Genomic DNA, 137,534 nt, shown 5'->3' on the forward strand with positions numbered 1-137,534 from the left:
CTGTCACATTAACCAGTTCAAATCAGATAATCTGGAGATATGTGGCAGTGTAGAAGAGGCCTTTGTGAAAACAATGTAATGTGTCATAGTTTGAGCACCAGATTTTGACACCGGTTAGAATTCCTGCTGCTCAGTCATGAAATCATTACATGCACATGCACAATGGAGAACCTTCTTACAGCAACACCAGAGGCACTCCAAGTGTGTTGTCGAAGGCTTTCATGGCCAGGATCACAGGATTGTTGTACGTCTTTCGGGCTGTATGGCCATGTTCCAGAAGTATTCTCTCCTGACGTTTCGCCCACATCTATGGCAGGCATCCTCAGAGGCTGTGAGGCACTCCAAGTGGCTAGCTACTGGTCAAAGGACATTTAGTATAATCCCAAGTTGTTGTTTTTTAAAGCTTTGTTTGTGTTTTCAGATACATTACAACTTGCACCCTTGGTTCGCTTCTGACACGATAAATAAATAAGGCTATGCATATAAGGTGCATGTGAAACATAAATAAATTTTGTGTTTAAGCTTGGGCCTCATGTCCAAGATATCTCATTATGTATGTAAATGCAAATACATACAAAATCTGGGGGGGTCCAATCCAAAACACTTCTGCAGACTTTCAGATAACCAATATCTTTTGCATCATTTGGTTGCATTGCTTGTTGACTTTGTATTTTTTTTTAAAAAAAAAGAGTGGCACAAAACCTGACAAATTCAACTCAAAGGCTGATATCCTGTTAAGTAGCATTCAGAGCAGTGAATTAATCCTACACCTGCATATGCCCATGTTTGGTTGCCGCAGAGACCTCCAGAGTAAAACAACATCTGTTCCAGTCCTTTCATACGGTTGCTAAATCCTTCCCCACCAGCACCACCCACAGCTATTTGTGTGTTGAAGAAAGCAGGGGGTTACTGAAGTATTCAGTTATGTACAAGTACATAAATACAATGATTATTGCAGTGCCTAAAGCCCTTTCTACACTGCCATATAAAATACAGGTTATCTGCTTTGATTATAGGCAGTGTAAACTCTTATAATCCAATGTGAATTATCTGCTTTGATCATCTGGATTATATAACAGTGTAGATCCAGCCTGAGATCTTTGGAACACCCCTGGAAGCAGATGGCATAGAATTGGCCATCTATATCCATGGATTCTATAACCAAAGATTCAACCAAACGGCAAGCCTTGATTTTGCCTTTATATATACAGGACACTATAGAATCACAGAATTATAGAGTTGGAAGAGACCTCATGGGCCATTCAGTCCAACCCCCTGCCAAAAAGCAGGAAACCACATTCAAAGCACCCCTGACAGATGGCCAGCTTGTGGTTAAAAGCCTCCAAAGAAGGAACTTCCACCACACTCCGGGGCAAAGAGTTCCACTCCTGAACAGCTCTCACAGTGAGTAAGTTCTTCCTCATGTTCAGGTGGAATCTCCTTTCCTGTAGTTTGAAGTCATTGTTCTGTGTCCTAGTCTCCAGGGCAGCAGAAAACAAGCTTGCTCCCTCCTCCCTACAACTTCCCCTCATATATTTATACATGTCTCCTCTCAGCTTTCTCTTCTGCAGGCTAAACATGCCCAGCTCTTTAAGCCGCTCCTCATAGGGCTTGTTCTCCAGACCCTTGATCATTTTAGTCACCCTCCTCTGGACACATTCCAGCTTGGCAAAATCTCCCTTCAATTGTGGTGCTCAAAATTGGTGACAGTGTGATTCCAGGCGTGGTCTGACCAAGGCAGAATAGAGGGACAGCATGACTTCCCTGGATCTAGACACTATACTTCTATTTATACTCCCATTTTACTACTGCACTGTATGTAATAGGATTTAAGGACCCACAGATTTTGGTATCAATGGGTTATCCATGGGGGGCAGAGCAGTACTGGAACCAAGCTAGCAGTTACCAAAGGCCCACAGTAATCACTTTGGCTAATACGAAAATAGCTGTGTCCCCCCCCCCCCCCCCCCCGCTCTTTTCCAGGCATGAATGGGAATGGATGGGGTGTTTCAGCAACTCTAGACTAGATTTGAGGGTCGATAAATTGATAGTGCGGCATAGTGCCACATGCAGAATTACTACACAATGCAGAAAGACAAGATTACAGATGAAATGTAACTAAATTTGTCACTTAACTTTAAAAATGAATGTAAAAACATCACTCAGTACACCCATAAAATAGCTTTGCTCCCATTCATACATTACTATGTAAATAACATATAATCTTATCGTACTCTTGTTACAAAAACAGTAAAGATGGATAACTTCATTATTTGTAATTCTTTATGTTGATAATCAGGAGCCTCCAGTGGCTCAGTGTGTTAAAGTGCTGAGATGCTGAACTTGCAGACCGAAAGGACCCAGGTTCAAACCCGGGGAGCAGAGTGAGTGCCCACTGTTAGCTCCAGCTTCTGCCAACCTAGCAGTTCGAAAACATGCAACTGTGAGTAGATCAATAGGTACCGCTCCTGCGGGAATGTAACGGCGTTCCATGCAGTCATGCCGGCCACATTACCTTGGAGGTGTCTACGGACAACGCCAGCTCTTTGGCTTAGAAATGGAGATGAGCACCAACCCCCAGAGTCGGACATGACTGGACTAACATCAGGGGAAACCTTTACCTTTACCTATGTTGATAATCTGGATTATAGGAGCCCCTGGTGGCGTAGGGGATTAAAGCCTTGTGACTTGAAAGTTGGGTTGCTGACCTGAAGGCTACCATATTCGAATCCCACCCGAGGAGAGTGAGGATTAGCTCCTTCTATCAGCTCCAGCTCCATGTGGGAACATGAGAGAACCCTCCCACAAGGATGGTAAAAACATCAAAACATCCAGGCGTCCCCTGGGCAACGTCCTTGCAGACGGCCAATTCTCTCACACCAGAAGCGACTCAAGTTGCTCCTGACACAGAAAAAAAAATTCTGGATTATACGGCAGTGTAGGAGGGCCCTATATGATGGGGAAGGAATGAGGCTTTAAGGTTCCCTGCCTCCCTCCTAATGCAGGTGGGGGTGTATTTGCAATTTGTATGGGAAGGGAAGCAAAGGAAAAAAAAAACCCATTTGCTAACCTGACTGGAAGTTGCTTTTCAAAAAGCAGTTTTCCCAAGCTCTGCTCCTGCAGAAGTTCAGTTTCCTCTACTGTGATAGTGAACTGGAGTTCGAGCTCTCCAGCACTTGGGAAATGGACAGCTCACAGACTATTTATTTTCTTTCTTGATCTAAATTTCATTGGGAGACACCAGTTACATCCCCCCACCTTCTGATAAGGAGCAGATGCTTCACCTTATCAATGCAACCTGATGATAAATATTTCAGAGCCCCCTCTGGGCAGATGTTCCCTTCCATTAGTCTCCCATTAACTGTCAGTGGGTCCAGGAGACTGCTCACTTGGACCGACCATGATTCAATCACTGCTCATCCCAAGGGCAATCCTTTTAGGAGCCAGGCGGAGCAGCTACTGTTTTAAGGAGTGGAAAGTGAAGGCAGGCATGACAGGCGACTGATGCTCGTGGTGCCTACAGATGCTCAGCCAAATGCATTTCAAAGTCCAAGAGATGGACATGGAGAGTGACTGGGAGAGCCATGGCAAGAAGACCACAAACAGAGAAGCCCTTTTCTCATTTGGACATGCTGGTTGTTCAGGTTCAAGAACATGGATGGAGTGAAAACATGATGGGCCAGTGAGAAATTTAGGCCCCTTCTACACTGCTCTATAACCCAGGATTTGAATTTAGGTCCCTTCCACACAGCTGCATAAAACCCCACATTATCGGCTTTGAACAGAGTTATATTGCAGTGTGGACTCAGAAAACCCAATTCAAAGCAGATATAGTGGATGATATTGTGGAGCCCCGGTAGCGAAGTGCGTTAAAGCGCTGAGCTGCTGAACTTGCAGACCGAAAGGTCCCAGGTTCATATCCCGGGAGCGGCTTGAGCGTCCACTGTTAGCCCCAGCTCCTGCCAACCTAGCAGTTCGAAAACATGCAAATGTGAGTAGATCAATAGGTACTGCTCCAGCGGTGCTCCATGCAGTCATGCCAGCCACATGACCCTGGAGGTGTCTACAGACAACGGCTTAGAAATGGAGATGAGCACCAACCCCCAGAGTCGGTCACGACTGGACTTAATGTCAGGGGAAACCTTTACCTTTTATTATTATACCACAGTAATTATTTCATATTTCAGTAGAGTCTCACTTATCCTGCCAACCTAGCAGTTCGAAAACATGCCAATGTGAGTAGATCAATAGGTACCGCTCCAGCGGTGCTCCATGCAGTCATGCCGGCCACATGACCTTGGAGGTGTCTATGGACAACGCCGGCTCTTCGGCTTAGAAATGGAGATGAGCACCAACCCCCAGAGTCAGTCACGACTGGACTTAACGTCAGGTGAAACCTTTACCTTTATTGTGGATGATCTGTCTTGATATTTTGTGTTATATGGCTGAGTGGAAGAATCCTCAGATTATCTTCTTATCCCAGATTATCTTGCAGTTGAGACTCATATAATCCAGTTCAAAACAAATAATCTGGGATCAGATCCTGGGATACAGGGCAAGGTAGATCCAGCATTAGAAACACAGAAAGATGTATTTGCATTTGTAGATGAGAAAGTAGTGTGTTGTTCTCTGGGTATTTCTGTCTGGTCTTTCTGGGTTTGTTTTTTTGTGGGCGTTGTTTTATTATATTTTATTTTGATCTGTCAGGCATCAGGGCCACTCTGCACAGTACATTTTTCCTATGTGGGTGGAAAGGACTAGAGGGAAAAACAAAACTCACCTTTGCATCTCATCATTATGTGGGAAGCTTGCGTGTATCTGTTCTGTTGTGTATACATGAAGTAGACACGTACAGCTAGTCTAAGATTAGTGTTTTTTTTACATGTCTTTTTGAAATGCCACTACAATCAATAATAGATTTATGTTTATATCCTCCCCCCAAACGCATTTATTTGCATCCCATGTTCCTCTGGTGTTCAAGATGACATATGTGGCTGTCCCTCTCTCCACTTTGAGAGACACCCACTGGGCCCCAACAACAAAAGAACACACATGAATAAGATTACCAAATTGAAAACTAGAGAGGGTGCCTGTACCTTTAATGGTTGTGTAAAACAGTACTTTTTAAACTTTTGCACTCATTACCCTTTTCGGCCTAAGACATTTTAATATGTCTCCAGGTAGTTGGTAAAAGGTTTTCCCCTGACGTTAAGTCCAGTCATGTCTGACTCTGGGGGTTGGTGCTCATCTCCATTTCTAAGCCGAAGAGCCGGCGTTGTCCGTAAACACCTCCAAGGTCACGTGGCCGGCATGACTGCATGGAGTACCGTTACCTTCCCGCTGCAGTGGTACCTATTGATCTACTCACATTTACATGTTTTTGAACTGCTAGGTTGGCAGGAGCTGGGGCTAACAGTGGGCGCTCATTCCGCTCCCCGGATTTGAACCTGGCATCTTTCGGTCCACAAGTTCAGCAGCTCAGTGCTTTAACACACTTCACCACCGGGGATCCCATGTCCCAAGATATATAGATATCAAAAATACGTCCAGAAATCAAACATTTACTGATAACAGCTTAGGATTTCCAAGTTGCAAAACAGTTTTCCTTTTTAATGAAGTAAAGCTGAAACATCTCCTGCAGAGCCCACTGTAAGCACTGCACAAATGATTCATGTAAATGTCTAAAACAGCCACTAAGGACCTCATCACACTTACCAATTTAAGAATCCTGGGATGCTTAGCAGCCAGTTGAGGGACTGATGGGCCCGCAGCCCCTCACATGACGTCCCTCAACTTCCGGCGGAGGCCCTGTCCCCAACCGGAAACCTAGGACGCTTCCTCCTCAACACTTGAACGGGATTTGAACCTGGGACCTTTATTTATTTATTTATTTATTTATAGTATTTATATTCCGCTCTTCTCACCCCGAAGGGGACTCAGGGCGGATCACATTATACACACATAGGGCAAACATTCAATGCCCATAAACACATTGAACCGAGACAGAGACAAACAGACGCAGAGGCAAGTTAACCTTCTCCTGAGGGGATGTTTGATTCTGGCCACAGGGGGGAGCAGCTGCTTCATCATCCACTCTGACGGCACTTCCTCATTCCAATGTTGTAAATTAGTTAAACTTGCCTCCCCACTTTTATAAGTGGTACCTTATTTCCTACTTGATAGATGCAACTATCTTTCGGGTTGCTAGGTCAGCAACGAGCAGGGGCTATTTTTTATTTTTAATTGAAGGGTGCTCACCCCGCCACGGGCTGGCCTCGAACTCATGACCTCATGGTCTGAGTGATTTATTGCAGCAGGCTACTCACCAGCCTGCGCCACAGCCTGGACCTTTTGGTCTGCAAGTTCAGCACCTCAGCACTTTAACACACTGTGCCACCAGGGGCTCTCACCATCTCCTTCTAAACAACCCTTAAAGGTCCAGGAGCGCTTTCCAGATTTTAGTCTGGCACACTTATGTGTGAATAGGCTTTGCATGGGATTTTTCAAAACTCATTCATGCTTGAATCCATGAATGAAAAGAATTGTAACATGAAGCAACTCAATTTTTATGAATTGCATGTTTATGTGTGAGCAAGAGAGAGGGGGGAAGAAAGGGGGGATTGTAAAGGAGGGGAGTATCAAAGTGTCAACTCCTGCCCTAGCTTTTGCTCCTTTTTCCAGGTTTCTTAGCCCAGGGTAGAGAGAGATTAGCCTTGCCGCTGTTGCCGTTCGGCTATTCTGCCTAGGGCTGAGGGGAAGTTCAGACCAATGGCACCTTTCACCTTGATTTGTTGGTGTGTGTGTGTGAGGTGATACAGAGTGCTGCAGAGCACTGTAAAATGAGGCATTGGCTGTCCGTGGGCAGGAGGAGCACTGAGCACACACCCCAACCTTTGATCTGTGTATAATCAATGGGAGCTGCTCCTTTCACAGCCTTCGGCTTCAGCATGAATAATTTACACTCTGAATCAGTGACAATGGAATTAGTGGCAAGGTTCTTGTTTCTGCCAAGAAAGCAGGGATGATGGGAAGGGATAGCTCACCCAGATAAAAGAACAGGCCTGGCTGGTTGGAGAGCCATGACTGCTCCATAGATTAAAGAATACAAAAATATTGGTACTGTCAGATCCCAAAAGGACCACCAGACTCGGCCTCACATGAGCAACTCTCAGGCTGGATCTACACTGCCATGTAATCCAGTATCTGATCCCAGATTATCTTTTTTGAACTGAATTATTTGGTTTACACTGCCATATAATCCAATTCAAAGCAGATAATCTGGGATCAGATACTGGATTATATGGCAGCTGAAAATCTGGTAATTTCAAAGTGTGTTTGACTGACTCGGTATAAATTGACGGTGTCCTTTTATCTTGACCTACACCCAGCCACTGCACTTTATTCTGGTCCATCCTTTAGAGCAGGGGTCCCCAAACTTTTTAAACAGGGGGCCAGTTCACAATCCTTTGGACTGTTGGAGGGCCGGACTATAGTTGGCCACTGAGCAATAATTATTATTATTAATAATAACAATAATAATTAATAATAATAACAGCAATAACAATAAAAAAGGGTCGGAAGAGACCCTTTAGGCCATTGAGTCCAATCCCCTTCTGCCTTTGTGCACCGAAAACACAAGCAAAGCACCCCTGACTGATGGCCATCCAGCCTCAATGTTAATAAATAATAATAAATAATAATAATAATAATAATAGCAATAATAATAATAAAAGGTTGGAAGAGACCCTTTAGGCCATTGAGTCAAATCCCCTTCTGCCTTTGTGCACCAAAAACACAAGCAAAGCCCCCCCCCGACAGCCTCAATGTTGTTAATAATAATAATAATAATAATAATAATAATAATAATAATAATAAAGAGGGTTGGAAGAGATCCCTTGGGCCATTAAGTCCAACCCCCGTCTGCCTCTGTGCACCAAAAGCACAAGCAAAGCACCCCTGACAGATGGCCACCCAGCCTTAATGTTAATAATAACAACAACAACAACAACAATAATAATAGGGGTTGTAAGAGAAAAAGACCCCTTGGGTCATTTAGTCCAACCCCCATATGCCCTTGTGCCATGTGGGCCAGATAAATGGCTTCGATGGGCCGCATCCGGCCCCCGGGTCTTAGTTTGGGGACCCCTGTTTTAGAGGTTGTAAGATCTTGAAATCTAATAATATAAACTACAAGACAGTATTTCTTATATATGCTATTGTCATAGAACATTCAATATACAAACAAGAAATTCAAAATATACTAAATGCTTCAAAAACATGTCTCTAAACCAAAATATAATCAATGTGTTACAAACACACATACATAATCGAAAGCAGAACTCTTATATTCAGTGTTTGTGAGTTCAATGACAACCAGAGTTCATGTTCCACATAGAGGACTATATAAATTACTAATTGTAAGTCCAAATCTATCTGTCCAAGTTAATGAATCCTTTTTTTTAAATCCAATGTTTTAAACAAATCCAAAGTTTGTCATCATCCACGACCGGTTTCGACTGTATAGTCTTCCTCAGGTGGTGGTATATAGAGGTATGGAAAACCTAGAATAGTCAATTTTCCAATATAACATGTTCCTCAAGTAAGTCAAGACAATGTATCAATATCAACGTCGGAATGGACCTACAGGGAATACATATGAGTGGCTAGAAACACTTGTACATGATACAAATTACAAAGTATAGTAAAAGCATTAAAGACAGGAGCATATATACTCACATAAACTCTCTTACATGAGTGCTCTGCTACTGGTTTGATTCCTTAGACAAGCACAGGAGAAGCAGGTGGAACTCACTGTATATAGAGATTATTTTAAAGGGGCCCAGTATGGATGTAGGTGTGGCTATGTCCCAGCCATCTGAAACAAATTTCTCATAAAAAGAACCTATTTGAACTTCACCAAAGGTATACCCAGGCTCACAGAAAACATTGAAATGCGTGAATCAATGATGCCATGAGCAGGGTTTGAACCCAGACCAAGAACAATCGTCAATGGCAGCCTCGCTATTGGTCAGTTGGTTATGAGTATGTTTTACTGTATTTTATAAGCTCTATGAGTCTATATGTTTTATATGTTTTAAATGCATCTATGTTGTTGTTTTTATTGTGTATTCTGGGCTTGGTCCCCATGTGAGCTGCCTCGAGTCCAATTTCCTCTCGAGCAACAATGGCTCCAATGTGAGTGAAGCTGTGAATCCATTTTGCATTTTAGTCCAGACTTTAAAGGAGCCATACAACAGGTTCAGCAGTTTGGAAATGCCTCTTAAATTTCACAGTAAAATGCGGAGTGCATTCATTGCTCCACCGGCATTGGTTTCACCATAGTCTATTGAATAAGGACCTTATTTGAGTAGGGCCCAAATCCTGTTTCATCTGTTTCTTTCATGGTTTTGTACCGTTCCATCCATTCGGATGGCACGGAATAGTACAACCCACTGAGAACGAAAGAAGCAGTGAAAGGAAAGAAACTGAGAATGGTAGCCGTTTGGTCAGCTGGCAGGGCCTACATTTAAGCGCTGGACTCTCAATGCTCGTAGGCCCGGCTTGCAGGGCCTATGAGCATCGAGTGCTCAGCGCTCATCTGTAGGCCCTGCGAGCCAGACCTGCAAGCTATTGAGCACCCGATGCTCGTAGGCCCAGCCTGCCAGGCCTACAGTCAAGCACTCGATGGGTCGTAGGCTCGGCTTGCAGGGCCCACAGCCAAGCTCCGGGCCTGCTTGGCTTTAGGCCTGGGCTGACAGACCCTGGCGCTTTGCCACCCATGGCCTGAAAAATCTTTTTTTTCAGACCTTGAATGGAAAAGCCTATTTGTATAGGCGCCCGTTTCCATAAGCAGTGGACGAAAACGGGGCCATACGAATGGTACAAATAGAAACAGGCAGTGATTCCATACAAATGCACAAGGCTAGACCTTATATCATTTCTAGTATGCAGTGCATGGATAGAGATATTCAAAGTATGGGTAAACAAATTAGTGAATCTATCGGTACAGAATTGGCTAAACAGAATATGGGCCATAGCTTTATCTGAAAAATTAACATATGATCAGAGAGAGGAGAAATAAAAGAGGATTTATTCAAGGCTATATGGAAATCATTTATTATTTAAACTACCATTAGCTCAAGTGAGGAGGATGTGGTGAAATGCTAACAGGGGACAGGAAAAAGGCAGAGCTGCTCAACACCTTCTTTGCCTCAGTCTTCTTCCAGAAGGAGATTAGTGTTCAATCCAAGCAATATGAAGTAGATGAGGTAATAGAGGATATGCAACCTAAACTTGATAAAGAAGTAGTTTAGGAATACCTGACGTGGTTACTTTAAATGAATTCAAGTTTCCAGGGTGAGATTAACTACAGCAGAGATTATTGAAGAACTAGCAGAAATCATTTCAGAACCACTGACAATAATCTTTGAGAATTTTTGGAGAATTGGAGAAGTCCCAGCAGACTGGAAGAGGGCAAATGTTGTCCCTATCTTCAAGAAAGGGGGGGGGGGGGGGAGAGAGAGAGAGAACTCAAATGTCAGCCTGACATCTATACCGGCAAATATTCTGGAGCAGATCATTAAGGAGGCAGTCTGCAATCACTTAGAAAGGAATGTTGTGATTACCAAAAGTCAACATAAGTCCCGCCCGACTAATCTTATCTCTCTTTTTTGATATGGTTACATGCTTGGTAGATGCAAGGAATACTGTGGATGTAGCATATCTTGATTTCAGTAAGGCCTTTGACAAAGTCCCCCATGACCTTCTTACAAATTAACTAGTCAAATGTGGGCAAGATAATACTACTGTTAGGGGGATTTGTAATTGGTTAAGCGAACAGACCCAAAGAGTGCTCACTAATGGTTCCTCTTCATCCTGGAAAGAAGTGATGCCACAGGGTTTGGTCCTGAGCCCAGTACTGTTCAACATCTTTATTCATGACATGGATGAAGGTTTAGAGGGCATGTTTATCAAGTTTGAAGATGACAACAAGTTGGGAGGGATAGCTAATACTCTAGAAGACAAAATTCAAATGATTGTAAAAGATTAGAGAGCTGGGCCAAAACTAACAAAATGAATTTCAACAAGGAGAAATGTAGGATATTTCACTTAGACAGAAAAAAAATGAAATGCAAAGATATAGGATGGGCGATGCCTGGCTCAACAACAGTCTGTGTGAAAAAGATCTTGGAGCCTTTTTGGACAACAAATTGAACATGAGCCAACAGTGTGATGCGGCAGCTTAAAAAAACCAATGGGATTTTGAGCTGCATCAAAAGGAGATCAAGGGAATTCATGGTCCCCCTTTATTCTGCTTTGGGTAAACCTCATCTGAAATATTGTGTCCAATTCCGGGCAACACAATTGAAGAGGTATGTTGACAAGCTGGAAGGTGTTGAGAGGAGGGTGACTAAAATAATCAAAGGTCTGGAGACCATGAATCCCTATGTGGAGAATTGGGTCTGTTTAGCCTGCAGAAGAGAAGTTTGAGAAGAGACATCAGAGCTATGTATAAATATGTGAAAGGATGTCATAGGGAAGAGGGAGCAGGCTTGTTATCCTGGAGACTAGAAGTTAATGGATCAATGGGTTAAAATTACAGGAAAAGAGATTCCACCTTAACAATAGGAAGAACTTCCTGACCCTAACAGTGGAACTCTCTGCCTCAAAGTATGGTAAAGGCTTCATCTTTGGAGGCTTTTAAAAAAAGGCTGGATGGCCATCTATTGGGGGTGCTTTGATTGCACTTTGTCTGCATGGCAGGGGGTTGGACTAGATAGCCCATGTACTCTCTTCCAATGCTACGAGACTATGATTCTATAATTCTGCAGCCACTGAATTCACTCCAAGGAAGGTCAGTTTATTGCATATCTGGGGATGCACTTTAACTGAGTAAGTTTTGTTAGCTCCGACTCGGTCTGGACTAAGGTTTATGTACAAGGTTTTGTGGATGAATGGCTCAAGTATTTTGTATCATTTTAAATCTGTATTTAACTGCTTATGTTTTATTCTTTTGTATTGTTGTGTATTGGCATCGAATTCTGCCAGTTTTGTAAGCCGCCCTGAGTCCCTTCGGGTGAGAAGGGCGGGATAGAAATAATGGAAATAAATACATAAATAAATAAATAAATAAACTGCCATGGCTCAATGCTATGGATGCCTGGGAGTTGTAGTTTGGTGAGCTCCCAGTACTCACGAACAGAGAAGGCAAAAATGTTGTAAAACTACAGTTCCTAGGTTTCCATAGCATTTAGCTATGGTAGTTGAAGCAGTGTCAAAATTCTGCCGTGTAGATGCACCCTAAATATTTTTTTTACATTATCTCATTGTCCATCACTTGCAAGACCTTGATGAGGAGAGGGACTGTGGGAAGGAAGCAAAGTGAGAAAGAGAGAACTGGCTTAAGCTGTTAAAAGTTTGTATCGAATATCGAATAGGATTGAATATTACGATATCCAGTAAAGGTTCAACATGAACATTGCCAGGAGAGAATTCTCAGATGAGCTGCTGCAAGGAGTGGATTTGTTTTGGCTCCAGAAGCTGGATGAGATTGCCAGAGACGCTTTCCTTCTTCATGGGAAGATTGGCCTTGCTGGCCCCTTTCTTTCTTTCTCTCCTTCCTGATGCTGCATTAAAGGCCTGAATCACCGGCCTCCTGGTGGGTAGCTTCCCTCTTCATCTTAATTGTCACATTAGTTCCATCAAAATGACGTGTGGCAACAGAGAGATGCTTGGACTCCTTCAGGAACACATCCTTCCCTCACAATATTTCCACCCCATACTGTGCACAGCTGAGACAAAAGGGGATAGAAGAGACCTGTGGTCTTCCAGTTGCTTTGACCTTCGATGTTTGGCCCTAAAGACACCAACCAAAGTGGCCAATGGGCAGTGAATTGTGATGCAAAACATTCTAGAAGACCAAATTTCCCCTTCCCATGTGTGCATATATGTCACCTATTGATCATAAATTTCATAGGGATTTCTTGGGCAAGAGATACTCAAGGGTGGTTTTGCCAGTTCCTTGCTCTGAAACAGGGGTCCTCAAACTTTTTAAGTGGAGGGCCAATTCAGAGTACCTCAGACTGTTAGGGGGCCGGACTATGATGATATAGTCCAAAATTAAGATTGTTGTTGTTGTGTGCCTTCAAGTCGTTGCAGACTTAGGTCAACCCTAAGTCTAAAGTTTAGGACAGAGGCCAGGTCAATGGCCTTGGGGGGCCGCATCCGGCCCATGGGCCTTAGTTTGGGGACCCCTGATCTAGACGGTCTCATAAGATCATAGGTAAGGAAAGGGGCCCCCAAAGGCCATCTAAACAACCTCATAAAATCATAGGTAAGGAAAGGGACCTTCAAAGGCCATCTAGATGGTCTCATAAGACCATAGGTAAGGAAAGTGACCTCCAAAAGCCATCTAGATGGTCTCCTAAGGACGTAGCTAAGCAAAGAGACCTTCAAAGACCATCTAGATGGTCTCATAAGACCATAGGTAAGGAAAGGGCCCCCAAAGGCCATCTAGACAATCTCATAAAACCATAGGTAAGGAAAGGGACTCTCAAAGGCCATCTAGACGGTCTTATAGGACCATAGGTAAGGAAAGTGACCTCCAAAAGCCATAAGGCCGTAGCTAAGCAAAGAAACCTTCAAAGACCACCTAGACGATCTCATAAGGCCATAGGCAAGCAAAGAGACCTCCAAAGACCAGGTAGACTTATGTCAACCCTAAGTCTAAAGTTTAGGACTGGGGCCAGGTCAATGACCTTGGAGGGCCGCATCTGGCCCCCGGGCCTTAGTTTGGGGAACCCTGCTCTGAAACATAGCCTGCAGCATCTTGCATTTGTTAGTGATCTCCCATCCAACTACTAACCAGAATTGACCCCTCCTTATCTTTCAAGAGGTGGTGAGATCTGGTTTCTTTAAAACATTTCGATATACTGTAGTATAATTGATGTAGACAAAAAAAGGATAGGTGACCCAGTAAAGTTTGGGAACAGGTGCAAAGGAGCGATAATGTCATGTACAGTTGGCCTCCATATCCATGGATTCTGTATCCACGGATTCAATCATCCATGGCTTGAAAATATCCCAATTTTCCCTCTCCAAAACTGAAATGTTAATTTTGCCATTTTATATGAGGGATAAAATTTTACCACACCATTATATATAATGGGATTACTGAGGCCCCTTCCACACAGCTGAATAAAATCCCACATTATCTGCTTTGAACTGGGATATATGGCAATGTGGACTTGGATATTCCAGTTCAAAGCAGATATTGTGGGTTATTCTGCCTTGATATTCTGGGTTATATGGCTGTGCGGAAGGGCCCTGAATCCATTGATTTTGGCATCCAGGTGGTCCTGGAACTGCATAACCCCCAGCAAATACAGAGGGTCACAAAAGGAACTTAAAATAGTATTTTTTTTAAGTTTATTATTTCATATAGTGCATTATAGTATAACATAATGACGAAAACTGAATGTCAAATTAGAGTTCTAAAGCTTACAGTATGGGTTACTACTGGCCTGCTTCACAAGGTGGTTGTACGTTTAGATTGTAAGAGGAAAGTCATTGTAAGGAAAAGATATATTAATCCTTTTATTGGTTTTAACTATGTACTTTTAATAGTTGTATGCGTGATTCTATTATAATGTTTACATGCTTTAGGTTTTAATTTACACATGGTTATGATTTTCAGCCTTAGCCGCTTTGAGTCTGCTTTGGAAGAGGAAAAACAGTATACAAATACAGTAGAGCCTCACTTATCCAACACTCACTTATCCAACGTTCTGGATTATCCAACGCAGTTTTGTAGTCAATGTTTTCAATACATCATGATATTTTGGTGCTAAATTCGTAAATACAGTAATTGCTACATAGCATTACTGCATATTGAACTACTTTTTCTGTCAAATTTGTTGTATAACATGATGTTTTGATGCTTAATTTGTACAATCATAACCTAATTTGATGTTTAATAGGCTTCTCCTTAAATCTCTCCTTATTATCCAACATATTCGCTTATCCAACATTCTGCTGGCCCGTTTATGTTGGATAAGTGAGATTCTACTGTGTATATATATATATATATATATATATATATATATATATAGTAACAGAACCCAGGATTGCCCGGTGGTGCAGCGGGTTAAACCACTGAGATGCTGAACTTGCTGACTGTAAGGTCGGCAGTTCAAATTCGGGGAGCAGGGTGAGCTCCCACAGCTAACCCCAGCTTCTGCCAACCTAGCAGTTCGAAAACATGCAAATGTGAGTAGATCAATAGGTGCCGCTTCTGCAGGAAGGTAACGGCACTCCATGCAGTCATGCCAGCCACATTACCAAGGAGGTATCTACAGACAATGCTGGCTCTTCAGCCTAGAAATGGAGATGAGCACCAACCCCCAGAGTTGGACACGACTAGACTTAATGTCAGGGGGAAACCTCTACCTAACAGAGCCCAAACCAAAAGAATTCTTGGTGTCTTGTTCTTGGGGTTATTTGGGATGCTGATTCAAAAAACTGCATTGGATAGAATACATCAGCTCTAGTTAAATATGGTCATCCTGATTGTCTATGAACGAGCAGAAGGCGACTGGCACATGGCATATGTACTGTATCTCAAAATGAAAAGTGGTGCCATTTCTGGAATCAGCAGGTCAAATATACCCAGAAAGAGGGCTAACATTTGCTCTATCAAAATGTGTGATGCCCAATCATAATAACATAATGGGTAAAAAAGGAAAAAGAGGACAAGAGAGAGGGGAAGAGGCATCTTGATTGCTGCTGTTTGAAAACAGGCAGCTTCTGGGATTTCATGTTAACCTGATGATGAACTGACAAAACTCTGGCAAGGACAATACTTTATGTTTTCCCTGAGATTAAAAAATCCCCCAGCCTGGAGGCGAATGGTGAAACTGGAGACATTGCCCAATGCCACCTTTTGGTGCCATATGGTGTCCCAGATTCCGGCTTCTCTTCCTGTCCCTTTGCCTTGGTGGCCCACTCCCTCTCTGTGCCAGACCTGCCTGATTCCAGCGCCACTGAGACAGTGTCCTTCTTTCCTATCCATAGCATCCTTTTCCCTTTTCCCCTCTGTCTTGTTTAGGCCAAGCCTTGTGTTCTCCTACAAAGCAAAAGAGAACAGCGCAAACATCTAAATCCAGGCATTTATCTTCTTTTCCCTTTGCCTTCCTCCACACCCGTAGCCAGAAAAAAAAATTCGAGAGGGGCTGAAACTATTTTCGCTGAGATGACGATTCAGGCCAGTGCCTCCTGATCTGGTGTGAGACCTCAACAAGGTCCTGAAATTTGCATCATTATGCAAAGGTTCTTCACAGGTCATGCATTGCTCCCTCTTTAAGCCAGTTCTTGTCAGCCACAAAGGACAATCATTTCCACAATTGGGAGAAATTTATTTCTTTTTCTTCTGCTTTCTTCTTATTTCCTTTCTCATGATGATGGGTTCCATCAAGATGTTTTCCACTGTGGATTAGCAAGAAGTTTTCAGCCAAGCACAACTTGTTCTGATTGTAGTCTGTTTTTTGGTGTCTATTGAAAGACTTCTATTGCATTTTTCCATTGTACAAATGGTTTAGCCATTTAGCTATGATTACCACTTTTGCCCCCAACATCTCTTCCGAACACCACACCGTACTTTCAGAGCGCACCTTGTACATGAAATGAGTTGGCTAACCAAGGAAATCTGTTGAGCCACTTGGGTTGAAAACTTAGATGCCTCTTCTTATTCACATGAAATACATATCCTGGCAATGGAGTCCATGGACTTTGCACTAATTGAGCTTTCACTTGGTCATCAGAAGCAGTCTTGTTCATATAAAGTCCAAGGTCTAACAACGACATAGTTTCTTCTCTTTGCCTCTGTTCCATGGTTTCTTTGGTAGGGCTTGGATTAGATCAGTGGTTCTCAACCTACGGGTCCTCAGGTGTTTTGGCCTACAACTCCCAGAAATCCCAGCCAGTTTACCAGCTGTTAGGATTTCTGGAAGGCCAAAACATTTGGGGACCCACAGGTTGAGAACCACTGGATTAGATGAACCAATCAGTGGTAGACACCACAGTTTCCAGTTTCTGGTTTTCACCTGCAATCCAGGTAAAATCTCCTTTGCCTGCCAGTTGTGGATAGAGCAAGTTGGTCGTTTCCACTATGTCAGTTATTGCTGCCCTGAGTCCCTTTGGGTGAGAAGGGTGGGATAGAAATGGGGGAAATAAATAAAATAAATATTGCAATGTAAATTGGTAGAAAGGTAGGTAATGATAGTGTGAATAATCAAAATTTGGTTGAGATAGTGCTTGTAGTTGTGGAAGAACTCTAATTTTTGCTTCTCATAGACGTGGCAGGGGGGTTTGGTTAACCAGTTAAAATTCAGGAGTAAACAAGGTTTTGTTTTTGTTTTTACCTGAAATTTTTTGGGGGTGGTTTGAACTCTAAACCATCCCCTTGGCTATGAGCTTGGTCCTAGCTCCCAGCTTCTCATTCCTGTCTCTCTTTACCGTGGTGGCCGTTCCCTCTCTGTGCCAGACCTGCCTGGCTCCAGCGCCACTTGCATCCATTGCCCTCTTTCCCTCCCTCTTGTTTTTTTTTTTATTTTCATGTCAGGAGTGACTTGAGAAACTGCAGGTCGCTTCTGGTGGGAGAGAATTGACCGTCTGCTAGGACATTGCCCAGGGGACACCCGGATGTTTTGATGTTTTTACCATCCTTGTGGGAGGCTTCTCTCATGTCACCTCATGGAGCTGGAGCTGATAGAGGGAGCTCATCCACGCTCTCCCCAGGTGGGATTCGAACCTGGCAGCCTTCAGGTCAGCAACCCAACCTTCAAGTCACAAGGCTTTAACCCACTACGCCATTGGGGGCTCCCTCCCTCTTGTTTAGGCCTGGCCTTCTACCAAGTGAAAGAGAAAAGTGCACACATCTCAATCCAGGTGTTTTATCTTTTCCCTTTGACTTCCTCTTCCTAGAATCCTAGAGTTGGAAGAGACCTCATGGGCCATCCAACTCCCAGGCATCCATAGCATTGAGCCATGGCGGTTAAAGTGGTGCATCCCCAGCAATGCAACAAACTGACTGTCCTTGGAGTGAATTCAGTGGCTGCAGAATTATAGAATCATAGACTCGAGCGTTGGAAGGGAGCACATGGGCTATCTAGTCCAACCACCAGCCAAGAAGCAGGAAAATCACATCCAAAGCACCCCTGACAGATTGCCATCCAACTTCTGTTTAAAAGCCTCCAAAGAAGGAGCTTCCACCATACTTTGAGGAAGAGAATTCCACTGTTGAACAGTTCTCATAGTTAGGAAGTTCTTCCTAATGTTCAGGTGAAATCTCCTTTCTTGTAGTTTGGTGCCATTTTTCCATGTTGCCTCATCACTCTAGAGCATGAATCTGGTTTCTGCCTCCTGCAGAATTCTGGGGTTTGTAGTTTGGTGAAGGCCAGGACCTGTCTGGCTGAGCTGTTTAAATCCACCTCCCTAAAGTGGATTTAAAGTGGATCCAAGCTCTGGTGTGATGAGGTCCAGAGCAGCAGAAAACAGACCTGCTCCCTCCTCTCTATGACTTTCCCTCACATATTTATACATGGCCATTATGTCTTGTTCTCCTCATCTTCCTCCTCTCTTCTTCTTCTTTCTCTCCTCCTCCTCCTCTCTTCTTCTTCTTTCTCTCTCCTCCCTAAAGTGGATTTAAAGTGGATCCAAGCTCTGGTGTGATGAGGTCCAGGGCAGCAGAAAACGGGCCTGCTCCCTCCTCTCTATGACTTCCCCTCACATATTTATACATGGCCATCATGTCTTCTCCTCCTCCTCTTCTTCCTCCTCTCTTCTTCTTCTTTCTCTCCTCCTCCTCCTCTCTCTTCTTCTTCTTCTTCTTCTTCTTCTTTCTCTCTCCTCCCTAAAGTGGATTTAAAGTGGATCCAAGCTCTGGTGTGATGAGGTCCAGGGCAGCAGAAAACGGGCCTGCTCCCTCCTCTCTATGACTTCCCCTCACATATTTATACATGGTCATCATGTCTTCTCCTCCTCCTCTTCTTCCTCCTCCTCCTCCTCCTACTCCTCTTCTACCTCCTCTCTTCTTCTTCTTTCTCTCCTCCTCTTCCTTCTCCTCTCTTCTTCTTCTTTCTCTCCTCCCCCTCCTCCTCTTCTTCTTCCTCCTCCTCTCTTCTTCTTCTTTCTCTACTCCCCTCCTCCTCTTCTTCTTCTTCTTCCTCCTTTCTTCTTCTTTCTCTCTTCCTCTTCCTCCTCTTCTTCCTCCTCTCTTCTTCTTCTTTCTCTCCTCCTCCCCCTTCCTCCTCCTCCTCTTCCTCCTCTCTTCTTCTTCTTTCTCTCCTGCTCTTCCTCCTCTTCTTCCTCCTCTCTTCTTCTTTCTCTCCTCCGCTTCCTCCTCCTCCTCTCTTCTTCTTTCTCTCTTCCTCCTCCTCCTCCTCCTCCTCCTCCTCCTCCTCTTCTTCTTCTTCCTCCACTCTTCTTCTTCTTGCTCTCCTCCTCCTCCTCCTCCTCCTCCCAGTTGCTCACTGCCAAGGCTGCCTATGCCCACTCCCAGCCCAGAGGTGCCACCCACCTGTCCAGATCGGCCCCCTTCCTTGCTGGCCCCCTTCTTGCTCCATTGGGACCCCCTGTGTGGCTCCTTGTGGGCCGGGAGAGGAGGACAAGCGAGACCCTTGCCCTGCATGGCATCTTTCCGGGCTTCCCACGTCACTCTCTCACCCACAAACCCACTCCCAGCCTTTCCCTTGGGTGGGTTCTCCTCTCTCCCTGCCTAGGCAGAGCATCGTGTTTCCTCCTGGGCAGCGTAGTATTGAGAGGCGACCTGGGGGAGGCAGGCGGGCTGTGCCTGTGTATATCATCCGAGGCAGGACTGGGTTGGGTTGATTTATTTTTCCTCCCTTCCCTGGGGTAGAATGGGCTGCGTTTTCTCTGCTTCTCCCTTCTCTCTCTCAGAAACATGGAGGTTTCTGGACCGTGGGTGGGTGTGGGGAAGAGGAAGCATCGGCAGCGATGGGGGAAAGGGGAGGGAAGAGAGAAGGAAGGGAGAGAGGGAGGGAGGGAGAACAAGGAGGAGGAGGAGGAGGGTGTGATCTTCATACACATCAGGATGGGATTCCAGAAGGAAGTCAGGGCTTTCCTCAGCTGGACCGTGGAGAGAAGGGGGCAAGGAAAGAAAAGCCAAGCCAATGCTGCCTCTCTTCCCCAACACCCCCCACCCCGGTGAGTGGAGGGCTGTCTATATCTTGTCTTTCTGTCTATTTGTCTCTTTCTGGGTGGCATGTCAGGGAGGGATGTTGTGGGATTGCATCGCCTCCCCAATGGCTTGGTCTGGAAGAGTTTCACGTCTCCTTGGGGTTCCTGGGTTTGGGCTTTTAAGGTGTGGCCGGCAAAGGGCTCTATGGACTGACCCCCCCTTTTTCTGAGCATGCGCGCCCCCAGCTCTTTCCCTATCAATCTCCCTTTTGACGCCCATGGCTTGGCTTTACGGGTTCTGCCCGACTTTCTTTCCCCGACCCCCATCTTTACTTGCTCTTTCCGCCACCACTTTGCCCAAGAGACCCACGAGAGAGGGGCCTTCCACACAGTCATATAACCCAGAAGATCAAGGCAGAAAAACCCACATTATCTCATTTGAAATGAGTCCACACTGGCATATATTCCAGCTCAAAGCAGAAAATGTGGGATTTTATTCAGTTGTGTGGAAAGGGCCAGAGAGAAAGAAAACACTCAGGTTATTCCACTCCCCTGCTCCTTCCTCCCTTTTCCTTGCATTAGGATGCAAAGAGCTTCCCCATCAAATATTCCTCACCTATCCATTGAAGACATACATTACTCAGGAGCCTCCGGTGGCCTAGGGGATAACTTGAAGGTTGGGTTGCTGAACTGAAGGCTGCCAGGTTTGAATCTCACCCGGGGAGAGCGCGGATGAGCTCTCTCTATCAGCTCCAGCTCCATGCAGGGACATGAGAGAAGCCTCCCACAAGGATGGTAAAACATCAAAAACATCCGGGTTGCTGACTTGAAGGCTGCCAGGTTCGAATCTCACCCAGGGAGAGCGCGGATAAGCTACCTCTATCAGCTCCAGCTCCATGCGGGGACGAGAGAAGCCTCCCACAAGGATGGTAAAACATCAAAAACATCCGGGCGTCCCCTGGGCAACATCCTTGCAGACGACCAATTCTCTCACTCCAGAAGCAACTCAGATTGCTCCTGACACACAAAAAAAACCCCTCAGGATTTCACATTGCTTATCTTTTGCTATTGGTCCTTTAGTGGCTTCTTCTCTTTTATTTGATTCTTCTTTTTCAGGGGGCCCTTCCACACAGCCGCATAACCCAGAATATCGGCAGAAAATCCCACATTATCTGCTTTGAACTGGAATATATGACAGCGTGGACTCAGATAACTCAGTTCAAAGCAGATATTGTGGGATTTTCTGTATTTATATTCTGTGGAAGGGCCCAGGCTCTGCCTTATCAGAGGCCTCTGATGGGCCAAAGGGCGGGATACAAACCTGACGAAAAATAGTATGTGTGTGTGTAGATAGGAAACAGTTTGGCTTTGCTCTCTTGCGTGTTTTTCTATAGATTCTAGAAACACACATAGAAGAGAATCAGAGCCTTTCTACACAGTCATATACAGTAGAGTCTCACTAATCCAAGCCTCGCTTATCCAAGCCTCTGGATAATCCAAGCCATTTTTGTAGTCAATGTTTTCAATATATCATGATATTTTGGTGCTAAATTCGTAAATACAGTAATTACAACATAACATTACTGCGTATTGAACTACTTTTTCTGTCAAATTTGTTGTATAACATGAAGTTTTGGCGCTTAATTTGTAAAATCATAACCTAATTTGATGTTTAATAGGCTTTTTCTTAATCCCTCCTTATTATCCAAGATATTCACTTATCCAAGCTTCTGCCAGCCCGTTTAGCTTGGATAAGTGAGACTCTACTGTAACTCTGAATATCAAGGCGGAGGGGCCCCTGGTGGCACAGTGTGTTAAAGCGCTGAGCTGCTGAACTTGTGGACCAAAAGGTCCCAGGTTCAAATCCTGGGAGTGGAATGAGTGCCCACTGTTAGCCCCGGCTCCTGCCAACCTAGCAGTTCGAAAACATGCAAAATATGAGTAGATCAATAGGTGCAGCTCTGGTGGGAAGGTAACGGCGCTCCATGCAGTCATGCTGGCCACATGACCTTGGAGGTGTCTATGGACAACGCCGGCTCTTCAACTTAGAAATGGAGATGAGCAGCAACCCCCAGAGTCAGTCATAACTGGACTTAATGTCAGGGGAAACCTTTACCTTTACCTTGGCTTTGCTATCTTGTGTGTTTTTCTAAAGATTCTATAAACACACATTGAAGAGAATCAGAGCCTTTCTACACAGTCATATAACTCTAAATATCAAGGCGGAACATCCCACATTATCTGCTTTGAGCTAGGTGATCTGAGTTCACACTGCCATATATTCCAGTTCAAAGCAGAAAAAGTGGGATTTTATTCAGCTGTTTGGAAGGGGGCAGAGAAAAAGAAAACACTCCAGTTATTCCACTCCTCAGCTCCTTCCTCTCTCTCTTCCTTGCATTAGGATGCAAACAGCTTCCCCATCAAATATTTCTCACCTATCCATTGAAGACATACATTACCCAGGATTTCACATTGCTTATCTTTTGCCATTGGTCCTTCAGTGGCTTCTTCTCTTTTATTTGATTCTTCTGTTTCAGGCTGTGCCTTATCAGAGGCCTCTGATCGGCCAAAGGGCGGGATACAAACCTGAAGAAAAATAGTATGTGTGTGTGTAGATAGAAATGATTTGGCTTTGCTCTCTTGTATGTTTTTCTAAAGATTCTGTAAACACATGGGAGAGAATCAGGGCCCTTCCACACACTCATATAACCCAGAATATCAAGGCGGAACATCCCACATTACCTGTTTTGAACTGGGTTATCTGAGTCCACACTGCCATATATTCCAGCTCAAAGCACATAATGTGGGATTTTAGTCAGCTGTGTGGAAGGGGCCTCAGTTGCCTGACTCAGCCACTGAAATTTAGGGGGATGGATGAGGTTCGTCTACAATTATTTCATATTTTTGGGGGGTGCAAATATAATAATAATAATAATAATAATAATAATAATAATAATAATACACGCATCATCCAAAAATACATCACACAGTCCTAGACACTTGGGAAGTGTTCGACTTGTGATTTTGTGATACGAAATCCAGCATATCTATCTTGTTTGCTGTGTCATAATATTATTATTATTATTATTATTATTATTATTATTATTATTATATTTTTATAACCCATTTCCATCTCCCCGAGGGGACTCGGAGTGGCTTACATAGGGACCAAGCCCAATGATCAACAGATAGAAAATTAAAACCACAACACTATAATTAAAACAATTAAACAATACAATAACATCATAAAATACATCGAAATGGCTTGGGTGAGATATTTAGGCTTGAGTCATGCTTGCATTCAAAGTTGCCTCGAAAGTCAGTTCAAGGAGGAGGAAATCTTGCAAAACTGAGAAAACAAGGGGATGTGATATGATTCAAGTAGAAATGTGTGTAGCAACAACAACAATATTTATTATGGTCCATAGACTTATCAGTGAAACAGATAATTGTTTATAAACTCTCCCATCTCAGGAGAAGTTCATTCTACCAAATACCAGATACATCTGCATGGCTCCATCTGCATTTATGCATCTGCATGTGTATAGGATCTATAGCTTTGCTCTGTTTTCCATCATTCCAACTCTTCTCTTTTTATTTCCCATAATCGGATCCAAAAAATCACATTGCTTCTGATCAGCCATCAGTGTGTTTTATGTGTGTGGATCTGAAGTTAACTACAGCCTCTTCCTTCTGCTTGGAAAGGAGGAGGGAATGGGGTACGGATCTAGGACTGAGTGCACCCAGTTCCCAAATGGTCCCAGTATCTTCAGTTTCTCCTACATTGTGTCCCACTCCCATCTGGTGACAGATGTCAGCACAAAAGACTTGATGTTAGAGCCATGATCTGAAGTCTCTGTGTGGATGGACTCTGTTGCCAACGCCTTTAGCTTTGCAACCAGGCGCGGTTATCATCACTACTATGGAGAGAAGCTCTTTGGAGCTGGCCTTGGTGCTGGAAAAAAGCGGCGGCAGGTAGGCGACCAGCCAAAGGGGAAACTGCTAAGCCTGAAATTAGACCCAGGTTTTCTTTCCCCCCTTTTATCCAATTGCCAATGCCATGCAGCAGAATAGAGCAACCTGTTTCAGGTGGCATGATTTGTATCCCTGGAGACAGAGGGATGAAGAGGGCCCAGGTTTGTGAGTGGGTTGTGCAGCAACAATTGTAAAAAAAAGTGTTGGTTGAAATGTTGCTGTTAATGGAGATTTTTTATTGTGTTAGAAGTGACGTGAGAACATACTGCAAGTTGCTTCTGGTGTGAGAGAATTATCTGTCTACTGAGATGTTGCCCAGGGGATGCCCAGATGTGTTACCATCCTGCTGGGAGGCTTCTCTCATGTCCCCGCAAGCTAGAGCTGACAGACAAGAGCTCATCACATCTTGCAGATTTGAACTGGCAGCCTTCAGGTCAGTAACCCAACCTTCAGGTCAGCAGTCCAGCCAGCACAAGGGGCCAGGCTGTGGCGCAGGCTGGTGAACAGCCTGCTGCAATAAATCACTCTGACCATGAGGTCATGAGTTCGAGGCCAGCCCATGGTGGGGTGAACACCCGTCAATTAAAAAAAATAGCCCCTGCTCGTTGCTGGCCTAGCAACCCGAAAGATAGTTGCATCTATCAAGTAGGAAATAAGGTAACACTTATAAAGTGGGGAGGCAAATTTAACTAATTTACAACATTGGAATGAGGAAGTGCCGTCACAGTGGATGATGAAGCAGCTGCTCCCCCCTGTTGCCAGAATCGAACATCCCCCCAGGAGAAGGTTAAATTGCCTCTGCGTCTGTCTCTGTCTTGGTTCTATGTGTATATGGGCATTGAATGTTTGCCCTATATGTCTATAATGTGATCCGCCCTGAGTCTCCTTCAGGGTGAGAAGGGCAGAATATAAATACTGCAAATAAATAAATAAATAAATTAATAAATTAATAAATTTAACCCATTGTGCCACCACAGCTTCTTAATGGGTACACGGGTGCCATTTGGCTTCCTTTCCTGATGGGCCAGCACAGATTACATAGACTCAACAAATCCAAGAAAAATCCAGCCAGAAAGCAAAATATTTGGGAGGGAAATCAGCTTTCGAAAAGTCTGGAAACAGAGGTTTGAAAAGTCGGCGGGTTGCTGTGTGGTTGGTGCATATGTATGTATATGTCCTCGTGAGGTAGGAGAGAGAACAGCAAGGGAAAGTGTATTTCTGGAGAAAGTATAGAATTTAATTCTGATTCTAACATTATATCACCTGTCAAGTGCAAAAAAACCCACCTTCCTTGCTTGATTGTTCAGTGACCATTTCACAACATGCCATTATACATAGCACTATGATCCATCCCACGTTCACTAGCATGGCTGTATCCTATGGAACCCTAGGATTTGTGGTTTGGTCAGGGACACCAGAGGAGCCTCTTGGGTGAGTATTCCCTAGACTGCAAGTCCTAGAATTGCATAGAGTGGAACCAGCAGGGTATACTGAAATCATAGTGCTATGATGCTGAAAACAGTAAAGGCCCCAAAGTGGCAAGATACCAGTGGGGGTACTGCATGCTTGTGAAAGTTTCTGCCCCAGAGGCTTATTTTGTATTAATGTCTACTGTACAACAAATTGTGTTGTGTGAATGAAAATGGTCTACCTATTTCATGGCTGGTTACCATAAAAGCATGATCTTTTTATATCATTATTCAAAACATATGATAGGTGAAGGTAACAGTGCTTCATCATGTGGCTGCACTAATCAGAAATAAGGTTCCTTCTACACTGCCAAATAAAATCCAAATTATCTGCTTTAAACTGGATTATCTCACAGTGTAGACTCATATAATACAGTTCAAAGCAGATAATGTGGATTATCTGCTTTGATAATCTGGATTTTATGGCAGTGTAGAAGAGGCTTAAGTGACGCAGAGGAACTGGAAAACTTACCATCCAATTGAACAACAGCTGGGATCCTGTGGATGTTTTCCACACATAGGTTCTTTCATGCATGTGGCTATCATGTTTTTTGGCCATGGGATAATACTTGTATTAAATTCATAGTTGTGCAAGTGTAATTGTTGTATATGCAGTTGTGCATTCTTAAGTGGTGGTTCATCAGCACATTCCATGTACTACTTCCTTTCCTTGGAGTGTGGACACAGCAGGCACATCTGCAGGTAAACACCAGTTGGATCTGGTTCATCGGATGGATACTGTAGCACACCCACTACTTTACTGTGTGGTATAAATTTATCCTACCAAAGCCCAGTGTTGGAAATCTCTTAATGTCATGCACTGCAAGTCGCTTCTGGTATGAGAAGTTTTGTGTGGTAACTTGCTATTTTGCAATCTTGTTCATTTTGCTAGTGACGGTCTTAGGCCAATGTGTCTTAAAATGGGAGACAGGGCTCTCTAAGAACACATAATGGTGACCAGGATGGGATGGAACCCTCTATTGATTTCTATTGAATATCTGGTTTGGACTTTTTTTTCGTGTCAGGAGCAACCGGAGTTGCTTCTGGAGTGAGAGAATTGGCCGTCTGCAAGGACGTTGCCCAGAGGATGCCCAGATGTTTTGACGTTTATGGGAGGCTTCTCTCATGTCCCCGCATGGAGCTGGAGCTGATAGGGGGAGCTCATCCACGCTCTCCCCGGGTGGGAATCGAACCTGGCAGCCTTCAGGTCAGCAACCCAACCTTCAAATCACAAGGCTTTTATCCCCTAGGCCACCAGAAGCTGGTGGGGTTGGACTTAAGACCAGGGATCAGTTGGCCACTTTAAATACACCTTGTCACAGCAAACACTGAGAATGGGAGAGATGAAGGAAGGCCACCATAGTATTACACTCCTCCAGCGATACCTGGCTTTTCTCTTTTTGCTGAATTTGGATGCCTTCAGACCCAAACAGCATTGCTTAAAAAAATCTTTGATTGTAAAGCTAGAGGGCGAGCCTGATCATTAGGTAGACTGACTAAGGGCCCTTCCACACAGCCCTATATCCCAGAATATCAAGGCAGAAAACCTCACAATATCTTAGTGTGGATTTAGATAACCTAGTTCAAAGCAGATATTGTGGGATTTTCTGCCTTGATATTCTGGGATATAGGGCTGGGTGGAAGGGCCCTTGGGTGGCAAAATCTTGGAAGGGAGGGAGGAACACTGGCAGCTTCACGGGCCTTTCTCCCTTTAAGCCTCAGGCGCAGTGGAAGACAGAGTCACATCACTAGTAGAACTTGATCACTGATTAAGTTTACCTCTGCACACAGAAATCAAGGTGATGCCATCTTGTCATTTGCCTCAGGCAGCAAAAGGTATTGGGTCAGACTCGCACAACAATTTGCTGGAATCAGGGTTTACTGTGTAGTGTTGTTGTGGCTATAGCAGCTCATCCCCATGGGCATATTGTTGCCTGTCAGTTGAAATCCCAGTGCCAACACTTGTTAGACCAAGTCAGATTTGGGCCCAAGGTGATCAAAATGTATCCACTCCATCCCTAGCCCCTTGTTTCAGAGTCATTCTAAGCCAGTGGTTCCCAACCTGTGGGTCCCCAGATGTTTTGGCTTAACAGCTGGTAAACTGGCTGGGATTTCTGGGGACCCATAGGTGGAGAACCACTGTTCTAAGCTATCATCACTGGTCACTTCTGGTATGCATAATAGCCATGGCAGGACATGGGATGTGCTGCATCTGGTTATGCTATGAAAAGTCTTATCGATGCCACAAGTTGTTAGCTTGTGCTGGTACTCTTACAGCTAGAAATATGAAAAACAGATAGAGGAATTTGTCTTTTATTTTTCACTTGGCATGTAAACTTGCAAGTCTTGTGCATGTTCTTTGCACCAGTAGAGCCGGGCTGCGAGTTGTAAGCCCATTGGCCTAAGCAAATTAACTAATGTTCTCCTGTGAGCCTGAGTTGAGCTGTTGAGCCATGAGTTATTTGCTTTTCTTCAGACATTACTAAGAGTATTGGCAAAGTAATGTATATTATGAGAAGACAGGCAAAAGAGAAAAAGCATTTAATTCTAACACTGTAGTAATAGTAGTAGTAATGTTAATAATACAGTAGAGTCTCACTTATCCAACATAAACGGGCCGGCAGAACGTTGGATAAGCGAATATGTTGGATAATGAGGGATTAAGGAAAAGCCTATTACACATCAAATTAGGTTATGATTTTACAAATTAAGCACCAAAACATCATGTTTAACAACAAATTTGACCGAAAAAGTAGTTCAATACGCAGTAATGCTATGTAGTAATTACTGTATTTATGAATTTAGCACCAAAATATTACGATGTGTTGAAAACATTGACTACAAAAATGCATTGGATAATCCAGAATGTTGGATAAGTGAGACTCTACTGTAATATGGTGGTACCACTACGTGTACAGTATGACTCCTCGTTCCTGTGAGACCTGTATCCATGGCTTCATTTATCCACATCTGACAAAGTGTGTCCTTCCTAGGCATGTTTAGGTCCTCCAGCTCTACTCTGTAGGAGTTTGAGTTAGAAGTTGTTCATCTCAATAAGGATTATCCATGGTTTTGAATATCTACAGAAAATACAGGCCTACTCCCCAAGGATTCAGTGCCTATATTGTATTACTATGTTGAATTTACCCACTTGTTAAGGCTAGATAAACAGGGGTTGTTTTTTTAAAAAAAAGGTTTGCTCTAGGATCCCGCTCTCAAGTTGCCCTCTTAGGGTATTTATTTATTGATTTATTTATCATGTCAGAAGCAAACTGAGAATACAGATATAATGTATTTTAAAAACCACAAACAAAGTTAAAAACTTGGCATTATACTAAGTTTCCTTTGACCAGTAACTGGCCACTTGGAGTATCTTTGGTATTGCTGTAACTATGGTAATTGATGTTTACTGTTGTTGTTATTGATGAAGACGATCATAGTCTTGGGCCTAATTTGTGTTTATGAGTCATTTTGTTTCCATTTGAAATGGAATTTCTATCAGAATTGCCAGAATTCTTTATAGAAGCAATGAGCCCTAGTAATATGTTACATTTTGAAGGGTCAACTAGAGAAATGGCTGCTAGATTCCCATCATCCCTATTCAGCATAGCCAAAGATGAGAAGTTTGGGTGTTTTGACAACTGCATGACAAAAATAGTTCATCTTATCCTAGAATCATAGGACAAGAAGCTTCTTCACCTTATCTTACTCCTCATGGCCGAAATGATATTATTGATTAAGAATATACTCTTGACTATTTTAGTATTTTACTATATTACGTATATAATTGTGTTTTTATCTTGATGTATTTTACCTGCTGATGATGTGTGTTATGTATGTATTTTATTTTGTTCTACTGTAATTACCTGGGCTTCGCCCCATGTTAGCTGCCCCGAGTCCCTTCGGGGAGATGGAGGCAGGGTACAAAAATAAAGTTATTATTATAATACTATTATTGACAGATGGAACAAGGACTGGTGTCACCTGGTGTAGTAACTGATTGTGCCACTCTGCACTTCGTTATTGCAGATAGCCAGCTTATTCATAGGTTCTACTGCATTTTAGGAAAAATTTTATAATTCTTACAATTTTTACTGGGATTTTATGTATATTGTTATTTTTATATCATATGTTTATACTTGTGTACTGTGTATTGCGGTTTATATAGTGCTTCTGTGAGCTGCCCAAGGCCTCTTGGTTAGATGGTGGCAGGGTACAAATAAAGATTTATTATTATTATTATTATTATTATTATTATTATTATTATTATTATTATTGTTATTCATGGTGTCACTCCCATTAACCTCTTCTTGGACCAGACCAGACCACAATATTGTAGCTAAAATACCAGAAAACTTGATAAAATCAATGACTATAAAAAAATCCAGTAGCAATGAAAACAACAGCATGTGTTTTTAGTGAGTACAGACAAAATGACATGATTCAAAACATAATTGTAATTGGGTAAAAATGACAGTTCTGATCAGAGTGCAAGTGCATTAGAAAATAAAAAAGTAAATTAGCATAAAATTTTATACTTGTAGTTATACTGATATAGCCCCTTACCTTTACAGGTTAAGATGTCTTGCTCGAAATAGTCCTGATGGTGGGATTTTGCTGAAAAAGGTCCAGCGGAATGGATAACTGACTAGCTCCCTTCAATAACGGGTATTCTTGGGTATATAATACAGATGGCGTTGTTATTGCTTGAGAATACGCGTAGTTGAGGGGATGCTGATTCATCTCAGCGGTTAATGCAACGTGGGCCCTCTTTATGTGTCTGTTTCTCTGTTCTGTCTTTCTGTCCTTCCAGAACACACAGTGCATCTCTTCTTAACCTGTTTTTGACAAGAGTAATAAAATGAAGAACCATACTTGTATACTTCCGGGATAACTCTCATTGCTTCTTCAGCCTTAAGTGGACCTTTTGTTTGGCATGCTTAAGTCATATTTTTTGGACATCCTGTCCTTTGCAGGATTCTGAGAATAATAATAATAATAATAATAATAATAATAATAATAATAATAATAATAATAATATCTGCCTCGAAGATCAGGTGGCAGAGGACTCTTACAAGTAAAACAAACAGTCAAAGAAGAACATGCCCTGGCAGAATATGTAAAGCAAAGTGAAGAACTTGCTTTGATTGAAGTCAAAAATCAGAAACTCCTCAAAGCACAGCAGACAAAGAATCAGTACAAGAAAACCCCACTCCAAATAGAGCTGACAGCTGGCACAACAAAACATTGCATGGAAAGTTCCTTGACAAAATTGAAGGAAAAGCTGATAAGGAGAAGACCTGGCTCTGGCTCACGAATGGGACCCTGAAGAAGGAGACAGAAGGCCTGATCCTTGCAGCCCAGGAGCAAGCCATCAGGACAAATGCAATTAAGGCCAAGATCGAAAAATCAGCTGAAGACCCAAAATGCAGACTGTGCAAGGAAACCGACAAAACCATTGATCATATCCTCAGCTGCTGTAAGAAAATCGCACAGACAGAGTACAAACAGAGGCACAACTATGTGGCCCAAATGATTCATTGGAACTTATGCCTCAAGTACCACCTCCCAGCAGTAAAGAACTGGTGGGATCACAAACCTGCAAAACTATTGGAAAATGAGCATGCAAAGATACTTTGGGACTTCCGAATCCAGACTGACAAAGTTCTGGAACACAACACACCAGACATCACAGTTGTGGAAAAGAAAAAAGGTTTGGATCATTTATGTTGCCATCCCAGGTGACAGTCGCATTGACGAAAAACAACAGGAAAAACTCAGCTGCTATCAGGACCTCAAGATTGAACTCCAAAGACTCTGTCAGAAACCAGTACAGGTGGTCCCGGTGGTGATCGGCACATTGGATGCCGTGCCAAAAGATCTCAGCCGGCATTTGGAAACAATAGACATTGACAAAATTACAATCTGCCAACTGCAAAAGGCCACCCTACTGGGATCTGCACGCATCATCCGAAAATACATCCAGTCCTAGACACTTGGGAAGTGTTCGACTTGTGATTTTGTGATACAAAATCCAGCATATCTATCTTGTTTGCTGTGTCATACAATAAAATAACAACAACAACAACAAGACTCAGGGTGGATCACAGTACACATATACGGCCAATATTCAATGCCGTTTGGACAGACGGGACAGAACAAAGCAGGATTCAATGCCATTATCAGACATACCACATATACAGACAGACAGTAGAGGCTATTTAACATTCTCCAGCTTCCAGCTTCATGAGGGTATGCTCGATTCTGGCCACAGGGGGAGCTGCCGTTTCATCATCCACTGTGACACCGAGTCCTTTTTGATAGTAGTACTTCCTCATGTTCTTCACACACCGCCGGCAGTTTTATGGTGTCATAAATTCAGTTAAATTAGCCTCCCCATATTAAGTGGTACCTAGATTTCTCTACTTACAGACACAGCTGTTTTCGAGCTGCTTAGGTGGGCAGCAAGCTAGGCTATTAAAAGTTGGGAGCTTAACTCCGACCCGAGCTTCGAACTAACAACCGCTCGGTCAATGGTGATTAATTGCTGCTGGCTACTAACCATCTGCGCCACTTATTATCTTGGAGGACAGTAAGTTGCACATTAGTCTGATGGGAGAGAAACAGCACTTGTTCATCCTGCCATCCTAAAGGGTAGATATCAATCTTTCTCTGAAAGAGCTAATCAATTTGGTCATCCAGAGATTCCTCTCATACATCTTGAAGATTAGGACCTTTTACCAACTAAGAAGCTGTACTCTGGTCCCACCCATTCTTGGGGACAGCAAAGAACTTTAGGCAAACTTGAGCAAATAAACTCTTTGGTAACATTGTTTTTCTCCAGGATTCATCAGGTAGATCTTGGCGAATGGATATAGTGGCAGGGTCTCTTCACTGATTCTTGATGCTGCTTGTGAAGAGAAAGAAAGTGATTGCTTCCCAGTATTGAACTTATACTCTCCTTGCTCCCTGGAAGAGGAAATTTTCAAGGAGAACTATAAAAGGGAGGCTTGCAAGCCATTTACCCAGGAGCTGCACTTTAGCCTCTTGGAAAGACGCATGATTAGGAAAGGAGGAGAAAAAAAGGCTAAAATGTTGGGTGGAAAAACTAGTAATCAAGTGTACAGTATTTTTTTAAAAAGCAAAAATAGTGACAGGGCCTCTGTAAACAAGGATGATATTTTGAATTTTAATATTTGGATTTACTGATATTTACGTCATGCATGTGGCTCCATTTATTGAATGTTAATGTTTGTATTTATTGATATTTACATAATTGTGCATGTGGGTTCATTTATTGCTGGCATCTCTCCCTATCAATGATTTGTAGGTGTCGTGCTGGGTCTGAAGGAAATGAATGTAACGAAAAAGGACACAATTTCTGCAAGATTAAACACCACCGTTGAAACCCTGAGGTTTGGATAAGTCAGGAGCATATTCACTTTTATCTGGTGTCAGATGTAAAATAGCCAGGCCCAGTTTGTACTTGGATAGATAACCAGCAGGGAGTTGAAAACTCACAGAGAGACTTTTCCAGACAGTCAGCATTGACAATATTATCCTAGATGGAATCAGAGTCTGATTCAGTATAAAGTAGATTCTTACATGGCAGAAGTGAGATGAACTGGATGGCCTCTTGGGTTTCTATTATTATTATTATTATTATTATTATTATTATTATTATTATTATTATTATTATTATGGCTGGGTGGCCATCTGTTGGGGATGCTTTGATTGTTCTTTTCCAGCATGTCAGAAGGGGATTGGACTGGTTGGCTACTGAGGTCTTCCACTGAAATACTGTTAAGTTTAGGTTGGCTAAAATTGTTTTTCATTTTAAATATTGTACTATTCTTTTTTTCTTCTCCCCCCCCCCCCAAACTACAAACCAGTAGTGTGCATAGAAATTTGTTCATTTTTTTTCAGTTAGTTCACATAAACACTCTCCATCCATCTGCCACTGGCCCGTCCTGTCTGTCAATTTTCAAATAGGTTGCTAGTTTGAATCCGGGGAGCAGGGTGAGTTCCCGTTGTTAGCCCCAGCTTCTGCCAAACTAGCAGTTCAAAAACATGCAATTGTGATTAGATCAATAATAATAATAATAATAATAATAATAATAATAATAATAATAATATTTATTTATATCCTGCCTCCATCTCCCCCGAAGGGGACTCGGGGCGGCTTACAGAAAAATCAAAATACAAACAAACAATGATAAAATATGACACATCAAAGGACAACAACAGAAACCAATAATAAATATACACAATAAGCGAAAAAACACAACACGGAATTAAAACATCAAATTAAAAACAATGAGGTTGCAATAGTGGATAAGCAATAGGTACCACTCTGGTGGGAAGGTAATGGCACTCCATCCAGTCATGCTGGCCACATGACCTTGGAGGTGTCTATGGACAACGCCAGCTCTTCGGCATAGAAATGGAGATGAGCACCAACCCCCAAAGTTGGACACGACTAGACTTAATGTCAGGGGAAAACCTTTACCTTTACTATATAACATAATATATAAACTTGGCTTCAAAAAGAGCTCTGTGGCTGAAAAAGTTTGAAAACCCCTGAAATGCTGGATATTTTAATTGCAATGCAAATTGTTTTAATTGTTGTTATTGCTTGTGAAGAAAGGAAAAAAAGAAGGAAGAAAGGCTTTTTAATCAAGTCAACCTAATATTTACCTTCTAAGGAGTAGGCCTGCACTGGGAACTAAGCACATTGATGAATATAGTTTGGAAAATCAATCTCCAGCAGGTTGGAGCTCCATACTAAATTAATTCCTTCCCCTACAACTTTTGCCTCCAATTCATCCTAGAAACTGATTCTGCAATATCTTCATATCTCCATCAAGAGCTGGATGCATTTGTACTTTTTGGAATGGCCAGCCCTGCAGCAACCAGCTACAGTGACAGATGCCTGGGCAGTAGTGACAGCCCTAGAGCCATTTTTCAGAGCCCTTGGTTATTTATTTTCACTTAGAGGGCAGAATGGTGTGTTTCTCACAACCCACCCTTGTCCTTTACACTAGCTGGCTGCTCTTTGGGGTGGTAGAGGACACTGTCCTGCATCCAGTGCTGAAATAAGATTCAGTAATGATAATAATGACCATTAATTTATATTCTGCCCTTCTCCCCTTGGGAACTCAGAGCGGATTACAGTATAAACTGATACAAGGAAATGTTCAGCGCCTTGTTACAATACAATGAGACACACAAACACAAGCAAAGGCTTCTCCTTTCATTTCTAGCTTTGGAGGCAGTGCTCATCTCTGCTCTGGAGGAGGTAATCCTCTCCATTTCCAAGCCGAAGGGCCTGCATTGTCACCTCCTGGTCGTATGACTGGCATGACTGCTTAGAGCATCTTATGCCTTTCCTGCTGAAGCAGTACCTATTTATCTACTCACATTTGCATGTTTTCGAACTACTAGGTTGGCAGGAGCTAGGGCTAACAGCGGGAGCTCACCCCATCCCGCAGATTCAAACTGTCAACCTTCAGGTCAGCAGTTCAGCAGCACAAGGGTTTAACCCATTGTACCACCGCAGCCCCCTCCAGCTGGCTCTTGTATGAGAAATGCAAAGAGGGACCATCTTTGTCCCAGGCAGCAGAAGGTCTCGGAGCAACATTGTGAGAGAGAATATTTATTTATTTACTTATTTATTATTCACAACATTTATATCCCATCCTTCTCTCCCAGAAGGGGACTCAGAGTTGCTTACAAGTTATATGTATGTACAATATATTATTAGCAGGGCACGATATTAGTATCATATATTACTATATTGTACTATACAGTGTTCCCTCACTACTTTGCGGTTCACTTTTCATGGATTCGCTGTTTCGCAGTTTTTCAATCTATATATATAAAAGAGTGATGGCATCACGGCAATTCACAAAACAACAAAAGTACAGGCCCCCCCAACCTCAAAATTTGACAACACAACCCATCATCCACGCCTCAAGGTTGATACAACAAAAAGAAAAGAAAAATAAAGTCCTAATTAGAGGGAGAGCAATAATTTTTTTTATCCAATTGCTGACAGTTTAGAGGGCTAATCTCTGCCCACTTGGTTGCCTAGCAACCAAGGGACAGCCAAGTTTCAGTTAGGGGACAGGCAGATATAGGCCTTACTTAGGTTTCTTCCACAGATTATCTAATTTGCACTGGATTATATGGCAGTGTAGACTCAAGGCCCTTCCACACAGCTATATAACCCATTTATAATCTTATATTATCTGCTTTGCACTGGATTATCTTGACTCCGCACTACCATATAATCCACTTCAGTGTGCATTTTATACAGCTGTGAAGAAGGGGCCTCATATAATCCAGTTCTGAGCAGATAATATAAGATTAGAAATATACAGTAGAGTCTCACTTATCCAACGTAAACAGGCCGGCAGGATAAGTGAATATGTTGGATAATAAGAAGGGATTCAGGAAAAGCCAATTAAACATCAAATTAGGTAATCGTTATACAAATTAAGCACCAAAACATCATATTATACAACAAATTTGACAGAAAAAGTAGTTCCATGCGCAGTAATGCTATGTAGTATTTACAGTAGAGTCTCACTTATCCAACACTCGCTTATCCAACGTTCTGGATTATCCAACACATTTTTGTAGTCAATGCTTTCAATATATGATATTTTGGTGCTAAATTCATAAATACAGTAATTACTATATAGCATTACTGTGTACTGAACTACTTTTTCTGCCAAATTTGTTGTCTAACATGATGTTTTGGTGCTTAATTTGTAAAATCATAACTTAATTTGATGTTTAATAGGCTTATCCTTAATCCCTCCTTATTATCCAACATATTTGCTTATCCAACGTTCGGCCGGCCCGTTTATGTTGGATAAGTGAGACTCTACTGTACTGTATTTACAAATTTACCACTAAAATATCACAATGAATTTAAAACACTGACTACAAAAACATTGATTATGAAAAGGCAGACTGCGTTGGATAATCCACAACATTGTATAAGCGAATGTTGGATAAGTGAGATTCTTCTTTAATATGAAATAATTACTGGGATAGAATAATGCAAAACAATATAATCTCTAAAACCAGGACAGTAAATAAACAGGGGAATTCCACACAGGAAACAATCAGGGCCAGCTAACACCTCCCAACAAAGTATTCCCATCATCAAAGTCTGGCAAATCCTGTTTTCTCAGGGCCACAGACAGTAGAAGCACATAAAATATTGCAAACAACACCACTCTGAAAACAAGGGAATTCCAGACAGGAAACAATCAGGGCCAGCTAACACCTCCCAACAAAGTATTCCCATCATCAAAGTCTGGAAAATCCTCTGTTTTCTCAGGGCCACAGACAGAAGAAGCACATAAAATATCGCAAACAACACCACTCTGAAAACAAGGGAATTCCAGACAGGAAACAATCAGGGCCAGCTAACACCTCCCAACAAAAAATTCACTCAGGGAGGAAACAGCCAGGCTTTAAAGCTGCAAGGCCATTACATCCTAATCATTTTTCCTAATTGCAGCATTCATACTTGCCTCCAACAAACAAAAAAACCCAATCAGAAATATTGTATATTCATAACCTTTAGGAAATAATATCCCCTGATGGCGCAGCGTGTTAAAGCGCTGAGCTGCTGAACTTCTGGACCGAAAGGCCACAGGTTTGAATTGGGGGAGCGGAGAGAGCCCCCACTGTTAGCCCCAGCTTCTGCCAACCCAGAAGTTTGAAAACATGCAAATGTGAGTGCATCAATAGGTACTGTTCCGGCGGGAAGGTAACGCCGCTCCATGTAGTCATCCCACATGACCTTGGAGGAGTCTACGGACAACGCCGGCTCTTCGGCTTAGAAATGGAGATGAGCACCAACCTCCAGAGTAAGACACGACTGGACTTAATGTCTGGGGAAAACCTTTACCCTTGACCTTAACTACCACCAATTTCTCAATACTTTATTTCCCATACCACCATACTTCGCCACAGCAACGCGTGGCCGGGCACAGCTAGTAAACGCTAAAAGACTATTATAAATCATAAAAATTTACAATTTACAGCTTAAGGAAGGAAGGAATGAGAAGCTGAAGGGAGAGAAAAGGAGCCCAAACGGCAACAGGAGGAGAAGGAGGCAATTTATCAAAACACGATTGGTTGATAAAGACTTAAAATAGTGTATAACTACCAAAATAATGTATAAATATTAAAATAAATATAGCGTCCCTACTTTGTGGATTTTCACTTATTGCGGGTGGTCCTGGAATCTAACTCCAGCAATAAGTGAGGGAACACTGTACCACTATACTGCAATATTATTAGTAATATTTTATGTAATATAATATATATATTTATTATATTATTATATTGTATTATTATTAGTATTGTATTACAATCTTATGATCAATATTATATGTGAATACAGTATATTTTATTATTAGCATAGCACAATATTAGCATTGTATATTACTATATTGTACTAGACCACTATACTGCAATATTATTAGTAATATTACATTAATATGTAATATATAATTATTATATTGTACTTTATTAGTATTATATTGTATCACATAATGTTATTATCAATCTAATATATATATATATATATATATATATATATATATATATATATATTCAATATATTACATTGGATAAAATACCTAGATGTGGTCATGGTAGTATCGTAGTAGGTGCTAGTTGTAGACTCACTCAAAAATGTTTCCAAGCTCTGCAGGGAATTTTCATTTCAATGAATTGTGCTGCGACTACCCCTTCTCAATAGATTTATTGAAACCATAAAAACAAATAGCTCCCCCATTCTGAGATATGAAATTTTTTTTGGCTAGAAGCTAAGTTCTGAAATCATTTGGAGAAGGAAGCAGAGTTACTCTTTCAGTGGAAGTGGGTTTATTTCAACACATAATTCAATTTGTAAGTAGCTCTCTTCAAGTATGGGCAGTGAGATGAAGGAATCATGGCCTTGTCCTTTTCCTAGCTGCCATCTGGGACTCATTTACTACAATTATACAGTTAGTATAATAATTATGATGGCGGCTAAAGACATTTATGACTTCCTATGGCTTAGGGATCCAATCTTATTAACTCCAAATGAGAAGTAGTTATTTAAAATTTATCTAACAGAAAGTTGGATAGTTGACCGATGATTTATATCCCTATCAGGAAAGGGGAGCTAGAATGTGGTCCCATGTATGTTTCTTCAAGAGGAGTTCTTTCCAAGAAAAGGACTGGCAGCAAAGGAAGTGCCATTATAGCAAGTCAGGTCACTGGCCAAGCTAATCTAATGTTACTCACACTAGCAGATAGTAAAGGTAAAGGTTTTCCCCTGACATTAAGTCTAGTCGGGTCTGATTCTGGGGGTTGGTGCTCAACCCCATTTCTAAGCCGAAGAGCCAGCATTGTCTGTAGACACCTCCAAGGTCATGTGGCCATCATGACTACATGGAGCACCATTACCTTCCCACCAAGTGGTACCAATTGATCTACTCATATTTGCATGCTTTCGAACTATTAGGTTGCCAGAAGCTGGGGCTAACAACGGGAGCTCACCCTGTCCCGTGGATTCGAACCGCTGACCTTTCAGTCAGCAAGTTCAGCAGCTTAGCTGTTTAACCTACTGCACCACAGTGGTTCCATACAACAGATAGTAGTTCTCTAGAATTTCAATTTTTTACCTTATGTTCTGTTGGTACGCAATTGCCTTTCCTTTTTCAATAGGGTTGCCAACTTTAAAATAAGACGGAGCTCATATACTTGTAATAGCAGTAATAAAGATTGTGTTTCAGTTGCTGAAGCTTGCATGACAACCCATCTGACCATTAAAAGTCCAGGAGTCCTTTTTTTTTTTACTTGCAATATTTATTTTTAGACAAAGTTGTATGAATCTCTTTTCCTATCTAACTCTAACCTGTATAACACAATTAAGTAATTGAACTAGGGATTCTCATGGTAGAATTCAGGGTTTGTTTGTTTTTTCAAGTTAAATTAGAGCAGTGGTTCTCAACCTGTGGGTCCCCAGGTTTTTTGGCCTACAACTCCCAGAAATCCCAGCCAGTTTACCAGCTGTTAGGATTTCTGGGAGCTGAAAGCCAAAAACATCTGAGGACCTCAGGTTGAGAACCACTGTGTAGCATTTATTCTACACTGTATGGGGCTGCAGTGGCGCAATGGGTTAAACTCTTGTGTTGGCTGAACTGCTGAGCTGAAGGCTGGTGGTTCAAATCTGCAAGACAGAACCTGACCAGTCTGTTGTTTCCTTTTTATCTTGTAACTTTTGTGTTAGGCTGTCCATTTGGATTATATCAAAAAGCTTTAAGATCCAATCTTCTATAGTGGGAACATTTTTTTGTTTCCAAACTCTTGCCAGAACGAGTCTTGCTGCAGTCCCTATTAAGAAGAGTAATTTGTCTTGATTTTTGTTCAACTTTGTGTTAGATATTCCCAGCAGGTATGTTTCTGGCAGTAAGGGGAGATTTTTCCCGCTAATTTTTTGTGTCGCATTGTGTATGTTGTTCTAGTACTTTTTAATTCTTTTGCATTTCCACCTAGAAGACTTTATTCGAAAAGAAGGATACACATTAATAATAGACATATCCTACGTTTGAAATACCCCTTTGACATTAAGATGGCAAGACTGGGAAAGACTACCGAAAAAGAAAATTACGACGGTAGATCCCAAGATGACAATGGGAAGTCATTTTTTATTTTTTTTTATTTCCTTATTTTTATTTATTTTTTTCTGTTTTTTTATTATTATTATTTTGTTGAACTATCTCTCTTACTTATTCAATCCTTGGTTTTCATCTTGTACTTTAACCTCTCTAATCTTTCACCAATGTTTTCCTCGCTTTCACTGTATACATTACTTATATATTACAATAAAAATCACTATTAAAAAAAAAACAAATCTGCAAGACAGGGTGAGCTCCCGTCTGTCAGTCCTAGCTTCCCATGCGGGGACGTGAGAGAAGCCTCCCAGCAAGATGGTAACACATCCAGGCATCCCCTGGGCAGCGCCTTTGTAGACGGCCGATTCTCTCACACCAGAAGCACTTGCAGTATGTTCTTTATTCACTTCTGACACACAAAAAATATTCAGTATAATGATTGAGTAGACAAAAGGAATAAGTGAACACAAACATATTACATCTTTTCTGCCATGGGGGTTCTCAAGTGATAGATATACAGGCTGAGTATCTCTTATCCAACTTGGGGCCTCAGTGGCGCAACGGGTTTAACCACCAAGCTGCAGAACTTGCTGACTGGAAGGTCGGTGGTTTGAATCTGCGGGACAGGGTGAGTTCCCGTTGTTACCCCAGCTTCTGCCAACCTAGCAGTTTGAAAACTGCGAGTAGATCAAGGTGGGAAGGTAACGGTGCTCCATGCAGTCATGCCGGCCACATGACCTAGGAGGTGTCTATGGACAATGCCCCCCCCCCCCCAGAGTTGGACTCAACTAGACTTAATGTCAAGGGGAAACCTTTACCTTTTATCTCTTATCCAAAATGCTTGGGATCATAAATATGTTTAATTTTTTATATTTTTCAGATTTTGGTATACTTACGTTTGCATACAGTAGAGTCTCACTTATCCAAGCTAAATGGGCCGGCAGAAGCTTGGATAATAAGGAGAGATTAAGGAAAAGCCTATTAAACATCAAATTAAGTTATGATTTTACAAATTAAGCACCAAAACATCATGTTATACAACAAATTTGACAGAAAAAGTTGTTCAATACACAGTAATGTTATGTTGTAATTACTGTATTTATGCATTTAGCACCAAAATATCACGATATATTGAAAACATTGACTACAAAAATGTCTTATCTAAACAAGAGGGAATCATAAACATCCCAGGAGACTAAATTCTGCTATGGCAATGAGACATTTGTACAATGTATAATACAAAATAACATGCATTCTCAAAGACTAATTGACACTACGGTTTGACATGTACACAATGAGGCTCGGGAAAGGGTTTTGGGACATATATGTATACATATACTTGCATGCAATGTTTTGTACATGTGTATGTTGGATTCTGCATGAACATGCACAGCTACTGCTAAAAATGGCACATGGGCACATATTAACACAGCCCTTATGATAAAATATTACACACACACATATCATTTTACTACTTTTCATAGCGAATCCTCTTCTGCTCTTTCACTAAATCACATTTCTCTGTAGTGTGTGAAATTTCTGCAACACAGCACACAGAAGAGGTCTCCAGAATACCAGAAAATTGACAAAAGTCTTATTTTAGGCTCATACTTAACACATTACATGTGTTCCAGCAGTCCATCCAAGAAAGAATTCTCTAAGGACCTATCCACACTATGGGATTATTATTTGCACTATCTGCACTATCACTATTATTTATTTATTTGTTTATTTACACTAGAGTCTCATTATCCAAGCTAAACGGGCCGGCAGAAGCTTGGATAAGCAAATATCTTGGATAATAAGGAGGGATTAAGGAAAAGCCTATTAAACATCAAATTAGGTTATGATTTTACAAATTAAGCACCAAAACATCATGTTATACAACAAATTTGACAGAAAAAGTTGTTCAATATGCAGTAATGTTATGTTGTAATTACTGTATTTACGAATTTAACACCAAATTATCATGATATATTGAAAACATTGAGTACAAAAATGCCTTGGATAATCCAGAACCTTGGATAAGCGAGTCTTGGAAAAGTGAGACTCTACTGTACTTCATTTCTGTCCCGCCTTTCTCTACCCCAGAGGGGACTCAAGGTGGCTTACTTACATAAAAAATACAACTCAACAAAATATGAACAATCTAAACACGACAATTAAAACACATATTAAACAGATTAAAACCAAATAAAATGCAGAGTCATCACTATCACTATGTAACACAATCTTTGTTCCTGGGTGATAATTGTCATTTCCTAACTGGTTCCATCATAAAGACATGGGGAAAGTGTATTAAACTGCAAAAACTGTTTTTGCAGGATATCCTGCCACACATTTTGCTATAGTTTTTCAATGAATATCTTATCGAGTCTCAACCAATTCAATATTGTTTGTGGCAGCCACAAAAATGAAGCTTCTGGACTATAACAACTACTTTCAAAGTAAGTAGCACACAATTAAACAGGAAATAGCACTTTCAACCCAGGAACAGAACATTTTTCAAATTTTATTACGTAGTGTTATTCCACTTTAAGATGCCGTGGTTCCATCCCATGGACGTTTGGGACTGGTTGTCTATTGGGGCACTAGACCTCTCTAAGAATTTGAATGTTTGCAAGTCCCAGATTTCATGTGTTGAAATCATGGCAGTTATGAGAATGTTTCAGAGGTTACTCTGTTTATCAGACCCTCCCACCTCAAATCCATTCACTTACTGACCCCATACACAAACAGACAATAATACTCTTATCTGCTAGCAAGACCCTTGGTCATATAGATGACAACATTGCTGTAGAATTCCATTTGTTTCCTTATTTTCCCCAACCAAGTCCTGCCCATACAACAACAGTATGTAAAGAAATATACTGTGCATTAAAAGGTCAGATTTGGTCAGGCCTCACTTGGGATACTGTGTACAGTTCTGGGCACCACAATTCAAGAGGGATATTGACAAGCTGGAAGGTGTCTAGAGAAGGGTGACTAAAATGATCAAAGGTCTGGAGACTATGAATCCCTATGAGGAGTGTCTTAAAGAGCTAGGCATATTTAGCCTGCAGAAGAGAAGATTGAGAGGAGACATGATAGCCGTGTATAAATATGTGAAAGAATGTAATAAGGAAGAGGGAACAGGCTTGTTTTCTGCTGCCCTGGAGACTAAGATACATAGCAATGGGTTTAAATTACAGGAAAGGAGATTCCACCTGAACATTAGGAAGAACTTCCTGATGGTAAGTGCTGTTCAAGGCTCTCTGCCTTGTAATGTGGTGGAGGCCCCTTCTTTAGAGGCTTTTAAACAGATGTTGGGTGGCCATCTGCCAGGGGTGCTTTTATTGTGCTTTTCCTGCATAGAAGAATGGGGTTGGACTGGATGGACTTTCAGGTCTCTTTCAACTCTATTATTCTATGATTCTATGATTACCTTATGCACTTCTTCATGACCTATTTTATTTGGATTTGGAAATCTTATTTCCAACACGAATCTAGCTATGATCAACCAAATAATGAAGCAAGCCAAAAGAAAGTGGAGCAAAGAGGAGGAAGGAATGGCATTTGGGATGTGGGCAGCATGCCTCCCAAGGACCAGCATAGTAGAACATCCATCAGATGCGAACTCAGATTGAAAAACATTACCCTTTTTCTCACAGAACACATCAGAGCGACCACAGATTGGTGGTGTTCAAGTAAAACATACTTCCTGTCAACTGCTCCATTTTAGCAAGGACAGATCCAGATAGTCCTTTGCTGTCCCACTTTTTCAGCTGCTTTAAAAAAAATCCTGGTTGCTCCCTCTTCTCAGCTTCCTCCATTCTGAGCTAATTTCAATTGCTGCAAAATGAGTTCCAAGTGCAAATGAGTTTTCACATTGTAGAATTAATCCTGTTTGACACGACTTGAGCTGCCATGGCTAAATGCTAAGGAACCACGAAAGCTGTGGTTTTACTAAATCTACAGTTACTCTGCCAAAGAGGCCTGTTGCCTCGCTAAACTACAAATCCCAGGAGGTTTTTTTTTTTTAATGTTTTACTCTCCTAAACCCAATACATATATTCCAGGATTTCTGCACTTAAAATAGTTCTGTGTGTTGTCACACATTAATCATGTTTGTCCACTTGTTCCCTGGGCACACTCTTCTGAGTACCCTGTCATGTGGCTCAACCAAATGTTTCCTAGTTTTCATTTCTTAAATGTTGAAGGCATGGCAGAAAACACTACACAATAACATGCATACACTTTCTTGCATAGTCTAATAGAACTATAGTAACTTATTCATAAACATGGGCCACTCAAACCACTATGCAGCTTTGAGGTCTAATCTCTTTCTCACTCTAGTTTCATATTTGAAAATCTCCCCTGTCTGTTGTCTCAACTGGCCTCTTACAGGTCAATGGGACTAATTCCCAGAAAAGTGCATATAGCAGTATAGTCAAAAAGTCTTTGTCAACCGTTCACACTGAAAAATCCAGATGAAAGAGAAGCCAATGGGCCTTTATTGCACGAAGGAAGCAAACTGTCATCAAAATGTTCCTGTTGCATGATGGCATACAACATCTCATTTCCTATCTGCTCCTCCCCGTTATTAACCCATCCCTTGCTATTGATGGGCAAACCCTACAATTTCCAGAGTCCACCAGTCAGAGTGACTTTTGATTATGTTGGCTGTGGATTCAACAAACTATACTCCAAAAAAAAAAAAAATTCCAAGCTCCAATTAAGACCAGTCTCTGACTCTAAAAGCACCAGATCTATCTGATTTTGGAAGTTAAGCAGAGTCAGCCCTGGTTGGTTGCATGTTGCAAGTCACTTCTGGTTGTGAGAGAATCAGCCATCTACAAAGATGTTGCCCAGGGGACGCCCGGATGTGTCACGATCCTGTGGGGAGGAAAGTAGCAGCCAGCAATGAAAACCCCTGTTCGGGTATCATCCAGCATACCAACACTTTAAATCAAGAAATAGTTTCCTAAGCTATACTGAGATACTCACAGGAATACCTTAGCAAGCAAGAGTCCAAAAGTGGCAGGCTAAAACCCAGAACCTCAATCAGTGGCTGACGCCGGATGAGAGACTCCCTCCTGGGCACACAGAAGACTGGGCGACTTGGAAAGCGCTGAACAGACTGCGCTCTGGCACCATGAGATGCAGAGACAACCTTAAGAAACAGGGCCACAAAGTGGAATCCACGGCATGCGGGTGTGGAGAAGAGCAAACCACCTATTACAATGCACTTTGAGCCCTGCCACATGCAAAATGGAGGATCTTCTTATACCAACATCAGAGGCACTCCAAGTGTCCAGCTACTGGTCAAAGGACATTTAGTATAATGCCAAGTTGTTGGTTTTTTTTAATCTATGTGTTTTTAAATACAATACAACTTGTACCCTTGGTTTGCTTCTGACTTGATAAATAATAAATAGCCCTGGTTAGTAATTAGATGGGGGACTGCCATTGAATATCGGGTGCAGTGGACTACATTTCTGAGGCAGGAACCTGCAAAGAACCTCTAGGGATTCCTTACTGGAAAAAATACCCTATGAAATTCATGGGGTCACCATAAGCTGACAAACAGTTTGAAGGCACACTTGACTGCTATTGGGTTTAATGGGATTGGAACCAGAGTGTCTCCTGGCCATTTATATGATTTGGCAATTGACCGCGGAGTTATAATTTTCACCTTACAGAACTAGAGACTCAGGATATCCGAACAGCTGCTTTGTTGATATAGGTATGTGATCCAGTCCTCCAGGCCTTCTGCCACGTAAGTGACCTTTGGCTCATGTTCTTGAATCCATTAAGGATGTGGCTCAAAGCTCATCACCCCAAACAGGTGGCTATCCAGATATTGCTGATCTACAGGTCTTAGCAATGCTGGCTAAAGATGCTTAGAAGGCTGATAGCCAGAGGTCCAAGTGATTCCCATCCCTAATCTCAGGTTTTCTGCTTTAAACTGCATTATATGAGTCCACGCTGCCAGTTAATCTGAGATAAACAGAAAACCTGTAATACAGGGCCTGTCTGGAAGGGCTCTCAGAAGGTAGAAACCAAAAAAGAAAAGTTTAAATAGAAAGATAAAAAATAAGAAAGAATTTATTGACATTAAGAGTGGTGCAGCAATGGTACCAATTGCCTAGAAATTTAGTTTAGTTGGAGATCCTGAGGTTGGACTAGATGGCACCAGTGGACCTCTATAATTCTGTGCTAGAAGTTCTCAGTGGGCATGAAATCAAGAATATTAAATAAGATCAAATAAAAGGAAGCAGGGAACTCTAGTGCCATAAGTTGTCAGCTTTTTAAAAATATCTCTTTGCTTACTGTGCTTTTAATAGCTGTTGGGTCTGCAGATATTAAATCAGTGGTTGTGTTTACCTATAGGGCTTGAAAAGTGTCACCAGCTCATTTCTGCTTATCAAGATATTGCTAAAAATACAGTAGCATGCCAGGTGGATATGTTTCCCTAAGATATTTGTAATCAGAACTGAGAAAATTGTAAAATCATAGACAAGAGAATAACAATTAAAAAAATATAGTTAACCAATGTTATTAGGTCATGCATTCAGATGTACAGAAGCTCAAGTATCTTCAGGTAAACCCAAATGACAAATCCCAGAATTCCACAGCATTGAACCATGACAGTTAAAGCAATATCAAACCGCATTAATTTGACAGTGTAAATGCAACTTGAGTTATTCTTATTAAAACTATTTTCTCGCAGTTCACTCATTTACTCTGACTGTCAAGGACAGGACGCCACAAGATCAAAGATAACAGAGTTTATTGGATTTACAGAACTCAAAATGCCCGTAAAAGACAAGGGCAAGGCAACTTTAGCCTTTAAAAACAAAAAGGGGCAAGAAAAACGTTCAAAAGATAAACCGGATTAAACCGGAGTTTAGTCAGTCAGTAGCCTTTATTTCGGTCAACAAACCATTGGCTAGGATCAAGTTATAGTACAGATGTAGTACAGATCAAGTACAGATGGAATACAGCATTTGAGTAATTTATGACAATTGCATTTGACTTATGGTTAATAACAGGTATGTACAAACTCTATTGGCTATTTGACTAACTTTATAATCTAAAACAAAAACTGTTTGCAGATTAGTAAACTGTCCCCTAGATATTCTTTGTTATACTCTCAACACTTACAGATTTTTCATGAAGCACTTGCGGCTTTTTGCCGCTGAAAAGAGAAATTTAGCCACCTGCTCCGTTATCCTTTTGTCAAAGTCAGACAGTAAATAACTGCGGTACCAATTTAGGGTTCTTCCTGGCCATTTAGTGAGTAGAGGTGATATTAACCTTAATCTATCATCTTTGTAAATTGTACAAATAAAAAGTACATGTATAACAGTTTCGACATTTCCCTCCCCGCAAGGGCATGCTCTGTGTTCGTATTTAATGCCTTTGTATCTGCCCTCTAGTATGGCTGATTTGAGTGCATTGAATCTGGCCCAGCTAAAAGCAAGGCGAAACTTTGGTATATTTAAGTTTTCTAGATATTTAGCACCTCCCATAGAATTAAATGTTAGGCCTAGAGTCAATGGGGAGCATGTAGAGCGCGCCTGAGTCATTGAGGTTTGTTTGTCTATGTCACTAATTCGCTCTGCTAAGATCTTCACAGTCTTTTTATACTCGAAACCCCTCAGTATATTCTCTGAAAGCCCCAATTGCCTAAACTTCTCATTTAATGCTTTGATTTGGTGGGATTTGAAGAGGTCTTTTTGAATCAAATATATATATCCTGCTTCAGTGATCTCCTTCGGTAGCATAGATACACCACAATGGTCCCCGGTGACCGGTAGGGAGATTAAAAGTTTGATTTCATCACTGAAAAACGGTAAAGCCCCAGGCCCAGATCAAATAGCCCCCGAACATCTAAAAAACAACATATCATGGTGGACAGCCTTTCTGGCCCCCCTCTTCACACACATTAACCGCACAGCCCTAATTCCTGCCCCGTGGTCAAAATCTATTATAATCCCAATTTATAAAAAAGGGGACAAAAACGACCCAGCAAACTACCGTCCCATCAGCCTGCTCTCGGTGGTGGGAAAACTTTATTCTCGCCACTTATATAACAGGCTCCTAGACTGGTTGGACTCCGAAAAAAGATAAACCGGATTAAACCGGAGTTTAATCCGGGTAAAATCAAAACAGCTTGCTTCAGCCTGGGGATAAACAAACAGAAGCTGGGAAACAAAGAGTTCAAAAGAATGCAACTAATTGGCAGCAGATGCCTCTCTGCTGCCAGCACTATGTTTTGAGTAACTAGGAGTCACTCCTTCACACAGCAAGGCAAATTTCCAATACAAACTCAGCAGCCAAGGATTGAAGCAGTAGCGTAGTCCCAGTTCGTTCCGTAGGTCGAGAGGCAGAATCAGACGTTTGTAGTTTTCCAAGTTCAATAGGAGAAAGCGAGCCCGTAGTCAGTTTTCAGTCCGTAAATCCAGAGTAGCAGATGGCGTCCGTCAAGAAGACGACGGAAGGTCAAAGCTATTGAGATTAAGCAGAGGTTTGCACAAACAAAAGCCCACACAATTCCTCCCGCCGTCTGAACCCAAATTCCAAAACAACTTACGTATCAGCACACGAAAACACACCAGTCTTCAGGAAAGCGTCCCACACAGATCCCAAGCGTTCGTCCAGATTACCTTGCCCAACGCAATTTGCAATTGCTCCCAAGCCTCATTTTATGCCAGTTACAAATCCTCATCACTATCAGCTGCCCTCCTTAACCCGGGCGTTTCCTCATCACTTTCCTCATCAGAGCTGGAACACCTCTGACTACGCCCCACAGCATCCCCAGCTGTGGATCCCGTCCCATCCCTCCAGCTCGTCCACGGGTCTAATCCTGAAGGTCCCCATTCATCTTCCATCCCATTATTGCCAGTGGCACCCAACTCCTCCCTCACCCGAGTCCAATCCATCTCATCCTCCTCCGAGCTAACCAGCTCTTCCTCCATTCTCTCCGTGAACCCCTCAAAAGACTCTTCGTCAGATGGTTCTGCAAAGATATCTCGCAGCCTCTTTCTTTCTCGCTCCTCGAGAGTATCTGACTCTCGAGGAGTCTTACGTCCACGTCTGCCAGAAGCAGAGCCATGAGGCTCAATCATAACACTGACAGTGAACAAATGGAATTTACCAAAGTAGAGAGCAGATAATAATACTGGCAGTCTCCGAGTTACAAACATCTGACTTATAAATGAGTCATAGTTACAAACGGGGATGAGACATCAAGTGGTAGAAATCTACCCCTTGGAAGAGAAATCCACTCCTGAAAAAGTTATAATGGGAAAAGGTGTCTCCATTGAAGCTTATCACCAATCCTTGTTTCCACAAGCTCAATTTTTCAAAATTCAGTTCTCATAGGGACAGAAAGGGAGATGCACAGACAGCAAAACAAACACCACGGCATTGTTAACCCTTCTCTATATTATCCAAAGCTAATATATATATAAATGTACCAGTTCCGACTTACAAACAAATTCAATTTAAGAACAAACCTACAGAACCTATTTTTTTTATAACCTGGGGATTCACCGTAGAAGGTAAGGGCTGAGTTAGCATTGTAGGGACCATAAGCCAGAAAATAGTAAACTATTGCCTATATAGCTTTGCATATATCATATAGCCTTAATATAGATAATATAAGCACTTTGTATGAACCAAAGTAGTATGCGCAACACAGGGCCTGTGCCCCCTCCCTTCCTGTGGGCTGGTGCCTTCCTTCAGGAAGTTCCAGAGAGAGAAGAAAGCTCAGAGTAAACAAGTTAGGTCATTGATATCACTTGTGCCAAGTAGGTATGGAAGGTGAGGAAGACCCTCAGCCATTGGTCAATTCTAGATAAGGCCGAGATATAAAATTCTTTGTTGGCTGCAACATGCTTTGCCATTTGCATTGTACAGCCCTCTGGAGTATGTACAGCTGTCCGCCTTCTCATAGCTATGTGAAAATAAACTTTGCTTTTTGCATCTCTCACGAGACTGAATTTCTCTGCCTGATTTGCCTCCTGAGCCAGGACCCTTTGAAGGTAATTGTCTTACAGCATAACAGCTATCCTAAGTGAAGTATGAAATTATGATTCAGCCCAGAGCCAATCACTATGGCAAGGATAAGAATACTCAGGTATTGTTGAAGCAGCATTTCTGTTTAAAAAGTAATGCCCAGGAACATTTTGACTGAAGAACACTTATAACCACAGGAGAAAGAGCTGGGTTGTCGGTGGAGTTACTGGTGGAGAATCATTCTTCGACCCCCATCAGCACTGACCTTTTAATGCAGTTTGAAGCTAGTGGCCAGACAACAAACACCATAAAAGCATGCGGAAGATAGGGCCTTCCTTGTAGGAGTGCTGTCTGGCTGTCCAGAAAATCCAGTCAAGGACCAAGAGAGTCTCAGGTTCTGTTATGCCCTGCAATGGAGAGAAGAAGAAAAAACAACCCTCTCTCACTCGTAGCCTTGTATTCATTCTCTCCATGAACTCCTTCAATGCACAACAGATGGCAAGAGTTTGTGCACAGCTCCCTGTCTCCGCACAGGCAAGCGAAGGGACAGATGGTGGCACCGGCCCGCTGAAAGCACCAGCGTTTAGTAGCTGCTAAATATTTTAATTAACCCCCTTGGTGCCTGCCTCTTATGTCTCCAAATGACTTTTGAAACCCAAACTCAGGGAAGCCAGACAAACAACGTATTGGCACAGCAGTTCATGTATTCATCCCCAGAAAGAACAGTGAGAAATCCCTCAAAATGTCAGACAGGGGAGGAAGAAGTGGCGGAAATCCCTCTGCCAAGCAGAATTATAACATTGAGGGATGTTTAGCTTGGGAAGAAGACAATGCAGGTGTAAAGGGATAAAACTATAGAAGGAAGAAAATGAATAGATGCTGCTTTATTAATAACTAGCTTGGGGGCCCGGCGGTGCCCGGGTTATTTGAGAATGGAATTGTTTGCCTTTGTTCCAAGTTTAGTCTCAATCCAGTGTCAGTTGTCTTCAATTGGTATGGGTGAACTACAACTCCCATATGTAAGTCCATGGTCCATCCCCCTCCAAATAGCACCAGGATGTAAAGTAGGTCATGGGGACGCAATGTGTCAAGTTTGATCTTGATCAGTCATTGGTGTGGGTTGCAGTGGTCTGAGGAAGTGAGTGAAGGTACTGTAAATCCCATCTTCCCAGGTCAGTTGTTTCCTCAAACGGCAGGAGGACTTAAAGCTGGCCACATTGCACTTGTGTGTCAAGTTTGGTACAGTTTCATCATTCATGGGCATCACAGTGGTCTGTGGGAGGTGAATTGGATGAAGGTACTGGAAATCCCATCATCCTTGGTGCATTCTTCTGCAAACCACACCAGGACATAAATTGTGTCACATTGCACCTGTGTGTCAAGTATGGTACTGTTTCATCTTTCATGGGTATCACAGTGGTCCATGGGAGGTGAATTGGGTGAGGGTACTGCAAATCCCATCATCCATGGCCCACCCTGTGCCAAACTGGATCAGGGCGTAAAGGGGGCCACATTGCACCTGTGTGTCAAGTATGGTACAGTTTCATCATTCATGGGAATCACAGTGGCCTGTGGGAGGTGAATTGGATGAAGGTACTGCAAATCCCATCGTCCTTGGCCCATCCTCCCCCAAACTGCTGCAACATATAAAGTGTGTCATTTGGGATATATATACCAGATTTGGTTCAGTTCTGTCATATGTAGCAGTTGCTGTGGTCTCAAGAAGCGAGTGAAGGTACTGCATGTCCCATCTGTGTGCCAAATTTGGTCCAGTTCCGTCACTGGTGGGCATCGCAGTGGTCTGTGGGAATCGTAGCAATTGAAAGTACTACATATCCCATCACCCATGGTCCATCATCCTGCAAACGGCACCAGGACATAAAGCGCATCATGGGGTAGACTCTCTGGAATTGTGGGAGTTGGAGTCCAAAACACCTGCCCAAGTTGGCCCATGCCTGGTTTAAAGACCCCAAAGGCCATCTAGTCGAACCCCTTTCTGCCATGGAGGAAGACACCATCCAAGCCTTCCCGACAGATGGCCATCTAGTCATAAATACGATTGGGAGATAGAGAGAGTCCTAGATTTGAAAGGGGTCTCTGAAGGTCATCCAGTCCAGCCCCTTCTGCTGTAAAGGAAGACACCATCCAAGCCCTCCTGACAGATGGCCATCCAGTCATACATACGATTGGGAGATAGATAGAGTCCTAGATTTGAAAGGGGTCTTTGAAGGTCATGCAGTCCAGCCCCTTCTGCCACAAAGGAAGAGACCATTCAAGCCCTCCCGACAGAAGGTCATTCCAACCATACATACCATTGAGACATTTATTTATTTATGTATTTATTTAATTCTGATATTTCTCCCCCGCCTTTCTGCAATGGACCCAAAGTGGCTTGCAAGGTCATTAAGCCACGTGCTAACATCCACCATATAAATAAAACATAATAGCAGGGTTCAGTGGGGCAGGTGAACTACAACTCCCATATGCAAGTCCATCATCCATGGTCCATCCCACTCCAAACAGGGCCCGGATGTATAGTAGGCCATGGGGACTGTATGTGTCAGGCCTGTTAGAGTGAGTAGGCCAAAGCCTGCTCTGTGGTAGTTTTTTGCCTCAGTAAAAACTGGGGGGGGGGGGGGGGGGGGGAGTAAACGATCCTTAAAAGGAAAGAATAAAAAGATAGTCATTATTTTCTCTTTAGTCTGCTGTGAATAGTATTTACGTACTGCCGCCTTACCTTGTTGAAGGAGAGTGCTGTATCCAAAAGACACAGGCAAAAGCTGCTCTGTTTGGAACCATGTGGAACAGGGAAGATGGCTGCCTCTTTTGCGGCCTAGCACAATGGAGCCAGGCTGCAAGGCCTGAAACGTGTTAGCAAAATGATCAAAGGAGGCTTGGATTGGGGCTTTGGGGGCTAGAAGTGTTCATAGGCATATCGTTAAAAAGATAATAACAATGTTCTCTGCTGTCTTTTGAGGCAAGTAGGGCCTTACAAAGAAGTTGAAAGCTGAGGCAAGATGGCGTCTTCCTTTTCGGCCTAGCAGCGAGGGGCCAGCCTGGAAGGCCTTAAACATGTCAGCAGAGGGGCCAAAGGGGGCCATCCATTGTCAGTGGGTTCATGGGGTGATGTGTGTCAGGTTTGGTCCAGGTCCGGCCTTTCTGGTGGTGGCAGTGGTGTTTTGGATTACCAAAGTGTAAGCCGAGGCTACCAAAGTGTAGGCCGAGGCTGTTAACTCTCCCAGAGCTAGCATCGTTCTGAGGAGAGAAGTAGGCTGAACGAAGCCAGTTGGTAGTAGTTTTTCCCTCAGCGATCCCAGTGGCCTGTGAAAGTGGCGGCCAATCAGAGCTGGCCCATATTCCGGCTGGCCAATTAGAAAGCTGATCCATATTCTGCGAGGCCAATCAAAACGCGAGCACATATTCCGCCAGGCCAATCAAAACGCTGATACATACTCCGATTTCACTTTTATTATATACTAGCTTGGGGTCCCGGCGGTGCCTGGGTTATTAGTAGACGGCATTGAGTTGTTTGGGGATGTGAGGAAATATCACTTAAGTTTGGTCCAGATCCGTCATCAGCTGGGTTCACTGCTGTCTGTATAAGGGTGAACTACAACTCCCAGAGCCAAAGATCAATCACCCCAAAACCATACCTGTATGCACAGTTCGGCATGATAGGGCTGTGTGCCAAGTTTGGTCCAGATCCGAAGTCGGCTGGGTTTATATAGTTAATATAAGGGTGAACTACAACTCCCAGAGCCAAAGGAGAATCATCCCGAAACCCTGCCTGTATGCTCAGTTGGACATGATGAGGCAGTGTGCCAAGTTTGGTCCAGATCCAAAGTTGGCTGGGTTCAGTGCTGTCTATATAAGGGTGAACTATAACTCCCAGAGCCAAAGGACCTAGCAACCCGAAAGATAGTTGCATCTATCAAGTAGGAAATAAGGTACCACTTATAAAATGGGGAGGCAAATCTAACTCATTTATGACGTTGGAATGAGGAAGTGCCGTCACAGTGGATGATCTCTCGGTTCTATGTGTTTATGTATATAATGTGATCCGCCCTGAGTCCCCTTCGGGGTGAGAAGGGCGGAATATAAATACTGTAAATAAATAAATAAATAAATAAATAATGTTGCCTAAGTACCTGATGTTGCCTGGGTTCATTTGGTAAGGATATATATTAGAAATATGCATTTTTAGATTTTGGATTTTAAGAATAAAGCTATTAGAAAATGCATAATCATATAAACAGAACCATTTATATACAGTAGAGTCTCACTTATCCAACATAAACGGGCCAGCAGAATGTTGGATAAGCGAATATGTTGGATAATAAGGAGGCATTAAGGAAAAGCCTATTAATCATCAAATTAGGTTATGATTTTACAAATGAAGCACCAAAACATCATGTTAGACAACAAATTTGGCAGAAAAAGTAGTTTAATACGCAGTAATGCTATGTAGTAATTACTGTATTTATGAATTTAGCACCAAAATATCATGATATATTGAAAACATTGACTACAAAAATGTGTTGGATAATCCAGAACGTTGGATAAGCGAGTGTTGGATAAGTGAGACTCTACTGTATATATAAACAGATCACATTATATACATATAGGGCAAACATTCAATGCCCATATACACACAGAACCGAGATAGAGCCAGATGCAGAGGCAATTTAACCTTCTCCTGAGGGGATGTTCGATTCTGGCCACAGGGGAGAACAGCTGCTTCATCATCCACTGTGACGGCACTTCCTCATTCCAACATTGTAAATTAGTTAAATTTGCCTCCCCACTTTATAAGTGGTACCTTATTTCCTACTTGATGTGGTGCTACTTCCATCAGCCCAAGATCAACCTATTTACGTACTGCCTCCTGACCTTGTTGAAGGAGAGTGCTGTATCCAAAAGACACAGGCAAAAGATGCCCTGTTTGCGGCCTAGCACAATGGAGCCAGGCTGCAAGGCCTGAAACGTGTTAGCAAAATGATCAAAGGAGCCTTGGATTGGGGCTTTGGGGGCTAGAAGTGTTCATAAGCATATCGTTAAAAAGATAATAACAATGTTCTCTGCTGTCTTTTGAGGAAAGTAGGGCCTTACAAAGAAGTTGAAAGCTGAGGTAAGATGGCGTTCTCCTTTTGGGCCATCAGCATGGGGCCAGCCTGGAAGGCCTTAAACATGTCAGCAGAGGGGCCAAAGGGGGCCATCCGTTGTCAGTGGGTTCATGGGGTTACGTGTGTCAAGTTTGGTCCAGGTCCGGCCTTTCTGGTGGTGGCAGTGGTGTTTTGGATTACAGAAGTGTAGGCTGAAAGCTGTTACCTGTCCCAAAACTAGCATCATTCTGAGGAGAGAAGTAGGCCGAACAAAGCCAGTTGGTAGTAGTTTTTCCCTCAGCGATCCCAGTGGCCTATGAAAGTGGCGGCCAATCACAAAGCTGGCATATTTCGCCCAGCCAATCAGAAAGCTGATCCATATTCCGCCAGGCCAATCAAAACGCGAGCACATACACCGCCCGACCAATCAAAACGCTGATACAAACATACAAACATTCACTTTTATTATATATATAGATATAGATATAGATAAGATATAGATAGATATAGATAGATATAGATATAGATATAGATGTTCCTATTAAATAAGCAGGTAAAAAAATGTGCTTAAGCAAGCAGAAGTTTAGCACGTCCTGACCCCCCCCCCTTCCATGTAAAAGTAAACCCCAAAATTATTTCTGGCTCAGCATAGTAAATGAATTTTACATCTACACTGTAAATGCAGTTTCACATCACTTTGACTACCACGGCTCAATGGCATTTGTAGTTTGCGGAGGCACCAGCACTCTTTGACAAAAAAGATTGAAGATGTTGTAAAACTGAAGCCGAAATTCAGCTACCTACTAAAGAGTGGGCTGAGATTCCACCCCTTTGCCTTGCAGACCAGATCAACAAACAAGTTGGGTGGCTCTCCAGTTGTTTTGGACTCTAGCTTCCAGAATCCCTGGCCATTGGACAAGTGGGAAAGAGCTTCTGATAGGTGGCAGCTTAAATATCTGGAGGACAAGAAGTGGGACACCTCTGATCGAGTGCTAATTGTCTGTAGGGTAGTTGTCTAATACGTATGCCTACAGCGGTGATTGATAGCAGATACTCAGGCACTCCTTTGGCTCTTCATCTCTGTGTTTGTGGGGCCCTGAAAATTGAGGATTTGCCTCATATTTGTTCTCCTCTTTGTATTTTGAGCCAAGAACTAAAATCCTGGGGTCTATTCTGTACCTTCTACAATCCAACATGGTTTCGGAAAATATGGCCAATACTAACCCTATGGTTACTCCCAAGGTGTCTCTTCTTGCACCGGCAGCATTGAAAATCCGGACAAGATTAATTGCTGATATTGCAGTCAACTGTTCTGGGGATGGGTTGCTGTGAGTCTTTCGGGTTGTATGGCCATGTTCCAGAAGTCTCTCTCCTGACATTTCGCCCACATCTGTGGCAGGCATCCTCATAGGTTGTGAGGTACCTTTGAGGATGCCTGCCACAGATGTGAGTGAAACATCAGGAGAGAAAGTTTCTGGAACATGGCCATACACCCGAAAGACTCACGGGAACCCAGTGATTCTGGCCATGCAAGCCTTTGACAATACATTGTTCTGGGGATGCTTTTATCTAATCATAGTGTAGTTATCTATATCCAATGTATTTCTTGCTTACATTTTAATAATACTGAATTTTACTTAGTTTTTAACTATGCAGGAGCTAGTTCATATAGTAATAACAATAATAGAAGCATAGAAGGGCCCTATACTACACAGACTACACACAGAAGCCATTGAAATCCAGAAGAATGTGGACTCAGGGTGGATTACAGAACACACATACAGCAAGCATGTAATGTCATTATAAAATTAACAAGGACAGACAATACACAAACAGAGATAAAGGCATTTGCCAACTTACTTCTGGCATCTTGGAGGCTGTGCTCAATTCCAACCATGGGGGGAGGGGTGCTGTTGCTCCATCTTCCATGCTGAGGAGCTTTTGTTGTCCTTAGACGTCCTCACGATCGATGTCCTTAAGGGTACCTTTTATTACCTCCCCACTAAAAGCGGTACCTATTTATCTACTAGATTTTTTTTATCTGCTAGGTGGGCAGGTGACCCAGGGCTGACGGTGAGTGCTCACCCCAACCTTTTGATCGGCACAATTTTCTGCAGCACAGCAGTTTAGTCCTGTGCATCTTGCCATAGATTTAGGTAGCATTTTAATGGTTTAGAGGTAGTATTTTAATGGTGTATTTCGTACTGTATTTAATAATCTGGTTTTCATGTATTTATGTTTTTGCTGTGTGTGAAAGACCTATGGTTTAAACATTAAATAAACTACCTAGCTAATGTGTATTGGAAGAGGAGGAGTTTTCCAAAGTCTGGAGCCTTTCCTGCCAGAGTGCTGATGGCTCACCAAACTGCTATGCTATTCCATAGCATTAAATCAAGGAAGTTAAAGCAGGGCCAAATTGCATTAAGTGGACAGTGTGTAGACCAGGAATCCTCAACCTGCGGTCCTCTGTCTGTTTGGGCCTCCAACTCCCAGAAGTCCTAATTGGCTTGTTCAATAGTCAGGATATCTCATTATATTTGTCTTTGCAAATGCAGGTATTCCAAAATCTGAAATCCAAAATAGTCCATTAGTCCCACGCATTTTGGATAGCCCATACTAAGGCCCCTTCTACACAGCTGTATAAAATCCAGATTATATTCTTTGAACTGGATTATCTGGCAGTGTAGACTCAGGGCCCATCCACACAGCCATGTAACCCAGAACATCAAGGTGGAAAAATCTCACAATATATGCTGTTATCTGAGTACACATTGCCATATATTCCAGTTCAAAGCAGAAAATATGGGATTTTATTAAACTGGAAGGGGCCTCAGAGAATCCAGCCCAAAATAGATAATGTGGATTATCTGACTTGATATTCTGAATTATATGGCAGTGTAGAAGGCCTCTAAGGCCCCTTCTACACCGCCATATAAAATCAAGATTATCTTCTTTGGACTGGATTATATGGCAGTATAGTCTCATATAATAATAATCATCATCATCTTTATTTATAACCACCCTATTTCCCCGAAGGGACTCAGGGTGGTTTCCACACAAAAAAAGTGGCAAACATGCAATGCCATAATGAAAACAAACAAATCAAATCAAACCAATAAACAACATCAATGTAAATTTATAATAACTAACCAAAAAGTAAGTAGATTTGAGGCAAAATAAAATAATTAGTTAAAAAGCATAATAAAATCTCAACAAACACATTTACTTCATAATAAATTCTCACCACTAAAATGCATTAAATTATAAAATGGTTTACAACCACCAACAGAGCCAAGGTGGGTCTGCAGCATCCAACGAGGTTGTATATTAGGATGTTCCAGTCATATAATCCAGTTCAAAGCAGATAATCTGGATTATATAGCAGTGTAGGACCCTTCCACACAGCCATATAACACAGAATATCAAGGCAGATAATCCACAATATCTGCTTTGAACTGGGTTACCTGAGTCTGTAATAAATAATAATAAAACTTAAGTAATATCTCCCCTATCTCCCCGAGGGGACTCAGGGCGGTTTACAACAGATATTAGAAGCTGAACAAAGACAAAAAATAACCAACCCCCCAAATCCCAAAAACAAATTCATATCTACATCAAAAAATAGTAACACATTATACTGAAGTATTACTGGGAATATTATATGATATATAATACACAATTATATTATTATATTTATTGTATTATTATATCACAATATATAATACCACTACCAGTGCATTATACTATTAGTATTATGTAATATATTGTACCATACCATAAGTTGTAGTTTATACATTGTATTACGTTATTAATACAGTAGAGTGTTACTTATCCAACGTTCTGGATTGTGCAACGCATTTTTGTAGTCAATGTTTTCAATGCATTGTGATATTTTGGTGCTAAATTCGTAAATACAGTAATCACTACATAGCATTAATGTGTAATGAACTACTTTTTCTGTCAAATTTGTTGTATAACATGATGTTTTGGTGCTTAATTTGTAAAATCATAACCTATTTTGATGTTTAATAGGCTTTTTCTTAATCTCTCCTTATTATCCAACATATTCGCTTATCCAACATCCCGTTTATGTTGGATAAGTGAGACTCTACTATATTACATACAATATACCGGCACTATAACATTAGAATATTATTATTTCTATATATTATTACTAGCTGTGCCCGGCCACGCGTTGCTGTGGCGAAGTATGGTGGTATGGGAAATAAAGTATTGAGGAATTGGTGGTAGTTAAGGTCAAGGGTAAAGGTTTTCCCCAGACATTAAGTCCAGTCGTGTCTTACTCTGGAGGTTGGTGCTCATCTCCATTTCTAAGCCGAAGAGCCGGCGTTGTCCGTAGACTTCTCCAAGGTCATGTGGGATGACTACATGGAGCGGCGTTACCTTCCCGCCGGAGCAGTACCTATTGATGCACTCACATTTGCATGTTTTCGAACTTCTGGGTTGGCAGAAGCTGGAGCTAACAGTGGGGGCTCTCTCCGCTCCCCCAATTCAAACCTGTGGCCTTTCAGTCCAGAAGTTCAGCAGCTCAGCGCTTTAACACGCTGCGCCATCAGGGGATATTATTTCCTAAAGGTTGTGAATAAACAATATTTCTGATTGGTTTTTTTTGTTTGTTGGAGGCAAGTATGAATGCTGCAATTAGGAAAAATGATTAGGATGTAATGGCCTTGCAGCTTTAAAGCCTGGCTGTTTCCTCCCTGAGTGAATTTTTTGTTGGGAGGTGTTAGCTGGCCCTGATTGTTTCCTGTCTGGAATTCCCTTGTTTTCAGAGTGGTGTTGTTTGCGATATTTTATGTGTTTCTACTGTCTGTGGCCCTGAGAAAACAGGATTTTCCAGACTTTGATGATGGGAATACTTTGTTGGGAGGTGTTAGCTGGCCCTGATTGTTTCCTGTGTGGAATTCCCCTGTTTATTTACTGTCCTGGTTTTAGAGATTATATTGTTCTGCATTATTCTATCCCAGTAATTATTTCATATTAAAAAAGAATCTCACTTATCCAACATTCGCTTATACAATGTTCTGGATTATCCAACGCAGTCTGCCTTTTCATAATCAATGCTTTTGTAGTCAGTGTTTTAAATTCATTGTGATATTTTAGTAGTAAATTTGTAAATACAGTAGAGTCTCACTTATCCAACACTCGCTTATCCAACGTTCTGGATTATCCAACACATTTTTGTAGTCAATGTTTTCAATATATCATGATATTTTGGTGCTAAATTCATAAATACAGTAATTACTACATAGCATTACTGCGTATTAAACTACTTTTTCTGCCAAATTTGTTGTCTAACATGATGTTTTGGTGCTTCATTTGTAAAATCATAACCTAATTTGATGATTAATAGGCTTTTCCTTAATGCCTCCTTATTATCCAACATATTCGCTTATCCAACATTCTGCTGGCCCGTTTATGTTGGATAAGTGAGACTCTACTGTACAGTACAGTAGAGTCTCACTTATCCAACATAAACGGGCCGGCAGAACGTTGGATAAGCGAATATGTTGGATAATGAGGAATTAAGGATAACTCTATTAAACATCAAATTATGATTTTACAAATTAAGCACCAAAACATCATGTTAGACAACAAATTTGTCAGAAAAAGTAGTTCAGTACACAGTAATGCTATATAGTAATTACTGTATTTATGAATTTAGCACCAAAATATCACGATATATTGAAAGCATTGACTACAAAAATGTGTTGGATAATCCAGAACGTTGGATAAGCGAGTGTTGGATAAGTGAGACTCTACTGTAAATACTACATAGCATTACTGCGCATGGAACTACTTTTTCTGTCAAATTTGTTGTATAATATGATGTTTTGGTGCTTAATTTGTATAACGATTACCTAATTTGATGTTTAATTGGCTTTTCCTGAATCCCTTCTTATTATCCAACATATTCACTTATCCTGCCGGCCTGTTTACGTTGGATAAGTGAGACTCCACTGTATATTTCTAATCTTATATTATCTGCTCAGAACTGGATTATCTGAGGCTCCTTCTTCACAGCTGTATAAAATGCACACTGAAGTGGATTATATGGTAGTGTGGAGTCAAGATAATCCAGTGCAAAGCAGATAATATAAGATTATAAATGGGTTATATAGCTGTGTGGAAGGGCCTTGGGTCTACACTGTCATATAATCCAGTGCAAATTAGATAATCTGTGGAAGAAGCCTAAGTGAGGCCTAAATCTGACTGTCCCCTAACTGAAACCTGGCTGTCCCTTGGTTGCTAGGCAACCAAGTGGGCAGAGATTAGCCCTCTAAACTGGCAGCAATTGGATAAAAAAAATTATTGCTCTCCCTCTAATTAGGACTTTATTTTTCTTTTCTTTTTGTTGTATCAACCTTGAGGCGTGGATGATGGGTTGTGTTGTCAAATTTTGAGGTTGGGGGGCCTGTACTTTTGTTGTTTTGTGAATTGCCGTGATGCCATCACTCTTTTATATACAGTAGAGTCTCACTAATTCAAGCCTCGCTTATCCAAGCCTCTGGATAATCCAAGCCATTTTTATAGTCAATGTTTTCAATATATCATGATATTTTGGTGCCAAATTCGTAAATACAGTAATTACAACATAACATTACTGCGTATTGAACTACTTTTTCTGTCAAATTTGTTGTATAACATGATGTTTTGGTGCTTAATTTGTAAAATCATACCCTAATTTGATGTGTAATAGGCTTTTCCTTAATCCCTCCTTATTATCCAAGATATTCGCTTATCCAAGCTTCTGCCGGCCCGTTTAGCTTGGATAAGTGAGACTCTACTGTATATAGATATTGTACATATTGAGGGACTCCCGAGTGATGCTGCAGTCTCCGCTGTCAGATATAATCCAGTTCAATGTGGATTTTATACAGATGTGTGGAAGGGGCCTTAGATAACTCCAAAGACTTTGTCCGGATTATGTTTAGAAAGTTTTTATCTTGGGGCATTGATGTTATGTTAGACTACTGTATTTTTAAATTCAATGAAATATTGATATCCTGACCTGTAGCCATGGATCTGGAACATTAAACAAATTGACAAGTTCAAACAAGACCATTTCAAATCAGGTTGAGGATGCTTGAAGAAGACTCTCTCAAGACCACTCGAGACGCGCTTTGGCCTTCCTCCCTCCGTCCCTTGAGAACGTTTCGAACGCGGACGGGAACGCCCACTCTGACTCCCCATTGGCTCACTCCAGGGTTTCCTCTCCGCGACGGCCTCTGATTGGTTGTGGCGCAGCAATCCCGACTCTTTCTGAGTGTCCATGGCGGGCGCGCTGTTGTCGGCGCTGCTGGGCGTCGTTCCCGGGGCTGCTTCCCAGCAGAGGCGGCCCTTGGTGGTGCTGGGCCCCGAGGCTTCTGGCCGCTCGGCGCTGCTCTTCCGGGCGGCGCTGCTTGCCTCCGGCGTGGCCGCGGCTCCGGCCTCCGTGATGTTCCTGGCGCCGCGGCCCTTGCAGCGCCTGCCTTGCGCTGGAGGCCTCGACGCCGTCGCGATGCAGGTGCGAAACGACGGGGAAGGGGACAAGCCCGTGATCTCCCCCAAACATTACTCTTACAGGTGTTCGGGACTTCAACTGCCAGAATTCCCGGCTGTTAGCCCAGCCGGGTGGGAATTATGGGAATTAAAGTCCTCTCAATAATAATAATTTGTGATACGAAATCCAGCATATCTATCTTATTTGCTATGTCATAATAAAATAATAATAATAACACAACACACCAGACATCACAGTTGTGGAAAAGAAAAAGGTTTGGATCATTGATGTTGCCATCCCAGGTGACAGTCGCATTGACGAAAAACAACAGGAAAAACTCAGCCGCTATCAGGACCTCAAGATTGAACTTCAAAGACTCTGGCAGAAACCAGTGCAGGTGGTCCCGGTGGTGATGGGCACACTGGGTGCCGTGCCAAAATATCTCAGCCGGCATTTGGAAACAATAGACATTGACAAAATTACGATCTGCCAACTGCAAAAGGCCACCCTACTGGGATCTGCGCGCATCATCTGAAAATACATCACACAGTCCTAGACACTTGGGAAGTGTTCGACATGTGATTTTGTGATACGAAATCCAGCATATCTATCTTGTTTGCTGTGTCATAATAAAAAAATAGAACTTTATTTATATCCCACCACAACATGTTTATCCAACAGAACCAAGCAACAGCCAGTTTTCTATGGCCCCTTCCATACTGCCTTATAATCCAAATTATCAAAGCAGTTAATCCACATTATCTGCTTTGAACTGAATTGTATGAGTCTACACTGCCACAGAATCCAGTTCAAAGCAGATTATACAGATTTTATATGGTAGTGTAGATGGGGCCTATGTCTGATATGATTTATGGATGGCCCTGGTTAGCTTAACATCTGATCCCCTCCCGTGCAGCTTCTTCATGCCCCCCATCCCAAGTCATGAACAATCTTCCTTTTCTGTCCATAGAGAATCCAGTTCCTGTACCCACCATCATCTCAGCTGCTGTTTCAGGTTTTGGCCAACCTGCAGCAGACCAGCTGCCCCATCCTAGTAGTGGTGGATGGCTTGGAGGAGTATTTGAAGAGTTGCCCTGGACCGAGTGTGGCTGCTCAGTTGGTGGCCTTGCTGCTGGACACGGTGAATCATTTCAGCCAGAAGCTCAGCCGTGTGTCTTCAGCCTGCCAGCTCCTCGTTTCCATGAAATCTCCAGGAGAAGCTGGGGAAGATGGAGGGCATTTTTCAACAGTTGAACGCTACTTCCAGGCCCAGATGTGGCTGCACCCAGAGGCAGAGGAGAGCGTAGGCCCAGCAAGCCATGGTGCCACCAAGGTGGTTAGGGCACATCTCTCCCAGCCCGGGTCTCAAGATCGAGAATGGCTGTTGAGATTTGAGCCTGAAGGCCAAATGAAGATCTCTCCACTTCCCTGCAAAAGTGAAGACAGCCGTGGCGCAGCCGCACAGAATGACACACCTGCAGAGGCTGAAGCCCAGGTATTTCTGCCTGGCTCTCAATCTTAGATCTCTGGTGATCCTTTGTTGTCTTCTTTTAAAGCAGTGGTTCTCAACCTATGGGTCCCCAGTTGTTTTGGCCTACAACTCCCAGAAATCCCAGCCAGTTTACCAGTTCTTAAAATTTCTGGGATTTGAAGGCCAACATATCTGAGGACCCACAGGTTGAGAACCACTGTTCTAGAGGAGTCCCATGGTCTACAGCAAACTTCTTCAATTTGCAGCCCTCTAGGTGTTGGGCCTCAATGAACTGCAATTCCTAGAATTCCTTAAAGTGCCATTACAGTTAAAGTAGCTTCAGATATAGGCTTTTTATAAATTACATATGATATGTGTTATATTTTATTGTTTAAGCTCAGCCAACTACCTTGGTTTTTCACATGATGCCTACCCAAACAAAGTCGTTAAACAATCATTGCCAAACATGCTTGTGCTGCTTCTCATGAAAGATCAGTATTTTCTTAGAGCATATAAAAAGATGGAAAAAAATGTACAGTAGATGGAATAAGACAGAAAGAGTCTTGAATGTTATTATTCAGGCATCAGTCTGAACACATAGGTTGCCCTGCCATGAAATATATCCTTCATCCGTCGGTCTCCCCTGATGTTTGACTACAACTCTCAGTATTTTTCATTGATGGCCATTTTAGAGGTTGTAAAATGTGTTGTTTATCCAGAGAGAAGCTTAGTATTTTTCTAATAAAACAAAAAAGTTAGGCCCAAACACAAGAAACACAATGGGTAGTAGTGATGTATCTCTCATTCCAAGTGAGAGAGATTCTTGCAGATAGGCCTCTTTAACCTGTGGCCCTCCAGGTGCTTTGGTATGTATATCTCATTCTGTATATCTCATTTGGTAATTATTCAAGTCCATGTATTATTATTATTATTGTAAGTTTGTAGGAATAGGATGTAAATTGGTGAGGTTCAAGTGAGGGAAGAAATTGGAATTATTATATATTTGTGCAGCGAAAAATCTTTCAATAAAATGCTCAAAACATAACCCACTTACATGTTCATTGATTTAATATGGAGTACAGTCCATTGGGATATTCTCCCACATCTATTGAAACAGTCGAATTCAGGGCATTTGCTAAACCTACTGAGATATATGGCCCATTTTATGGTATGAATATATTTTGCTACATGATGAGAGCTTTGTGTTCTGATTTCGCCAGGTTTTCTACTTGTATAATTGACCAGTTGGATGAGAAGTAAATACAAGATATTTTAATTGTCATATACTTCTGGGGCCGCGTTGGCACAGTGGTTTAAACAGCTAGCTGCAGAACTTGCTGACCGGAGGGTCGGCGGTTCGAATCCATGGGACGGGGTGAGCTCCTGTTGTTAGCCCCAGCTTATTCCAACCTAGCAGTTCAAAAACATGCAAATGTGAGTAGATCAATAGGTATCCCTCCAGCGGGAAGGTAACGGCGCCCCATGCAGTCATGCCGGCCACATGACCTTAGAGGCATCTATGGAAAACGCCGGCTCATGGAGATGAGCACCAAACCCCAGAGTCAGATTTGACTAGACTTAATGTCAAGGGTAAACCTTTACCTTTACTGTTCTTCTTTTGTTGCCCTGATTTGGTTTGTGTATTTGTCTTCACTGCAGACTGCTCAGGCCAGCTGCTTGGGAATTAAACTGAAAACAAGTTTGTGAATGCCTGATGTTAATCTCTGATTGCTAACCTTTGTAGACTTCAGCTCCTAAAATTTCTCAGCAAATATCCCTTATTTTGGAAGCTCTCTCTGATTGCTAACCTTTGTAGACTTCAGCTCCTAAAATTCCTCAGCAAATATCCCTTATTTTGGGAGCTGTAGTCCCGAAAAAGCTCTGGTGTATAATTCCCCAATCTCGTTATCTTGTTTTGTAATACATTATAATGATAATGATAATGATAATGATAATGATAATAATAATAATAATAATAATAATAATAATAATAATAATAATAATAGTTTCTTACCCACCTCTCCTCATGGCTCAAGGAGAAGCAAGTAAAAAAAATGCGGAAAGGACTAGTGGCCAAGCACTTCAGATTTCTGCTGGAGTGCCTTTGGTGTTCCATACTGTTATCATACCTCCCACACTGACTTGGATCCACTTGCATGTGAATCCAATTTTTGCAGGTTCCAGCTTCTCTCTATTATCTGCGCTTCTATATCCATTTAGAAACCCCTTCAAGAAGTTTGTAGTCTTGGAAGTATAATGTGCTGACAGTATTGGAGAGGGACTACTGCAAACAGGGGAGGGAATAGCTGACTATCCTATTTGCAATTAAGCAACATTCATGTGCAAGAGGATTTAGGAATCAAGCGACTGCTTTCAACACCCAGACCCATTTCTGGCGGGATTTTGAGCTTTTATCTTAAGGCAGTTCTCTTTGAGGAGTGATGTTTTAGCTTATAACTCCTATCAGCCCTAGCCTTCCTCACCAGTGGTGAGAGATTATAGACAGTTGCAGTTGGGGAAAAAAAAGACCTGAAGGGCCACAGTTACCCACCCAGTCCATATAATGCAGAGCTTGAGCGCAGTAGCAGAAGTGTGTTATCAAATGCTTTCATAGCCGGAATCACAGGGTTGTTGTGTGTTTTCCGGACTGTATGGCCATGTTCCAGAAGTATTCTCTCCTAATGTTTTGCCCACACCTATGGCAGGCATCCTCAGAGGTTGTGAGGTACATTGGAAAAACTAAGCAAGGAAGGTTTATATATCTGTGAAGGGCCAGGGTGAGAGAAAAAACTCTTGTCTATTGGAGGCCAGTGTGAATGTTGTAATTAATCACCTTGATTAGCATTAATCAAGTAGAAGTACTTGGAAGTGTCAGCAGGAACAAGCAAAATTCACAAAGCAGGAACAAGCAAAATTCTGATGAAGCCCCAAGTGTTGTCTGATGCAAAGATGTGTTTCCCCCTCTGCCTGGAAAGGAAAGCTTCCAAACATTACATTATGTTTTGAACTTTGTGTCCTGGATGTCATCCAGCCTCAGAAGGCGCCTGGCTAGTCTGCTGCTTTCCGCAATTTTGTGTGTGCGATTAACAGCTGTAGAAGGTGGTGGCTGTCATGCCGATAAGGGCTTATCACCAGCGCAAAAGCTCGGGTTGGGTCTTCTGTACTGCTGGGCTGTGAATGTGGGCATAATGTTTTTGAGTACTGGCAGGAACTTGGCTTCTTTATTTGGGCACCCCTGCCTAAACACCTTTGCTCCCTCAGGCCAAAACCCAATAATAATATCGTGGTGCATGTAGCTTCAGTAATTTCATTGCATTGAGCTCTCTTCTGTTGCTGCGAAATGTAGTCTGATGGTACCCAGATGCTGTCTTGCTAAAGTTGGACAGCTGTCACCCTCTTAAATCTGTTAGGAAGGAGCCTTCGGTGGCCTAGGGGATAAAAGTCTTGTGACTTGAAAGTTGGGTTGCTGACCATCAGGAAGAACTTCCTGACTGTGAGAGCTGTTCGGCAGTGGAACTCTCTGCCCCGGACTGTGGTGGAGGCTCCTTCCTTGGAGGCTTTTAAGCAGAGGCTGAATGGCCATCTGTCGGGGTTGCTTTGAACGTGATTTCCTGCTACTTGGCAGGGGGTTGTACTGGATGGCCCATGAGGTCTCTTCCAACTCTACTATTCTATGATTCTATGACCTGAAGGCTGCCAGGTTCAAATCCCACCCAGGGAGAGCGCGGATGAACTCCCTCTATCAGCTCCAGCTCCATGCGGGGACATGAGAAAAGCCTCCCACAAGGATGGTAAACATCAAAACATCCGGGCGTCCCCTGGGCAATGTCCTTGCAGACGGCCAATTCTCTCACTCCAGAAGCAACTCCGGTTGCTCCTGACACGAAAAAAAAAATCTGTTAGGAGGGGAATGACTCTTCTTTTTGCCTGGCTTTGAAACACATCGACCATATGGTGGATACTTTGGTCAGAAGGCCTACATCTGAGCAGACATTGGACTTTTGGTGCTTTTATAGCACAGCTAAGATTTCAAGAAAGTGGGAAAAAATATACCCACATTAGAACAACACTATAAACTTCTAGTTCCAAACTGAGGAGAGCCAAACATTCCTGTTGGTGTTTGGAATTTTTTTTTTTTTTGTGGATCCTTAATTTGTATTTGCCTAATGTTCTAACTGGAGGTCAGCTGTTGCCAACAGTGCTGTGTGGAATTTGAAGAGACACGAATGGAAGGTGAGAGGGAGAAATGTGACAATTGGAAGGCACGTTCATACCAATCCTTGTCGGGACCACCTTCCATGTGAAAACTGATGTACTTGCTGCGAACAAACATGGTGGTCTCTCCAGTCGCTTATGGATCCACCGCCAAGACCCTACACTTGGATGGCAATCATACTCGGCCATGAGTGATAGCCTATGATGATGATGAATGCTGAAACCTGGAGGGGTCTAGATTCAGTGTTAGTCTTCACACATACCCTTGCCACGATCCTGTATGATCCAACACACTACTGTGATATAACTATCACACACTGACATCCTTGCTCCCAGGACATGTTGTAGAGCAGTGGTTCTCAACTAGTGAGTCCTGAGGTGTTTTGGCCTACAACTCCCAGAAATCCCAGCCAGTTTACCAGCTGTTAGGATTTCTGGGAGTTGAAGGCCAAAACATCTGGGGACCCACAGGTTGAGAACCACTGTTGTAGAGTCACTAAATCCCCTCTGACTATTCTGTGCCTGGTGAGAGTGAAAATGAAAATGATTCCATCCTCTGCTGAGGTCCACTAAGGTCTACCAGAACTTACTTTGGATGTTTATCATATCCAATTACACTAAGTAACACGTTTATTGTTCCTGGGTAATAAATGTCAATTCCTATTTGGTTCTATCATAAAAACATGGAAAACGTTTATTAAACTGCAAAAGCTTCGTTTTTCATCTGCAGCACAGTTTGCTACAGTTTTTCAATGAATATCTCATCGAGTCTCAAACAATTCAACACAGTTTGTGACAGCTACAGTTTTGGGAGTATAATAACTAATAAATACAGCACAATTAAACAGGAATAACACTGAAAGCAGGAACAGATTTTTTTCCAAATTTTGTTACATAGTGTTATGTGGATCTAGGAAGGGACTTTACTGATGCAGAGGGAGGAAAGGATAACAAGCCCTCACATTGACAAAAAAGATGTATTCAGGCATAAAGCTGACTTACATTTGCAAATACTGCTAACAGGACGCCAGTAAGCATGTCCTTATCCAAAGGGGTAAAGAAAACATTGCATCTATATGAGCTAAGCAGCACAAAACAACTGGAAGAAGTCTTCTGTGAGAAAAATCCAGCTGGTCTATTCCATTGGAAGAATGCTACACTATTGTGTATATGCTTGACAATTGGGAGTGTTACTTCAATTTCAAGTCCGATCGTGCTGTATTTTGTTGGCTCCATACAGTCAGTCCAAGAAGGCAACAAGCAGCTAATGAGGTGGAGCTTGTCATCTCCCCAAGACTTTGACATCCAACTTCTATTTGTGTAGCAGATGTACTTTCTCACAGGAGATCGATGTGTTGATGGAGAATATTTTCTTCATGTTATATATGATATCATTAATTTGTAATTTGTATGTAGCAAAATGTGAAACATTTTTTGTTTCTGGTTTTAAAGTGTTATTCCTGTTTAATTGTACTCCAGAAACTTTGTTTTTGTGTCTGCCACAAACTATATTGAATCGGTTGGGACCATATGACCTATTCATTGAAAAACTACAGCAAAATGTGCTGCAGGATGTCCCACAAAAAACAAAGATTTTGCAGTTTAATAAACCTTTTTCATGTTTTTATGAGAGAACCAATTAGGAAATGCCATCTATAACCCAGGAACAAACATTGTTTTATATAATGTTATTGGTATGTGTGCATTGCTATTCTAGATCCCAGGAATGAGATCACAGTAAATGTGGATCTGTCCTGCTAGTTTGTCTCAAGACCTTCTGAGATGGCTATTCAAATATTATCTAGTGACAGTGGCAAGTTACTAAGCTACATCCAGCTAACAAGGGGTTGATTTAGCACTTAGGATGACAGTGGGCTATGTAGGATCTTTTGAAATACCTTTTGTCAATCAGACTTCCTGTGGGTATAGAGCTGATATGTATCAGGAACCTTCAGAGGTCCCAGGTATGAAAGTTTTACTGCTTTTGTTCTCAGAGGCTGTTTGTCTTTTCTAGTTTCAGCCTTTCCTTTTAGAAAGTTGACCATAATCATGAAGAAGGCTGGCTTCCAAAAGGTTAAGCTCTGGTTTCCCTTGTCATGGGAAAACCTCAAAACAGATCTACTTTTCTGTAAGTGGCAAGGAACAGTATAACTTTGAGGGTATCAGAGATTTTAAAATGTTTTCCAGCTGGTTATCATTTCAAAAGTTTGTTTGAAATGTAGTCTGCTTCTAAGCCATGCCTGGAGAAGGATGCTCTAAGGAGAAAATACCCAGAAACTTTATGCAATCTATTGTTCTTAGAATAAAACCTTTGTCAACAAAATTTGTATTTATTTTTTTAAAAACGTAATAAAATGTTTATAAAAATATTTACAATTCCTGTCTGAATCCTGACTCATAATTTTAAAAACAACAATTGTATATAGACCTACTTGTGAAAAATTAAATTGTAATCCTATTGCTCAAACAAGTGCAGTTTCATTCCATTTGTTTCGTGTTGGGTCTGAAAGACAGTTCAAAAGCAGAAGGAAAAGTTCAAAGTTTCGTCCAGTGTTATCAGAAGACTGTGAACATCACAAGTCACTCCAAGATGGACAAATAACAGTAATCTTCACAGCTTTTACTAATAGTCCAGTGTATGGCAGTGAACAGCAGGCAAAGTACTAATACAATTCTCTTAATGTCTGGAGGTTTTTTTTTTCCAGAGCTACTGTGCTGATTCAAACAGACAGCCCTTTACTATGCGAATCAGTATTTTTTCTCATTCTGTCCTCATTCTACAGATGAGATTATTATCATCATCATAGTCTTTATTTATATCCCGCCTTTCTCCCCATGGGGACACAAGGCGGCTAACATCTATCCACACTAAACAGTTTAAAAAGAGCAATACAAAAGTTAAAAACAAAAGCCATTCTGCTTTCTCTTGGAAAGGAGTTCCACAGCCTGGAAGCAGCCACCAAAAAGGCCCTCTCCCATGTTACCTCCAAGCGTGCTTGAATGGGTGGTGGGATTGAGAGAAGGCCCTCCCCAGTAGATTGTAGATGTCTCCCAGGTTCATAGTAGAAAGAGATGCAGATAACTCTTTCAGATAACCTGGACTGGAACCATATAGGGTTTTGTAGGTCAAAATCAGCACTTTGAATTGTGCTCGGAAACGTATTGGCAGCCCGTAGAGCTGTCACAACAGGGGAGTTGTATGCTTGCCTAAACCACATCTTCAATGGTAACAAAACAGAACTTCTGAGACTCTAGGAATGCTTCCATGTTCTCAACTTCCTGAACCCCACTCTGTTTTTCCAAGAGTTGGAGATGTTTCCTCAGATCTTCCATCTCAAGCCCAAACACTTAAGCAACATTTGTGGATTGGTTTTAGAATACAGCATGAAAATATATTTTAATTAAGTGTACAGTTCAAAAATGAAGATAAAGGAAAGCCAAGATCTTTCTGCTCACTCGTATAGTCTCAAGGGGGTTCCCTCCAATGGTAGAGGGTTGGTTGGTTAACTAGCTGGTTGGTGTGAAAGTTTCCAAGCAGGCTCTAGGCTTTAAACCTGGAGAAAATGGCATTCAGAGACTACAACTCTCAGAATCCATCGGTCAGCAGAGAAATTTCTAAGATTGGCTCAATCCTTCTGTCTTGGAAAATCTCTTGGACCATACCCACAGACACCTATGGGATACAGTCATCTTTACAGAACACGCTTGACTGTCTGCACAAATTAAAGATGTTGCAGTGCGTTTCATGTTAACATACTGTTAGATGGTCCACAGTTTCATTATGGACCAAACATATCATTAGTAGTACCCTCCAAAACGAGCCCTTCTGTGCATTTACTGCTCATTCACCCTCACTTCGCCATCTAGTTTGCAAACCTCTCTTCTTCTCAACAGAGCTATCGGGGGCTTCTAAGGCAGCCCCTAGCTGTTCCCACTAGCTTTGCCAGAGATTTGTTACACTAGTGAACGGAGGGAAAAGGGTGCCAGACTTATGGGCCAGTTCTCTCACTGCCTCTTTCCTCCTTGACCGAGTAGCTTGGTTCTGTGCTCACCATCATCACTGCTAGGAACACACAATGTAGGCAGGCTGGAATAATTGTGGGCCTCCATCACAGAGGTTGGTGTATAAGCTTGTTTGGCCTGCACTGGACTCTGCAAGGCTGTAGTCAGCTGAAATCCCAGAGTCGGAAACCATCTGGTAGCTGCTCTTGAGTTGGACATCTGTCTGGGGATGGCCCTGAGGACACAGGCTTTCTGAGCTGGGATCGAATACAGTGTACTCAAAGCTGGAGGATGTTTGGCTGGGCTCCCAAGACCTCGTTCTCTCACCGAGAGCTGGATCTGGGCTCTCACTGCCATCTCTGTCCGGCAAGAGCAGGGTGCCATCCACACCAAGGCAGCAGGGTAGCAGGTCTTCATCCAGGACTAGGTAATCATCCTGGGAGACTTCTGGCATTTGGGGGCGCTCTACCTTGTTGCGCTTTTTGGGGGGAAGTGGAGGAGGGAGATGAGGGCCATCCACTTTCCGGCCATCACGGTCAGACAGGACTTCCACCAGGAATGGCTGCTCCTCCAAATATGGAGAATTTTGGCTCCACCAAAGATAGGCACTCTGCTGCCCCATCCATAGCTGCAAAGAAAGAGGTATTGCTGTGTCAAGGACCAGGAGATGCTACCCAAAGTCCCCCTTTCCCCAGTCCCCCCCCCCCCAAATAGTTCTCTGTTTCTGTCTCCTTTACTCCCACAGTCTTCCTGTCCCCATTTGAGAGAACTCTACATTTGAAACATCTGATCTTGGTACAGTCTATTAACAGCAGTAATTAACAAAAACGTTTGAGTTGAACCAAACTGGCTCATATGGGGTGTTAAGAGATCCCTGAAACCTAAGCATTATGGTACAATACTTCTTATTCTTTGGTCCTCCTGTCATTTTTGGATTCCAGCTCTCAGAAGTCCCCCTCACCGTAGCCAATGGTAAAAGATCAATTGAAATCCAAGGCATCTGGAGCAGTGGTCGTCAACCTGTGGGTCCCCAGGTGTTTTGGTCTACAACTCTCAGAAATCCTAGCCAGTTTACCAGCTGTTGGGATTTCTAGGAGTTGAAGGCCAAAACATCTGGGGACCCACAGGTTGAGAACCACTAAGGAGGGTCAAAGACAGAGAATTTATTTATTTATTTATTTACAGTATTTATATTCCGCCCTTCTCACCCCGAAGGGGACTCGGGGCGGATCACATTACACATATAAGGCACAGAACAAAGACAAGACAAACATAGGCCCCGAGCTGGCCTCGAACTCATGACCTCTTGGTCAGAGTAATTTGTTACAGCTGGCTGCAGCTGGCTGGCTGCTCACCAGCCTGCGCCACAGCCCGGGCCTGATCCCCTAGAATCACTGCTCTAAGACATCATATGATGCACATTCTCCTTCAGGGTCACACACATGTATAACCTAAAGGGTAGCACCTCAAATCGTAATAAAAATTCTAAATGTAATTCCTTTGGGATAGCATGCCGTCACAGTAAGGCAAAGCAAATGTAAACATTACAACAGTGGTAGAGAATTGTTGTCCTATTATACTCCCAAGGCTAGAAATATATAATTTACCTCAGTGGTTCTTAAGCTTTGGTCCTCCAGATACTATGGATCTCAGCTACTAGAATTTTCGAACATTAGCCAAACTGACTGGGGCTTCTGGGAGCTGGAGTCCAAAACACCTGAAGAACCAACAGTTGGGAACCACCACTCATATGGAATATGCAACATTGATGGGAAACTCCTAGAAATCAGTTTGCAACTTTAAAACTACTTGATTGTCTTCCTGGTGTGGGAATAATGTAGTCTTTTAGAAATTGCTGGACTGCAATTTTGACCAGACCCAGTCAGCCAAGCTATTGGCAAAAATGCTAGGAACAGTAATGCAACAATATGCATGGTTAAAGGTTGGACTGAGCGGTTCTGTGGTCTTTTCCAACTATGGTTCTGAATACAGTAGAGTCTCACTTATCCAACATTCACTTATCCAACGTTCTGGATTATCCAACGCATTTTTGTAGTCAATGTTTTCAATACATCGTGATATTTTGGTGCTAAATTCGTAAATACAGTAATTAGTACATAGCATTACTACGTATTTAACTACTTTTTCTGTCAAATTTGTTGTCTAACATGTTGTTTAGGTGCTTCATTTGTAAAATCATAATCTAACTTGATGTTTAATAGGCTTTTCCTTAATCCCTCCTTATTATCCAACATATTCATTGATCCAACATTCTGCCGGCCCGTTTATGTTGGATAAGTGAGATTCTACTGTATTTGAAAGGTCAAATCAAAGGAAGCCTACTATCTATATATTCCAAAAGAATTTCCATAAAGCATATGTCCGCTTTACTTTTAACATAATTGATATATCTCATTACAGGGTGTTTGACTGACAAGTTCCCCAACTTGTGTATGAAGAATTGGGAAGTGTGTGATCCTACTGCTACATCAAACCACTAGTCACCCCAAGCTCTGCTATAATGTAAAATGAGAAACCTGGGAAGCAAACACATACCTGGAAGTTGCCTTTGTAAATAGTGAAAAGGTCTTTGAATTCATGCTCTGGGGAAGGGATTACAGGCCACATCTTTTGCTTCAAAAACCTGGTGGGAGAGAATGGGACAGAACAATAATTAGTAAGAAAATATGAGCAAACAAGGCATTAATATTAGAGTGTGAGCACATGACATCACTGTAGGGCAATGGTTTTCAACCTGTGGGTCCCAGGTGTTTTGGCCTACAACTCCCAGGAATCCCAGCCAGTTTACCAGCTGTTAGGATTTCAGGGAGTTGAAGGCCAAAACATCTGGGGACCCACAGGTTGAGAACTACTGCTCTAGGGACTTGTAAAAATTAAAGCAATCTATAGGATTTCCATATGGGCCAAATTGATGAGGCTTGAAATGCCATTATGGGTCCTCAAGATCTAACTACCAAGGTCTACATGTGTAGAATGTAGAGGGGAACAGCTAACCAATAGAAGCTAATGGAGAAGAAGAAACAGGTTTTACCAGTCTAAATGATACCTGTGTTTGGACATAAGAGTGATGAAAATCAAGAACAGAACGATCAACACCAGAATTAGCGACAACGTCAGGATGAAGGGATCCAGATCTGCAAGGCAGAAGAGAAGGTTAGGTCCACCGGAAATACTACATATTATACCTTAGACATCTGCAGTGAAAGAATTCTGCATAATACTATACTAAAGTCAAAACACATGACTATTTGGTTTAATTGTGAAGTTTGAGAAATACATAAGAATATTATGTGGAAAGTCTCCTCCCTCTGTTCCTACATTGCCACATAATCTAGTTCAAGAAAGATAATCTGGATTTTAAATGGCAGTGTAGAAGGCCCTCAGTTTCTTGAAGTTTATTTTTCACTAAAATTTCAAGATTTATACATGAGTATATAGGGTAAGTCCTGTACAGTATAAGATTATTGTCCACAGTTTTAAATTAACTTTCTGGATCAATGATGGGAAGAAGGTCATTGATTAAGAAAGGGAAGCATAAAGGATTACAAAAGGGAGAATAAATAATAACCAGGAATAGAGAATTAGAAAAGGAGATTAACAGAAATTGTATCCAAAATCTGAAGGATAAGGGATGGGAAATCATACATATTATTGCAGAAGAAGTAATAAACACTACTAAAGAAACTTGTATAGAAACCAAAAGAACAATGCACACGAAAATTGCTAGTATGTACTAGAGGTGTGCAAAAACATCGTTACTCCTCGTAAGTCATATCAAATTCATTAAATTCATGCATACGAGGCAATATTAGAAACATGCAGGAAAGGGGGGAATTTAGAAATTGAAACACTCACCAATAATTTTAGTTAAGATTCTGTAACATTCGGATGTCTCCCAAGGTCAATTTAATATTCAGTATAAGCATTAAACAACCTTGTCAAAGCCAAGAGAACATAAAGTGCTTTAAAAACCAAACCTTTTTATTTGGCTCGGTTGCCATAAAGAACACAGCAAGCTTTAAAATGTAGTTTGGGAAGGCAAGGTCCCCTGTAGCAGAGTATGCAAAAGGCCCTGCCCTAAACTACATTTCCTAGAATGCAGTGCCCAGCATAAGAAACCCCAATGATGCCAGCCATTTAGAGTGAGTCTAATAATAAATAAAATTATTGAACCTGCAAAGAGGACTTAAGCAAGTGTGTAATAGTATAAATCTGTGCTAAGTTAAAGTTATGTGGTTGTGTGTCATAAAGACAGACATTAAAGGGAATTGCTGTTGTCGCATTTTGGGGGGGGGATAAATTGTTTTTATTTAAACTTTTTAACATCCCCCAAAATCAGTAAATGTGTGAATCTTTCTGAAACTTCTGGGGGTTGGTGCCCTGGTTATCTTGTGCATTCTATATAAAAATCAAGGAGATAGCTCTTGTAGTTTTTTTAATGTTTATAAATATTATGAAAATTCCCCCAAAATCAGAGGATAAGTTAAACTTTCTGAAATTTGGTGGGTAACACTGGTAAATGTATTCTACCACTGTAGCACGTTTCACCTCAATAGCTTTTAAAATGAGTAAGATAGGAGTCCCTGAAGTTTCCAAACTATAGTCATTTAATTATGTGCATGCACATGCGCAATTACTGTAACAAAATATCAATGAAATTTAATTACTCTCGTCATAGTAACGGGTTTTTCACTAAGTATACTTTAAAAACACTTTAGAAATGAAGCCCCAGTGCCCCCCAGTTTTGTAAATACTTTTGAACCATTTAATGGATTGCACATGCCTAGAAAGTACATCTTGCAAATAGTATCTTAACCATAAGATTCACTCAAAATGGTGTTTATAAATGTAGAAGATTCTTTGCTAAAAGAGCTTCTGACAGATCTTAAAATCAAAGCCAAACCAATTAACTATCAGAAATCAATGATGAATTTCCAAGGTGGAAACGCTGTATTCGTATGTTGGGTCTTGTTGGGATTTTATGCCAATATTTATCTGTTTTTTGAAGGCATTGAATGTATGCCTTTGTTTGTTGGAATCTGCCCCAAGTCCCTTCAGGGAGATAGGGCAGAATAGAAATAAAGTATTATTATTTTATGATGCAGCAAACAAGATAGATATGCTGGATTTTGTATTACAAAATCACAAGTCGCACACTTCCCAAGTGTCTAAGACTGTGTGATGTATTTTCGGATGATGCGTGCAGATCCCAGTAGGGTGGCCTTTTGCAGTTGGCAGATCGTGATTTTGTCAATGTTTATTGTTTCCAAATGCCGGCTGAGATCTTTTGGCATGGCGCCCAATGTGCCGATCACCACCGGGACCACCTGCACTGGTTATTATTATTATTATTATTATTATTATTATTATTATTATTATTATTATTATTATTATTATTATTATTATTATTACAGAGGACTCCAATGCAATCCAGGGAAGACTCAGTTTTTTCATGACTATAATCCAGTTCTCAACATATTTCCCAAATTACTGATGAGAAAAGGGAGAAGGGGAGAAGAAGGAAGTCCTAAATTTTCTGCCAGTAAAATGATGAATCTATCCCACTGTATACTCGATGTTTCAGTGATTAAAGCAAACAGAAAAAGAACCTAAAAGTTGAAAACAACACCTGCATCTGATTCGTAGTTGTTTTGCCATATTGCAGTTTGTTGCAATTCAATTCCACCTTTTCAGATTTTGTCTATGTGAGCAAGAATAATCTCACATAAAAATTATTCTGAGTAAAAAAAACAGCCAAGAATCACAAGAGGCAATACTAAAGGATGAGAGGGAATGGTTCTGCATTTACAAGTGATAAACTTTATTATGTTGCCAAGCCTTTAAAGGGCTAACAAAATGGATACACAACGACAATTCACAAAAGAAGACTGGAATTAACATTCAGCAATCGTTGTGTCTATTTTACAAGCTTTATTACTGGAAAGTGGAATATGGGAAACATCCGATACAACAGGAAATCTCTTAAGAATATAAATATCAACATATGCTGTTGTCAACAAAGTCAGTGGTAGAATCCCTGTTTTAGTCTTGAATTTAATCCCTTTAAACTTCTTGAACATTTTGATCTGTAGAAGAGAAACAAAGTCTTTGTAGAGAAAAGACAGTTTGTGTGCAATAACTAGTAAATTGCATATATGTGCACTGCAGTTTGAAAAAAAAATCTGATTTGAGAATCTGTAAACAGAAAATGACACAGAGATACAAGAAAAAAAACCACTTTCAGTGTAGGGAACTGGCTTTGGGAGGATAGAATTACTAAACTTGTGCATAATTTCATTTTTAATTTGTATTTAAGATCAAAATTGATAAATTCATCCATCTGAATCGATATTCTTTTTCTTTGGCCTGATCACCATAAGGAAGGCACTGGAGACGGGACTAAAGTTAATGGGTGGGAGACTGAGAACACAGCCATCTTAAATGTAGTTTGGGAAGGTGAGGTCCCCTGTGGCAGAGAATGCAAAAGGCCCTACCCTAAACTACATTTCCCAGAATGCAATGCTTAGCATCTGAAGGACCCAACGAGGGCTGCAGCAGCCAGCTGTTTAGGGTCAGTCTAATAATAAATGAAATTATTGAATCTGTAAAGAGGACTAAAGTGAGTGAGTAATACTATAAATCTGTGCTAAGTTGAAATTATGTGGTTGGGTGTCATAAAAGACAAATAGACATTCAAGATAGCTCTTGTAGTTTTTTTATGTTGTTTATAAAGACTTTGAAAATTATCAAAAAATCTGTGGACAAGTGAAATGTTCTGAAATTTGGTGGCCTAACAGTGATAAATGTATTCTACCACTGTAGCAAGTTTCACTCCAATAGCTTTAAAAATAAGGGAGAAAAAAGCCCCTGAAGGTTCCTCAATTATAGTAAATACTATACTGAAATAGTAACAAAATTTCGTAACTCTTGTTATAGTAACAAAATTTTCACAAACTATGAGAAACACTTTAGGAATGAAGCACCAGCACCCCCAGTTTTGTAATGACTTTTGAACTATTTTTTATGAATCACACATCTTTAAGAATTACCTCTTAAAATTAACATATTAACATATCTATCTATCTATCTATCTATCTATCTATCTTAAAAAAATAGGTACTCAGTATTGATTAGGATTTAATTCCAGGAATTCCTGTTGATATCAAAGTCTCATAATATACAATGTAATAGCAAAATGACATCCCTTATATAAAAATTGTAAAATCAATGTTTGCTTTTTGTAAAAAAAAAAAAAATGGGGGGGGGATATTTTCAAGCCACAGATGGTTGAATGTTCAGATGCAGAATTCATGGATACAGATGGTTGACTATACTGATGGAATATAAAAAACTGAAAAATTGATAAATTAAGTTGAAGTTTTGGTCGTACAAGAAACTTAAATTCTATTAAATTAAGAAAAAAAACTGGAGGGCCTCCACCTTCTGATTAGGTAATTTATATCTTTCTACACCACACGCCCATTCACATTCTACAATTATAGTGCTATAAGAACCAGTTTCACTGCCATGGCAGGATCTTATAGAATCCTGGGATTTGGATTTTGGTCAGATGCACCCCATCTACACTGTAGAATTAATGAACTTTGGCATTATTTTAATTCCATGGTTCAACGCTATGGAATCCTGAGATTTGTAATTTGGAAAGGCTAAAGTGATGTTAACCTGCGTTAATTCTACAGTGTAGATGCACTCCATTCTCTCATAAATTTGACTTTTTTAATATTAATTTTTATTTACATACATTAATAACATACAGTGAAACAGAACACAAAACAGTGAACAGTTTACAAACAACAACCCCACCACCAAGGCCTGAACAAGTATCATTTCATTTACCATAAAATTTATAATTCAACAATTAAACCAATGTCATATCCAAAATTCCTGACGAACAAGGTTGTATTGTTTTCCTTTTTCACTTTCTAGAACATATTTAATAAAAACTGACCAGAAATGAGAGATGTCAATTTGTTCATTTCCACCAATCTGAACAGTTTCAAAGTTCATTCCTCAGTCGATGGAAGCATTGCTTTTCTAAAGAGCAATCACTTTACCTTCTAGATTACTTTCTGATATTTTTCACCTAGTTTTGCCACATATTTCAAAAATGTTGGGGTCTGTGGGATGTTTTAAAACAGAGCACAAATCCAAGTGGCAGTTTAGGGGTAACTGCGAAGTGCGTTAAAGCACTGAGCTGGAGACCGAAAGGTCCCAGGTTCAAACCCCGAGCGGCGTGAGCGGCCGCTGTTAGCTCCAGCTCCTGCCAACCTAGCAGTTCGAAAACATGCCAATGTGAGTAGATCAATAGGTACCGCTCCAGCAGGAAGGTAACGGCGCTCCATGCAGTCATGCCGGCCACATGACCTTGGAGGTGTCTACGGACAATGCCGGCTCTTTGGCTTAGAAATGGAGATGAGCACCAACCTCCAGAGTCAAACATGACTGGACTTAACGTCAGGGGAAACCTTTACCTTTACTTTTACTTTCAATTGGAAAAATAACATTATGTAAGAACATTTGAAAAATTTTCTATTCCTGGTTTGAAAATGTTATTTTGTGTTTAATTGTGCAGTACTTACTTTGAAAGTAGTTGTTATGCTCCAGAAATTTTGTTTGTGTGGCTGCCACAAATTCTGTTGAATTGGTTGAGTCTGGATGAGATATTCATTGAAAACTATAGCAAACTGCTGCAGGATGTACCGCAAAAACAACGTTTTTGCAGTTTAATAAACCTTTTCCATGTTTTCATGGTAGATCCAATTAGGAAATGACATTTATAACCCAGGAACAAAAAATTGTGTTACATAGTGTAATCGAATTTTGTAGGATGTAGTCTTAGGGCCATGAGATGCTTAGGGTGGCATATGAAACAAGAAGAAAAAAACCTCAATTTTCTTGATGTTTAATAATGAACTTACCATGTTGGCATGGTAAGCTACCAAGAATTCTGCAGAGCAGATGAGGAAACTACCATGAATGAATGGATGAAAAATTCTTACCGCTGGGTATAACTACTGACACAGATTGTGACCAGACACTCCAGTAGCCATTGTAGGATCCTCGAGCCTTGGCCCTCACAGCCAGAGTGTAGCGAATGCCACTTTTCAAGTTGACAAGGTGATAGGTCTGTCCAATGGTTGTCTCAACCTGCAGCACAAAAACAGGGCTTAGAGGGAGGAAAAGAGGAAGGCAGCATCCAGAGTTCAGGAGGAAATAACCAGGGACTTACCCGCTGGGTCTCGTAGCCCTCAGGGGAGATGGAAACCTCATAGTGCAGATTGCTGTCCATATTTGTAACGGGAGGTGGCAACCAGCTCACATTCAACAATTGCGACGACTCCAACAGCTGCACTGTCAGGTTGGAGGGCGGATCTAACAAAACTGTCACAAGGAATGGAAGAGGAGAAGAGTGAGAACTGAAAATACGTATTTCTCTTTACACATAAGGCAGTGGTGGGGGACAGGCCTGTAGCGAGGGGGGGGGGGGGGTTAGGGGTTCAACCCCCCCCCCCCACCCCCTGAAATTTTTCAGGTTATAAAAAAAACCTGGTTTACTCATGAATTTTAACTGGTTAACCAAATCCCCATGCTAAGTCTATGAGACACAAAACATTAAGAGTCCCTCCAGGCACTATCTCAAGCAGATATTGACAGGTTTGTAGCGGGGAGGGGTGTGTGATAGGGGTTAACCCCCCCCCCCCCCGAAATTTTCAAAACCCCTCCCGAATTTTTTTTTCTGGCTACGGCCCTGGTGGGGGATGATGCCACAGGGGGAGCTGCCACTTCACCATTCACTTGTGACATCGAGTCCTTGATGGAGTACTTCCTCATTCTTCCACACGCTGTTGGAAGGTTTTTTATGGTGTTGTATATTAGTTAAATTAGCCTCCCAACATAAAGCGGTTAATTTAACAACACCATAAAAAAGCCTCCCCACATAAAGCGGTGGGAGCCCCGGTGGCAAAGTTTGTTAAAGCACTGAGCTGCTGAACTTGCAGACTGAAAAGTCACAGGTTCAAATCCCGGCAGCGGCATGAGCGACTGCTGTTAGCTCCAGCTCCTGCCAACCTAGCAGTTCGAAAACATGCCAATGTGAGTAGATCAATAGGTACCGCTCCAGCGGGAAGGTAACGGCACTCCATGCAGTCATGCCAGCCACATGACCTTCTAGGTGTCTACAGACAACGCTGGCTCTTCGGCTTAGTAATGGAGATGAGCACCAACCCCCAGAGTAAGACATGACTGGACTTAACGTCAGGGGAAAACCTTTACCTTTACCTTATATTAGTTAAATTAGCCTCCCCACATAAAGCGGTACCTAAATTTCCTACTCGATAAATGCAACTGTCTTTCGGGCTGCATAGGACAACAGCAAGCTAGACATTTAAAATGGTCGGGAGCTCACTTCGACCTGGTTTGCTTCGAAGGCATGGCCTCTCGGTCAGTAGTAATTTATTGCAGCTGGCTACTAACCAGCTGTGCCACATAATCAAAATCTTAATGTTAAACCTATTTGGGAAGGAAAAAAAACTGATACCCTTTTTCAATTTGGACTTGTGGTTAATGATAGAATAGAGCCAAAGGTTGGCATTCTGTGGCCACGTTGACACCAGGGCAGGAGGAGGAGGCAGCAGGTGGGCATACAAGAGATCTATTGGGTGTTCTTTGGTCAATGACAAGGTCGATCAACTTGAACAAGAAATGTCCTCGAATGTCCTCTTGAGATAAGGCTATTCAAGAGGCTGCAGTTCACATTAACCATCTTAGCTGGCCTGCACTATCTCTCTTGCTTTGTTGCCAGAGTCATCTTGACCCTTAGGCAGAGTGAGGACACAGTGTTTTTCCAGGTGAGGTCTGACCAAAGCTGTTGTCTCATGTTCAGCTTGTTGTCCACGAAGACTCAAAGATCTTTTTCACATCTATTAATGTTGAGCCAGACATCACCCATCATATATCTGTGCATTTCATTTTTTTCTGCCTAAGTGTGGTCATTAATTGCAATGGGGTAAAATATTATTCTCTGCCAGCTCATCCATCTTATGCTTAGAACTTACTCAGCCTTTCCACATAGAGGTTTCTTCTGCTATATATGGTATGGTTCATCCCATCAAAGACTTTGACTTCCATAGGGGCGAAGGCCGAAACATCTCCCCGCGGAAAGAAGCAAGTATAACGTGTTGTGTTCCAAGGTGTATATTCCACAGTCAAATTGCACAGTGTTAGGTATTGGTCTTCTCTGTGTGGAAGGAAATAATAGACAATTATGAAAATTTGGAACAAAACTAATCTGAAAGTTTTCTTTTTTTGTTCCCAGTAGAGACCCCAGAAATAGAAAGGCAGATATTGCTTTAAGTGATTCCTGAAGACATGGTTTACATGGTTTCTGCTATGCTTTATGAATTTTTTTACTCCTGAGACTAAGTTTCCTGTCGGGGCTAGTAGTCAAGATAAAAAAGGTAAAAATTTCAGATGCCTTTGAACAAATATTTCAAATCCCCATGTGAATCCATCTTCAGCATTCCTGCAACTGCTGGCAAGGAGCCCTTCTCTTTGTCTTCTACTCCTCTTCCTTCTCTAATTTGGGATTGGCAGGGTGCAAGCCTTTGGAGTCTAGGCTCTGTTAGATTGCAGCTCCCAATAATCCTAATCAGAAGAGTCAATGATGAGGAATTCTGGGAGTTGAAGCACTTTATCAGTCACCTCGTGTTTACAATATTTATATGGTACCTCTACCCAGTCTACTTTTACAACCTCTCTATTTTAATCCATGTTTTTATTAGTTCTTGTCATTTGATTTTATTGGCTAATGTTTAAATTTTTATAATTGTGCATGTCTTTTGTCTATTATTGTGTTTTATATTGCTATTGTTTTTATTCGGGCTTGGCGCCATGTAAGCCGCCCTGAGTCCCCTTTGGGGAGATAGAGGCGGGGTATAAAAATAAAGTTGTTATTATTATTATTATTATTATTATTATTATTATTATTATTATTATTACATCTGGAGGGCTACAGTTTTCCTGATTCTGCCAGAAATTCTTCTGCCTCTTATGCTTCTCAACAGCTTAGCTATTGGCAGATCCTGCAATGTCACATCCCTTGTGGCATGTCATTGAGCCTTCCCCAACCTATGGCTCTTTGAATATGTTAGGATTATTACTCCTACCATCCTTCGCCAAAAGGATAATTTGCTGTGCTGTTTAGGTAGACCTAATGAGCAATAGGTGTTGGATGGTTACTCTTTTTGGATCAAATGCTGGGATGACAGGCTGAACCTTCAGAAAGTTCCTATTACTTTAATCATGGATGTGTAAAATGGACATTTTAAGCAGTTGTATTTATTACCTACTTATTTTCTCTGAAATCCTTTCATCCACATAAGGCATTAAAGGTACAGGAGTCTTATTCACATGGCAAGCCTTGGATCTGATATTAAGGACAGGTACAGGGACACCACAGAATAGGGTTGTTGTATGTCTTTCGGGCTATGTGGCCATGTTCCAGAAGTATTCTCTCCTGACGTTTCGCCCACATCTATGGCAGGCATCCTCAGAGGTATACCTCACAACCTCTGAGGATGCCTGCCATAGATGTGGGCGAAACGTCAGGAGAGAATACTTCTGGAACATGGCCACACAGCCCGAAAGACATACAACAACCCTGTGATCCCGGCCATGAAAGCCTTTGACAACACACCACAGAATATATTTTTGAAGACCAAAATATATTTGTAGAAGAGACTTGGCCACTCCAGGAGAATCTAAGCTGGTAGCATTGAGCATCTTCTTCTCAGACAAAATATCTAATAACCAAAACGTTAACCCCTTGAGATTGACTCTTTTTGTATAGCTGGCAAGTCACTCACCCATACTTGTAGCCAAAGCTGTATGTGCTCTGATAGTTTTGTTCTTCAGTCAGTCTGGATGTCTCCCAGAAGCAGGCCAGCTCTTCCATTTTCTCTGTGAAACACTTGGGATATGAAAGGTTCTCTTTCTGTAGAAATGCAACTGGAAGAAAAACAAAACCACAGGGTGAATGTTACCCAAAGAAATGGCGATAGATTACAAATGGGAAAAAAGGAAAATACTCGGGAATATCACTCTCAAATAAGAATACGACACTATTTCAAGACAATTACGAAAATACATGGAAAGAAATAAAATCAGATATACAAAGATGGAGTACATTGAAGTTATCACTATTGGGAAGAATAGGGGCCGGGCTGTGGTGCAGCTGGTTAAATAGCCAGCTGCAATAAATCACTATGACCAAGAGGTCATGAGTTTCGAGGCCAGCCGGTGTTGGAGTAAGCACCCGACCATTAAAATAAAAAATAACCCCTGCTCGTTGTTGACCTAAGCAACCGAAAGATAGTTGCATCAAGTAGGAATTTAGGTACCACTTTGCGGGGAGACTAATATAACTAATTTATGACACCATAAAAACCGTCCAGCAGCCATTGGAATGAGGAAGTATCCATCAAGATGTCACAGTAGATGATGAAGCAGCTGCTCCCCCTGTGGCCAGAATCGAGCATCCCCTCAGGAAGCTGGAAGCTGGAGAATGTTAAATTGCCTCTGTGTCTTTGTCTATGTCTCTATGTTCATATGGCATTGAATGTTTGCCATGTATGTGTGCATTGTGATGCACCCTGAGTCCCCTTCCAGGTGAGAAAGGTGGAATATAAATACTGTAAATAAATAAATAAATGAATAAATAACTGCAGTTAAACTGAATATATTACCAAAAATGCTATTTCTTTTTCAGAACATTCCAATTATAATAAATGACACACCTTTTAAACAATGGAAAAATACTTAACCAAATATACCAAATACATACAGCAAGGCAAGAAGCCTAGAATTAAAACCAAGATTTTGCAGGATGAAAAGCAAAGGGGAGGATTGGGATTGCCAGAGCTGAAATTGTACTTCAAAGCATGCATACTAGTTTGAATGAAAGATTGGCTAACCTTAAGAAATGAGAGACTGTAAAATTAGGAGGTCATGATTTACATTTTGGATGGCATGCCTATATATGGTATCAAAAAGCAAAAGTACGCACAGACTTTAATCACCATTTTATAAGATGAGCCATACTAAGCACAAAACTAAACCCTGTCCAAAAACCCTGTTATCAATTTCAATGGAAGAAGCTTTTTACAAGCTAGATAAGAAGAAAGGAGAACACTGGATTACATATAGAGATTTAATAATGCATGAAGATGATAAATACAGATTTAAAACTCAAGAACTGAAGGATGCAGGACTTCACCTACAGTGGTACAGATATAGGCAGCTGAAAGAAAGATTTGCACTAGACAGTAAAAATATGGGATTTGAAAGAGACCAATCAGAATTTGAAAAGGAACTGTGTACTAATGAAGAACATCTTATTGGAAAAATATATAAAGTATTACTGAAGATGGAAATGGAAACAGAACTGATAAAGGAGTGTATGATTAATTGGGCACAAACATAGAACTACGGTAGATAAATGGGGAAAAATGTGAACTTGGCTTAAATAAAATTAAATGCTACGATGTTAGCGAAAATTTTTATAAATGATGAAGAAGTGATACCTGATCCCAGCAAAGCTAACTAAAACGTATAAGGGAAGAAACAACAAGTGCTAGAAATGTAAAGAACAGGAAGGAACTTTCTTCCACATGTGGTGGTCCTGTAAAAAAGCAAGCGAATTCTAGGGGCAAGGTACAAAAAGCACTGCAAGAAAATTTTCATTTGAAGACACAATTGGAGCCTGATTTGTTTTTATTGGGAATGACAAATAACCAAACAAAATCACTAAATTATTAAGTATTGCACAACACGATAATAGCAGCAAGAACAGTATACACACAGTTCTGGAAGAAGGCAGACCAACCAACAAAAGATGAACGGATAGTGGAAGTCTTTAAAAGAGCAGAAATGGACAAATTAGCAATGATGAACAAAGCAAAACACAAATAAACTTTATCAAGAATTGGGAACTATTTCTAAATTATGTTTTAAAAAAGAATGAAGGAAAAGTTTTTATAGAAGACTTCATAATTTAACCTGTTAGAATCTGTGCAGGGAATCTATAAATAATATCCATCCAGAAGGAAGAATAAAAAAACAATGAAACAAGAAGAACGGAATTATATATGAATGTCTCTAACCCAAGGGAAAGGAAGTCATTAAACTGGGAGGGGTGGGAGGAGAGGGAAGCATAATCAAACACGGATATTGTTAGGTAGTATAGTATTGGTTCATGTATATATACATGTATATAGATTTCTTTCACTGTTTCTTTATGAATATGTAAATTGAAAATAAAAGCATATTGATCATAAAGAAAGGTCGATGGAGCTAGGTATGTTAAGTTAAGGTATGTTAATAGCCATGTTAACTCCCATCACTGGAATTTAACCATTGAGGGCTATAACCTCTTTCACAGAAATAGAACAAAGGGGAGAGGAGGGGGGGTAGCTTTATATGTCAAAAACAGTTACGTTGCAGAAGAAATGCAAGACTGTAATCCGGGAAACCAGCTTGAAAGCATCTGGATAAGAATCAAGGGAACCGGGACTCAAAAAGATCTTGTCGTGGGTGTCTACTACAGACCTCCGAGTCAGGATGAAGGACTTGATGAAGCCTTCTGTCAACAGCTGACCAAACAGGCACAAAGAAGAGATATAGTAGTCATGGGCGATTTCAATTATCCCGATATCTGCTGGAAAACAAACTCAGCCAAGAGTACAAAGTCCAACAAATTCCTTACTTGCCTTGCAGATAATTTTATGGTCCAGAAGGTAGAAGAGGCAACAAGGGGATCAGCAACTCTTGATCTAATCTTAACAAATGTGGAAGACCTGATCAATACAGTTGAAGTGGTTGGATCCTTAGGGGCAAGTGACCATGTGCTCCTGCAGTTTGCAATACAAAGGAATGCTGAAACTAAGACAAGTCAAACACGCTTTCTGGACTTTAAGATAGCTGACTTCCAAAAAATGAAGGAATTACTGAGCGGCATTCCATGGACGCCAATATTAAAAAACAAGGGAGTTAAGGATGGATGGGAGTTTTTCAAAAGTGAAATACTCAAGGCGCAAATGCAAACAGTGCCAACAAAGAAGAAAAATAAGACAAGTGCAAAGAAGCCAGAATGGATGTCCAAAGAACTTCTAACTGAGCTAAAAGTCAAAAGTGACATGCACAAGAAGTGGAAAAGGGGAGAAATCACCAAAGAAGAATTCAAACATATAACCAACACCTGTAGGGAAAAGGTTCGCAAGGCTAAAGCGCAAAATGAGCTCAGGCTTGCCAGGGACATAAAAAACAACAAAAAAGGCTTTTTTGCTTACGTTGGTAGAAAAAGGAAGAAAAAGGAGGCGATAGGGCCATTGCAAGGAGAAGATGGGGTGATGGCGACAGGGGACAGGGAAAAGGCAGAACTACTTAATGCCTTCTTTGCCTCGGTCTTCTCACAAAAAGAAAGCCATCTTCAACCTCAGCAACATGGAATGGACGAAGGATTGGGGGAAATCCAACCCCAAATAGGGAAACAAGTTGTCCAGGAACACCTGGCCACTCTAAACGAATTGAAGTCCCCAGGGCCAGACCAGCTACACCCAAGAGTACTGAAGGAACTAGCGGAAGTTATTTCAGAACCACTGGCAATTATCTTCGAGAGTTCTTGGAGAACAGGAGAAGTCCCAGCAGATTGGAGGAGGGCGAATGTGGTCCCTATCTTCAAGAAGGGAAAAAAGAACGACCCAAACAATTACCGTCCGGTCAGCCTCACATCAATACCAGGCAAAATTCTGGAAAAGATCATTAAGGAAGTGGTCTGCGAACACTTAGAAACAAATGCGGTCATTGCTAATAGTCAACACGGATTTACCAAAAACAAGTCATGCCAGACTAATCTGATCTCTTTTTTCGATAGAGTTACGAGTTGGGTCGATACAGGGAATGCCGTGGATGTAGCGTACCTGGATTTCAGTAAGGCCTTCGACAAAGTCCCCCACGACCTTCTGGCAAACAAACTAGTAAAATGTGGGCTAGACAAAACTACGGTTAGGTGGATCTGTAATTGGCTAAGCGAACGAACCCAAAGGGTGCTCACCAATGCGTCGTCTTCATCATGGAAAGAAGTGACAAGTGGAGTGCCGCAGGGCTCCGTCCTGGGCCCGGTTCTGTTCAACATCTTTATTAACGACTTAGACGAAGGGTTAGAAGGCACGATCATCAAGTTTGCAGACGACACAAAACTGGGAGGGATAGCTAACACTCCAGAAGACAGGAGCAGAATTCAAAACGATCTTGACAGACTAGAGAGATGGGCCGAAACTAACAAAATGAAGTTCAACAGGGACAAATGCAAGATACTTCACTTCGGCAGAAAAAATGGAAATCAAAGATACAGAATGGGGGACGCCTGGCTTGACAGCAGTGTGTGCGAAAAAGACCTTGGAGTCCTTGTGGACAACAAGTTAAACATGAGCCAACAATGTGATGCGGCTGCTAAAAAAGCCAATGGGATTCTGGCCTGCATCAATAGGGGAATAGCGTCTAGATCCAGGGAAGTTATGCTCCCCCTCTATTCTGCCTTGGTCAGACCACACCTGGAATACTGCGTCCAATTCTGGGCACCACAGTTGAAGGGAGATGTTGACAAGCTGGAAAGCGTCCAGAGGAGGGCAACTAAAATGATTAAGGGTCTGGAGAACAAGCCCTATGAGGAGCGGCTTAAAGAGCTGGGCATGTTTAGCCTGCAGAAGAGAAGGCTGAGAGGAGACATGATAGCCATGTACAAATACGTGAAGGGAAGTCATAGGGAGGAGGGAGCGAGCTTGTTTTCTGCTGCCCTGCAGACTTGGACGCAGAACAATGGCTTCAAACTACAGGAAAGGAGATTCCACTTGAACATCAGGAAGAACTTCCTCACTGTGAGAGCTGTTCGACAGTGGAACTCTCTCCCTGGGGCCGTGGTGGAGGCTCCTTCTTTGGAGGCTTTTAAGCAGAGGCTGGATGGCCATCTGTCGGGGGTGCTTTGAATGCGATTTCCTGCTTCTTGGCAGGGGGTTGGACTGGATGGCCCATGTGGTCTCTTCCAACTCTACTATTCTATGATTCTATGATCTTTAACTGAAGATGCCATGTCGAAGAAAGAGACTGCTTCAGAAACTAGAACATGAACCAACCGATTTAAATTGCAAAAAAGAGAGATTTCACCCAACATTTGGGAAACGTATTGACTGCAAGAGTTATTTGAGGACAGAATACACTGTCTCAGGTCCCTTCTACACTGCCATATAAAATCCAGATTATCTGCTTTGAAATGGATGATATGGCAGTATAAAGGTAAAGGTAAAGGTTTCCCCTGATGTTAAGTCCAGTCATGTCTGATTCTGGGGGTTGGTGCTCATCTCCATTTCTAAGCCGAAGAGCTGGCGTTGTCCGTAGAGTCCTCCAAGGTCATGTGGCCGGCATGACTGCATGGAGCGCCGTTACCTTCCCGCCGGAGTGGTACCTATTGATCTACTCACATTGGCATGTTTTCAAACTGCTAGATTGGCAGAAGCTGGAGCAACAGTGGGCGCTCACTCTGCTACCGGGATTTGAACCTGGGACCTTCCGGTCTGCAAGTTCAGCAGCTCAGTGCTTTAACACACTTTGCCACCGGGGCTCCGTCATATGGCAGACTCATAGAATCCAGTTCAAAGAAGATAATGTCGATTATCTGCTTTAATGATCTGGATTATACGGCAGTGTAGAAGGGGCCTGAGCAATATGACCGGTTTCCTTGAACTTCCCTCTAATCTTCCTGCATCCTTCTATGTGTCCATAAATATATGTGCTTCCTTAGGGCCTTTCTACATTGTCATATAATCCAGATTATCAAAGCAAATAATCCAGATAATCTGCTTTGAACTGAATTTTCTGAGTCTACACTGCTATATAATCCAGTTCAAAGCAGATAACCCTGATTTTATATGGCAGTAGAATTGGCCTGGGACAACATGGCCTAATTCAGCCCCCCCCCCCCTACCCTAAACTACCCATTCATTTTACTTTGACTCTACAGTAGAGTCTCGCTTATCCAACGTAAACGGGCCAGCAAAACATTGGATAAGCGAATAAGTTGGATAATAAGGAGAGATTAAGGAAAAGCCTATTAAACATCAAATTAGGATATGATTTTACAAATTAAGCACCAAAACATCATGTTATACAACAAATTTGACAGAAAAAGTAGTTCAATACACAGTAATGCTACATAGCAATTACTGTATTTACAAATTTAGCACCAAAATATCACGATGTATTGAAAACATTGACTACAAAAATGTGTTGGATAAACCAGAACGTTGGATAAGCGAGTGTTGGATAAGTGAGACTCTACTGTACTTTAAATATCAAGGCTGCATCCTATGGAATTCTGGGATTTGTAGTTTAGCCAGAGGCACCAGAGGAAGAACTTTCTGGTTAAGGATTCTAAATGCCTTTCCTGAACTACCAATCTCAGGATCCCATGGGTTGTTGTCACTGCAGATAAAGTAGAATCGTAACATGAATTGTGACAGGACCTCGTCTTCAGGTCATACATGCACATCTGGAATACACAGCAACATATTGCTGGGGGCCCTAGTTTGTTGTTATTTGGCAAATATTGCAAACGGTCATGCTTATATACAGGGTCACATGATTTGGAGCCATGTCTCTTAGGACGTATTTTCACTGCATTATACACACACACATATGCGCCGTACAAACCTGTGCTTGACATGTGTTTCCCGAGATAAGGATGGGCTGGCGCTCACACCCTCAAGCCCTGTTTTCCGTTCCCGCCACTGAGCAGAATCTGCTCTGGGAAAGGAGTACAGGAAGAAGGAAGGGTGCCCATTGTAGTAGAGGGAGAAACTGTTTATTCACCCCCTTGTACACACTCATATATACCAGACACCCATTTTGATATGGCAACTAATACATGCCAGCCACAAATCATCATCCTCCCCTTCCTGCTCTGTGGCCAATAAATCATCTGAATGTAGCCATGCAGAGATAGGAAAGGGAGAAGGCTGGGGAGGGTTGCTGATGTTTTCCTTTATTTCCACATCACTTTGCCTCTGTTGATGTGTTTCTTCATATTAAATTATATTACCGTATATACTCGAGTATAAGCCGACCCGAATATAAGCCGAGGCACCTAATTTTACCACAAAAAACTGGGATAACTTATTGACTCGAGTATAAGCCGAGGGTGGGAAATGCAGCAGCTACGGGTAAATTTCAAAATAAAAATAGATACCAATAAAATTTCATTGATTGAGGCATCTAGGTTAAATGTTTTTGAATATTTACCGTATTTCAAAGAAAAACAATAAACTAGCTCTATAAGTGGAAAAGTAGGGGCAACAAAAACAATATGGTATCAACAATAACCTAATAATAATAACAATAATAAACTTCATTTGGATCGCACCCTATCTCCCCATGGGGACTCAGGGCAGCTTCCAACATAGTAACAGGCAAATATTCAATGCTTATATAAACAATGCAGAGCTAGATATAGATCTATAATTATAGATACAGTAGAGTCTCACTTATCCAACACTCGCTTATCCAACGTTCTGGATTATCCAACGTATTTTTGTAGTCAATGTTTTAAAAACATCATAATATTTTGGTGCTAAATTCGTAAATACAGTAATTACTACATAGCATTACTGCGTATTGAACTACTTTTTCTCTCAAATTTGTTGTATAACATGATGTTTTGATGCTTAATTTGTAAAATCATAACCTAATTTGATGTTTAATAGGCTTTTCCTTTATCCCTCCTTATTATCCAACATATTCACTAATCCAATGTTCTCCCGGCCTGTTTATGTTGGATAAGTGAGACTCTACTGTACTAATTTCACATATGCATTTCTCCCTGAAACGTTTGCAAATCCACCCCTCTCTCTATGTATGTGTGTGTGCATTTTCCCTACAATATTTGCAAACCATATATATATATATATATATATATATATATATATATATATATACGCACACACACACGCACACACACACATTAGAGTCTCACTTATCCAACATAAACGGGCCGGCAGAACGTTGGATAAGTGAATATGTTGGATGATAAGGAGAGATTAAGGAGAAGCCTATTAAACATCAAATTAGGTTATGATTTTACAAATTAAGCACCAAAACATCATGTTATGCAACAAATTTGACAGAAAAAGTAGTTCAATACGCAGTAATGCTATGTAGTAATTACTGTATTTACGAATTTAGCACCAAAATATCACAATGTATTGAAAACATTGACTACAAAAATGCGTTGGATAATCCAGAACGTTGGATAAACGAGTGTTGGATAAGTGAGACTCTACTGTATATTCATATCTATCTAGACATGTCTATATATATTTGTGTGTTCATTTCCCTCCTGTAATATTTCCAAGCCCTATATATAGGTAGGTAATAATATATTCATATCTATCCAGACATCTCTCTTTATATAGATATTTGCAGAGACTTGCCAACACATGAGGGTAAATTCATATATAAAAATAATGTATATGTATGGCTACAGATGCACAGGTACATGGATCTATATGTAGAAAAGATTTGCAAAGACCTGCAAACATATGAGGGGAAAATTCATATATAAAATTAATGTATATAGATAGATATACATATAAAGGTACTTAGAGTTTGCAAAAGCTTGCAAAGGGTTAATGCCTATATATCTGTAGGAGAGTTTAACAAATATTTCAGGGGAAAATGCTTTCATAAGATTAATGAATATATATTTTTCTTCTTCCTGACTTGCAAGGGTGTCTCTCTTTGCAAAACATTCCCTTGATTAAGAGTGAGGGAGGCTTTGCAAAAGAAAACACTGATAAGGGAGGAGAAGAGAGAAATACATCACTATTGCAAGTAATAGCCTGCAGACTCCTTGCCAACCTTGACCCGATTATAAGCCGGGGGAGGCTTTTTCAGCTCATAAATAAGGGCTGAAAAACTTGGCTTATCTTCAAGTATATAGGGTATTTCTTTTTAAAACATATATTTATTATCAAAATATACAATTAACCATTTTTCCAAAAATGTGAATATTAAGAACCCAGATCTAAGTCAGGAAAGTACATGGTATTTTTTTTTAAAAAAAAGAGACATAAATAAACTTTTGAGATCTTAACACAGCTTATATATATCTTCATTAAACATATTAGCATTTTGCATACTCTAATCTGAAATAACACTAAAGGTAACAATAACCTGCCATCCATCTAGTTTTCAACTTTCCCCTCTTAAAACATGTTATGCTTATGGTTCTATTACAATTTTCTATCCATTTAGGTACATTCTACTTTATTATATAATATTAATATTAATATTATAATATTAAAATAATATCAATAATAATATTAATACAATATAGTAAAGGTAAAGATTTTCTCCTGACATTAAGTCTAGTCATGTCCAACTCTGGGGGTTGGTGTTCATCTCCATTTCTAAGCCGAAGAGCCGGCATTGTTTATAGACACCTCCAAGGTCATGTGGCTGGCATGACTGCATGGAGCGCTATTACCTTCCCTCCAGAGTGGTACCTATTGATCTACTCACATTTACATGTTTTCGAACTGCTAAGATGGCAGAAGCTGGAGCTGACAGTGGGAGCTCACTCCACTCCCTGGATTCAAACTGCTAACCTATCATTCTGCAAATTCAGCAGCTCAGTGGTTTAACCTGCTGTGCCATCAGGGACTCCAATATTGTAATATTTAAACATTAAAATTCTATCATTCCTCATCAAAGAATTGCAATACCTAGTTCTCAGAGATTGGTTTAGCTATCTATGAACATTCAGTTTTCTTTACTCACATAGGTTTCTATCTGTAAAATGGAAGCAAAGTCCTATTTGAGTTTCCTGGCCTTTCTACTGAATCCTAAAAGTGTGTCAACTGAGGGAAAGGCAGACGTTACAGAATTTTGCAGCCTGTGAGATTGTCCAAGAAGTAACTTTTCTAAGCTCCGAATGGATTATACTGTCTAATTAATTCTAATCATTTGCTGAATTGTAAGTTACCACTTGTCAATCCAATCAACTAATTGGGAGTTATAACTGAATTTCAAGCTGGGGTGGAAATTGTGTGGCCTTCCAGAGGTTATTGGACTGTATCTCTCAGCATTCCTCACAATTTCCTGAAATGGCAAGCCCTGGTGGGAGCTGCAGTCCAACAATCTCTGTAGAGAACCTCAAGATTCCTACCCCTGATTTTGGTTTGTAGGTGGCTTCCAAAAGGAGGAAATACACCTGCAAGCTGCAACTGTGTGCCTACCATGCGCTTCCTCTTGTTTAAAGAACTCTTCCCATGAGTTGTGTCTGTCTCTGTCTTTCCTCCTGTTGGATTGGGGCATGGGATAAACTTTTTGAAATGGAAAAACTCGGACCGTTTCATACTACACAATGATAGCACTATGAACCCACTTTAACTGACATCGGCCTAACCTATAGGATCCTGGTGTTTATGGTTTAGGAAGGCACTTCAGGTCTTTGGAAAATAATTCTAAATAGTACTTTACTAAAGTACAGAATCCATGATTCCGTAGAATGAAATCATGACTTTTAAGATGGAATATGTTCTACTGGGGCCCCTGGTGGTGGCGCAGTGTGTTAAAGCGCTGAACTGCTGAACTTGCAGACCGAAAGGTCCCAGGTTCAAATCCCGGGAGCGGAATGAGCGCCCGCTGTTAGCCCCAGCTCCTGCCAACCTAGAAGTTCGAAAACATGCCAATGTGAGTAGATCAATAGGTACCGCTCCGGCGGGAAGGTAACGGCGCTCCATGCAGTCATGCCGGCCACATGACCTTGGACGTGTCTATGGACAATGCCGGCTCTTCGGCTAAGAAATGGAGTTGATCACCAACCCCCAGAGTCAGTCACGACTGGACTTAATGTCAGGGGAAAACCTTTACCTTTACCTATGTTCTATCAGAGTGCTATATGTGTAGTGTGGACAAGCCCCTGGTTCATACATAGAGAAGTATCTAGACTGACCACACCTTTTAACAATTCAGATCAGACTGTGTGAAAGTACCTGTATTTAAAGTGGCACAAAAGCATGCTATCTCTGTAGTCTTATGAAGAAGGTTTTGTATTGGAAGCACTAATTATTATTATTATTATTATTATTATTTTATTGATTGATTGATTTACAACAATTTTACCCCGGCTTTCTCGCCCGTAGGGACTCAAGGTGGCCGTAGGAACTCAAAGCTGCCTAGTAATAATAATAACAATAATAATAATGTCAATAATTTTGTCAATGTTTATCGGAAACAATAGACATTGACAAAATCACGATCTGCCAACTGCAAAGGGCCACCCTACTGGGATCTGCGCGCATCATCCGAAAATACATTACACAGTCCTAGACGCTTGGGAAGTGTTCAACTTGTGATTTTGTGATACAAAATCCAGCATATCTATCTTGTTTGCTGTGTCATAATAAAATAATAATAATAAATGTGTTGTCAAATGCTCTCATGGCCGGAATCACCGAGTTGCTGTGAGTTTTCCAGGCTGTAGGGCCATGTTCCAGAAGCAGTCTCTCCTGATATTTTGCCCACATCTATGGCAGGCATCCTCAGAGGTTGTGAGGTCTATTGGAAACTGGGCAAGTGGGGTTTCCATATCTGTGGAATGTCCAGGGTGGGAGAAAGAACTCTTATCTGTGTGAAACAAGTGTGAATGTTGCAATTGGCCAGCTTGATTAGCATTAAATAGCCTTGAAGTTTCAAAGCCTGGCTGCTTCCTGCCTGGAAGAATCTTATGTTGGGAGATGTTCCACAGATCTATAAACTCAGGAGAGAATGCTTCTGGAACATGGCCATACAGCCTGGAAAAATCACAGCAACCTAATAATAATAATAATAATAATAATAATAATAATAAAAATGAATTTATTACTTGCCCCTCCCTGTGGCTCAAGATGCTGCAGTAATAAAACAACTAGCAAACATTATTTCATTGACACAAAACAAGTTACTTTTAGCTATATGACTTATTTATGATTTTATGCTTTTAATGTATTGCGTTTAATTGGTATGACTCCTTGTGTTATATTATGTTTATTTAGTTTAATTCTCAGTTAATTTTTGGTTAGTTTTATAAGTTATATTGTGATTTTTTAATTTCATGCTTATGTCTCGATTGATGTTTGTCTGTTTTAGGCACTGAATGTTTTCCATTGATGTTATTCTTTTAAAACCGCCCTGAGTCCCTTCGGGGAGAAAGGGCAGGTTATAAATAAATTGCTGCTATTATTATTATTATTATTATTATTATTATTATTAACTTACTTACTTACTTACCCTACCAATGGCACACAAAGACATGTCTTAGGACTGATCAATCCCATGTGTTTTATAATATCTGATACAACAATTTGTAACCCATTTATCTTGATATTTAACTGAATACTTTTCAAACAAATAACTATCCAGGCACACACGTGCATTATGAATTTGAAATCCCATCAGAGGAGGGATTGGTATACGTGAAGCTTTATCTCGCCCGTCATGCTGTTTTCAGTTGCAAGATCTCTGTAACTCACATTTTATTTTCTCAAGAGTTGATTTTCAAGACTATTGTTCCCCAAATTTCTCAGCAAGCATAGAACAGAATAGCTTTATTTGTCATTGTGCTATTGCACAACGAAATTACATGCCTTTCCCCGCACACACCACAAAACAACACAGCCATCCCTCCACACCACCACCACACAGCTCCCAATCCCACATCAGTGTGAAACCACAGAGTTCAATAGCCAGAACTAGATGGAGAATACTGGGAATTTGAATGGGAAATCTAGGAGCTATTTTCTGAAGCAGTAACTTTTCCCCTTTTTTGTTGTTCTTAGAAGGTGGGGTTGTAGAATTTAAAGTCAGCTATTGCGCCCATACTATACATTCCATGTATTTAACTTTCCATTAAATAATAACAGTAAAAATAGCAACTACTAAATAGATGGAGAAGAACAGCAAAAGTTAAAGTTAGAGTGAAATAAAAATAATTTTTCTACACAACATATAGCAAAGTAAGTGCTCTATCTGGCACAGATAGTTCTTCATCAACAATGATGCACTGTGGAAGTTTGCTTTGAGAGAAGCAAATTTAGTTTATTCTGTTTCTGCTCCTTCTCTTAACTCACTGGTTCCCAACTTTTTTTTTTTAACCAGAAACTACATGACCAGGGACCACTTTGACCAGGGACCACACTCCAACATTAGCACCGCACTCCAACATTACACATCAGCTTTTGGTCAACCTTAGATTCGATCTGGTTATTTGGGGTGCTGATTCAGAAAATTGCATTGGATAGACCACATCAGCTCCAGTTTCTGATACAGAACATATGCCATCCAGTAGTCACCATCTGTTTGCCCACAGAAAACCATATTTAATAATCTATAGCTGATGTGGTCTATCCAATGCAATTTTCTGAATCAGCACCCCAAATAACCCCAGGAACAGGCCTAAAAACGAAGACACCAAGGGGGAGGGAGGGAGGAGGAGAAGCAGCAGTCAGGAGGCTTGTTGTCATGACTTTTATGGGTAGTCAGCCTCTTCCCTGCCAACATCCTCATTGCCTCGGCACTATGAGAGGGTTTCACGAGACCAATCACTCTCCTTGCAGCAATGTAGTGATGGTGACACCGCGGACCATATTTTCGTTCTTGGGAACCACTGGCGGTCCACAGACCACAGATTGGTTCACTGTTTTAACTACCTGATAGTGATCTTCCATTAAAGGTTTCTGTTACCACTAGAAAGCACACACAGGTGCTAAGCTGGAAACCAAGATCTCAAAGTTTTTGACAGAAATCTCAAAACCCATTCACATGCCTTACCAGTCAACTTCTCAGTTTGATAAAGAACTATTTTGAACCAGCCATCTCTGTATTCTTCAGAAGAAGACAGTCATAAGGGCTCCCCTATCATACCTCATTCTGACCAACTAGACCGTACTGGCTGTATATATAACCAAAGGATTTAGACCTTCAGAAAGTAACTTTTCCAAGTTTTAAAAACCATGACCTCTTCAATGTATAAGCAGAACTCGCTGGACTATACAAAAAGATCTTCTCCAATGTTTAATTTCCTCAGAAAGAGATAAAGGCAGATAGGTAGCGAATAGATGGATAAATATAGATAAACTGATCAACTAATTGGCCAAACTGACTGACAGATGGGAGGAGGATCAAAATGTTAAGCTGAAATATTTTTAATTTCAATGTCAAAAGTTTTCATTCTGCTTTTATGATGAATCGGCCACAAGAGAAATAGATAAAATGATGCTGAAAAAGAGACAATATTGAAAAATACCAATTAGAACTGATAGATTCACTCAGTTCTGGATACACTAGATCTGGATGAAATCACCCCCATGGCTCCATCTTTGAATTAAAAAGGGAATTTTGAAGGTGTGGAGGAACCCTTCTAAATTGGGCAGATGTTTGGAAGCTCCATGCAGTCATGTTGGCCACATGACCTTGGAGGTGTCTACGGACAATGCCGGCTCTTCAGCTTAGAAGTTGAGATGAGCACAACTAGACTTAACGTCAGGGGAAAATCTTTACCTTTACCTATTGGAAGCTGGTGGTATTTGTTGCAACAACAACAACAACAACAACAACAACAATTGTATTTCTTACCCGCCTCTCCTCATGGGCCGAGGTGGATTGCAGAATAATTAAAACACCTGCACATTATAATAATACCATAAATGCACATAATAACATTTTATAAAATATATATACAGTAGAGTCTCACTTATCCAACACTCACTTATCCAACGTTCTGGATTATCCAACACATTTTTGTAGTCAATGTTTTCAATATATCATGATATTTTGGTGCTAAATTCGTAAATACAGTAATTACTATATAGCATTAATGTGTAATGAACTACTTTTTTCTGTCAAATTTGTTGTATAACATGATGTTTTGGTGCTTAATTTGTAAAATCATAACCTGTTTTGATGTTTAATAGGCTTTTTCTTTATCTCTCCTTATTACCCAACATATTCGCTTATCCAACATTCTGCCGGCCCGTTTATGTTGGATAAGTGAGACTCTACTGTATTGCCTTTTTTTAAAAAAAAGAAAAAAAAGAAAAAATCAAAATGACATTGTGTCTACCACATGATGTTTCAGGCTATTTCCCATCCTTTTCTGCAATATAATCAAACATTATGTTCCTTTCTTGAAGAAGGATTTTTTTTTGTATTTCTAAAGCAATATATTTGTTCATTACATGTTTTATGCTAATTGAAAATTACTGTTATTACAGTAATTGCCTTCAAGTTGATTTTAACATATGGTGGCCCCATGAATGAGAGACATCCAAGAGTCCTTTTCACTAGAGCCCCATGAATGAGAGACATCCAAGAGTCCCTGTTTTACAAACATCTGGCTTACAAATGATTCATAGTTAAGAAAGGGGGTGAGATAACAGGTCTGCAATTTCGCCCCAACCAGAAAAGACCCACTGATTCAACGGGATTTTTGTTAATCCACCATTCAGCTACTGATTCAATGAGTCTATTCTAATTTGGACTATTAAGACGCAGGTCTACTATTGCAGACTTCTGTTTATCATTGTCACACTACCAGACCAGCTATCTAGGAGACTCACAAGAGGGTCTACACCAGGCATGGGCAAACTTGGGCCCTCCAGGTGTTTTGGACTTCAACTCCCACCATTCCTAACAGCCAGTAGGCTGGTCTACACACATACAAATCTTTTAGGAACAGTTCCTCACAGTGGCACCTCTTGGAACAATTCCTCTCTCTCCTTGACACCACCTCTTCCCCACTTTCTCATTTCACTTCCACACATATAATGACTGCGTTTGCCAGCCCTGTTCAAACATAGGAGGTACCTTTGTTGCTAAAGTAAGGCCCCCAGTTGCCGGCGTCCTCCTGAGATGAGCCAAAGGCCCAAAGTGCCAGGACCAAAAAGGCAGCGATACATCTCCAGCCTTGCTCCATGCTGGTGGGGTTAGTTGATGGTGGGCGGTCTTCCTGCCAGAGCGTCTTTCCACCTGCCCTCTGAGTCTGCATCTGGCCCTGTGGGAGCTGCTGCTTTCCCTTGCTTGGCTCCCCATCTGGAGACTTTAGATAAGGGGCGGAGCAGGAACAACAAAACGGCTGCAAGAACAGCAACAGCAACTCTGGAAAAAGCTGAAAGAGAGAAGCATAAGGTGCGGAAGCCTCCACCTTATTATTATTATTTTTGCCAGAAGTGTGGGAAAGGAAGTTCTCTAGGTGTCAGCAAGATCACATGGCAGCTGAAAACCCAAAGCCCACATCCTGGGTTTTCTTCTTGTCCCCACCACAGGGCATTGCTTCAGGGTGGGATGCCAAACTTCATGCCAGGTCATTTCAGGTTTCCAAAATGAAATCCAGAAGACAGAAGAAGAGGAATCAATAAATGTGCTGGTTGAGGAGGGAGTAAATCTGATGAAAAGTAGATCATAGAATCATAGAACCATAGAATAGTAGAGTTGGAAGAGACCTCATGGGCCATCCAGTTCAACTTCCTGCCAAGTAGCAGGAAATCACATTCAAAGCACCCCCGACAGATGGCCATCCAGCCTCTGCTTAAAAGCCTCCAAAGAAGGAGCCTCCACCACAGTCCGGGGCAGAGAGTTCCACTGCCGAACAGCTCTCACAGTCAGGAAGTTCTTCCTAATGTTCAGGCGGAATCTCCTTTCCTGTAGTTTGAAGCCATTGTTCCGCGTCCTAGTCTGCAGGGCAGCAGAAAACAAGCTTGCTCCCTCCTCCCTATGACTTCCCTTCACGTATTTGTACATGGCTATCATGTCTCCTCTCAGCCTTCTCTTCTGCAGGCTAAACATGCCCAGTTCTTTAAGCCTCTCCTCATAGGGCTTGTTCTCCAGACCTTTGATCATTTTAGTTGCCCTCCTCTGGACGCTTTCCAGCTTGTCAACATCTCCCTTCAACTGCAGTGCCCAGAATTGGACACAGTATTCCAGGTGTGGTCTGACCAAGGCAGAATAGAGGGGGAGCATGACTTCCCTGGATCTAGATGCTATACCCCTATTTATGCAGGCCAGAATCCCATTGGCTTTTTTTTTGCAGCCGCATCACATTGTAGGCTCATGTTGTCCACGAGGACTCCAAGATCTTTTTCACACGTACTGCTGTCGAGCCAGGCATCCCCCATTCTGTATCTTTGCATTCCATTTTTTCATCCGAAGTGAAGTATCTTGCATTTGTCCCTGTTGAACTTCATTTTGTTATTTTCAGCCCATCTCTCTAGTCTGTCAAGATCATTTTGAATTTTGCTCCTTTCTGGAGTGTTAGCTATCCCTCCCAGTTTGGTGTCATCTGCAAACTTAATGATCGTGCCTTCTAACCCTTCGTCTAAGTCGTTAATAAAGATGTTGAACAGAACCGGGCCCAGATATGGGAGGTGGAGTTCTTTGGCCATGTCACAATGTAAAATTACTCCTAAGCTGGCTCCACAGAGCAGTTGTTTATGGCTGCCGTATGTGATAGCATGTCTTCTTCATTATGCAGGCAGTCCCCAAGTTACAAACAAAAAAGGTTCTGTAGGTTTGTTCTTAATGTTGAATTTGTATGTCAGTCTGAACAGGTACAGTGTAACTATATACCATTTAGTTTTTGATAGCATAGTGAAGGATAGCAAACACTCCTGGGTTTGTTTTGTTGTCTGTGCCTCTGTTCAGAAGATTTCACCTCACTTTCCATCCCTGTGAAAATTGGATTTTGAAAAATTTGGTTTGTTGTGGAAACAAGGATTGGTGATAGAGCTTCAGTGGAGACATCTTTTCCCCATGATAATATCTCTTCCAGGAGTGAATTTTGCTTCCTAGGGATAGATTTATCTCACTTCTTGTTGTTTCACCCCTCTATGAGTCATTTGTAAGTCCAATGTTTGTAACTCAGGGACTGTCTGTAAGAAGTTTCAAACTTTTTTCTTGCTAGATATCAAGAAAATATTGGTACACTAACCTGTCTTGCTTTGGGGCATGGTTTTCTATTGAGCCTTTCAGCCATAACACTTTCCAGCTGAAGCACGTTGTACAATTGAGACTAAATTTCTAGGGCATGGCCGGTTATCACTTCTATATATAGGCCAGAAGTCTGTAGGAGGCTCGCTTTAAGTGCAAAACTAATACATACTTTAAAGGATGTTGTAGAAGGAGGTATCCAATACTCCTTATGCAATGCCCCTCATTTGTATGCACAACATCAGCCAGGTATTGCTCTCTCCTCTTGGGCACTAATTGAGTGCTGGTGTGTACCCAGGTGGATTATTTTGGAAAACTGAAATCTCTATAACCTTTTGGAGATTTTCTGATCTTTGGAAAGGCATGACCTTTAGAAAGTCACAACCTGTTTAAAAATGATGCTATAACCTTTTGGGAAAATGGCATTCATTCAAGGCAGTTAGGTTTCTCAGCTGTTAAACTAATGTACCTAGAAATATATTTGAACGGTTAGGGACAAAATATGCCAATGCACTATATTTATTTATTTATTTATTTATTTATTTATTACATGCATTTATACCCCGCCCTTCTCCCCGAGGGGACTCAGAGCGGCTTACATTCTGCCACGAGGGCCAGCAACAAATATACTATAAAACAAAACAATTAAAACACGATAAAAACATGATAAAAACGTGATAAAAAGTATATAAAAATTAAAACGCTGCAAGGCAGCGATATTGCACCATCCTATATATATATACTAGCTGTGCCCAGCCACGTGTTGCCGTGGCGAAATATGGTGGTATGGGAAATAAAGTATTGAGGAATTGGTGGTAGTTAAGGTAAAGGGTAAAGGTTTTCCCCTGACATTAAGCCCCCTTCTATGAGGCCCCTTCTACACAGCTGTATAAAATGCACACTGAAGTGGATTATCTGGCAGTGTGAAGTCAAGATAATCCAGTTCAAAGCAGATAATATAAGATTATAAATGGGTTATATAGATGTGTGGAAGGGCCTTGAGTCTACACTGCCATATAGTGCCAATTAGATAATCTGTGGAAGAGGCCTAAGTGAGGCCTAACTCTGCCTGTCCCCTGGGCTGCGTGGGTTGCTAGGAGACCAAGTGGGCGGAGCTTAGCCTTCTAACTGGCAGCAATTGGATGAAAGGATTTATTCCTCTCCCTCTAATTAGGACTTTATTTTTCTTTTCTTTTTGTTGTATGAACATAGAGGCATGGATGAAGGGTTGTGCTGCCAAGTTTAGTGTTTCTGGGATGTGTAGTTTTGTTGTTTTGTCCTAGGCTGAAATTTCATTACCCTTATATATATATATATAGAGAGAGAGAGAGAGAATGTTTCAGAAGTGTTATTTTTAATTGCCCCTTAAAATATACTCTCCCTTAAAATATATTTGCTGTGAAATCATGCTCTCAAGAGACAAAAATAAGCAGACTTCTTTAAAAGTAACACAGTGGTTTACTCACAAACTTCATGCATTCAGTATATAGGTACATTGCTTATCAGTCCAGTTACAAATAGATTTGAAGTAGTTTCTCTGTGTAGACAACACTGGACATCTTTTTTATTATCAACAGTCCTAAATCTAAAGCATCTCTCTGTTCTGAGAGTCTAATAGAGTCTCTGTCTAGTCTGAAAGTCCAATGGAGTCTGAGATCAAAAATGGAGTTTGAGCCCTGAACAAGCCCACATCTGGTCACATGGTCTGCAGCCTCTCCCACAACAAAGAATTAAAGAGAGCTGCAAACCAATACACACATATACAATACATTAAGCAATCTGAACTACATACATAACAAATAACTAGTGGAGGCTTGAAGAAGATTGCTATTTCCAACAGAATGCCTTTGAATTCTCAAAGGAAGAATAGTAGTCTTATGTTAGAGATAGAAGTTGTTCCTCGTTTCCTGGGTGTACAAGATAAAACATGGCCAGATGCACCCCAACGTTGATTGGTAACCAAGAAAGATCTGGACCCAGGAATTTGTTTGCCACAGTTGCACACCTAGAAAAGGAGCCAGGGAGGAATGAAGCTGGATGCACCACACACACACACATATGCCAAAATAGCCACAAGTTTCCTCTGCTATGAGGTTGCCAACAGTTCAGGAAGAGAAGGGTTGTAGATTTATCACCATCTGTTCTAACCCCATTTTACAGATGTGGAACAAGTGGAGAGGTGAGCAGCAGATTGGCTCTGTTTTGGAACAAAGGCAAGGTGAGATGTCTAGCACTCTCTGTTGCCCAAAAAAATGCAACTTCTACATGTATATACAAAGGGGCTTCTGTCTTTCAAAATGTTCCACAGCTTCAGCCCTTTTAAACTGGCCTTGTCCATCAACAATGACTAGTACAAGTTAGGAATTGTGTTCCTCTAGAATACTGCTGGATATTGGCCAGAGCTTGTGAAAGTGCTGTGCTGGCTAGAGGATTCTGGGAATAGTCTTCTAAACAATTTCTGCAAGTTCTACTTGTATGGGTTAGTCTAAGAGTCATCTTTCATCCCAGAATGAGTACACAGTTTCTATTATGCAGATGGGATCATAACAGATATATGGGATTTTAGATGGCCTTTGAGTTCCCTTGCAACTTTATGAATCTATGACAGATTGGACATTCTTTGGAAGTCAGCGTGAAAGAACAACATTCCTATTTGACTAGAGATTGCCAGATAAGGACAACCCCAGGCCCTGAGAGTTGAAGGCAAAAAATATGAGATCTAACAATGACCGCCCCCCTCTTATGAAGTCACAGGAGAGAGGTCCTTGTGGTGTGGTATAATTGATGTTACAAGGGGGAGACCTTGGTGATGACATGAGGATCAACCCTTGAAGCACCATCCATAGTTACAGAGAGCATGCCATTCAAATAAATAACAGTTAATCAACATAATAGTAAAGGTAAAGGTTTCCCTTGACATTAAGTCCAATCGTGTCCGACTCTGGGGGTTGGTGCTCATCTCCATTTCTAAGCTGAAGAGCCGGAGTTGTTCAGGTTGGCAGAAGCTGGGGCTAACGGCAGGAGCTCACCCTGCTCCCCGGATTTGAACCTGGCAACCTTTGAGTCAGCAAGTTCAGCAGCTCAGTGGTTTAATCTGCTGCGCCACGAGGGGTTCCTAATATAATAACATAATAAAGGGTAAAGGTTTTCCAGTCGTGACCAACTCTGGGGGTTGGTGCTCATCTCCATTTCTAAGCCGAAGAGCCGGCATTGTCTGTAGACACCTCCAAGGTCATGTGGCCAGCATGACTGCATGGAGCATCGTTACCTTCCCGCCAGAGCGGTACCTATTGATCTACTCACATTTGCATGTTTTCGAACTGCTAGGTTGCCAGGAGCTGGAGCTAACAGCAGGCGCTCATTCTGCTCCTGGGATTTGAACCTGGGACCTTTCGGTCTGCAAGTTCAGCAGCTCAGCGCTTTAACACACTGCGCCACCAATAACAGGGGCCAATAACATAATACATCTAGACAAACCATGAGCCCTCCACATTTATTGCTGTTAGCGCATAGGACACCAGTAAAAGTGAAAAACTACCAACAAAAAAATTTGCTATTTTTTATCTGAGAGAACAACTATCTAGGATTAATACTGGAGGATCTAGAGAGAACATTTTAAATCAAATCCACAAAAGTCAAAGCTGCAAATGTGGAGGGACGACTGTACTCTCTTACAGTTTTCCAGATCATGCTTTCACCCCGAGATTCTTTCTTTTCACCTGGAGAGCTAGAGAAGATGATCAAGGCCCAGAAATCTGCAAATGCTTTATCTGACAGTGGTGTTCTTTCCTTGCTCATGTGGATAAAAAAATGACAAGAGAGAATGGCGAGAGAAAAGAGGTGTGTGAGCATTATACCTGTGGAAAGTGAGGTCTCTCTCAAGTTAATGTCAGTGCCCCTTAGAAACTGTCATCTGTTGCCATTGTGCAACTGTAGAAAAGGAAATGACTTGGCTGTGTTCGTGCCTAATTCATAAGGAGGCTGGGGGGGGGGGGGGCGAAAACCTTACTAAACCTGTAAGTAAAACTTGGGTTGAGAATAAATATTACAAAAGATCTTCCTCAAATGTGATGTTAATCTGGGTGATTTTTTTACGGTTTAGAAGGGCAATTGGCAGAGTACAAAATACTTGTGAGTACTCCTTGCCCATTACTGCAGGACAGCCCAGCCAGCGCATTTCAAAGCATGTGTCTTTCCTTTTAGTGCCAGTGATAGATGTGGGAGGTGTGGGTTTAGAGGAGAAAAGTAGGCACAAACAAGAAAGTGTTGGGCCATGATAAGGCTGCCGAAACGTGCTTCTCTTGCACAAGAGTTGTTTATTCCAACCACTTGTACTTCTTGAAAACATCATCACAGAGATATCGAAGTCACAGGCTCTTATCTGATCTTTTCTTCCATTTGGCTGTTATTTGGCTTTACACACACAAACACACACTTCCTCAAATATTTCTTTACGTGATCTCTTTCAAACATGAGTTTTATTTAACAGTTTATAAGCACTAAAAAACTATGGGCTTCATCAGACAGAGCTGGGGAAAGCAGGGAAATCATCTTCTTAGATGTAGAATTGTCTTTTTGTGTGGGATTCTGCCTTTAAAGAAAAAGAAGAATTTGCCTCAACCATCCACTTAGGAGACCCAAGACACCGTTCTTAACACAGACACCATTTCTGGGATACTTGACTTTCCCCTCCAGTCCCATTACTCTTGAGGAAACCTGAGTCATTGTACTTAAGGCAGACACCACTTCTCTTCTTGGGCTTCTCTTCTTTCCTTCCCAATCCACTTACTCTCGAGGAGACAGGACACATTGTTCTTAAGGCAGACCTCCCCAGTTCTCTGGGTTCCTCCTCTCCATTCCTTCCAATTTCATTACACTCTGTAATGAAGTACGAATTTTGGTTTACAGATGTTATGTTTAATTGTGTGTTTATGTTTTAAAAGGGTAAATATTACAGTTATTGCATATCAGAACTCAGAGGCTGGTTGCCATTGAGAAGTAGGCGGAGCCAACTGCCGTCTAGTTGAAGAAGTGCAGAGTTTAAAAAAGAAAGTCAAGCATGCAAATCTTTGAGGGGAAAAAAATCATTTCTGGTTCTCCCCCACAAATGCCCTTTCCTGGCAAATGATTTATTTATTTATTTTTTGAGGGAGGAGGTGAGAGCTGTTTGGCAGTGGAACTCTCTGCCCCAGACTGTGGTAGAGGCTCCTTCTTTGGAGGCTTTTAAGCAGAGGCTGGATGGCCATCTGTCGGGGGTGCTTTGAATGTGATTTCCTGCTTCTTAGTAGAGGGTTGGACTGGATGGCCCATGAGGTCTCTTCCAATTCTATGATTCTATGACCGAAAGGTCCCAGGTTCAAACCCTGGGAGCGGCGGGAGCGCCCGCTGTTAGCTCCAGCTCCTGCCAACCTAGCAGTTCGAAAACATGCCAATGTGAGTAGATCAATAGGTACCGCTCTGGCGGGAAGGTAACAGCGCTCTATGCAGTCATGCCGGCCACATGACCCTGGAGGTGTCTACGGACAACGCCGACTCTTCGGCTTAGAAATGGAGATGAGCACCACACCCCAGAGTCAGGCATGACTGGACTTAACGTCAGGGGAAACCTTTACCTTTACCTTATGAGGAGAAGTTCTATAGTTGCTAGTATTGTCCGCAGAGGCGCAAAGGGTTAAACCCTTGTGCTGCTGAACTGCTGACTTTAAGGCTGGCAGTTCAAATCCATGAGACGGGATTTGTCAACCTTGCAGTTTGAAAACATGCAAATGTGAGTAGATAAATAGGTACTGCTTCAGCAGGGAAAGGCAAAGAGACAATCCAAACAATCTTGCCGGCCACATGACCGGTGACAGCGTAGGCTCCTCGGCTTGAAAATGGAGAAAAAGCCCCTCCCCCGAGTCAGAGATGAGCAAGACCTCCAGAAGCCAGAAATGAAAGGAGAAGCCTTTGCCTTGTTTGTGTTTGTATGTCTCATTGTATTTGACTGTAAAGGCACTGAACGTTTCCTATGTAAATGCTACAATCTGCTCCGAGTCCCCTAGGGGAGAAGGGCAGAATATAAATAAAGTTTATTATTATTATTGTCTGATAATTAGGATGGGGAAGATTTCACAATACTTCATATCCATGGGTTGATCTTCGTCTATCTTCTGTTTACTTCTGGTGTAAAGTCTGGTTTATTTGGGTTACTGTATTCCCTCTAGCACTGAACTCTGCATTTCACCTCTATCTGGCCTCTGAGAAGCTTCCCAGTGTCATCAATGGTCTCATGTTGTGGGTGTTCTTGGTAAGGTTTGTTCAGAGGGGTTTGTCTTTGGCTTCATCTGAGCCTGAAAGAATGAGGCTTATCCATGGGTGAGCAGAGATTTGACCTCTAATTTCCAGGGTTGCTCATCTAACTATGCCACACAAACTCTCATTATGGTCTCTCCAATAACCTCACCATATCCAACAACAACCTTTCGCTCCTTGTGATTCACCTTAGAATCATAGAGTTGAAAGAGACCACATGGGCCATCTTGTCCAACCCCTTGCTATGCAGGGAAAGCACAATTAAAGTACCCCTGACAGATGGCCATCCAGCCTCTATTTAAAAGCCTCCAAGGAAGGAGCCTTCACCACACTCTGAGGCAGAGAGTTCCAGTGCTGAACAGGTTTACAGTCAGTAAGTTCTTCCTACTGTTCAGCTGGAATCTCCTTTCTTGTAATTTGAATGCTTTGCTCCAAGTCTTAGTTTCAAGGGCACCTTTGGAGCTAAACTCAGTGAATGCAGTAGAGAGAAGAGGATCAGATGTCTTCCCTTTCCTGGATGAGTTGGATCCACAGTCTTTGCTGTTCAAATATTGTTTCTTGGGATGTGGGACATCTGTAAAAAGAAAAATCCATGGATTTGAGAGGATGGGGCTTATCAGGAACCCACATGCAAGGAAACAATATCTGAACAGCAAAGACTCTGTGGACCAAATTCATCCAGGAAGGGGAACACATCTGACCCTCTTCTCCCTATTGCATTTACTGAGTTTAACTTCCAAGATGATTAGTTCTAATATTTATCTGGCCTTAGCTTTGAGAAATCAAACAGCATTGATATAACAACTCATGAGCTGCAAAGGTCAGCAGCCTTTCAGGAGTGTGGGTTTTCTTTCAATAGTGAATCAGTTACATTCCTCCTGATATTGTTAGATCACTTCTCACAGCTGATTACACTATGTAACACGATTTTTGCTCCTGTGTTATAAATGTCATTTCCTAATTGGTTTTATCATAACGACATGGAAAAAGTTGATTAAACTGCATTTTTTTTTGTTTTTACGGGACATCCTGCAGCACATTTTGCTATAGTTCTTCAATGAATATCACATTGAGTCTCAGCCAATTCAAAATAGTTTGTGGCAGCCATAATAACGACATGTCTGGAGTATAATTACTACTTTCACAGTGTGTACTGCACAATTAAACAAAAAATAATACTTTCAAACCAGGAATCGATTTTTTTTCAAATGTTGTTACATATAGTCCTATCAAGGCTAGGGGTGTTGGAAGTTACAACCCTACAATATAGGGAGGGTGACAACCTGGTCTACCTGCATTTGAAATCAAAATACAGTAGAGTCTCACTTATCCAAGCTAAATGGGCCGGTAGAAGCTTGGATAAGCGAATATCTTGGATAATAAGGAGGGATTGAGGAAAATCCTATTAAACATCAAATTAGGTTATGATTTTACAAATTAAGCACCAAAACATCATGTTATACAACAAATTTGACAGAAAAAGTAGTTCAATACGCAGTCATGTTATGTTGTAATTACTGTATTTACGAATTTAGCACCAAAATATCACGATATATTGAAAACATTGACTACAAAAATGGCTTGAATAATCCAGAAGTTTGGATAAGCAAGGCTTGGATAAGTGAGACTCTACTGTAGTAGGAAATAGTTCTTTTGGAAATGTAACTTTAATGCCTGGCATGTCTTCAAATGCCATAACATTGTAACAGTATTCTTCCTCATGTGACTAATATATATCCATTTTAGTGGGAAAAACAAAGCCAAACAAACATGGCATCTCATAGACTAAAATGTTTATTATTACAAAACTTTGACAGATGCAATACCAATAAAATGCCTCACGTTGCCAGACTGGTATACACAACCCAGATATCAACTCTGGTTGCTATATTTATTCTGACGGCACTATTACAGGATTAAATGTTATCCATAATATCAAGGGTTCATAGACATACTCATCCTTCCATCAATTGTCTGTAAGGTCCTACTGCATTTGATAAAAAGAGAGAGTCTCCACCCAAAAGAAAATATGGACACAAATATGATCTTTCAGTGGTTAAAAAAAAGCAACAACTGTGAGAAGACTTCATTAACCAGGACACACTGCCTCTGATCTCAGAACGGAGTTCCTTGAGAAAAGGAACATCAAAACCAGAAATTATTTAGCCATAAATTGTTGAGCTATCATTCATTCTGGAGCCCCCGGTGGCACAGCGAATTAAAGCGCTGAGCTGCTGAACTTGCTGACCAAAAGGTTGCCGGTTCAAATCTGGGGAGCAGAGTGAGCTCCTGCTGTTAGCCCCAGCTTCTGCCAACCTAGCAGTTTGAAAACATGCATATGTGAGTAGATCAATAGGTACCGCTCTGGCGGGAATGTAATGGAGCTCCATGCAGACATGCCGGCCACATGAGCTTGAAAGTGTCTATGGACAATGCTGGCTCTTCCGCTTAGAAATGGAGATGAACACCAACCCCCAGCTGGACACGACTAGATTTTACCTCTGAAGATGCCTGCCATAGATGTAGGCAAAACGTTAGCAGAAAATGCTTCTGGACCATGGCCAGACAGCCTGGAAAACTCACAGCAACCCAATCAACTACATGTTTATCAACCAACCAGCAAAATAATGTGCATGCTATCTCTGATAAAGACTTGTTGTTTTTGTGTCAGGAGCAACTTCTGGAGTGAAATGTTAAATGTTAAAAACTTTGCATTATATTAATTTCCTTTGACCAGAAGCTGGCCACTTGGGAGTGCCTCTGGTGTTGCTGTAAGAAGGTTCTCCATTGTGTATGTGGCAGGCCTCAGACTGCATTATAGTAAGTGTTCTGTGGTTTGCTCTTCTCCACACTCATGTATTGTGGACTCCACTTTGTAGCCCCATTTCTTAAGGTTAGCTCTGCATCTCATGGTGCCAGAGCACAATCTGTTCAGTATTTTCCAAGTCGCCCAGTCTTCTGTGTGCCCAGGAGGGAGTTTCTCATCTGGTATCAGCCACTGATTGAGGTTCCAGGTTTTAACCTGCCATTTTTGGACTCTCGTTTGCTGAAGTGTTTCTGCAAGTATCTCTGTAGATCTTAGGAAGCTATTTCTTGATTTAAGGTGTTGGCTTGCTGGTTGATATCCAAACAGGGGATGGGCCAGATATGTCAATGCCTTCGTCCTTTCATTACAGGATGCTACTTCCTGACAGATGTCAGGTGGTGCAATACTGGTTAAACAGTATAATTTATCCAGTGGTGTAGGGTGTAGACATCCTGTGATAATGCGACATTTCTCATTAAGAGCCATATCCACTGTTTGGGTGTGGTGAGATGCATTCCACACTGGGCATGCGTATTCAGCAGCAGTGTAGCAAAGCACAAGAGCAGATGTCTTCACTGTGTCTGGTTGTGATATTCAAGCAGTGCTTTTTATAAGTCTGAGAACAGTCCAGAGTATTTTGGTGTGCTGCAATGCTCCAGTATTTTGGTGTGCTGCAATGCTCCAGTGGGATTCCTACCCAGGTAATCCCCAGAGCTCAAGATGCTTGTCTATTCTTAAGATGAAAAGCACATGTCTGCATTTTAGATGGATTAAAAATGGGTTTTCCCTATAGTAGGCAGTAAGAGCATCTAAAGCTTTGGAGAGCTTCTGTTCAACCATTTCAAAGCTCTCTGCTTGAGCGGTGATGGCACGATCATCAGCATAGATGAAACTCTCTGTCCCTTCTGGCAGTGGCTGATCACTTCTATAAATGTTAAATATTGATGGAGAAAGCATGCTTCCCTGAAACAGGCCGTTCTTCTGTTTTCATCATCTGCTTCTCTGACCCTGGAACTCAACAACTCCTGTTTTTTCTATGAAGCAGGTGAGGTGTGATATTATCCTTTTTTTTCAGGAGGAAGCAATGATTTACTGTATCATAAGCTGCTGACAGGTTCATGAAAACAGCTCCTTTCCTGTTCTTTGAGACCACGCTAATGCTCTGTAGCTCTTTCAGTCTTTGCAGTCTTGGTGGCTGGTGCTGTCTTTTGGACTACATTAGTGGTTCTCAACCAGGGGTCCCCAGATGTTTTTGGCCTACAACTCCCAGAAACTCCAGCCAGTTTACCAGCTGTTAGTATTTCTGGGAGTTGAAGGCCAAAAACATCTAGTGCAATGTAAGCAACAAATAGCATGGCTTCCTCTTTTCTATCGGCCCAACAACAGGCACATACTTTTAGAACTCAAGGTTTATAATAAAAGAGTTTTTATGAGTTTGCTATATTATTTTAAACCGTGTTATTTTTAACTGCTTTTTCCATTTTAAATGTGGTGTTTTAAACTGTTCTAATATTCATGCCTGGTTGTCTTTTAAGGCTGTTTTCTTGTATGTTTACACCTACATAGTACAGTAGAGTCTCACTTATCCAACATAAACAGGCTGGCAGAATGTTGGATAAGCGAATATGTTGGATAACAAGGAGAGATTAAGGAGAAGCCTATTAAACACCAAATTAGGTTATCATTTTACAAATTAAGCACCAAAACATCATGTTATACAACAAATTTGACAGAAAAGGTAGTTCAATATGTAGTAATGCTACGTAGTAATTACTGTATTTACGAATTTAGCACCAAAATATCACGATGTATTGAAAACATTGACTACAGAAATGGTTTGGATAATCCAGAATGTTGGATAAGTGAGACTGTAATCATTTTAGTTTGGGGGAAAAAGATAGGAAGAACTTGGTTTTCCCCCTTGCCTCTCCCCTGTGGGATGCATGAGCATAATATATCCTGAACCACAAAGATTCTCCAAGGTTTTTCTCACCAAGGTTTCCCTACACTCAAAAAACATATTTTTCAACTATGTTTTGAATATATATTTGAAATATAATTTCTCTCTCTCTCTAGCAGATATATCAACTCCATCCCTGGGGACATACTTCCTTGTCCTGGGACATCATGCCTGGGCTACTAAGAGATTAAGGAGCTGACAGGTGATGGACAACATTCTGTTTAGTGGACTCTGACCAAAAGCAGGGCTCCAAGGAATAGTGAGGGGGTGACTGGGGCAGAGGAGCAGAGGCTTCTGGGTTCTGCAGTGAAGGGGGTAGAACTATGTTAGGCAGGGCTGACCTGAAGGGTCCCATTGTTTCTAATTGAGTGAGGGTTGGAGAAGGAAGTGGAGATTCCAAGGGGGCTTCTGGAGGCTGGATTCCCAAGGACCAAGAGGGGGGAGACGGAAATGAGGGTGCCAGATTTGGCCTGAGTTCTGGGTCCAAACCAAGGAGTGATGGGCAGCGTCTTTCTGGGGTAGGAGATGCAAGGTGTGGGACACTGGAAGAAGAGGTGGAGCATGAAGTGCTGGAGAGCGTCTTGGTGCCACAGCCCTTGAGAATAAGTGTACTGTGGGGGGCAGTTTTGTGACTAGCCTGCGCAACCCCTAAGACTGGAGCTTTGGTGGCTCCTTTCTTGTGACACAGGAGGAAGTCGTGAGGGCCAGTAGGGTTCATGGCGTAGAAAGCGTTGGCCCCACCAGGAATCAGCAGTTCTTATGATGAAAAAGAGAAAGAGGAAGAAAGATGTGAGGACTCCTGGAATGATTTTCACATCTTCACCACCACCCTGAGCCCATGTCTCTTTTTCTCACCTTGGCCATCTTCTAAAAGCTGTAGGAGTTGGTAGTCACTTGGGGCGTCTCCTTCTAGGTTGTGCTTCTGCAAGGCACGCTGAACCACAGCTGTGGTCTTGTCTTGGCTGGTGATCTGTGGAGAAAATTTAGTGTTATGGCAGCAGAGCAATTCAGTGTCAAACACATTCATGGGACCAAATAAGGCAACCACAGCTGTCCCCTTCACTTCTGCAGATTAAGCATTCATGATTTTACTGAGTGTTTTTAAATGATTATGCATTTTGATTATGTGTTTTAGCAATGTTGTAATCTGCCTTAGGAGCCCTGGTGGCAAAGTGCGTTAAAGTGCTGAGCTGCTGAACTTGCAGACCGAAAGATCCCAGGTTCAAATCCCGGGAGCGGCTTGAGCGCCCACTGTTAGCTCCAGCTCCTGCCAACCTAGCAGTTTGAAAACATGCCAATGTGAGTAGATCAATAGGTACCGCTCCGGCGGGAAGGTAATGGTGCTCCATGCAGTCATGCTGGCCACATGACCTTGGAGGTGTCTACGGACAACACTGACTCTTCAGCTTAGAAATGGAGATGAGCACCAACCCCCAGAGTCAGACATGACTGGACTTAATGTCAGGGGAAACCTTTACCTTTACCTTTAACCTGCCTTGAGCCATGAGGAGAAGCAAGTGAGAAAGAAAATTATTATTATTGTTATTATTAAATTATTATTAATAATAAGTTTTGGAGTTCAATGCCATCTGTATGCAGATGACGTCCAACTCTACTACTCCTTTCTACCTGCTGCTAAGGAGGCTGTTCAGGTCCAGAATTGGTGCTTGGCGGCTGTGATGATCTGGCTGAGGGCGAACAAATTGAAATTGAATCCAGACTAGACAGAGGTACTCATGGTCAGTTGAAAGGCCGAACAGGACATAGGGTTACAGCCTGTGCTGGACAGGGTTACATACCACCTGGAGACACAGGTTCGTTGCTTGGGAGTTCTCCTGGACTCATTGCTGAGCCTAGAACCCCACATTTTGGTGGTGGCCAGGGAGGCTTTTGCACAACTAAAACTTGTGCACCAGTTGTGCCTGAATCCTGGGAAGTGAAACTTGGCCACAGTAGTCCATGCTCTCATCACATCTCAAATAGACTACTGCAACACGCTCTATGTGGTGCTGCCTTTGAAGACTGTTAGGAAGCTCCAAATAGTCCAACGGGTGGCAGCCAGGCTACTCACTGGAGTGACGTACAGGGAGCATATAACCCCCCTGTTGTATCAGCTCTGCTGGCTGCCAGTCTGCTACCGAGCACAAATGAAAGTGCTGGCTTTAGCTTATAAAGCCCTAAATGGTTCCAGCTCAACTTACCTGTCTGAACGTATTTCTCTCTATAAACCTGTGAGAGGATCTGCCGGGGAAGCCCTGCTCTTGGTCCCACCTTTTTTGTTAGTGCGATTGGTGGGGACAACACAGGCCTTCTCAGTGGTCTCTCAATTGTGGAATTCCCTCCCCAGTGACATCAGGCTGGCCCCCTCCCTCCTGGTTTTCAGGAAAAGAGTGGTTCCCCTGATGTATGTAAGAACACTTTTTCTCTAGGTGAATCTTTGTCTTGACTCTCCTGGCTTGTTCTTGGACTTGCAGCTCTTCTGATGTCTGTGGTGGAGTATCCATTGGCCTGTAGAACCCAGTTTAGGTCATTCAGTTCATCTTGGAGGAAATGGGGTTTGCAGATCTACAAACCCAGTGATTTCAGACATGAAAGCCTTCGACAACACGTCTACCACACTGACAACATATCCTCTAGTGCAGAGACTGGGAGAAAAACTGCAGCTCTCCCCTCCTCCAAGCTCTGCTTCATTCATGGCCTAATTAATCTGCATCCCACACGTTGCACCCCCTTCCTCTCAATTCCACTAATCAACTTACCACAATGCTGCGATAAAGGTTGCCATTCACATGCTCATTGTCCATACTGACACGGATGATGCGTGCTTCTGTCCCTCTCTGCTTCAATGTGGGAGATGGCAAAGGCACCTCAAACACCGGGTAGGCTCTGGTCTGAGATTCATGAAAAATCTGTAAGTGTTGAGAGTATAACAAAGAGTATCTAGGGGATGGTTTACTAATCTGAAATCAGTTTTTGTTTTAGATTATAAAGATAGCCAAATAACCAATAGAGATTGGACATACTTGTTATTAACCATAAGCTAAATGCAATGTCATAAATTACTCAAATGTTGTATTCCATCATTGTACTGTAACTTGATCTTAGCCAATGGTTTGTTGACTGAAATAAAGGCTACTGAACTGATGTTCTGGGCAAGGGAAGAGGAATAGATGACATCAGGAGAGGAGGTCTTTGTTTTTTGATATACTTACTATGTTATAAGTGCAGAACCAGTTAAGAAAGGAGTAGGCCAAGGATTTGAGCCTACCACGGTCTCATTACCACACAGGAGCCTCAATGCATTTGTAGCAAGGGCTAAAATGGCTGTAAGAGTTTGCAGAACTGAAATTGGACTCAAAAGTACTTTTCAGACATTAGGCAATGAAACAGAAAAATGACTTATGGGGGGGGAGGAATGACTGAGAAAAAGATCTGCTAGTCAACTTGTTTCTTGTACAACTCCAAAACCTGTTGCCTGAGGGATTTGGGAAATTATAGTCAATGCTTGAAGGATTTGGGAAATTATAGTCCAATAAAGTAACTATTCCAAATTTGCTATGATCGGTTTTACAAACCAACTGTAGAATATTCAGGGAGATTGAACAAGTATTTGAATATGTCCATTTCTGATGGTTGAAATCAAGACCAAAATAAACTAGTTTGTTCAAATAAGGCCACCGAGTATGCATCCTAGAGAGGCTTTACAACTTACCATAATAGTTGTGGTCGGCTTCCTGTATTGGTGCATTCAACTATTTATGGCTTAAAAATTCCAAAAGGCAAAGCTTTATTTTGCCATTTTTATAAGGGGCATCATTGTATATAACACTATGTAAAATGATTTTTGTTTATGGGTTATAAATGTCATTTCCTAATTGGTTCTATCAGAAAAACATGGAAAAGGTTGGGTTGCTGTGAGTCTTTCAGACTGTATGGCCATGTTCCAGAAGCTTTCTCTCCTGACATTTCGCCCATATCTGGGGCAGGCATCCTCAGATATGTGAGGAACGTTGTTTTTGCGGGACATCCTGCAGCACATTTTTCTATAGTTTTTCAATGAGTATCTCAGGTCTCTTCTACAATGCCCTATAGCCTATGATCTGATCCCAGATAACATGCTTTAAACTGGATTACATTAGTCTTCGCTGCCAGGAAATATGGGATCAGATCTTGGGATATAGATACGGTGTGGAAAGGGCTTCAGAGTCTCAACCACTTCAACATAGTGGCAGCCACAAAAATGAAGTTTCTGGAGAATAACAACTACTTTCAAAGTAAGTATTGCATAAGGAAAACAGGAAAACGCTTTCAAGCCAGGAATAATTTATTTTTCAAATTTTGTTATATAGTTTAATGAGACCTAAGATCCATGGGTTTTGGTTCTGGAATTAAACCTCAGCAGACACTATCCCAGAAGTGAATCCCTGGACAGGGTTGTAGCCATGATTTGTGGATGAATATTATCAGCTTTTCTAATATGTATCCCAGATTTGATACTGCTGAAATTAAAATGTTTCTTGCCTTAGTCTGTACAGGAGAAGAAAGCATCACTTCATTACAAAATCATACACATACCATTCCCGTTTCCCGTAATTCAAGATTGGAGGAAAATATACTGAAAACCTACCATATTAATGGTGTGTATAGTTTCTTTTAACTTAAATGGTTGTGTGAAATCAGCTCATCTCCAAGACACTTTTCTTAGCAAAAAATAGAACAGGCCTACAACACTGATGCTGTATTTTGGCATTGACTATGGAAATTACATTAGTAATGCTTATAAGCATTACTCATAATGCCTACTCATTGCAATCACTCACCTTTTGCTCCATCATCATTAGAAATGTAGTGGCTTGTAATACAAGTGTGAATTTTCTTTGATAGTAGCACCCTGCCATGAAAATCTTTCCTGAGAAAGCCATAACCTTGGTCTTCTCGATAATATCTTCAAAAAGCTCTGCCAAGACTTCTTCATTTTAACAGCTCTTGTGTTGGACAATCTGCCCCTTTTCCTTTTACAGTGACATGCTGACTCTTTTTTGAATACTACTTTTGTGTTGCTATACACTTGTTATTGCATGCAATTGTACCTGTGAATTTCCAAATTTGAAGCCAGTTTGAGGACCTCAGTAGACTTCAAAGGTTTTCTAGAGACAAATAAAGATATCACCTTGATAGTTGGTGATCCCCAAGTTGGGGAGCAAGGAGCACTGGATACATCTCCAGAGTCAGGGCTGCTGCAGGAGCTCAGAGGTGAAATTCCAGTTTTCTCAGGGCTTGGAAGAGGGGGAGAAGACTCTGCGCCCAGGAGGAGTCTGCAAAGAAAGTGGAAAAGGTGGCAGCAATTGTTATCAGAATAGCAGGATACACACACTCCAAGTTTTTCTTTGTCTTATACCTTACATTAGAACACAGTCAGACACAAGGCTCAGATCCAGCATTTCATCATACATTGAACCTCTTACTCTTTCTGCCCTCAACTATCACTACTCAGACCAATGTCAGCAGCACACATCTCTCTTCCATTGCCAAGCACCCTGACAACAGAGCACCAGGCTGGCATGAATGAAAGGACAGAATGTGAATTTGGAATTCAAAGTATCTGTTATGATCTAATGCGTCTTCTGCTGTGAATTCACCACTTGGCCTTGGGCATATATTGTCTCTTCACTCCAGTTCTCCTCATTCTTGGGTGTGAAATAATAGTGGCCTGCTCAAAATGGTGCATTAACTTTTATTTAATTCAGAAAACGGAGTCTAAAAAAGAAACACTCCACTCTTAATCATGCTTTTTGAACTAGTTCACTCCCCTCCTATCTGTTTCATCTAAGGTAGACTCAACTGCAAAAGCAGGACCATGCCAGGGCAATCTCAAAAAAAAAGGTGAAATTAGGAGAGGGGCAATGCCTGGGTCAGATGCCATGTCTATCCGTCTTAACAACAACAGAAAGTATACAACTGCTGGGTAGATGTCCATTGTATGTATATCTAGGCTAGATGAGCAAACAAGCCAGGGCAAACAGGAAGTAATGCTATTCTCCCCTGAATTCACCCCCCAGAAACAAAGAATGACTTACGAGCTGAAGCGCTTGGTCAGGCTGCGATGCAGCTTTGGAGAGTTGGGACAAGAATCAGCCGGTGGCTCGATCATACGGGAAATCCGGTAACTTTAGGGAGAAACCAGAGACACATATCTTCTGCCCAAAAGTCAACCAAATGCACACTTGCATATTCCTTCTTTGGTGCTTTTTTGCCTGTCTCTGCTGACACCTATTCCTAATGTCCTAAAGGGTATTGGAGTCCCATCCTGCAGCCAGGACCCTCCACCCACCCCTGCACCAGCCTTATCATTCCAAAATCTCCCAATTCGCTTTACCTTTGGCAGGCCACACTACTATCATTTTTTGCGACAAAGAACTAGAAATCACTTCCGGGAAAGGGTGGGGTCTATTTACTGCTTTTACTGGGAGGGGAGAGTGAAACAGTAGGTTAATTGCCTCCAGAGTGAATTTAACTATGCCAGAGTGATTTTTTTTGTTTGTGTGAAAAATGGTTGCTATGTCATGAGAAAAATAGAAAGAAGGAATCATTGGCCATTTACGACTTCATCACATGGGCTTTCTTACCCATCCTAGGATGCTTTCAGCACAGTTTGATGATGAAGCCTGCAGGATCGCATCAAGCAACACACAGCTACTTCTGGCAAGGCTCTGTCTCCGAACTGTGCTGGAAGCATCCTACAATGCAGCAAGGAGAAAATGGGAGGCTTTCTGTGTTCTCATTGCCAGAAATGGGAACAGCACAGGGGGAAGCCAGGCAGCTACGCTTTCCCTTGTATGACGGGAAGGTGGTACTGCAGGTGCTGCTGGGTGCAGGCTGACAGATTCCTCCACTGCCCCACGGATTCACTGAGATGCCTGGTAAATCCCTCCGCTGTCACCCACATTAGGGCACTTAATGTGATGAGGTCCTTAATTTCTACATTAAGTCAAGTAGCCTGGAAGCTGCTTCAGTACTGCTTACTCTTGAATAAACACATATAGATTTGGGTTTTGTTTTGCATGATGACAGGGAAATGTTTCACCTTCTCCTTTTACTGTGACCCTGTTGGGATGTTAGCCTCACCTTCAAAAAGACCCCTCCCCCCAATTCCTGAACTAACTATTGCTTTGCTGGAGGAAAGGGAAACTCACTTTGTTTGTTACCATAGTATTTTTGAGACATTGGCATTTTGTTCTCAATACAAGAAATCCTAATAATATAATATTACATGTTACATTCAACACGTATAAAAATCAGATGAGAACTGATCAGTTGTTTTTTTTAAAAAATGTAACAACCTAGATCAGTGATGGCCAACCTATGACACGTGTGTCAGCACTGACACGCCTAGCCATGTTTGCTGACATGCTGCCACATGAAGATTGATTGGATGACTAATGTCTTTTGTGGCCAGATTTTGTGTGATTTGGTCCAGTGGTTTTGTTGTTTACTCCATGGGAATTACACACATTACATATATATATATATATATATATATATATATATATATATATATATATTAATTATTGTAGTATATTATTATATTATTACTATTATATTATTATATTATTATTCATTATTCATGATTACATTGAAACTACAACTGAGAGAAATCAGCGTGGAAACTGCAAGAGGTACCATAGATAGTTGTACATGGAAATAATGGTAGTAAATAGTTTTTGATTTATTAAATTCAGTTATATATTGCAATTATATATTTTTGTTATTTAAACTATATATATTGTGAAATTATGGTTTTTTTCTCGAAGTGATACACCACCCAAGTCATGCTAGGTTTTTTGGTGAATTTTGACACACCAAGTGCAAAAGGTTGCCCATCATTGACCTAGATTATGGTAGCAACTTGAAGAGTGTTACCAAATAGTTTGGAAACAGTATGTTCATATTCACTACATAAAAGGTTGTGGGCTTTTTTAAAACACCCACTAGATCAAAACATATGGACTTTCCCCCAATATTGTTCAATGCAATTCTATGTCATTTGCTTGGTTATCATATGAGGACTGGTGTTTTCATGGTAATGCTCTCCCCTTCCCCTGTGATCCTCTCTGGAGTTTTTCACTTTGTGGTGGGCAGCATTTGCAGGGAACAGAGTGAATTTGCCAGCAGCACAAAAGAGATCAGGAGGGAGAAACATGAAGAGGAAACCTATGGTTTTGCTGATGCTCTATCTAGTTATGACATAGGGCCCTTCTACACAACCATATACCCAGAATATCAAGGTAGATCATCCACAATATCCGCTTTGAACTGGATTATCTGAGTCCATATAATCCAGTTCAATGTGGATTTTATACAGCTGTGTGGATCAGGCCATAAAGGCATGTTAGGGAAAGAAAAGTGGCAGCCTGCAAAAAGACAGTCTCAAAGAATAATGAACAAGACAAGGCAGAAGGAGAAATCAATGATTTGGGATACAAAATATAGTCAAAACGTTTTGTTTCTTCACTTTGTGGGTAAAAAGGAAAGCATGTATATATTTCAATCCTATTCATTCTCTTTCAGTGGAACTGAGGATTAGTGGATGACAAATGAATATTCAAGAAGTCAGTTTCCTTCTCTCTCAAGAATAAAATCATAATAATATGAGGGAGGAGTAAAATTATGGATGTCCTTTTTTGCTGTTACATTTCTACGATTTTAAAACAACCTTTAATTAATTTAGGTGTTATAACTTATGTGTCTCTGTTAACCATTTCCTCCTCTGCAAAAAAAAAATCACATACAGGCAGTTCCTGGGTTACGAATATGATATGTTCTCCAGAGTTGAGTTTGTATGTAAGTCGGAACTGGCACATTTTTTAAAGTGTAACTCCAGCCAAATACACACACAGAGATCTATATGATCTTAGTTTTGGATAGCACCCCTGTAATGTTTGTTTTGCTGTCTGTGCCTTGTCAAAAGATTTGAAAAGAGACCACTGGATTTTGAAAATTGTAGCTTGTTGTGGAAACAAGGCCTGGCGATAAAGCTTCAGTGGAAACACTTTTTCCCCATGATAATAACTCTTCCAGTAGTAAATTTCCTTTCCAAGGGGTAGATCTCCTCTTACTTCCCATTGTCTGGGGCCGGGCTGTGGCGCAGCTGGCTGGTAACCAGCTGCTATAAATCACTACTGACCGAGAGGTCATGAGTTCGAAGCCCGGGTCAGGTTAAGCCTCTGACCATTAATAGCCCCGGCTTGCTGTTGACCTACACAGCCCTGAAAGACAGTTGCGCCTGTCAATTAGGGAAATTTAGGGACGCTTTATGCAGGAGGCTAATTTACAACACCATAAAAACTGCCAGCAAAACACGAGGAAAAGAATGCGGAAGTACAGCCACTACTGGACGGTGAAGCAACAGCTCCCCCTGTGGCCGGAATCATGAAGCTGGAAAAATGTTAAAAATGCCTCCGAGTTGTCTAATGTATGTTGTTTGTCTGTTGGCATTGAATGTTTGCCATATATGTGTTCATTGTAATCCGCCCTGAGTCCCCTTCGGGGTGAGAAGGGCGGAATATAAATACTGTAAATAAATAAATAAACCCCGTTGTTAACTATGAGTCATATGTAAGTCAGAAGTTTGTAATTGGGAACTGCCTATACATATATAGGTGCTGTTTGCAATAACAGGACTTTTCCAGAAAGGAGCACATGGAGGAAACGATTAACATGCAGTGCAGCTCTGATATGAGTGAGTGTCCTATAAAGCTTCACTGACTCTCAGCTACACTGACTCTGAGAGGAGCAATTGAAAACAACTCCGTATGCCTTACATCCACCACACATCTGTAGTCCACATCTAATTTCAAGACTGATTCTGTAAATTCCCTCGAACACCATCATTCTGAAGAAACCAAATCTTTGAGACTTCATTTGGTAAACCCTTACTTAAAGCAAGCCTGTTCCTGGCTTTAAGTGACTTATAGGATTCTGCCAGACATATCCAGCAGTTGGGAGTTAAGAGTGAAATCAACCCCCAGACCTACTGGACTCCCCTTTTTTGGCTTAAAAGTGATTAATGATTTCTTTTACAGTGAATAATCTTCTCTTCCCTACCTCTGTTCCTCTGAAAGATGTAGGTGCTGATGGAAAGCCTTGCACAAGGAGGGGTTTGGATGGAGGCTGTACCCTTGGCATGACTCCTGCAGCTGACGGATCAAGAAGAGGATTGTAGCTTCCTGAGAAAGAAGGCAAACCAATAAGGTGGGCAGGCACTGAAGTCCCCTTCTAATTCCTGGCATATAGACTTTCTGCTATTGCCCATTTCCATGCCCTACTGTTCCCAAAGAGATGTTGGCTCCCCAGAAACAGCCACCAAGTGTCAGCCGCTCTAGCTTAGCATTTACCTTGCGTCTTTTCTCAAAGTTGATGAGGTTGCCCTGAAGAATTGGAGAAGAAGAAAAAATAACCAGAATGGAATGTCAGTCACACAAGCTTTGTTTGAAATGACCCCATTCCCCTTCCACACACACACACCCCTTTAGAGGTAGCCCTGCCGTAAGGACGGGCTACATTGCCACAATAAGCAATAGAATAATGAGGATTTTGAAGAACTTTGTAGTTGAATGATGTTATGCAATCAAGTGTGCCTGTCTATACCATTTACTCGGCATGCTTTAATTCTGATCTTGATCACTTTGGGAAGTTTTTTTTTCGTGTCAGGAGCGACTTGAGAAACTGCAAGTCGCTTCTGGTGTGAGAGAATTGGCCATCTGCAAGGATGTTGCCCAGGGGACGCCAGGATGTTTTGATGTTTTTACCATCCTTGTGGGAGGCTTCTCTCATGTCCCCACATGGAGCTGGAGCTGATAGAGGGAGCTCATCCACGCTCTCCCCGGGTGGGATTCGAACCTGGCAGCTTTCAGATCAGCAACCCAACCTTCAAGTCACAAGGCTTTAATCCACTATGCCACGGGGGGCATTAAAAAAACATTCCAAACAACTTGGGTCAACTTATACACAGGTCAATCTTAGAATAAATGGTCATTGGAAAAACAGTGACAACAGACAAAGGCAAAAATGTGTCAACCTCATTACTGTTCTTTGTCCAAAGAAGAAAGAGAGGCAGCCCTTCCTAACCTGCCTGTTTTCTCACCTTCTTTTTCGACCTGAGCAAAATTCATCAACATTTTGGGTGACTGAGACAGTGGTAGAAGCTGTTTTGAATAAGGGTTCTTTTTGATACAACCTTCTTTGCAGAAAGACTGTGATGGTCATTTTAAATAGTTTTTCTTTCTCTTCTACCCCACTTTTTTCCAGGTTGCATTCTCCTTCTTTTATCATATTTATATTCTTTTCCATAATAGTATCTGTATCATTGTAGGGATTTTAGGATCTGCAGTGCAATTTATCTCCACCCCATAATTGTAATCCCACGAACACATTCTCTCCTTCATCTAAGACAGGCATGGGCAAACTTCGGCCCTCCGGGTGTTTTGGACTTCAACTCCCAGAAATCCCAGCCAGCTTACCGGCTGTTAGGAACTGTGGGAGTTGAAGTCCAAAACACCTGGAGGGCAGAAGTTTGTCCATGCCTGCTCTAACTAAACATTTCCTTTTTTGCACTATAGCACCCATTTCCCGTCAATACACACACATATGCTCACCTCCACAAAATCTGGCAGTGCTGTGTCCAGCATGATGAGATCAGTTAAAAAGGTGCCCAAGTATGGGATGGTGGGAACCTTGAAGAAATCACAAATTAATTTACTCACTTGTCCCTTTTGTTCTCCCCAGCGCACCATTTCATTGCAATTCCAACCTCATTTTAAGAGATGAGATTTATTTATGATCGAGATGTGACTGTTATACAAATAGTGCCCAAGCCAAGGTAGAAAGATGCTGTGATTTGCACTCTTTGGGTCATGGGTTTCTTCCCAATTTTCATTGCAAGGAAATGAAAAAGAAGCAGATGTGTGCAGATATGGGGATAAGAAAAAACTAAAATCCCAACAAGAAGAGCTGTAACAACAGGAAATTATTTAGCAGTTAACATGTCTTATCAGATTCAATGTAAACACTTACAATCTTGACACGAAAGTAGGAGAAGCAATGGGGGGAAATGGTTTGCAAAACCTTTGGTCAAAACTATCACTTCTAGAAATTAAAGGGCATCAGGACAAAGTGCTAATTCCCACCTCAACAGAGCGCAATGTATGGATAGAACCCAGAGAGCGAGGAGCTAACAATTTGGGCAAGTACTACATTAAAAAGCAGAAATTATAGTATCTGTGGCTAGACAGGTTCCGGAAAATGTAGGGTGAGATGTGCTGGTGTGCATCACCATGTCTGTTTGGGATCAGACTTAGACCATGGCAGAACACAGGAAAAGAGAACAAAGGAATGAATGGTAAGCATTTCCATGGAAATTATATAGTTTCTTCTCCCTGGGCTACCAATTCAACATTTTAAAAAGTATTTCCACGCTTACAGCATCCATACAAGTAGTCTGAATTTTTCAGTCTTGGAATCGAGCCCTGCATAGGATATACTTGTCAGCTGCAGCACATTATCTGACTTATTCCAGCTTTTTTGGTGAGTTCTTTAAACATGTTGTTTCTGGCTGGGTGCTTGCTACCATGTGTATTGGGGTATCTGTTTTGTGGACATTCCACCCTCGAGCTAGCTTCAAACTGCATTATAGTATCTATGTAGAAGCACCATGAGTGGGTACAGGGGCCCATATTTGATCCCCTCCCAAACTGCTGTGAAATATATTCTGCCAAGAGACACAACCCAGAACTGTGGGTGGCAGATCTTGAACTTTGCCTTGGAAGCAAAAAATAAAATAAAGGGGGGAGGAGAGTCAGGAGACTTCCAGTAGGGAATTCTACTTGATTTTCCCCATTGCATAGCAGCTGCTTCCTCCTCCTCTTGAAGGAGTTCCATGGGCCACCCAAATGAAGCTTCATTGGCTGGAAGTTATGTCTCAACATAATATATGCATCTTTGTTGTTTTCCGTATTTAGTTTAAGAATAACTCTTTGGTGAGTCTACTTGACATTTATATAAGCTAAAATGACGGGCAAGTGCTTGAACCAGGGGATTTATTTATTTATTTATTTATTTCTATCCTGCTTTTCCCCCAAGAAAGGATTCAAACTGGTGTTTACCATGTTAAATCAAGACAATTACAAACCAAAAATACGAACATGAACTTTGACGAATGAGCAAGTAACAATTTAAGACATTAAAACATTATGAACTCTGTTACCCATGACAACTAGCATAAAACTAGCATAGCAACATAAATTTAAAAAATACTAGTTAAAACCCGTGTAATGTCCTATTCCTTTATGCCATGAAACAAACCAATTGCCGAAGGTCCGCTATATAGAATCATAGAATCATAGAATAGTAGAGTTGGAAGAGACCACATGGGCCATCCAGTCCAACCCCCCCGCTAAGAAGCAGGAAATCGCATTCAAAGCACCCCCGACAGATGGCCATCCAACCTCTGCTTAAAAGCCTCCAAACAAGGAGCCTCCACCACAGCCCGGGGGAGAGAGTTCCACTGTCGAACAGCCCTCACAGTGAGGAAGTTCTTCCTGATGTTCAGGTGGAATCTCCTTTCCTGTAGTTTGAAGTCATTGTTCTGCATCCTAGTCTACAGGGCAGCAGAAAACAAGCTTGCTCCCTCCTCCCTATGACTTCCCCTCACATATTTGTACATGGCTATCATGTCTCCTCTCAGCCTTCTCTTCTGCAGGCTAAACATGCCCAGCTCTTTAAGCCGCTCCTCATAGGGCTTGTTCTCCAGACCCTTAATCATTTTAGTTGCCCTCCTCTGGACGCTTTCCAGCTTGTCAACATCTCCCTTCAACTGCGGTGCCCAAAATTGGACACAGTATTCCAGGTGTGGTCTGACCAAGGCAGAATAGAGAGGGAGCATGACTTCCCTGGATCTAGACACTATTCCCCTATTTATGCAGGCCAGAATCCCATTGGCTTTCTTAGCAGCCGCATCACATTGCTGGCTCATGCTTAACTTGTTGTCCACGAGGACTCCAAGATCTTAAGTTTAAATATTGCACATCACAATGACTGTCAATCTACTAGGTACACTAAATCCTTTTATGGAACTTTGCCCTTGGACTCAAATGACCAGTTTGGATGGTCACACTGGGCTGGGAGGAATAGTTCTTACCATTGGCTTGTTTGGAGGTTTCAGCTTCAGAGATGCTTGCGTAGACATTTGAGGACTGCGATGTCCATCACACGAGCCCTGAGTCCCACATTCCTGTTGGAAACAAAACAGGAAGATCAAAAGACAAACTTGAAGTTGCAGCAGACATTTGTTGTTGTGTGCCTTCGTTGTCAGCTTATAGCAACTCTTATCACGGGGGTTTCTGAGGATGAGAGTGTAACAGCCAGGGTCACTCAATGGGGTTCATGGCCAAGAGGGGGATTTGAACTCTGTTCTCCAGAGTTATAGCCCAGTGCTCAAACCATTATGCCATGCTAATTCTGCCTTAATCAAAGGGTGCATCTACTCTGAATGCTGCACATGGCTGATCCAGCTTAATATGACCTTGCCCCATTTTAAGCTAAATCAGAGGAAAGCCTGAATCTTGTCTGGAGCCAGCCACAACTGTCTTAATTCACACCATAAGTTGCCAAGCTCAGGTCCTCCTCTGCCCATGTAGTGACTGTCATCATGACCCACCACGTGACCCCTTCTTGGGCGCTCCAGATTATGTCAGCCAGTAGACGGGGAGACAGGGGCTTTCCCCTCTCCCAGCTTCCTTAGTGCAGCAGTATCTGACTGACATTATCCAGAGCACCCAAGAAAGTAGGTACTAGGTAGGCAGCGTGTCTTGAGGAGAAGGTAGGTGGTGCACTCAAGATGGTAGATGGTGTATTGCAACTGTAGGGAGACATTATTTATTTATTTATTTATTTACAGCATTTTTACCCCGCCCTTCTCACCTGGAGGGACTCAGGGTGGCTTACAACAGTCGGCAAATTACATTGCCCAAAATACATTCAATAAAACAACGACATATTAATAAACAATAAAACAGTACCACATCAATTAAAACTCTAATTAGACTCTATTAAACCATGAATTATAAAATTTCAAATGCATGTATAGTTAAATTTGTCCGCTAACACCTTCGTGAGCACCTTGATTCACGTCATATCGACCTCAGATGTTACTCCTCAAACGCTTGAGTACATAGCCATGTTTTCACAGCTTTCCTGAAACCTAGGAGAGTTGGAGCTTGTCAAACACGACTGGGGAGGGCATTCCACAGCCGGGGAGCCACCACTGAGAAGGCCCTGTCTCTCGTTCCCACGCTCCCACACATGGAACTGAGAGCAGGGCCTCTCCAGATGATCTTAACAACCTAGTAGGTTCACAGGAGGAGATACGTTTGGACAAGTAGTTTGGGCCATAACTGTTTAGGGCTTTATAGGTCAAGACCAGCACTTTGAATTGGGCTCGGTAGCATATTGGCAGCCAGTGGAGCTGGCTTAGCAGGGCGGTGGTATTCTCCCTGTATGCCACTCCAGTTATTAATCTGGCTGCTGCTCGTTGTACTAGTTGGAGCTTCCAGGCCATCTTCAAAGGCAACCCCATGTAGAGAGCATTGCAGTAATCCAAACAGGATGTAACCAGAGCATGGACCACCGTGGCCAAGTCCGGATTCCCAAGGTATGGGTGCAGCTGGCACACAAGTCTAAGTTGTGTGAAGGCTCCCCTGGCCACCGCCGATACCTGGGGTTCCAGGCTCAGCGATGAGTCCAGGAGAACCCCCAGACTGCAAACCTGTGTCTTCAGGGGAAGTGTGATCCCATCCAACACAAGTTGCAACCCTGTACGCTGTTCAGCCTTATGACTGACCAGGAGGACCTCCGTCTTGTCTGGATTGAGTTTCAATTTGTTCGCCCTCATCCAGTCTGACACAGCGGCCAAGCACCGGTTCAGGACCTGGACAGCCTCCTTAGTAACAGGTGGAAAGGAGTGACATAAAACAGATACATTTCAGCTACCTGAAGCAGGATCTCTCGGCAGTTCATGTGATTATCATCTTCAGAAAAGATCTGTGAGAGCTTTCGGAAGGCTCCCCGAGAGTCTCTGTGGGATAAACAGGACTTCATCAGTGGGATTATAATGTCTATTTTCCACACCCTGGGCGTAATGATGCTAGGCGTATAGTGACCCCTTTAGGCAGCTACGTGTATTACTATAGTTGTGAAGAATACAGGTTGAGTATTCAGGACTTCATCAGATGGAGTTTTGGTTTCATTTCCATGTGCTATGGAAACGGAGCCCCACAGTAGCCCCATCACATGACGTGCGGGCACTTCCGGTGGGACTCTGTGGGGCGCCATTTCCACAGTGCATGGAAACGGAGTCAAAAGTCTGTCTTCAGGAGTTGGATGTTACCCAATTCCAAATGGTTTAAAACAGGGAAAGACAGACAGAAGACAGCAAAGGGACATGGAATGGCTGGCCATCCCAGAAAGTGGGGAAAGATGGCAGAGAACAAAGGAGGACGGTTCCCTCTGCTTTCCCCCACTTTCCCCTGCTGACTGCAAAAATCATTGGTAAAGAAAAGGTTTTGGATGAGGGAGCCAAGGATCTCAAATCTAATTTGTGGCATCATCACTTTTAATGACCGCATAGCTAACAGGATCATTGTACTCTATACTCATCTTACTTTCATTGTATAATTAAAAAGAGTGGGTAAACAGAGGGATAAGAGTAAAAAACAGAATGGGTAAGGAGGAGAATGGGGTAGAGGAGAAGCCAAGACGGAAAGAAGTGAGAGATGAGATTGAAGAATTTTTTTAATTATTCAGTTGTACAGCATAGTGCGAGCATAATCATAAAAGCCTCCGGTGGCCTAGGGAATAAAAGCCTCGTGACTTGAAGGTTGGGTTGCTGACCGGAAGGCTGCCAGGTTCAAATCCCATCCCGCGGAGAGTGCGGATGAGCTCCCTCTATCAGCTCCAGCTCCATGTGGGGACATGAGAAAAGCCTCCCACAAGGATGGTAAAACATAAAAAAAAACAAAAAAAAACATCCGGGCGTCCCCTGGGCAACGTCCTTGCAGACGGCCAATTCTCTCACTCCAGAAGCAACTCTGGTTGCTCCTGACACGAAAAAAATCTCATAAAAGGATTTTATTCAGCTCACACAAAATAATCTATGATTCTCTATTGTGCAATAATATAAATTAAACACCAGTTTGGAATATAATCATTAGAGGAGAAGAAGTTACTGAACTGCAGGGTGCATTGTTCCTCAAGAGGCCTCCTACACTACAAAATTACAGTAGGTCAATGCTATTTTAACTGTCATAGATCCATCTTGGGACTTGTGGCACCACAATGTCTGACAGTGAAGTATAAATATCTCACAAAATGATAAATCCCAGGATTCAATACTATTGGGCTGTGGCAGGTAATATGGTGTCAAACTACTCTAATTCTGCAGTTTAGATACAGGCCTAGACAATACTCAAAACTTTACATCTCACTGGTTCTCCGTGCATCTTATAATCTCTAGGTGAGGGGTCTCACATTTTTTTTCAACCATGAAGCCCTTTTTGAAGGAAATGTTTCTTGTGGAACCCCAATAAATATTTCCAATCCCCTTTTGCCATGCAGGAAAAGCACAATCAAAGCACCCCCAACAGATGGCCACCCAGCCTTTGTAAATAATAATAATAATAATAATAATAATAATAATAATAATAATAATAATAATAATTCAGAAAGACAGAGTTTTGGAGCACAATACTCCTGACCTCACAATCGCGTTAAAAACAAAGTATGGATTGTCGATGTTGCAATCCCAGGTGACAGCAGGATTGAGGAGAAACAACTGGAAAAGCTGACACGATATGAGGATTTAAAGATTGAATTACAAAGACTCTGGCACAAGCCAGTCAAGATGATCCCAGTGGTGATTGGCACACCGGGTACAGTGCCTAAAGACCTTGGCCTGCACTTAAACACAACCGGCGCTGACAAAATTAACATCTGCCAGCTGCAGAAGGCCACCTTCTGGGATCTGCACGCATTATTCGCCGATACATCACACAGTCCTAGACACTTGGGAAGTGTCCGACGTGTGATCAAATACAACAGCCAGCAGAGTGTCTGCTGTTGACTCATCTTGTTGTGTTTCAGATGATGATGATGATGATACTTGAAACTGGGATAATCCAATTCAATTCCCTTCTGCCATGCAGGAAAAGCACGAGGGAAGCAAGGAAAAAGGTTTTTTTGATACGTTCTTCCATCAGTGGTGGTTATGTAAAAAAATCCAGAAGTTCTGGGAAGAAGTCAGGAAGGGTATGGAAGAAATCCTCCAGGTCAATATCAAAATGAAACCAGAATACTTCCTCCTGAGTATCACCGATATCAAACTAGACAAAAACCAAGAGAAATTGTTCTTTTATTTAACCACAGCCGCTAGAATTATGATAGCCAAAAAATGGAGGCAAAGAGAAATACCAGATATATATGAATGGACTACTAAAGTACTTGAGATTATGCAAATGGACATTTTGACAGAAAGAATAAATTAGGACACAAAATAACAGACTAGTCAAGAGTCAAGGACTTTCTAGAGAAACAACCAACACCATTAATTATCGAATCAATATGAGAAGTCAGAAAGATAATGATACTTATAAACATAAAAGACAGAAGGCAGAAACTATATAAGATGGATATGAAACATGCCTGAAAGGAATGAATTGGAAGGCAAACACTTTTTAAAATATATATATATTCCTTTTTTCCCCCTTCCCCTCCCCCTTTTTTTGCCTCCCCTCTATTTTTTTTCTTTTTCCTCTTTTTCCTTTCCCCCTTTTTTTCTCATTCTATCTTTCCTATACCCACCTGTGGAGGAGTTAATAATGACTGCCACCAATTTGTAAAGGACTAATAACTACTAAGGTTCTTTCAGGCAGGGGAGAATCTTTTTATCCCACCGCTGCCATTAATTTGCGAAGATGCAGCCACCAAAGACTCAGAGAGGAGACCTTTTACCTTTTTCTTCACTTTAGATGGTAGCATAACTTAGTTTATAATATATGCGATAGACGCTTAGATGTTGGAGGAACAATAACAAGTTTATTCAGGCACAGAGCTTAGTGGTTACAATATTGTTTTCACTTAGAGGCACTTTCATTAACAGTTACAATACTAGAATAAGGTGAATCAAACTCGCTAAAGTGTCCTTCTTTAACTTAAAGTAGTCAGAACTTCATCCTCTGCCACTTTTAAAACATAATCACCCCTGTGATATATGATCACAGATTCTCTGTTCCTTACCAGGACACAGACTACATAAAATAAGTCCTCAAACTTATTTTAATACGACTCAAAAGGAACAATTGAGTCCCTTGATCCCCTCAACCTAGGATCAACCTTCCCTGTGCCTCATCAGAGCACAGACTGAAACTCTTTTTTAAACACTGCACTTCTTCAACAAAACGGCAGTTGGCTCCGCCTACTTCTTCATGGCAACCAGCCTCTGAGTGCAGAGAAGCAATAACTGTAATACTTACCCTTTTAAAACACAAACACACAATTGAACATAACATCTGTAAACCAAAAATTCATACTTCATTACACCACCATTGTTCTCACTCTTTTCATGTATAGAACCACTCAATAAAAACATTTTTAAAAAAGAAAAAAGTTTTTTGGGAATGAGGAAGGTGAGGAAAAAAGGCTTGTGGGGGCATAGGAGGCAGGGGAAGGGGGAGGAGCAAGAAAGAGGAAGAAAAGCTTGGAGAGAGAGGAGGGAACTATAGAGTGCCTTAGTATGCTTCACAGAGCCCCAATACTTCCACAGAGCACACTTTGAGTAAGTGAAAGTAATGTGAAAGGGAGAAAAAACTCAAAGAAGTGCTCTGAGCATGTACAGTTACACACTTTAAGCTCATTTAAATGAGTTTAAACTCATTATGGTTACAAAACTGGATTCTGGAGCTTGCTTTAGGTGGAGAAGCGGAGAATATCCTATGATACTTTGCCCAACCTCTTTTCTGTTTCTCCAGTGTCTCACCTGTGGACAGCAGCCCAGGTACGCTTCAGCCGGTAGATGGAGTTGGACTGCAGAGCAGACAAGATGGCATGGAGTGAGGAGAAGTTGCGGAGGGCCCGGCACCGCTGGAGAGCCAAGGTAGCATTTCAGGTTTTGAGACAGGGAACAATAGATACAAGGTTTACATGCTAATCTTTGAATACATTAAATTGTAGTGTAGAAAATTGTAGTGTAGGCCTTTCATTTGAAGCACAGTTGAAGACTTGATTGGTTTGATTAGCTGATTAATTAATCAATTAAACCAATTTTAATGGATATTAGGACTAGGAGGAACATAGAAGACTAGAAGACTCTTCTAGGACTAGAAGAGAAGGCTGAGAGGAGACATGATAGCCATGTACAAATATGTGAGGGAAAGTCATAGGGAGGAGGGAGCAAGCTTGTTTTCTGCTGCCCTGGAGACTAGGACGCGGAACAATGGCTTCAAACTACAGGAAAGGAGATTCCACCTGAACATCAGGAAGAACTTCCTCACTGTGAGAGCTGTTCGACAGTGGAACTCTCTCCCCCAGACTGTGGTGGAGGCTCCTTCTTTAGAGGCTTTTAAGCAGAGGCTGGATGGCCATCTGTCGGGGTGCTTTGAATGCGATTTCCTGCTTCTTGGCAGGGGGTTGGACTGGATGGCCCACGAGGTCTCTTCCAACTCTACTATTCTATGATTCTAACATTTGTTAGATAGGTAATTTAATTTCGGGTATGTTAACAATTAAAAACAAATTAAGATGACCTAATTATTCTAACAATAATGCTATGTTACAAAATTTTAAACATTTTGTATTTTTGGTTTGAAAGTGTTATATCCTGTTTAATTCTGCAGAACTTACTTTGAAAGTAGTTGTTCTATCTATTTATGCAATGCTTTTGTCACAAAATAAAAAAAAACTAATTTAAAGTTCTTTAATCAGTTAATACACACTCATTTTAAGACCATTCATATGTACAGTTTTATTATGGTCCATAGACCCATCAGTGAACAAACAGACATTAATAAATTCTCCCATCTCAGGAGAAGTACACTATCTGAGATTAATATACATGGTTTCAAGTAAAACCCCTATCCGAGGTTACTTTCTTTCAATGTGCTTACTATTTGATTTATGTTAGCCCTAGATGTATGATGATCTTAACTACAATAGACCCACTGAATGAAGTATGTACAGTAGAGTCTCACTTATCCAAGCCTCACTTATCCAAGCCTCTGGATAATCCAAGCCATTTTTGTAGTCAATGTTTCCAATATATCGTGATATTTTGGTGCTAAATTCGTAAATACAGTAATTACAACATAACATTACTGCGTGTTGAACAACTTTTTCTGTCAAATTTGTTCTATAACATGAAGTTTTGGTGCTTAATTTGTAAAATCATAACCTAATTTGATGTTTAATAGGCTTTTCCTTGATCAGTCCTTATAATCCAAGATATTCGCTTATCCAAGCTTCTGCCGGCCCGTTTAGCTTGAATAAGTGAGACTCTACTGTATATTTACTAGGCTTGCTCAAATAATTCGTTTTCCCCGTTAACCGTTATTAATTCGTTATTTTCGTTTGTTTTGAAGCAATTTTGAAGCATTGGTTGTCCACACGTCTGGATATCGCGGTTTCGAATCGCGAGAGGCCGTTTTTCGTTATGTCGTCGTTTTTTTCGTTAGGAAAAAAAAGCTTTTGCAAATCACCCAAACTCCCACCATTCAGGCCCTTTCCTTTTGCCCCTCAGCAAAAGGGGCGTCACGGGCTCAGCCAATGGGAGGGGGCGAGGGGGAAGGAGGCCGAGGAGGAGGAGGAAGATGGAGGGGGGAAATGGCCGCCGCCGCCTCGCCTCAGCTCAGGCCTGATACTCAGAGGTTTTGACGTCTGTGCGAAGCTAGGCAAGTGGGGTTTATATATCTGTGGAAGGTCCAGGGTGGGAGAAAGAACTCTTGTCTGTGGTAGGCAAGTGTGAATGTTGCAATTGGTCACCTTGATTAGCATTGAATAGCCTTGCAGCTTCAAAGCCTGGCTGCTTCCTACCTGGGGGAATCCTTTGTTGGGAGGTATTAGGTGGCCCTGATTGTTTCCTGTCTGGAATTCCCATTTTCTGGGTGTTGTTCTTTTACTGTCCTGATTTTAGCTTTTCTGTAGCTAAAAATGCATATAAAATTGATTCTATAGGGAGGATAAATGATTGGATTTCAACTCCTACAGCTTGGCTTTCTCTGCCAATAATGGTACCCATCTTGGATATTGTAAGGGATTTTTATTATTATTATTATTATTATTATTATTATTATTATTATTATTATTATTAGACCTTGCTCCCAGGAAGGTGCCTTCGCTGTGGCTCCCAACTTATCTATCTATCTACCTTTCCACATATTCTCCACATTGTGTGTATGTGTATGTATATTATATATACATGAGCCCCGATGGCGAAGTGTGTTAAAGCACTGAGCTGCTGAACTTGCAGACCGAAAGGTCCCAGGTTCAAATCCCGGGAGCAGAGTGAGTGCCCGCTGTTAGCTCCAGCTTCTGCCAACCTAGCAGCTTGAAAACATGCCAATGTGAGTAGATCAATAGGTACCGCTCTGGCGGGAAGGTAATGGCACTCCATGTAGTCATGCCGGCCACATGACCTTGGAGGTGT

At 41.6% G+C, this 137,534-nt stretch overlaps 3 protein-coding genes, 3 long non-coding RNA genes and 1 other non-coding gene across 11 annotated transcripts in view; 3 read left to right on the forward strand and 4 right to left on the reverse strand.

The window, feature by feature from the left end:
• Positions 1–17,590: 17,590 nt before the first annotated feature.
• Positions 17,591–30,474, reverse strand: LOC134297141 (uncharacterized). Of its 2 annotated transcripts, none has more exons than XR_010003904.1 (3): positions 30,204–30,474; positions 19,078–22,779; positions 17,591–18,828 (listed from the first exon to the last, which is right to left on the reverse strand). It is a non-coding gene; the product is annotated as an uncharacterized LOC134297141 (long non-coding RNA). The 2 variants fall into 2 exon arrangements; XR_010003903.1 differs by lacking the exon at positions 17,591–18,828 and adding an exon at positions 18,883–19,047.
• On the forward strand, positions 19,996–65,454 carry swsap1 (SWIM-type zinc finger 7 associated protein 1). Of its 2 annotated transcripts, none has more exons than XM_062974134.1 (2): positions 19,996–20,220; positions 63,909–65,454. In XM_062974134.1, exons 1-2 carry the CDS (start codon positions 20,011–20,013, stop codon positions 64,458–64,460), a joined length of 762 nt encoding a protein of 253 aa, XP_062830204.1. In that variant the 5' UTR covers positions 19,996–20,010; the 3' UTR covers positions 64,461–65,454. The 2 variants fall into 2 exon arrangements, with proteins under 2 accessions (XP_062830204.1, XP_008101979.1); XM_008103772.3 differs by lacking the exon at positions 19,996–20,220 and adding an exon at positions 62,729–62,962.
• On the forward strand, positions 30,281–30,377 carry mir137b (microRNA mir-137b). The gene has a single exon (NR_129855.1). It is a non-coding gene; the product is annotated as a microRNA mir-137b (primary transcript).
• On the reverse strand, positions 47,083–62,589 carry LOC134297143 (uncharacterized). The gene is made up of 4 exons (XR_010003906.1): positions 62,468–62,589; positions 57,295–58,001; positions 50,598–50,739; positions 47,083–48,820 (listed from the first exon to the last, which is right to left on the reverse strand). It is a non-coding gene; the product is annotated as an uncharacterized LOC134297143 (long non-coding RNA).
• Positions 65,455–70,934: 5,480 nt separating the features above from the next.
• epor (erythropoietin receptor) lies at positions 70,935–101,852 on the reverse strand. Its single transcript, XM_062974122.1, has 8 exons — positions 101,616–101,852; positions 85,532–85,673; positions 83,723–83,904; positions 81,898–82,049; positions 81,668–81,815; positions 75,694–75,781; positions 75,183–75,270; positions 70,935–73,254 (listed from the first exon to the last, which is right to left on the reverse strand). The coding sequence occupies exons 1-8, from the start codon at positions 101,794–101,796 to the stop codon at positions 72,688–72,690; spliced, it is 1,548 nt and encodes a 515-aa protein (XP_062830192.1). The 5' UTR covers positions 101,797–101,852; the 3' UTR covers positions 70,935–72,687.
• Positions 101,853–111,802: 9,950 nt separating this feature from the next.
• rgl3 (ral guanine nucleotide dissociation stimulator like 3) overlaps positions 111,803–137,534 on the reverse strand; it is a 59,031-nt gene continuing 33,299 nt past the window's right edge. For 2 of the 3 annotated variants that reach the window (XM_008103771.3, XM_062974119.1), the window contains 11 exons: positions 134,874–134,977; positions 130,835–130,919; positions 128,985–129,077; positions 126,445–126,522; positions 125,185–125,217; positions 124,895–125,016; positions 120,868–120,957; positions 119,961–120,105; positions 117,550–117,699; positions 115,646–115,760; positions 111,803–115,546 (listed from right to left, as the gene is read on the reverse strand). In XM_008103771.3, the coding sequence (XP_008101978.2) occupies positions 114,978–115,546; positions 115,646–115,760; positions 117,550–117,699; positions 119,961–120,105; positions 120,868–120,957; positions 124,895–125,016; positions 125,185–125,217; positions 126,445–126,522; positions 128,985–129,077; positions 130,835–130,919; positions 134,874–134,977 (1,584 nt within the window). In that variant the 3' untranslated portion in view covers positions 111,803–114,977. The remainder of the gene's footprint in view (positions 115,547–115,645; positions 115,761–117,549; positions 117,700–119,960; positions 120,106–120,867; positions 120,958–124,894; positions 125,017–125,184; positions 125,218–126,444; positions 126,523–128,984; positions 129,078–130,834; positions 130,920–134,873; positions 134,978–137,534) is intronic. The other variant, XM_062974120.1, reaches the window with a different exon arrangement.
• LOC103277733 (uncharacterized) overlaps positions 114,882–137,534 on the forward strand; it is a 49,092-nt gene continuing 26,439 nt past the window's right edge. The window contains exons 1-3 of the long non-coding RNA XR_505640.3: positions 114,882–114,992; positions 124,912–125,041; positions 134,866–134,990. This is a non-coding gene — a long non-coding RNA (uncharacterized LOC103277733). The remainder of the gene's footprint in view (positions 114,993–124,911; positions 125,042–134,865; positions 134,991–137,534) is intronic.

This window comes from Anolis carolinensis, chromosome 2 (genome assembly GCF_035594765.1).
Source record: "Anolis carolinensis isolate JA03-04 chromosome 2, rAnoCar3.1.pri, whole genome shotgun sequence".
In the NCBI taxonomy this organism is placed as follows: domain Eukaryota; kingdom Metazoa; phylum Chordata; class Lepidosauria; order Squamata; family Dactyloidae; genus Anolis; species Anolis carolinensis.

Excerpts from the sequence above, each read along its gene's own strand:
- epor (XM_062974122.1), bottom strand. The coding sequence starts at position 101,796 with ATGCAGACTCAGAGGGCAGGTGGAAAGACGCTCTGGCAGGAAGACCGC. Across the intron at positions 85,674-101,615 it reads GCCTTACTTTAGCAACAAAG|TTGCATTTCTACAGAAAGAG; the intron begins GTACCTCCTATG and ends TTTTTCTTCCAG. Across the intron at positions 73,255-75,182 it reads TTTACAAAGGCAACTTCCAG|CTATGGATGGGGCAGCAGAG; the intron begins GTATGTGTTTGC and ends CTTTCTTTGCAG.
- swsap1 (XM_008103772.3), top strand. The coding sequence starts at position 62,729 with ATGGCGGGCGCGCTGTTGTCGGCGCTGCTGGGCGTCGTTCCCGGGGCT. Across the intron at positions 62,963-63,908 it reads TCGACGCCGTCGCGATGCAG|AGAATCCAGTTCCTGTACCC; the intron begins GTGCGAAACGAC and ends TTCTGTCCATAG.